This window comes from Ceratotherium simum, chromosome 26, assembly GCF_057802395.1.
Source record: "Ceratotherium simum simum isolate JZ-2026a chromosome 26, ASM5780239v1, whole genome shotgun sequence".
Classification (NCBI taxonomy): domain Eukaryota; kingdom Metazoa; phylum Chordata; class Mammalia; order Perissodactyla; family Rhinocerotidae; genus Ceratotherium; species Ceratotherium simum.
This window is the reverse complement of record NC_141925.1, coordinates 21252753-21392863: the sequence shown is the minus strand read 5'-3', so window position 1 is coordinate 21392863 and position 140111 is coordinate 21252753. Positions and strand designations below refer to the sequence as shown.

Sequence of the window (140111 nt, the reverse complement as noted above, 5' to 3'; positions counted from 1 at the left end):
ATACCTGCTTTACAGATGAGGAAAGTGAGGCAAAGAGAGGTTAAGCAACCAGTCAGGATCACACAGCTAGAAAGCCCTTGAGACATAATCCCAGGCAATCTCACTCTGGAGACTGCACTATGCACACCACCTCCACCAGGTTGAGGTTCCCAGAGTTGGAATAAAACTTTCAAATGAGGTGGATTGATTTTTTTACACTGTATTTTGGCACAGTGAGAAAGAGATCAAACCCCAAACCTGTCCCTAGTCTTCCTCATCTCAATAAGTGAGATGTTGCTCTCAACCAACAATGCGCTAGGATAATCCTCAAGTCCCTTCTTTCTTTTTACCACCATGTAAGTAACTCCACCAATCCATGTGACTCCACCCACTTCCCTCCATTGACCACCCAATTCCCTCCACATGACTCCACCCACTTCCCTCCATCTCCACTGACAATCACCCACTATTTCTCAACTGCAGAAGTCTCCTAATTGGTCATTCGGCTGTCACTCTTTACCTCTCCACCCTCCAAAATCCATATTGAGATGATCTTTTAAAAAGCCGTGGTCATGAGGGCTTACAACACTCTAATGGCATCTTTATTGCTTTTAGAATAAAATCCAATCTGTTTACCATGCCTTCAAGGCCCAGAAAATTCTGGCCCTGCAGATCTCTTCCTCTTTCCTCTCCCTCACATTTTCTAGGCTCCAGCCACACTTCTTATCTATTCTCTGAACAATTCACTCCCTTTTTCTCTCTCTCTCTTTCTCTCTCTTTCTGTCATTGTGGCTGTTCCTCCTCCCTAAATGTACACAGAACACACTTTCCCAGATCTTCACACAGCTGTGTCCTTTTCATCCTTCACATCTCAGCTCAAATGTCACCACCTAAAAAGGCCTTCCTAGATACCAAATCTGAAAGCATCTTATGATGTTGCTGTGCACTTGTTTACTACCTGCTTCTGCCGTTGGGGTGTAAGCCCCAGGAGAGCAGACATGTCTATTCTCTTCCCCACCGTATTCCCAATGCCTAGAACTCTGCTTTGACACAATAGATGCTCAGTAAATAAGTATCCATGGATCAAATGAAATTCCATATCAGGCAGCATCCCATCTCTGAGATACAGGATTTCATAGTCATCCCAAAAGGGAGAGATGCTGACAGTGTTACCCCAAGACCCAAGTTAGATTCTGTAATAGTTTCCTATTATTGCTCTGACAATTACCACAAATTTAGTGGCTCAAAATAACACAAATTTACACTCTTACAGCTCTGGAGGCCAGAAATAAGAAATCAGTTTTACTTGGCTAAAGTCAAGGTGTCATTAGGGTTGGTCCCCTCTGGAAGAATCCCTTGACTTGCTTTTTCTAGCTTCTTGAGGCCACCTGCATTCCTCGGTTCTTGGTTCCTTCCTTGAATCACTCTGACCTCTTGTTTCCATCCTCACATCTCTTACTTCCTCTGACTCTAATTTCTCCTGCACCTGTCTTACAAGCCTCATTGTGATTGCATCAGGCATGTCTGGAAAATTTCCCCATCTCAAGATCCTGGCCTTAATCATAATCACAAAGTCCCTCTTGCCATGTAAGGTAATGTTCACAGGTTCTGGGGATTAGGATATGGACATATTGGGGGTCATTATTCAGTTGAAAACAGACTCACACTGCTGATGTGTGACATTCATTTCAGCCAGGTGATAATAGACCTTCTCTTGGGAAAAGGAGGCAGGTATTATGTTAGGGACCAAGGTCTCCACAAACCATCCGGGCCTCTCCGCTTTCTAGCTGTCATGTAAAGTGAAGACTGTGCTTTTTCAGGCCTCCTGAGCCCATTCCCACAGCTCCCCCTACCCCAAACCTGCCCACATCCAGATGAAGCAGGGAACAGCCTGGGGCCCTGGAACTCACTGGAACCAGATGCCCCAACAGGAGCAGGTGTTAGTATTCAGGACACGGTGCGAGGCTCACCTGCCTCAGGCTTAAGGCCACGTGGCTGCTGGTCAGAGGACAGGTCCACGGGGGCTGCTAGGACTAAATCACATGGCACAGAACCCTGACTGGCCACGAGCCAGAGAATGGGCGCACTACCTGCAGGCCCCCCCGGGTGCAATCTGGGGGCTCAGATTGGGGTAAGCAGTATAGATGTGCTAGGCAAGTGATGTCCCTCTGTTGGGAGGGTCTTCTCCCTTGGCTCATTTTCTGCCCCCTCCCAACACACACCACTCTCATTCTAATCCTGTGAGTTCCGTTTGATCAATTTTTCAATACTTTCCACATGTTACCTTCACTCTCTCAAAAAAGACCTAAAACCACTTACCCCTTTAAGGCTCTTCCATGGCCGAGCATGAAATGTTCTTTACTCGAATGAGTGCAATACATCATAGGGGTAAATTTGAGTGAGATTGGGGCTTTAGTATGGACTTGGCACTGGCTAGCTGTGTATTCTTGGGGACTTGACTCAATCTCTTCTTCTGTGCAACACGGGTTGCTGTGTTTCATTGCATGAGACAATGGATGTAAAAGCACTTGGCAGTATCTGACCCAGGAGACACTCAGTAAGCGACAGCTGCCACGAGTTTTAAGATCAAGTCTCCTACCCATGTCTAAAAGTTAAGCAAGAACAGTGTTCCAAGAAGGAGGGAATGGCTGAGAGGTTGAGTAAGGTTCATACAAAAACAAATCTTTTTTGAGCCCTTCTCTGGAAGTAAGATAAAGAGAAAAACAGTGACTGAATTCGGCAACATGTATGTCTTTGGTGATGATGAGCCACGTTAATGGAACTGGGAGTTCAGAAAGAGTGAGGTGCAGAGAGTGCAGATCAATCTTTTGAGAAATTTGACTATGAAATGATGGAAAATAGGATGGCAGCTGGAGGAGTCGTGGGGTCAAAGGAATGTTTCTGTAGAAGGGACTCGTAGATGAGAATACTCCAATGGATAAGAGAAAAGTGAAGATACAGCAGGAAGGGGTAAGTGAAGGTGGGAAGGAAAGGTTATCAGAGCACAAGAAAAAGAACGCTGTCTCCATCCTGACAGGAGAGGAGATGTGGAAGATGAGTCTGCAGGCAAGTAGACCAAGAACATGAGGGAGGCATTGCTTAGTCATTAATGACATCATTAAGTTTGCAGGGCTGAGGAGAGGGTAGGAGATTTGAAGAAAGAGTGGAGAAACGGCCAACTAGAGAAATAGCACAGGATAATCCAGCTGTGTTGAGTGAGGGTGATGCTTATTGTTTTAAAGTGTAGCTTTTATATTATTCAGGTATGGCAAGGCCAGCATATCAGGAGATGACTGGCATTGACAAAATGGTTTATTATAATCACGGATTCCAAGAGATGGGGGCACTCCATGACCTGGGGGACCACACAAGGAAGCAGCAGGGTTGGTCAGGAGGCAGAGGGAGGGGGCAAACATGGGCAAGAGCCTTTACTGTGGTTTCTAAGGGAAGGAACGAGAGAGGGAGGGTAAGCAGGCTTTGGATTGGCTAGTTTGAATAGTTTCAGCAGGCTCTGGGACCTGGGAATTGTCCCTAGTTGTTTGGTATCCGTCCCTGCGGTGATTAGGGCAGGGGAAGAGTGGTCCTGAGTACGAAAGCCCCATAATGAAGGGTTGAGGGATGGCTAGTTTGCATATGAAAGGCATGCTCTCAATCCAGTTGTTTGCTATCTCTAGAAATTAGTTAGCCCTGGGAGGGGCAGTCCCTCCAGGAACAGCAAAGTCCCAAGATGTAAAGCATCAAATACAGAAGCTAGAATGATATGGTTATGAGACTTATGAATAATCTCCAGCCCAAACTCCCCATTTTCCTTCCCAGGGCCTTTGCCCAGACAGCTCTGGAGAAGAGATGTGGAAGATGAGACCACCTGGAGCCTCCATCTTTAATCCTTTAAAGACACCCAGACCCGGGTTTAGACAAGGCCTCCTGTTCACCAACCAGAAATGATATTCACCATCCAGGATGGAGAAAAAGAATATTAAGAACTCTTATTTTCCTCTTAAGTAATAGGAAAAAAATAAAAGGACACATTCCTACAGGGAAAAAAAGGGTAAAGGACAAAAACAGCCAGTTCAGAAAAGAAGAATAAATGATAAACAAATGAAGAGATGATAACATCCCTTTTCATGGAAGAATTGCAAAAGTAAGCAACAATGAGATGTTTCTCACTTATCTTTTCGACAAAGAAGAAAGAAAGTGAACAATGCTTAAGGTTGGTGAGTACTGTGGTAGGATGGTAAACTAATTTTTAAAAATCTCTCTGGGGTGCTGTTTGGGACGAGGTATCAAAATTCTTAAGACCGTGCCACCTCTTTGACCCAGCAATTTCAGTCCTACAGAATCATCCTGAGGAGATGACAGCACGAGCGCTGATGGTTGCCCCCACTGAATGAGACAGCTTGAGATGGGCCTGAGGAAGACAATGCAGAGGGTCCTTGTTATATTTCCTGCTCAGCCCAAGTTCATATACATTTGATTTTTCTCAACGTGGGATTGCCATCTACATGGGACTGGGTCAGGAGACATGGGGTTGAACCCAGGCTGTGTCGTTTTCTACCCCTGTCTCTGTGCATCGGCAAAGCAGTATTGGCAGTGACTTCCACAGACAGAATCTTGACTGCATGTCTTTACTTGCATAGTCTCCTTTAACCACCATAACAAAGCTTGGAGATGGGTATCTTCATTTCATAGATGAGGAAAATGACCTCAGGAAGGTTAAGAGCTGAGCCTACTGGCATGCAATAAATGGTTGATCAGGATTCAGATAGGCTAACTCCAGAGTCAGTCTGTTCGATCATGAAGTTATCCACCTTCCAAGGGACCATCCCTCATGAGAACTCAGATTTCTTGTTTCATAGAGTGGGTCTGGTCCAATGATGTCTGAATTATCTTCTGGCTCTGACCTTCAACATTCTCAACGTCTCTCCTGCTCATGTCTGGACATTAGGAGAGCTGACTGAACCTGTCCTTCAGAAGAGTGGCCTCTCCAGGACAGGGAACCTTATGGCCACAGGTACATGCCCCCGTGGGGGCCATGAACATCCCTTTTGTCCTAGACCAGCCTGGCTTCAGATACTGGCCTGTGCCTGGCACTTTAGGTCCACACCGTCCTTGCCAACAACCAAGAAAAAGCCCAGTACCTTGGCACTGCTTTCCCAGTTAATTTCTAACTAAGGAATCTCCTCATGCCAAGAGGTACAAAACAGAGGCGTTGTATGTGTCGGCACAAGTGTGACCCCCAATGTCAATCATTTGGGGTCTCTACCTATTAGGAAAAAGAAAAACAAGAATTCACAGCCTAGAACATTGTGCCAAGAGGGGAAAATATTCCACCCCCCATGGAAAAAATCTCAAGAAACAGAACCACAGAACAATTGCAGGAGAGATTGCAGCCAGGGGCAGACGTATATATAGGAGCCCACACTTGTAAGCACATTAATTCCACCTTTCTGGCTTCAGGTAAGGATATCTTCTGCTCTCTCTTCTCCTTGCCACTTCTCCCCCACCTGGTCTTCTGCTGATTCCCATTCTGTTTGAGGGCAAGGGGAGAGGAAATTAAGAGATTGGACACTATTGTCAGACCTAGACTGAGTCATTACTCTGCTGACTGTTGGCTTCATGATCTTTGGTAAGTCAACCTCCCTCTCTGCCGGCCTGCACTTTCCTAATAACAATGACTACTACTTTTTCACTCATTCAACAAATATTAGTTACTATGTACCAGGCACTGGGGATACGGCAGTGAACAAGAGCATTCACTATGTGCTGGGCCCTGCTTTGCATATACCATCTTAGTTAATCCCCATGACAACAATGAGCAGTTAGTTATCACCCACTGTAGTGTTCTTCAAGCTGTAGGTCACAACCCGTTAGTGGATCATGAAATCATTTGTGGATTATATCTAGAATTTTCTTTTAATTAAATACAATAAAATACGTCAGCAAGCAATGCAGACAATAATGATAAGAATTGTTTATAAAATTTTTATTTCGTGTGTGTATGTGTGTATGTGTGCAAATGCCCACACATGCACAACCAACTGTCCTGAGTCATGGTGTAAAATGTTTTTTTATAGCAGATCTTAGCCACGAAGGCTTGGAAAACACTGCTCTAGAATACAGGTTCTTGGATCACAGGGAATTCAGACTGAGCCGGCACACTGTAGGCACTCAATTTGTGGAAGCAAGGATCCCTATTTCATAGATGAGGAACTGACTCTTAGCGAATTGAAATACCTTGTCCAGTGTCACACTGTTAGTGTGAATTGGCCTTTGCATCCTGGTTGCCGGCTCCAGATCCCACACACTCAACCACCATGCTGCCCTATTTTGCTGCTGTAAAAATTGGGGTAGTATTCAACAACTGAGTGAAATAGTAAGTGACAACTCTGGAAACATTAAAATGCATTGTAAAGGTTAATCGACTCTTGAGTTACCTCAAAGCCACTTCTTTACAATATGTGAGTTGCATGAACTCAGGGACCTTGTCTGTCCTGTTCATTGTTTTCCTTGGTGTGTAGCTCCCTGTTTGGCATATGGTAGCTACTCAATAAATGCTTGTTGAATGAATAAATGGATCTGGGCAAGCTGAAGTTTTCCCAGCAGGACATCAGGAGCTGGCTGTTAAAACCCAAAGCTGTCTCCAATAAGTGAGTGAGTCCAGAACACTACCCTATCTTCTTGCTTCCTGCTCCAAATGAGAGACTCACGTCTTCCAAATGCAAGGAGACTTGGGGAGCCGAGGCTGGGATGTGGGTGGGAATAAGGGTGGGGCCACAGAGGGGAAAACTCCACCAAAGCAGGGGCCACAGCACTGCACACTTTTTGTAGTTCACATAAATGGCTTCTCCTGGTGTTGTGCAGTGCACATCCAAGGCTCTCCTCCCAACCATGGGGTAGAGAGTCAGATCATGCATTTCTCCCATCCATCTCTGTTTGCAGGACTTCAGGGACAAGGAGGAAACTCCAAGGGGCCAACCTGTCCTTGTCTTTCGGGAAGTCTTCCCTGGACCAGAAGTAGCTGTGAAGAGCAGAAAAGATGGGGTGGCTTTGCTCTCTGACCTTGATGCGGATGGTCATGGTGGTGGTGACCGCCTGGGTCATTATAGCTGCAAAAACTGACATCTCGGAAGCAAGTAAGTAGTGTGTGTGTGTGTGTGTGTGTGTGTGTGCACGCGTGTGCGTGTAGCAATGCAGCCCTTAACAGAGGAGCTCTGGTCCCTCTCCTATTATGCTTTGGATTTGCATAGTCTTTATTCTAAATCCATTTCTTATACTTTAATGTACAGAGGACTCACCTGAGAATCTTGCTAAAACAAAGATTCTCATTCAATAAGTCTGGGGTGTGGCCTGAGACTCTGCATTCCTAACAAGCTCCCAGATGATGCTGATGCTCTGGTCCTTGGACCACACGTTGAGAGCCAAGAGTCTAGAACATCACGAAAGCTCCCTGGCACTCTACTGGAAAGTCAGGAACACCCTGAACCACACAGGAGATTTGAACACACCCAGGTGGCTCCCAAATACTTCCCCTTTCACACTTAAGAGGTCATTCCAACAGTTGCACATTGCCCTCATTCTGCTTTCAGCTTCTCCCTGGAGAAGGGAGCTGAGCGCCTTCCCTGTGCTGGAGTACTTTGGCACACAATAAATACCATTGTGTTGTCACAGTTAAGTGTGCACATTCTGTGGTCCTGCCACCTGGGTTTGTGTCCTAGCTCTGCTGTTTACCAATGGAGCAAGTGACTTAAATATCCTGAACATCAGTTTCCTCATCTTTAAAGTAAGGGTAAATACAAAAGTGATCCCACAGGGCCATTGGGGAGGATTCAACGAGATAATGAATCAAAAGTGTGTATCCCAGTGTCTGGCATACAGTAAGTTCTTATTAAATGACAGCTCATTATCTTTATTGTTACTGTCACCGAGGAGCACACATGTGGCTGCCACTGCTAGGTTGAGCTGGGGAAGTCTTCAGAGGGGAGGCAGGGAAGGAGATCTGGGCAAAAGGCATAAAATGTGCAAAGACGGGGAAGTGGCAACAGGTTCACCTGAATCCTACCCAAAGTGTCAAGAACTCTGCATTATTCCTCTGGTTGTGGGAATGTGGATATTTTAAAAGAAGGAACAGCTTGAAGGCAATGCTTAACACACAAGAACAAATGGTGGAAGTTTAGGCATCATCAGGGGAGTTTTGTTTATTTGTTTTGGAGGGGATCTGCTAGGGACTAAGTCTTAAAGAACAAGGGTACCCTAAGAGACATGGAAGAAGTCTTGGCGTGATCATTGGCCCAGCTGCCCCCGCTCTGAGACTGGGCTCTTCTGTCCGCAGGAAGCTGCTCTGAGTGTCACAGCAACGCCACCTGCCTGGTGGACGGAGCGGCCACAACGTGCTCCTGCCAGGAGGGTTTCACTGGCGACGGCTTAGTGTGCGCGGACCTGGATGAATGCGCCACTCCTGCGACCCACAACTGCTCGGCCAACAGCAGCTGCGTGAACACGCTGGGCTCCTACACGTGCGTCTGCCTCGACGGCTTCCGCCTGACGCCCGGCCTCGGCTGCATCGACGTGGACGAGTGCGCGGAGCCGGGGCTCAGCGGCTGCCACGCCCTGGCCGCCTGCGTCAACAGCAAAGGCAACTACTCGTGCGCGTGCCCCGCGGGCTACTTGGGGGACGGGCGGCACTGTGAGTGCTTGCCGGGCTCCTGCGAGCCAGGGCTGGACTGCGTGCGCAAGGGCAATGCGCTCGTGTGCGTCGATCCGTGCCAGGAACACAGCATCCTGGACGAGTACTGGCGCAGCACCGAGTACGGGACGGGCTACACCTGCGACTCCCACCTGAGCGGCTGGTACCGCTTCTTGGGGCAGGGCGGCGCGCGCATGCCCGAGACCTGCGTGCCCACCCTGCGCTGCAACACGGCCGCGCCCATGTGGCTCAACGGCACGCACCCGTCCAGCGACGATGGCATCGTGAGCCGCTCGGCTTGCGCACACTGGAGCGGCCACTGCTGCCTGTGGGACGCGCCCGTCCAGGTGAAGGCCTGTCCCGGCGGCTACTACGTCTACAACCTGACGGCGCCCCCCGAGTGCCATCTGGCGTACTGCACAGGTGAGCGGGCATGTCCCCCCAACCCCACTCCAGGCCTGGAAGGGCACGGAGGGGGACTGGGGTACATCCTTAATGACTCTCTGTGTCTGTGACCCTGCAGATCCCAGGTCGGTGGAGGGGACGTGTGATGAGTGCAGTGTAGATGAAGACTGCAAATCAGCTAATGGCAGATGGCACTGCCAGTGCAAACAGGACTTCAACATCACTGGTGAGGCCAGGGGGCAGGAGGCCAGGTGCTGAGAAATGTCAGCCACTGAGGGAGGAACACATTCTTGTGTGTGAATTGGGGGCATGTGGGGATGGCCCAGGAGATGCCTATCATCCAATCTGAGTGAAAAGGTGGTCCAGTAATACCCATTAAAGCCAGCAAGAAGCTGTCTGGGCTCCCAGAGTCTCTCCTTAGTTGACCTCAAAGCTCCCAGAGCTTGGGGGACCTCCTCACACATAGCCTTCTTTCTGAGGCCCCCACACCACAGTGGATACACAGGTGGCTGCCACCTGTATGCCAAAGGCTACCAGAGCCATATTCCTGCAGCACAAGAACAGGACTGGCCAGCAGTCGTGGTTTCTCGGGCTGGGCCCCCTACTGACCAGCTGAGGACCCTGAGCAGGGCCCTGGCCATCTCTAAGCCTCAGTTTCCCCATATGTACAATGATTGATGCAGACTAGTCTTTCCCAAACTTCAGTCATGATTTTGGTCACATCCAAGTACCAATTTTACAATTTTGCTTTATGTAAGTTCTACCCATACTGCAATTTTTATTAACTTGTTTTTCTTCAAATTCGTGGAATCCTTCTTCTTTTAAGTAAACTTGGGACATTGATGGTGACCACTGCGTCTATCTGTGGCAAGTAACACTTACTTTAGATAGAAGCTAACAGTAAACCTGAATACAGTGAAAGAAAGTTATTAGATTCCAGCAGCTGTGTAATACTTTAGTAAAAAAGTTAAAGAAACATCCAGCTAGATGCTGTTGCGTGCCCCCAAACACTTAGCCTGAAGTCCGCACTCTGCTCTTTTAAAAGGGAAGTTAGCAATATATGGCGTTAAAAACATGAGCAGCTAGTGAGGACTGTCTCCTTGTTGAAGAAAAGATGGAAAGAAATTGCAGTTAACTTATTTTTTGTTTGTTTGTTGTTTTGTTTTGTTTTACTAGGATTCAATGTTATTTAATACTGGGGCAGTGAACCACCCAAAAATAATACTGTTTTTCACATACAGCCCACACTTAGAGTAAGATGGGGCTGATGGTTTGTCACTTGGATCCATCCAGTGATGCTTGGAATCCAATTTTGTGTTTCTGTCACTCTGAGAGGAGAGACCATAGCGAGATCAGACCGAGTACCCCTAACTGGTGGCAAGCCCGACCAGCTGGGCCTGGGCCCTGGGGATATGGTGGAACCCCAAATTGTGGTCACAGGCCTCCAATCCTGCCTTCCCTGCCCATTTCAGATCTCTCCCTCCTGGACCGCAGGCTGGAGTGTGGGCCCAATGACATCAAATTGTCCCTGAGCAAGTGCCAGCTGAAGAGCCTGGGCTTTGAGAAGATCTACATGTACCTGCGTGACAGCCAGTGCTCGGGCTTCGCTGAGAGGGGCGACAGGGACTGGATGTCTGTGGTGACCCCGACCAGGGAAGGCCCCTGTGGGACACTGATGACGGTACATCCTGGACAGTGTGGGACAGGGTCAGAGCACTGCCTGGTTCAAGCCCCAGCTCCACCATTTACTAGTTGTTTGAGTTTGGGTGAGTCATTTAGCCTGGCTGTGCCTCAGTTTCTTCCACTGTAAAATGGTATAATAATAGTAGCCTCTTTGTTGGGTTGTTAAGAGTGTTAAATGAGTTAATGTGTGTGAAGTGGTTGGGACAGTGACTGGCACATAAGAAGTGTTCAATAGACATTAGCTTCAAGTAAAGAGGACCATCCATGATGATAGTTCCCCATTTTACAGATGGGAACAGTTGGGCTAGACAGAGCAGTGAGGGTTCTAAGCCAGTAGGTATCAACACTGGGTTCAGAAGCAGGTCTGCTTGTCTCTGGTGGTCCTGGGAGGCAGGGTCAGCATCACTGGTATTTGGAGAATCAGAATCTTGCCTACAGAAGTCTCCTCGAAAGGCACTGGGAGTCAGTATTTGTATGAGTGATGCACTGCTTCCTTCCACCTCCCTCATCCCCCAAAAGAAAAGGAAAGAAGACAAAAGAAAGGAAGAAAGAAATTAATTGTCATTTGTTCAGCACAGCGTTTGAAATTCCACCATTAATGATGAGTCTGCATGTGGTTTTTAGACTTTTTAGTGTTGGAGAGAGGAAGCATGGGGTAATGCGAAGAACTCAGGCTTATTAGATCCCGCGTGCTGTGGGCGAGTCATTCAGAGTTACTCAGTTTCTCTGAATCTCCGTCTCCTCATCACCAGGCAGGGAGGTGGTAGCCCTGCCTCTTAGGGTCATTGAAGAGACTAATGCAACGATGCAGGAGGAACGTTTAGCTCAGAGCCCAGCACATGACAGGTGCTCATAAATGGCCACTGTTGTAACTTTTGATTGTGGAAGCTGGGAGGCCAGCTCCCAGGTGGCTGGAGAAAACTCCTTTGGTTTTGAGTCCTGCTCAGATTCTCATGCCCCTTTCTCCCATCCCCCCAACACAGAGGAATGAAACCCATGCCAAGTACAGCAACACCCTCTACCTGGCAGATGAGATCATCATCCGTGACGTCAACATCAAAATCAACTTTGCGTGCTCCTACCCCCTGGACATGAAAGTCAGCCTGCAGACCTCCCTGCATCCAATGGTCAGGTGCGGCCAGAGAGGGTCCCCAGCACCACTGGCCGGCTCCACCCCACAACCCCTTAACCACCAGGCCCTCAGATTCCCTGTCGACTGCCACCCATAAGGAGCTGGGTGGGGGGGCTGGCAAGCAGTGTTGGCCAACGAAGGAGCCCAGCTAGAAAGTCTGGAGCCTGGATTCAAATCCAGGCTCTGTCACATACTACCCAGATGGCTTTGGGAAGTTGATAGCCCCACTCTGGGTATCAGTCTTCTCATCTGTGAAATGGCTTTAGCAATACTTGTACTGCCTTTCTTAGAAGCACAACAGTGCTCTGCAGATGTGAATCAAATATTAGGGTTTCTGGCTTATTGGAGGGGCAGGGTGGTTGGACCAGAGGGAAGGTCGGAGGGCTCTCAGCCCAGACCTACTGTGGGATTTGGAGCAAATCATATGCCATATTTGGATCTCAGTTTCCTTCCCTGTCTGTAAATAGAAGGAGTTTGATTAAAGAGGGCTTTACAAATTATGCTTCTTGGAGTTTGAGGGTCTTTAAGGGGTGCCTTGGGGATGCCTGAGGAGTGAACCAGAGAAGTTCCATCCATATTGGGTGCCACGTGAGGTTTTATTATTTAAAAAAATAAAAGGATCCTTGCTAAATAGAAGTGAAAATCTCTGAATAGGATGAGTCACCAATGATGCTGATGTTGGAAAAAATTATAATTGTAATTATAACAAGCGTTTATCAGGAGTTGACTATACGTCAGACATTGTGCTAAGTGTTCTACATGGAACATCTCATTGAAATCGTAGAGTGCCCTAGGAAGGGTAGGTATTATTATTATTATTATTCCCGTTATACAGATGAGGAAATTGAGTCTCAGAGAAGGTTGAATAACTTTGCCGAAAGTTGCAGAGTCTACTAAGTGGCAGAACTGGGATTCAAACCCAAGCCGTCAGGCGGAGAGCTGCCACTCGACCACGACCTTCACCTTGAAGCTTTCCCGTGGTTACATGTTCTCTGGGCCAACCAGACTCGGGGAAAGGCCCTAGGCACTGATGAGGGTGCATGGCTGACTTTGGGAAGGAAGGCTGCTCATTGTCTACCTTTGGCTGGAGCATCTTCTGGCCAGGCAGTGCCCTGGAGCAATGTGGCCATGTCCCAGGCCTGGTAGACTCCAGGGAGCAACACATTTGTTTGCAAATCTCTCTCTGGTTTGAGCTGGAAATCTTGCCCCAGTTCAATTCTGAGTCCAAACAATAACCTAGTTCTGTAAAGTGGACTTCCGTGTTACTGAATATTTCTCATGCACCTTATTTCCTGGGGCATCAGTCTTAACAATGTCCTTTATTGAATCATCCCGTGAAGTCTACACCAGTGTGGCTGTTTTCAATGTAGTTAAAAATAACCCATTTAAAAAACTCTAATCTTCTCCTGTAAGTGGGGCCAGACTCTGACTTAGGCCGGTGGAACTCATAGCCCATCCCTTTTAACTGGTCCGGGTTGAGACCAAAGAAGGAATCTAGGTGAGTGCCTTGGGAACTTGTTTGCTGCACTTCTTGAAGGCAAGGGCCACCAAGTGAGGGGGTGGAGATGTTATAAAAAATGTGGTCTGCGTATCAGCAGCAGCAGCATCACCTGGGAACTTGTTGGAAATACAGAACCTTGAGCCCCACCCCAAACCTACTGAACCAGAACCCGCATTCCAACAAGATCTCGAGGGGACCCGTGTGTGCTCATTGCAGTGTGTAAAGCAATAGTTGGTGGGTTCCAGTCCTCCTGCTGGATAAAAAATGCAAATACCTGCCAGGGACTGCCCAGGAATGCAGACCAGAAAGAGGGGGCCATCTGTTGCTGTTCTCAGCTCTGGTTCTCTCACCAGTCCCTCTCCTCCCACAGCTCCCTAAACATCAGCGTGGGCGGGACAGGCGTGTTCACTGTGCGGATGGCGCTCTTCCGGAACCCTGCCTTCACGCAGCCTTACGAAGGCTCCTCAGTGACCCTGTCCACCGACGCCTTTCTCTACGTGGGCATCATCCTGGACGGGGGCGACGTGTCCCGATTCGCACTGCTGATGACCAACTGCTACGCCACGCCCAGCAGCAATGCCACAGACCCCTTGAAATACTTCATCATCCAGGACAAGTAAGGCCCATGGGTGGAATTCGGGGAGTCTTTGGACTTGGGCGGAGGACAAGTACATCTTGATATTCATTAACCTCTAGCTACAGTTCAGCACTGCCGTCCACTATGAATACAGGCACCAAACCACAGAAGTAATAGCGGGACACGTGAAAACATTTACACTCATCAATACTTTTTAGTTACTATAGTATTGGAATTTCTACTAGATCTTATATTATTTAACACATTATCAAATATATATACTTGTAAATACATATATTTATATATAATAGGTATGAAATATATAATGCATACATCAAATGTTTTAATATTTTGAGAACCATGCTTCAATTTCATTGGTTTCCTTTCTAATCTTACATATTTTATGCATTAAATTTTTAATATAATTGACATATGTTAGTTTCAGGTGTACAACATAATATTTGATATTTGTATATATTGTGAAATGATCACCACAATAAGCCTAGTTAACATCTGTTACAATTTTTTTTTAAATCTTATGCCTTTAAAACATTATTTTTGAAGTGGAATGCATGGGCTTTACCAGATAACCAAGGGGGTCTAGGACTCAGAAAAGGGTAATAAATCTGATGGAAAGGCATGCGCAGGGCAGGAGGAAGGCTGGCAGCTGGCTGAGAGGAGTGATCTGGAGGCACAATCAGCCAAGGGCCAGGTGAAACAGGGAGGGCACAGGTGTGCTGCTTTTCACTCCAGGCATTCGAGACCTGTGAGCCACATCATGAGAAAGGAGTTCACGTTTTCATTCATCAATTGAACAGATGTTTTTGGAAGCTTACTGTGTGCCAGGCTTGTGAAAAACACAGTGAACAGAAGGGATGAAAATCTGTGCCTTCGTACAGCTGACATTCTAGGGGAGGAGACGGACAGTTAAAAGTGAAATCTATAGCGTGTTAGTGGTAAAGAGGCTGTAGGAAAACCTGGAAGCCAGGAAAGGAGAGCGGCGTTTGCAATTTTGTAGCGCAGTCAGAGAAAGCTCCCCGAGAGAGACGGAGGCCACTCCTGTTTCAGTTGTCTTAGAACCTGCCTGGTTCCATCAAGGGGAAAGTCTCAGCTGGCTGCTCATCTGACCTTCACACCTCTCCATTATTTGCTAACCTCCCCTTGCAACACAAAGAAAGCCAAAGTCTGTTTTAGGGCCTCTAACTAAAATTTAATAGCACTGTTTTACTTGGTGTTTATTTGTCTGGTCATGTTTTATTTATGGCAAGTGGTACTGGTTTGCTATTTGTGGTCATGATCTGAAGATAATTCTCAAAATAGATTTAGTTCAGTAAAAATGTAAGTAGATTTGAAGAAAAATAGTAAGTAAATAACCATAATACAGATGTTGGGAAACACAGGAAAACATTCAGGAGGATGGTTTCTAGGTAACGAAAAAAAGAACTGGAAAATTTGGAAAACGGCGTGACCTTGATTGGGGCATCATGGAAATTTGGGTTCAAATCTTGACTTGGCTTGTTTTTGGTTCTGAGACACGTCAGCTCATCTCTCTGGATATTTCATGTTCTCATATGTGAAATAGGCGTAAATAATACCTACTGTGCAGGGATTTTTAAGCTTTTTTTCTTTTCTGAGTATAAAAGTATAGCATGTACGTAGTGGAAAGCTTGGAATGTTTTAAAAAAGGAGCAGGAAGAAATGGTGGGTGTGCCTGTGTTTTTCTGTCTGGGCGTGTGTGGGAGCTAGGTTGAGGACCACCAGTCTAGGAAGGTGCCAGAATATCACAGGACGTGAAAGGAGGGGACAAGCTGGCAAGACCCTGGGAGTGGCTGGAGGGGACACGGATGCCCTGCTCGAGTTGAGTGCATGGGGCTGCCAACGACCATGCCAGAAGCCACTCTCTCTGCCTTTCACAAGGTGGGGCCACTTAACCTCACAGGTTTTATTTTGCCAAGTGGAGTTTGCACTTTTGGAGTCAGATCTGAATTGTGGGAGACACAGAGCAGAGCGTGACCACCACCCCCAGAAGTTCCCTTCTCAGTTCTTCTATGCATCAGCATTCAGCCCCTTCTCGAAATCAATTCTGAGCGGATAGTGTGAAACAGCAGAGAGGGCACCCAATTTGCCTGTCCAGAGTGCCTGTGTGTCCTGATCCAGCCCAGCACACACGTGAGTCTCTGCGTTTGCAATTTTGAGTTTCTTTTCGTGTTTTTCGGTACAATTCTGTATGCATGTGGATGGACACACATGCTCCAATTGGTCAGTGGCCCTCAGCACTTAGAAGTTTCCATTGTTGATATTAGTACCAGGCAATAGTACTGGAGTGGAGTGCCAATAAATGGTAGCTAATGCTTCCTGAATGCCATTTCCTGGGAAATCAGCAAGTGCTAACTTGAGGATAATTTCAACTCTGTGCTGATGGCATTTTTACTTTAGCATCACATATATGTAGCACCTGCTGTGTGCCATATACTGTAATAAGCACTCTGAAAACTTAACTCATTTAATTATCACAAGTATCTTGTGATGTGGCTTACAATTATTATTCCTTGTATACAGATAGGGAAACTGAGGCACAGAGAGATTAAGTAAGTTGCCTAGGGTCACACAGCTAATAGGTAGTGGAGTGAGATTTGAAACCAGGAAGTCTGGCTCCAGGCGGTTTCCCTAACCAACCGCCTTATGTGACATAACCCTTGCAGGTGTCCGCGCACCGAGGACTCGACCATCCGAGTGTTGGAGAACGGGGAGTCCCCTCAGGCCCGGTTTTCAGTCCAGATGTTCCGTTTTGCTGGCAACTACGACCTGGTCTACCTGCACTGTGAAATATATCTCTGCGACACCGTGAATGAAAAGTGCAAACCAGTAAGTCGGCTCCCCTCCCTCAGCCTGCTGGCCACACCTCCCCCCCATAACCAAAGACATTTGGCCACAAGGTGTAAAAGAAAAAACCCAAGTATTTCTGCTGTGTATCTCCTTTGGTACAGGGATAGAATGAGGCGTAAGATGAGGTGGGCGTGGCCAGGCAGGAGCCCTAAGCTGCTGGGAAACCAGGTGGGATCAGGGCAGGGCAGCAGGCTGGTAAATGCTCTAGCTTATCTGCAAGCTTGTGTTATGATAATAGAAGCCATATTTTTAAGCACTCTGTGCAACTTATGTGTGTTAACGTTTTAATACTTCACAGCAGCTCTGTAAGGGAGCTTTTTCACTAGCCTCTTTTTCTCTATGGGGAGAGAGGCTCAGAGAACTTCCATGACTCTCCTAAGATCGTACATCTGACCAATGGTGAGCTGGGACGTGAACCCAGGTATCTAGACCTCATAACAACTGCTGCCTCTATCATCCTCAGGCCCCAGCTGGAGGCAGGAGGATGCTCCCATGAGGGGTGTGGCCCACTCCCCATGGCAGGACCACATTCAGCCTCCCTCACAGAAGGGTTTGTTTGTCGCCCTCTCCCTGCAGCCCTGCTCCGGGACCAGAGTCCGCAGTGGGGGCAGCATAGACCAAACCCGTGTCCTAAACTTGGGTCCCATCTCACGGAAAGGTAAGAGGAGAACACTCCTTCCCCACGTTCCTGCGAGGAATGTTCTCTGGGGATGGGGAGGGATGACAGAACCTGGCACTTGAGATCTTATTGGGATCTGAAGAACTGGAGCAAGTGAATTCTGTGGGGTCAAGGTAGACTCTAAGCTGCCTTCCTTTTACCAGTTCTCATTATGTTCTTGTGCCTACTGTGTGCCAGGCCCTGTGCCGGTGGTTGGGGATCTAATGATGAGCAAAAACTGATACAGGCCCTGGTCACATGGAGCTTATGGACCAGTGGAGGAGACATCATTCAAATAATTACATACAATCATGCTTTACTTAACGACGGGGATACGTTCTGAGAAATGTGTCATCAGGAGATTTTGGCATTATGCGAACATCATAGAGTGTACTTACACAAACCTAGATGGCACAGCCTACTACACACCTAGGCTAGATGGTACTAATCTTCCAGGACCACTGTCATATGTGAGGTCCGTTGTTGACCGAAACGTCATTATGCAGCCGTGACTGTATATGTGTATGTATACATATATACACGCATATATATATTAGGCACTCTGAGCTCTTACAACAGAGGGACCAGAGGAGGATTGGGGAAGAATGGAGCTGAGATTTGGAAATTGAGGAGGGATTAACTAAGAGGGGTCAGGGAGAGGGGGGAGGGAATCCTAGGCAGAAGGTATAGCATGGGCAAAGGGCCTGTGGTTGGGGGGAGCCCAGCCTGTTAGAGGAGCTGAGAGAAGGCCAGGCAGGCTGGAAGGAGGAGGAGGTCAGTGTGGGGTGAGCTGATGCAGGCGGGCCAGACTATGTGAGGCCCTGTAGCTCTTTTTGTTTTTAATTGGGATGTAATTAACATGTAGTTCTTGCTAAGGTTTTGGGCCTTGCTCCTGACAGCAGTTGGGAGACCCTTGAAGGGTCCGAAGCAGGGGAATGACATGATCGGATTGGGGTTTCAAAAAGACCACTCTGGCTGCAGAAAGAAGGAGCTTCTCCCAGGCTCCTTGCCAGCAGCATGTCTTTTCCTTGGACTGATCTTTCTCTTTCCCTCTGCAGCTGTCCAGGCCACAGTCTCGAAGGCTGCTTCCAGCAGCTTGGGTAAGTTCAAGTTGTCTTTGGGAGGGACCTGCACCAGAACCTTCCTCTGGGGCTTTTATCCATGGGCCCAGAATATGCTGGAGTGCCTGCCCTGCTGGGCCTGAGCCCAGCATCTATGGAAACACCCAGACCTGGGGCTGTACATGTGCACGTATACCCATGCTGTCCCACCATAGTGCACGCGTGCACACAGACACAGGCACACAACAGGCACGCAAGAACGTACATCATCCAGACTTGTTTGCACACACACGCCAGGTCACATGCATGCATTCATATCTGCACACACAGATGCACAGACAGCTGGAGTTGCACGTATGTACAGACATATACGCACTTGTTACAAACCTGTACACACTCTAGATCTGCACCTTGGGCACCTCCTGAAGCTTCATGGCTCATCTCTAATACCTTTTTCAGGATTCATTCAACAGGTGGCAAGTATATGTTGAGTGCTACTGTGTGCACCATGCTTAGTGCCAGCATAAACACAGACAAGCATGAAACCCTGTTTCTCTGCTACTCTGCTTCTCTGACCGTAAAGGCTGCGAACTAGGAGCCTTTTAATGGCCCTTGACTTGCATGGCCTCTGAATTGCCTGAAAATTTGGATGAAAAGTGAATCCATGTAACTGTTGTCCTTCTTGGCTCCTGGCACCTAGATCCGAGGGGATTTTTACATCAACCTCGTGTTTGACCTGAGCTAGTTCAACCTGAGCTTGGAGCCAGAGAGTCAAGGTGTTCATAAGAGGCTTACCCTCTGTGAATATCCCCCAAGATCACCAAGGATGGTTGAGTAGGTTTGGCACTGCACAAGAGTGCCCTTTTGAGGGGATACCAAGCCTAGTGCTTGAGGAAAGCCTGCCTTTTTCAAATTGGTCCACCTGGCAGTGCAACTTTTTCTATTTTTCCACCCAAGGTGGGCATCTTTTTCTAATTGGTTTTCAGGGCAGATAAAGAGAAAGCTTCCTTTTTCTAACCAATCAACCCAGAAAGGGTATCCTTTCCTAATAGGTCAGTCTAGAGGAGGCATCTTCTGATAGTTTTGCACAAAGGCACATCAGTGCCAGCAGCAGCCCTGCGATTGCTTTTTTTCAGGGCTCCTGAAGGTCTGGCTGCCTTTGCTTCTGTCGGCCATCTTGACCCTGATGTCTCAGTGAGTGTCGGCGGGAAACCCTGCCCTCTGTGGCTACCAACTCGCTTCCTGCTGGCTGCAGAGGTGATGCAAGCTGGTGCTCCAGCCTCAGAGAAGGAAGCACACACTTCAGTCAGCCTGCTCCTGTTCTCGCTCCTTTAATCTTCACGATCAAAAACCAGCGTGTGTCTCTAAATGCTGCCTGCTCTCAAAATGGGACTGGTGATGTGTCTGGACATGAGGCCCCTGTCTCCTTAAAGAGGGTGGCAAAATAATAATAATCTTAAAAGCTCTGTCTTTGAAGTCATTCATTCATTTGACAAGTATTTATTGAGCACCTACTATGTGTAGGTACTGTGCGTGGTGCTGAGGATTCCGGAGTAAGAACAACTAGACTCCATCCGTGTCCTCATGGAGTTCACAGGTCTGGTCAGAGAGACTGAATTCAACTCTAGTTCTGCTGTGTGACCATAGATAAAATACATGATGTCTCTGAGCTTTATCCATCCATCCAACCATTCATTCATTTATTCAAGAAATATTTTCTGAGCCAGCCCTGATGGCCTAGCAGTTAAAGTTCAGTGTGCTCTGCTTTGGCGGCCCAGAACCACACCACTCATCTGTCAGTAGCCATGCTGTGGCGGTGGCTCACATAGAAGAATTAGAAGAATTTACAACTATGTACTGGGACTTTGGGTGGGGGGAGGAAGAAAAAGGAGGAAGACTGGCAACAGATGTTAGCTTATGGCAACTCTTTCCCTGCAAAAAAAAAAATGTTTTCTGAGCCCCTACTATGTGCCTGGCACTGTGCTAGCTGCTGGGGATACAGCTGTGAACAAGTCAGACACAATCCCTGCCCTCCTGGAGCTTAAGGTCTGGTGGGGGAGGGAGAAGTTGAACACCTGATTACAAGGGGGTCAGGCATTGCAGAAATGGAGGGTATAATGGGGCAGCTGCTTCTGTACAATCGGGATAATAAGGATGCCCTCAGAGGGTTCATTCAGTTTTCCAGAAACATCTATTTGAGCACCCAGTATGCGCCAGGCACGGTACTAGGTGCTGGGGAAACACTAGTGAATCAGCAGATACAGTCCCTGCCTTCAGGAGTCTCATGATCCATAGACGTGATGTACCCGACACAACCTAGGGACCCCCTGCCTCCATTGCACTTCTCCCTCCCAGTGCAGAAGATGCATTCCTGTTTACAGAGCCACAGCAGCAGCGGGGCTGGAGGGGATGCTTTGCAAGGGGGCTGGCCCTCCAGGAGGCTCCTTGGAGGCACAACCAGAAACCAAGAGGCAGCTGGGTCCAGGAGACCCAGATACTCAAGAGTCTCTGGACTTCTTTCCAAGTGGGCCAGAGGAAGCCGATGCCAAGGGAAAAGTGTGCCCCGACACCAGCTGCTTCCCTGGACTCCAGCTGTGGTTTTCCAGAAAGACCAAGGCCCTGTCATGTGATTAGAGCCTTGTGACCCCAGGGAAAGCCACATGTGTGTATCAGCAAACGGGCTGTGGGGACAGCGTATCTTGAGTCTAGGGACGTCTTATCACACGCAGACACATGCCAAATCCCCATGCCCGCTGCCTTTATGTAAGAGCTTTACGTAGGAGGACCGCGGTGCTGAGCCCGGCCTGTCCATGGTCAGGTGAGCCCTGGACCGTGTGCAGATTCATCTATACTTTGATTCAATTACAACAGAACATAAAGAAAAAGAAAAACAAAAGCCATGGAAAAGAAAGCACATAAGAATTAACCCTTTTGTCCCTCTGTTCCTTTGGTTTTTCTTTTCCTTTCTTGTTTTCTATCGGTTAGTTTTTCAGCTCAATATTCAACAGATATTTTGAGCACAAATTCAATGCCAGGCACTTTTACGGGCACTGAAGAAACAGCAAGTGATCAAAACAGAGCTCATGCTGGTAAGGAGCTTATGTTTAAAAGGGGGATACATTTAAACAATAACTATGTGATATGTCAGGTAGTGGTCAGCACTTTGGGGGAAAAAAACAAAGAAGACTAGAGCAATGGGGGTGTTCTTTTATATAGGATGGTCAGGGAAGGTCTCTCTGATGAGCAGAGACTGAGAGAAGTAAGAGAATGAACCATGAACCGGGGGCGTTATCTGAGGAAGAATATTACAGGCAGTGGGAACAGCAAGTGCAAAGGCCCTGAGGCAGGATCTTGGGTCTTTCCACCAAGGTTTAACTAAGTCTTGGACAGCCATACATTTAAGGCATTACTCACAGGAGAGGGTCTGAAGCATGCATATTGTGATTTGTTCCATTTGTTTACTCAACAAGTACTTACTAAGTGCTAATTAGAACTGCAAAGACAGGATCCCTGTCCACAAAGATCTTACAGCCTTCAGAGGGAGACAGATAAGTTGGCGGGCAGTTGAGTGTGATTGGAATCAGCCCAGAGAGGCAGAGGAGCAGAGAAGAGAAGCACCAGCCAGCTGGTGTTTAGGCAAGCCTTCCTGGAAGAGGTGAACCTAAATGATAAGTAGTAAGAGGCTGGGCAATCCAGGCAAAGGGAATAGGATACGCAAAGGTTTGGAGGTGAGAAGAGTTCAGGGAACCACAGATTGGGTGGAGCATATGATGTGTGAGAGACAAGCTGTAGAAGGAGGTAGGAGCTGTGGACAGGGTCAGATCCCGGGAAGCATAGAGTGCCAGGAGTGGGGGATAATGCTGAGAGATGATACTGTGGCATCTGGCTGCAGGGGAGATAGCAGAATCAAAGGGGACAAGAATGAAAGCAGGGAGACCCATTAGGAAGCTGTTGACACCACCCTCGTAAGAGATGATGATGCCTTGAATTAGGGGTGGTGGAGTGGGGATGAAGAAAGAAGGATAGATTCAAGAAATATTTGAAAGGTTGAGTGGCAAGATTTGGTGATTATTGGAAATGCGAGGCTGAAGGGGAAAGGAAGGAACCAGGTTTCCAGCTTGGGGGCCGTTAATTAAGATAGATGATGCAGTGAGGAGGGAGAGATGTAGAGGGATTGGTGAGTTCAGACTTGGACCTGCTGAGTTCAAGGTGCCTCGAGCATCTCAGCCCAAGCAGAGCGGTCCAGCAGGCAACTGGGTAAATGGACCTGCAGTTCAAGGGAGTAGTCAGGGATGGAGATACAGATTTGAAACTTACCAGCCTGGGGATGGTACTCAAAACCGTAAACTTGACACCTCCCAGGGAGAGTATATGGAGTGACAAGTACAATGGGACCTATCAGCATTCTCAGGGACAGCGGGAGGAAGAGAAGCATGATGATGATAGCGATAGATCATGAGTACCCAAGAGAATCAAGACAATAGTGTACAGGCGAGTCGAGGAAATGCAGTGTGCCTGCAGCAAGCAGCAAAAAAAATGCATTGACAAGATGCCCGAAAAACTGCCCAGTGGACTTGCCCATGAGATGACCTTAGCAGGGGAGTTTTAGTGACGTGGTTCAGACTGGAATGGGGAAGTCAGAAGAGGGATGGAGGAACTTACTTTGCAAAGGAGGAAGATCACCTTATCAGAAGTTAGGGGAGGAAGTGGAGGATGGAGGTGGATGTTTATATGTCTATAAGGGAAGGAGACACAAAGGTTAGTGAGGTTAGGCGTGGTGGTCTAAATTTTCTTAAAGTAGGATGCAAGGCACCTGCTGAGAATGGGAGAAAGGCGGGAGAGTAAGTGGGTAGTGATGGCTGCAGAGACTGTTTAAAAGGACAGAAAAGGTTGAGAGTGGCCATTGGGTAGACTAGGGTGAGTACCCAGCCAAAATTAATGGATCAGTGGGCTATTTTGTGGGCCCAGATGAATTTCGAAATCCTGCATTTGTAATCGTTATAAGTTCCACATTTAGGAGATTTTTCTCCAAATGCACTAAGAATAGAGAGAGTCGCTTGTAGCACCTTTTCTTTGTCCAGGTTGAGGTTCTGCTGGAAGGTGTTACCATTGCCAGAACCCCCATGCTTCCCACCCCCAGGAACCTTGGCTCCTTAAAGAGTCCCGAGTAACACAGAAGAATCAATGGCCACTTGTTCTGCAAAAGCTTTGACTCTTTTATCAACTCCATGATGTCTACCATGCCATGAAAGCCAGGTCTAAGCCTGGCGTTTAAAAGTCGAAGAGGTACGACCTCTGTTCCATACGTTCCAATCTCTAGGGTAGCCCACATATCAGAATTCTGATGTTTATTTTGTCCAAGGGTCTTGTCTCTCTTTTGCTATTCCATGATTCACCATCACCCAATTGGCCCTTCCAGACTCCTCAACATTGAGTATCTGAAGTTGGGTAGATGCTATGGGCCAAAAATGGGAAGTACTCATCCCCTCTTGCTTATTTATGCCTTATAACTGGCTCCAAGCTGAGTGGCGTCCAGACAGAAGCAGAAGTGTTCTAAGGTGATTATCTAGGAACACAAGGTACGATTGGAAATCCATTTTGCAAACAAATGCATGTTTGTTTTCTCTCCACTCCCCTTTGGGTGCTAAGCTTCCTTTTGATTAATGTTTGCTTCCTAGTAATAAATATGGCACCAGCTTCATTGATTTATTGTAAGGATTCCACGTGAGAAGGAATGGGTGCATGGCACTCAGCAGCGCCCAGGGTGTTCGGCATTCAGTACACACTGCTATTGTTTATAGAGAAGTATTTGTATGAAGGGGAGACTGCTGGAAGGGTTTACATTGGGGAGAGGAGGTGACAAAGGCCCTTTCTTTCACCATCCTTTGCAGTTAATCGTTTATCTTATCTACATCCCACAAGCCTAGCATGTGCCTGGGAGATTAACTCCAGGCATACTTCAGCACCAATCACAGAGGGCCACCTGGGTGAGAAATTGCAATAAAAGGACGGTCCACAGCAGGCTTGCATTCCCACGGCTGGTCAGAGGAGGAGGAACGCTCTGTGTTCTCACCCAAGGTAAGTCCTGCTTCAAGCCAGGCAAGCTCTCTCCTGAGCTGGGTGTGGTCCCGCCAACCTTGACACACTGGACTTGCTAGGGTTGTTTGTTTCTGGAAACTTTTAGAACCCTACAAGGAGTTTAGACCCTGGCCCCTGTCAAGTGCCCCAGATATTACTCTATGTCCAGCTCAATCTGATTGCAGCCAACTGCCCCCCTCACCCTTGCCCTGGACACCCTACCAGGAAGACAGGCCTCTACTTGGGATCCCATTTCTAAGAATTACCGGTCCTGGGTTCTCTCTCATAACATATTCATGATATCCCTTCCGGAAACAGATCTCTGTCTTCAACTGAAGTCTTCCGGGGGCAGTAAGAAGCCATCCAGAGACTTGCCCATTCAAGGGAAGAGTTTCCCAGAAGAGGAAATATTATTTATTTGCGTGTCGGTAGGCTCTTCACAGCTCTTTATTTCTACCCACCCCCCCAAATTTCTTTATTCATTCATCCCTCAAACCTTGACTGCACACCCTTTGTATGTCAGACACTGCTAGGAGCAAGCATAGGGGCTCAGTCTAACTTGAAATCTACCTGCCTAGAGGACACTTTGGGGGGTCTCTCAGCACAGTGCCTGATGTACAGAACCAAGAAAGGGCAGCCATGACTTTTGTCAGTAGATTCACAGTAACCCTCCCCTCTAATCGCCAGGAGCCTCTACCTCAACCTGAGTAGGAACCCACCTGAGACCTTCTAGAATATTCTGCAGTGCTGGCCAGCTCTAAGCTTGCTTCTGGTTTCCCTGCTGTCAACCTGTAGTGTAAACTCTAACAGTTGGGTTTATTTCTTTCTTTTTATAATACAAGTGCCTGAATTAAGCTTTGATTGCAGAGGCATCCACTTCATAGATGGCTATCTGCGATAAACACATTGCCAGCCACCTCCCCCGCACTGAGGCGCCTTTGTTTTAGAGAACTTGGTTGATTTCAATAACTGACCATTTTGGCTACCTGTTTTTCCTCTTCCCTATGCTTTAAATTCCCACTCATGTTTTAAATTCACTAATAAAGAGTAAGCCTGCAAAACCCTAGGCAACCCCCCAACCCCAATTAAAGCAGAACCCCAGGCCCATAGCGTGCTCTCTCTCCCCCCACGACCTCACTGCATGGCCCCAGGTGTGCCAAGTAATTTCCAGGTCCTGTAATTAATAAGCCTTTTTTTGTTCCAGTTTCCTGATGTTTATTGCCAAAGGGCTTCTTATAATCACAGTGAGAACCACAAGGCTGGTCTAGCCACAACATTGGTTATTGATAGGCTGAGACTGGCACACAGCACCATCCTGTCCCCTTGGGAAGTCTCCTACTCCTGTTACCCAGCTCCTTCCTGCAAGTCATGCCTGCTTTAAACAATACAGCCCTTCATGAAGGAAGTCGTTAGCAGTTTCTGAGAACATGGGCCTGGGGCCTTCAGCAAGCTATTTAACTTCCAGCACCGTGTTTGCACATAAGAGGGGCTCAGTAAATATTCCTGGGGTTAATGTCCTCTGAATCTCAGCTTCTTCATCTATAAAATTGGGGCAAAATAATAGTACCTTCCATGGAGGGTGGTTTAGAGCCTTACATGGGCTAAGGAATGCATAGGGCTTAGTCCAAATCATGCTGCTGAACTGATGTGAGTGTCTTCTTACCCTTGTACCCATGGGAACGACCTCTGTCGCCCTGATAGAATCTGAGTCTTTCCCTTTCCCCAGCTGCATAGAGAGCCTGCACGCTGCAGAGTGACCTGCATATCTCAGCTTATGGAAAGGATGACGGCTCTTATGTCCTGTGGCTGGCCTTGGCCTCCTGCATTCTGACCCTGGCATCTACAGAGCAGCAAGGTGAGTGCTCTGCTCACCTGGCACCTCAGACGCCCCGCACTACCTGGACAGTGAGCAGGGAAGTGTAGAGAAGGCAGTTCAGAATCCGTGTTTAAAGCAAAGACCCAGAAACTAGAAGTCAAAGGGAACAAAATGAGAGAAACCGAAATCAAGTCCTAATCTCTCAAAGAGCCAGATCAGAAATTCCCCCTGAAAGGACCAACGGGGGCCAGTTCACATAACTTCCCAGGCCCAGATATGGGGGAGATCAGAGAGCCGGGTTCATGAGGACGTGGGACACCTGGTCACTCTCTGCCCTCATTTTCGCAAGCGCCTCCTCCTTCCTCTATATCAGTTTGCTCATCTGTAAAAGGAAAGGACTGGATTTAGTGATCTCTCTGTGTTCTTCCAAAGATCTATGGATTGGGCATCTTAGATGCTTGTAGGAAGGGTTCTCAGGCTCAACATGTAGGTGAGAATTTCTGTCTGTGTCACCTGTGGAGTGGACTGGGGTCGGGGTGGAGGGGGACTCAGCTCATGGCCTCCCTTGGGAAAATACAGCGTGTGCAGGAAATAATCCAAGAATAGCAAGTGCATACATAAGCAAGGCTTGAAAATCTCTTTTTCTAAGAAGTCCCTCTAGTGTGTGTTATAGGAATGTGATTCCACGTGCGTACGTAGTTCATCAAGCAGGCGCTCACGCTATTCAACAAGTCAGAACTGGGGAAGAGAACCAGCTTGAATTCCATGGACTCCAGTGCTGTGCTTGGCATTTTACACCTATTATCTCCTTTAATCCTCTAGCGATCCTTGAGGGCTTTATTTCCCCAAATTGGGTATGCATATCCCAAGATGACTGTGGGGGTGCATGGCAAGCTCTCATAGAATTTTTTGTTGGCTCTATTTTTTCTTTCATGTGTATGAAAAAAATATAACCAGTACATCATACCTATGGTATCACAGATATTATTCCTTAGGATGAAACGAATTTATAAAGAGAATCATTGAAAGAAACATATTAAGTACATAATAGGACAGCCAGACACAGTTGCAACAAACATCATGACCCGAGGCGTGGGAATGGATGGAGTCTGGGACTCACTAGCTCACAGGTGTTGTTTTGCAGATGAGTCTCAGGCGAGTTGAAGCACCTGCCAAAGTCATCCAGCCAGCAGGTGTGGAGCTGGATTTAGGCCAGGCTGACCAGCCCGTGGCCCCACTGCCTTCACTTCTCTGCCTCTTCACACATCACGGTCCCTGAATCTGTTCAAAACCATGAGACAAGCACTCAGAAATGGTCCTGTTAGACCAGTGGGTCTCAACTGGGGGTGATTTTGCTCTCCAGGGGACATTTGGCAACGTCCGGAGACAACTTCGAGGAGGAGGGTGCTACTAGCACCCAGCGAGATGAGGCCAGGGATGCTGCTAAACATCCTATAGTGCACAGGACAGCCCCACAACAGAGAATGGTCCAGCCCCAAAACGCCAATAGTGCTAAGCTTGAGAAATCTTGTGTTAGATCTGATCTACTGATGATGGAAAAATATCTATGATGTATTAAGTAAAAAATGCAAGTGGAAGAAGGGCCGGCCCGGTGGCGCAAGCGGTTAAGTGCGCGCGCTCCGCTGCGGCGGCCCGGGGTTCGCTGGTTCGGATCCCGGGCGCGCACCGACGCACTGCTTGGCAAGCCATGCTGTGGCGGCGTCCCATATAAAGTGGAGGAAGATGGGCACAGATGTTAGCCCAGGGCCGTCTTCTTCCTCAGCAAAAAAAGAGGAGGATTGGCAGATGTTAGCACAGGGCTGACCTCCTCACAAAAAAAAAAAAAAAAAAATGCAAGTGGAAGAAAAAGCTGTACAGCATTAAGCCCATTTTTATTCTTGAAAAAGCCTGTATTTTAAATACATGCATAGAAAGGGTCTGAAGACCGTACAACAAATTTGTGGTTACTTCTGGGGATGGGATGGGCTTATGACAACTTTCACTTCTACTTGATTTTAATGATGTTTGAGGTTTTTCCAGTGAGCCCATATTAGATTTATAACGAGAAAAACAAATATTGGTCAGACAGGACCACCGTGTATGGTTGCACAGTGGAGCACTGCACAACTCCAGGGGAGGGGGCCACCAAGCTCAATGTGAACGATGTGCAGGGGGGAGACCCTGGTGTTCTTAATGCCTATAAAATACCGCACACAGGCCTCTTTATTATTCTGACCCCAAGGTGATGAAGGCTGATATTTAATTAAGAGATTGTGTGCCTCTTGTCCTCATTAGGGTCCTTAGCACATCCAAAACAAAGTGTGGAGGAGGATAAAAGTCCTGTAGGCTTGCGGCTTGCACAGTAAACCCAAGCACACTGTTGCTTTCCAGGTTACAGGAACTCCACCAACGCCAGTTCCTATGGACTGGACTTGGAGTGCAGAGCCTCCGGCACAACAGAGGACCAACTCTGTTTTGACCCCTGCCAGAATTACACCCTCCTGGAGGAACCGTCCCGAAGCACAGAGAACACAGAAGAAGGGCAGATGTGTGATGGGGACATGAGCGGCTGGTACCGCTTTGTGGGAGAAGGAGGAACGAGGATCCCAGAGACCTGTGTCCCGGTGTACCGATGCCAGACGGCCGCTCCCATGTGGCTGAACGGGACCCACCCTGCCCTCGGGGAGGGCATCGTCAACTACACAGCTTGCGCCCACTGGAGTGACAACTGCTGCCTTTGGAATACTGAGGTGGGGGTAAAGGCCTGCCCGGACAGGTACTACGTGTACCGGTTGGAGGGCACCCCCCACTGTGACGTGAGATATTGCACAGGTGAGCAGCAGAGACCCTGGAGGCAGCCGTGGGTGGGGCCACCTGGTAACATGCCGGGGGTGAGTAGGTCAGGAGGAGACTAAGCAGAACAGCCTCCACCCAGCTCCTGGCAGTGACTGCCCAGTGGGAATACCGCCCAGGGTTACCAGGTCTTCCAACACTTCAAGTAAAGCCCGAGATTCGGGTTCAAGGGTGAAATCTGATATGTCCATATGTGTAGCAGAATGCTAAGAACTCAGGCTCATTCAGATTTAGGCTCCATTTGGGCAGTTTAATTTATTTCTCTGAGCTTCAGTTTTCTGATCTGAAAAAATGGATAATGGCAAAAATGACCGCTACTGCATAATGCTTACAATGTCCCTGCTCCTATCCTAAGCACTTTAGACTGTTAACTCATTTAATCCTCTCACCAGCTTCATGAGATAGATACTATCTAATTACTCCAGACGAGGGGTGGGGGCGCAGAGAGGTTAACAGCTCTCCCAAAGTCACAAAGCTGGGAAGTGGTGGAGCCAGGATTTGAACCCAGACACTCTAGTTCCATGATCCATATGCTTAACCACTATGCAACCCTGTCTCATACGGTGACCATGAGCATTGAATGAACTGATGCGTGGGAAGTACTCAGAACAGTGCCTGCCATGTAGTAAGCATCAACATGGCAGCTTCTGGGTTCTCACTTCACTGGCCTGGCAATCAGGAAATCCGAGTTGGGAGCTTGACCCTTCCACTAAGTATCGCACAACCTCGGGCAGGACTACTGTGCCCTGGTAGAATGACAGGTCAGCCTTGGTGGCCTTGGGTCCTCCCTGCTGTGCAGCCTCATCCTCCGCCCCCGTGCCTCACCCTCTAGACCCCTCCACTGCGGAGGACAAGTGTGAGACGACCTGTCGTGCAGAGGAGGAATGCAGCTCTGTCGACGGCGTCTGGGAGTGTGTCTGCAGACAGGACCTCAACAACTCTGGTGAGCGGCTTGGCAGGGCCACGTAGTGGGCGCAGTGATGGTGGAGGCTGGCCTGAGTGGGCAGGGCAGCAGAGAGGGAGCTTCAGAGGGTCAGGACAGGGTGTGGACCAGAATCAGTGGAGATGGAACTGAGGTCAGGGAATGTGGGTTCTCAAAGCCAGTGGATTTGCAAGAATGGGAAGGCAGGGATGGAACAAATTTCCAGGTCAGCCACTGGACCTTGGCCTCAGGAAACAGCTCTGGCATGGGTGGGCTTGACCCACGAGGGACCAAGGAACTGAGGAACTGAGAACTCTGCAAGTATAGAAGCTACATTCAAACATCTGCAGAGTCTACATATGAGGGACGTGGGCAGACTCCTATGCTAGTCCTGGATTTGCCACGTAGTAGCTCTGGGGCCTGGGACAAGTCACCTACCCTTGCTGAGCCTTAATGTCCTCATCTATAAAATGGGCATGAGATAATGATGAAAATACCCACCATACAGGGCTTTTATGAGAATTAAATCAGAGCAGTCCAAATGGGCAGGCTCTGGAGGTGATGAGCTTCTCATCTCGGGGGACAAGGATGCAGAGGCAGAGACCCATGGGTAGGGATGCCATAGATGAGTTCTAAGTCCTGGATGGGGGTTGGATGAGCTTCCTATTGAGATTATTTCCTTCCCTCCTAGGACTCTGACCTTGCCCTTGGCACAAGCGTGCCTTCCTCTGAGCGCACTCCCAGACGAGAGTGGAGTGGAAGAGAGAGTGTTCTAGGCAGAGGGACAAGAAAGAGTATATGTTTGGAAAACTGGGCAGGAGTGTGGATGAGGTGGTGCTTGTGTGTGCCTGGCAGGAGCCATGTGGGGATGACGGGTGGGAACAGGAGGGGAACAACTCTGCTCTCCTTGGAGGCTCTCTCTGCTCACTGGGGGCTCACTGGGTTGGGGCTGCGTCCTGGGATTTGGGCTGTCACAGAATCAGACATTGGGCTTTGAGGACACCCTGCTTGTACCTGGATAGGCTCCAAGGGCATCCTTGTGAGGCAGTGAGTGAGCAGGTGGCTTGCCTCATGTCTCCATCGGTGGCTATTCAGCAGGTCTCCATTGCTTCTGACAGTCCCATCATGATCTGGCTTCTGCTTGTTGCTCCATCTCCCACAGCTCCACCCCTCCCACTCTAAGTTCCTGTACCTCTGAACTCTGCACTCCTGTAAACACACCATCCTCTCTCTTGTCGCCACACTTTTGCCTCTGCTGTGCCCTTAGCCTAGGATGCCCTCACTTGCTTATTCACCTGTAAAACTCCTATCTCCTCATGCAGTTTCAGCCCTCCATGAATCCTCCCCTGACTTAACCAACAGACTTAGATAGACCTTCTTGTGCTCTCCTTCTGCACCTAGAACATAGTTCCGTTAGTACTTTCATCGGATTGCATTATAATAAGCTGTTGACATGTTGGTTTTTACACAAGACCAAGGAACCCTCATGGGCCAAGTCTATGTTTTCTTTATTTCTGTGTTGAATGTGCCTAGCACATGGAGCAGGTGGTTAGTAAATGTATGTTGAATCAATGCATTCATGAATACAATAGAAATGGTATTTTTCTTAATTTCTTGTCTCCCCTATCAGAATGTTAGCTCTGTAAGGGCTGAAATTTTGTCAGTTTTGATAAACGTTGTATCCCTCATGCCCAGAACAGTGCCTGGCAGATAGTGGACACTTGAGAAGTATTTGTTGAATAAATGTTGGTTGAATGAATGAATGAATGAATGAATGAATGAATACAATGTCTCTGAACCTGGTCAGATGTGCTGGCTTCACAAAGCCAGAAGTGGGAGTAGTGTGTAGCTAGCTTTGATTCTAGTCTGGAATGCAGGGCAGTCCTGCTTCCCCAGAGACCCCAATCCCCAAGGGGAACTAGACACGAAAGCCCTCGCCAAACCTACACATAGGCTGCTTGGAAATCTTGGACTGGGGGCTTCTTTGCCAACCTCGCCTACCGCAAGCCCAGGCATGAATCCCACCTGGATCCCAGGCCCATTCTAGTCTACCCAACCTCCTGGTGGGCATGGTGGCTTTTCCAAAGGGTAGAGAGTGTGGACTCTGCCCACTGCCTCCAGACTCCTATCCACTGCACCTGCTTCCCTCTCCACTTTCCAGACGTCCACAGTTTGCAGCCGCAGCTGGACTGTGGGGCCAGGGAGATCAAGGTGTCACTGGACAAGTGTCTGCTGGAAGGCCTGGGTTTTGGGGACGAGGTCAGAGCCTACCTGCAGGACCGGAGCTGCAGCAGCATCGTGCCAGGAGAGGAGAGGAACTGGCTGTCCGTGACCAGCCCTACCGAGGCTGGTGCCTGTGGAAACATTCTGGAGGTGAGTGGGTTTTTATACCACTGCTGCCAGAGGGTGGGAGTTGGGCCGTTGGGGGCTGTCTCAGTAGCTGCAAGACTTTGGTCAAGTCATTTAGCCTCTCTGGGCCTCTGGGGGTATGCGAGATTACACATGTTGGTCCATGTAAAGAGCTTAGAACAGGTCTGATGCTTGAACTCAGCAAATGTAAGCTGTGATTATAAATTTTTAAAATAGGGATGATGTGGGAGGGGCTCACAGAGGAGCAAGTGTGGTGGCTCCTGACTCATCTCAAGGGTCAACAATTGATTGTTCTAGTTTTTGATGTGGGTTCCTCACTCCCTTCCCATAAAGTGCCGGTGCCACTGAGGGCAGAGGCCCATTTTGCCTTCTTGAGATCAGAAGGCAGGGTGACAGCATGGTTGAGAGCATCCACTGTGGAGTCACACAGACCTGAGTTCCAGATACACCTTCACCCCTGTCCACATAAACATATATGTGGTCTTGTTTTCATGCCAAAGAGAAATGAAACCCATGCCATCTACAAAAACACTCTCTCTGTGTTCAACGATTTCATCATCAGAGACACCATCCTCAACATCAGCTTCCAATGTGCCTACCCGCTGGACATGAAAGTCAGCCTCCAAACTGCCCTGCATCCCGTTGTAAGGTATGGCACTGACCCTTGCCCTTTGACCTATAACTCTGACTTCAAGCACAGCTTATGATGTCCACAGGATGCTAGCTCTATCCTTCAGGAGCTCCCATTCATTGTATTGTTCATTCCACAAATATTTGTTGATTGTATATTAATGTTCAGCATGAACAAGGCAGACATAGACTATTTTGTGGATATTAAAGATTATTATTATGAAGCAACACAGCAACATGAAACAGTGTTAACTAAATATGCTAAGGAACAAAAACACACGACAATTTCATTTATCTTGAGGAAGAAAGGCATTGAACAACTAATTATATCAAAAATTATTTACAAGTGATGAATGCAATGTAGGAGAAGCACACGGGATGCTGTGGGATCAGGGAGCAAGGGTCCCTGACCTAATCTTGGTTGGGGGGATGGTGGGAGCAGGAAGGCTTCCCTGCAGCTGTGGGATGTAAGCCGACATCAGCTTTGATTGGATAAACAGCACCCCAATCCACCCCCAATAGCAATTTGGATGGAATTCAAAAGCTTTAGCTGTATCCACTGTGCCTGGAATGGCGCCCTGTTGAATGAATTCCTCAGCATTCCTAGACTTGCCAGAGGACTTTCTAGGGTGTCAGAAATCCAGGGTGACCTTCCCATTCCCTCATTGCCTCCTGGGCCCCCAGAATCGCAGGATTAGAAGGATTAGAAATTTCCTAGTTCAATGTTTTTCAGACTGTATTGTGTTGGGGACCCAAGGTTCATAAAAAACAAAAATTAAAGCCATTTATCTTGTTAAAATTGGTGCTTCACTGAAGATTGTAGCGTGGATTTAGCAGCAGATTCTGCTGTTAAAAATTGTGAACCCACAGAACTGGTTCCAAGCCCATTCTACAGGTGAGAAGACAGAGGCGGGCACTTCCAGTTCTTCTACGGGTGAAAGAGATACCTGTGATCTGTGATGCAGGGAGGATTGGTGGAAATCCTGGAGACAGACTCATCAGAGTCTAGAAGATAGTAAATGCTCAATTTAAATGAGTGATTGAATACTTCATTTAGGGATCAAAGATGTGTCTTAGCCTTCATGACCTTACACAAGGGCCGGGCTCAATTTATTTTGTTCTCACTGGTCAAAACCTGATGGTTCCACTCTTGTGGTTTTCCTTTTCTCAGCTCCCTGAACATCAGTGTGGGTGGGGAGGGAGAGTTCATTGTCAGGATGGCCCTCTTCCAAGACCAGAACTACACGTTGCCTTACGAAGGGGATGTAGTTGTGCTGTCCGTTGATTCCATGCTCTATGTGGGTGCCATCTTGGAGAGAGGAGACACCTCCCGGTTTAACCTGCTGTTGAGGAACTGCTATGCCACACCCACCGAAGACAAGACTGACCCTGTGAAATATTTCATCATCAGAAACAGGTATCAGACAACTCTGGGGTTATCTTTTGGCCTGAATGAGGTTTAAGGGGAAACAGATCACCTCATCTCTGCCTAGCAGTTGTGTAAGTTGGCTTACCTCTTTTGGAAAATAATTTGGTATTACATATCATGACCATATCCCTTGACTCAGGAATATTATTCCTAAAATTTTACCCTAAAGCATTAATACAAAGAAGGTGGGCAGGATAAAGAAATGCCAATTATTTTTCGTTTCAGTATTCTTTATAACTTTGACAATAGCTTCATAGTTAAAAAAAGAGGGGGTCTATTAGATAATGAAGGACTGTTATACAGATGTTAACACTGATCAACATGAAAGTGGCATGACAACCGTTACAGGACAAAATGTTATTGAATATCATTAACTGGCAAAAACAAAGGGAAAATGCATATCTATAGATCATGACTCAAACCATAGTACTAACACCAGCTAGTATTGATCATTGAGTTTAGCTGGATAATGGATAATACATGCTCTCCTCAACCCTAGGAAGTGCATTTTCCTGTCTCCACTCTACAGATAAGGACAGTGAGGCTCAGTAAGGTTAAGTAATCTGTTTGTGGTCACTTAGCTAGAAAGTAGGTCAGCTGGAATTTGAAACCAGTCTGTCTGACTCTATAGGCTGGACCCCCAAAAAACTTAAACCACGTGGGCTTATCTTGGATAAGATCTTGGAGGAAACCTCCAAGGTTTATTCCAACCTAAAGGAATAGAAAGTCCATGTTGTCAGGATGGAGGGAACGTGGGGGGATCTCTAATTCTTTCCGATGCTGTTTTTATACTGGACACAGATTAAAGATGCAGCCAAGGGCCTCAGGCCCCTTGAGCTGTTCTAGAGTCAGACCCTTGCCCCTGTCACCCTCCCAGCTGCCCAAATCAACAAGATTCCACTATCTACGTGGAGGAGAATGGGGTATCCTCGGAAAGCCGGTTCTCCGTTCAGATGTTCATGTTTGCTGGAAATTATGACCTAGTTTACCTGCATTGTGAGGTTCATCTCTGTGATTCCCTTAATGAACAGTGCATACCGGTGAGTATCGCTTTGGACTGGACTATTCAGAGCCTGGTGGCTTGGTACCTGATAGGTTCTCCATATATATTTATTGGAATTATGGAAGGATGGAAAGAAGAAGGAAGGGAGGGAAGGAGGGAGGGGAGGGAGTAGGGAGAAGGGAGGAAGGAAGGTATGGAAAGAAGAATGGATGGGAGGAAGGAAGGGAGAAAGGGAGGAAGAGAGGGAAGGAAGAAGGATGAATGGATGGACTTTAAGCCTCCTAAAAGCCTAAGTGTAAGCAATTATTGTGTCCCTAGGAGGCAGATCAGTTGAAGGAGCCTGTCTACTAGGTTTCCTTGGCACAAGACATATTTTAAGTGATTATAATAATAGTTGACTTGTTTAGCGCTTACTCTGGGTCAAGAACTGTACTAAAACTTTCATGTGCCTTATCTAATTTAATTCTCACAACAACACTTTAAGTAGATTCTTTCATCCGCCCAGCTGTATAGATGAGGAAACTGAGGCTCAGAGAGGTCGTTTGCCCAAGGACCACACAGCTAGAAAGTATCAGCTGCCATGTGACTCCATGTCCATGCTCTTAGCCCCTACTTGTCACTGCCTGCTAATAACTGGCACTCACTAAGTGCTTACTATGTGTCTGTGTGTTGCATTTAACCATCACAACTAGAAAGGCTATTTAATAATAGTAGAGAGGTGAAGTCATTTGTCCCAAATTAAACAGCTAAAAGAGAGTGGAGATGAGATTCAAACCCAGGTTTGACATGACAGTGAGAATTCTCTAGACTGAGAAAACCACAGCATCAATTAGGGCCATACGGGGTGCAGCCCCATTCTTGGGCCAGAGCTGCCCGTTGTAGGAACAGTCTGGATAGAACTGTGCCTTTAAATTTTGATATAATGAGAATTCCCCCTCCCCACAGTCTTGCTCAGGAAATCGACTCCGCAGTGAAGTAGTTATCAACCCAGCCCGGGTTCTAGATTTGGGACCCATCACTCGGAAAGGTAAGTGGCCAAGTCCTGGTGACAAGGTCAGCGGCCGAGTACCACTGACCCCAGTCAGTGGCCTGGGGTCGCCAACCTAACAACCTACAGCCTCTTCTGCCTCCTCAGTGTAGCCTCCACCAGTGAATCTATCTTTCCATGAGGTGCTTTGGGTAATAATAATAGTATTTTTATGCCATATGAGAAAGACCGGGCTAAGCTCTCAGTATCCATCAACTCACTTAATCCTCCTGACTTCATCCATTTGACAGGTGGGAGCTGAAGCCCAGAGAGATTAAGTGACTCACGCAAGGTCACCTGGCTCTTGAGCAGCTAGAGTCAGACTTGAACCCAGCTCGATCTGATTCAATAGCATGTGTCTTTTCCTTATTCCTCCTGGCAGGTCCTCATAACTCAGTCCCTTTTGAGTGATGTCTGAGTCCTAGCCCAACATTGTTCTGGTGATTGACCGTGTTTTTCAAAATCCAGTTACAGTATTCTGGAGCATGATAGAGGGGAAGCTTTCCAACTGCTCCTCAAATTGTCATCCATCCTACCCATGGGTTAGCAGTACTGTCATGGCTTTTATCCCACCAGGATGGAGGAGCCAAGAAACTCAAAAGAATAAAAGCATTTTTTCTGTCTTAGAGCAAATAGAATGCAGTAATGTTAATAATAGTAGTAGTCATAATAATAATAATAATAATACTTTGTTCCTGGTGCTGTGCCAAACACATTTATATGCATTGTCACATGGAATGCTCACACCAGCCTAAGGAGGTAAGCACAATTATCACTTCCATTCTCCAGATGAGTAAACTGAGGCTGTCTTGTAAAGAAAACTCTGCCCTGAGTTGTCCTGTCTCTTTACTGAGCCTTCAACTTGAAGCCTCATGTGTTGTCACAGAGTAGCTGGGGGGTTAGGAACTTCCACTCTGGAATCAGATAGACTGGGATTCTAATCCCCACTCTGCTACTTGCTAGCAAGGTCAACTTGGCAAGTCCCTTCACATGGCTGAGCCTCAGTCTTCTCATCTGTCAAATGGGGATGAGAATGCTTTCTTCACAAATCTGTTAAGAGTATTAAGTTTCAAATGCATGAAATGTGTTTAGAGAGGTACCTGCCAAACAATAGATGCCTCCACACTGTGGGTTGTCAATGGCTGTGATGATGAGGTCCAGGAGAACTTGGAGGGGCTGCGACCACAGTGCCACAGTCACGGGAGAATGACTGAGGAAACTCTCACCTTCTGCTCTTGTGTCCAGGTGCCTCGTCTCTGGGTGTCATGAACGGAGCCCCCAGCACTGCAGGTGGGTCATTTTCTCCTGCCTTTCCCACAGCCCTCTCTCCCAACTCTCTCCTTCCTCTTTTCAAGTCGGTGCACATTCATTCAGCCCCTTCTATGTGCCCGGGGCTGGGAACTGTGGACACTGAAATGAATCAGACCCAAGACGGGCTCTTGAGATGCTCTCAATCCAGCAAGGGAGCCAGCCATTTAACAACAAATATTTATTGAGCGCCTGCTGTGTGCCAGGCATTGTTCTAGGCACTGAAGCTATAATGGTGAATAAGACGGGCCAGGTGCCTGCCCTCATGGAGCTTATGTTCCAGTTGGGAAATAGACAATAAATAGTTAACAAGGTAATTTAGAAAGAAGAGAGAATGATATGATAGAAAGTTACTGGCATGGGTAATAATGCCTTGAAAAGATAGAAGTTTATTTCTCTCATACATAAATGAAGTCCGGAGGCAAGAATCCAGGGCTAGTAGGGCGGCACCATGAAGTCATCAAGAATCCAGGCTCTCTTCGTGCTTGGGGGAAGCTAGCCCCTAATAAAGAGAGGTAAGCTATGAAGGCATGGGTTCAGGGCTATCTGAAGAATCACAATCCTTAGGAGCATCTACTCAGATGTCCCCATCCCATGTTTCACAGTCCCCAGGTTTTTCCAACCACGGTTCTGACATTGTAGCAGACTTGCCTTGACAGAGCATTCAACCGTCTTTTAAACTTGGCAATTTTATCAGATCCTGAATTTGTTCCTCGGCTGTATCCACTCTCCTATTGCAGAAGATAAGGGCTTCTTACAACCTAGCTACCAAGGAGACCCTGTGGCTCTCTCACTTGGCCCTAACAATTAAAACTCAGTTTCTCATCCTTCTGCAGTAGGGCATCACTACAGTGTAGTAATAATTAACCAATTCCATTTCCACTGGACTTAAAGGCCTGAATCATTGCACTGGCCAGAGAATTCTCCCTCATCAAAAACATTCTCTCAAGTCACTATTTGTGAAATTTTTAGCAATTAGATTGCCACCTTGTAACTGGAATTTCTCATGCTACACATATCAGTTGAGATTGGGTTCTCGAAAAAAAAAAGAACCCAGGCTCCTTCCAGCTCACCCCTCCCCCATCTTTAGGGTGTGGCCATCATCTTCATGATCCAAGATGGCAGCTGGAGCCCCAATCTTCATATATAGGCAGCAGGATGGAGGAAACGTGGAAGAAGTTACTGAGTGTTAAGGAACATTCCTGGAAGCTGACACCTTATACTTCCGCTTACACCTCATTGGCCAGTGTTTAGTCACATGGCCACACCTGGCTGCAAAGAAAGCTGGGAAATGTAGTCTTTATTCTGGGAGGCCATGTACCCAACCAAGGTTTGATGGTTCTATTAACAAGAGAGGAAGGAAGAATAAATATCGGAATGGATAAGTGGTCAGAAAAATTTTTAGAGGATGTGATATTTAAACCAAATCAGAAAAGGAGCTGGGTGTGCAAATATTAGGGAAAATCCCTACAAACAGATGGAACAACAATTGTAAAAACGAGACAGGCACATAAGCAAATAAATGACAAGCAAGTAGATAGTGCAGAAGGAGCACATAGAAGAGCAATTAACTGCACTGGATAAGTTCAGGAAAGAATTTCAGCAGGTGATAATATCTGAATGGGGTTTTGTTGCATGAATTGGAGTTCAACAAGCAGACAAATCCAAGAAATGTATTTTGGCCCAAAGGGAAAGCAATGCTGTTAAGATTTTACTACCCCTAAAATGATCTATATTGGTGAACTTAAACATGAAAATGTTCTTTCCATCCTCAAATCCCCAACTAGATAACAGTCTAAAAGTTTCCAAATAAGTTTAAGACAGCCTCTCCGTGCTCAGTGCTAATAATCAGACAATGCCCAGGAAGGTAGTGCTCATCAGAGAGGGTGGTTAGAACTCAGACTAAAAGCACCTTGAGAGCAGAGACCTCAAGTCTCATTTATTTATTCCAGTACTTCAGGTTAGCACAGTGCCTGGAATAGCCTGGCTTCCCAGTAGAGTTTGCCAAATTGACTAACTTCTAGGATGGGCGGTGGATTCTGGAGCCTTCTGGAAGAGGAGGAAATCACTCTGATGTGGTAGCAGACCCCCACAAGAGGGGACTTATGATTTTCATGTTGGACGTTTTAGAATTAATTGAACATCAACCTATGTTGTATAATTATAAATTGGTTGTCATACACTAATATGTTGCTGAAAATTATGATATTCTTCTCTCTCCCCCTTCTAGGACATTAGCAAGTTACTTTGAAACTTGGGGGATGAGGAGATGTTATAATCTGGTAGTACGGTGGGAGGGGGTGCACATACCTCTCCCAGGCCCCCCAATACAAGGTAACTATGATCCAGGACCCGTGTCCTCAACTAACACTGAGTACAGAGTAATGTGCAGAAGAGATAGGATCCCAACCCTCCCAGATCTTAGAGTCTAATTTTCAAAACCAACACTTATATGGTGTTTACCATGGGCCAGGCACTGTTCTAAATGCTTGATATGAATTTACTCACTTAAGCCTTATAAAAATCCCGTGAGGTAATAGCTGCTAGTAATATTTCTATTTTGCATACAGGGAAACTCAGGCACAGAGAGGTTCAGTAACTTGCATAGGCCTGCACAGCTAGTTGGAGAACTGGGATTCTGAGCTAAGTAGTCAGGCCTCACAGGCAGTGTTTTTTAACCTCTGTGTCTTTCTGGCTCTTCTGTATTAGTCAAAGAAAGTAATGCTAGCTGCTGTGACAAACAGTCCCCAACTTTCTGTGCCTTTACACAATCCTTTCTTTCGCACTAAATCACTGGAGGATACAGTTCTGTGCCTTGCAGTCATTAGGAACTCAGGCTCTGACCTTCTGGTAACTTCTAGCACCTCCACTATCCCCTGCAAGTCTTCTCCTGGATCCTCTGCATCTGGTCCCTAGATGGTGGATGCGAGAGCGTGGAGAATCATGTAGGGGGTTTTAAGGCCCAGGCCTAGAAATGGCATATATGACGTCTATCCAATTCCACTGGCTAGATTCAGCCACATGTCCCACCTACCTGCAAAGAAGGCTGGGGAAAAGTACCCCCAGTGTGCCCAGAAGAACATGGAAAAGAGTTTCATGATTAGACAGCACTGCCTCTACCACACTACCCCTTTGCTGCCTCCCAGGGGCTATCACCCAACCAGATATTAAGGATACTCTGCCTTTGTAAGGCAGAAGATGGGGAGGCCAGCTCGCTTTGGCTGCTAAGTTCCAAAGCCCAACACTCGACAGTCATCTCTTGCATTTCAGGGTTCCTGGCGGCCTGGCCCGTGGTTCTCCTGCCTGTGCTCCTGGCTGGGCTGTTCTGAGAGAGCAGCCAGGCCTCTGGCCTTGAAGCTCGTGTTCTTCCCTCTGGCGATGGTTCCCAGCCACACTTCGGCTCTGCTGGTTCTCTCTCCAAATCGCATAGACAGTCTTGGTGCTAACAGAGGCCAGGAGAGGTCTAGGGAAAGGGAAGAGGTTTCCCTTGTCTAACACTTTCAGCGCCTTTGTGTTTCTCTGTTTCTCATGGTGGGGGCCCTGTCAGCCTGGCCCAGCCCACTTCCTCATTCATTAGCAGGATCTTGAAGGCAAATTTGCTAGGTGGCTCCATGGCTCCAGCCTTTACCAGAAGTGTAGCGTGTGTTTGTAACTCGAGAGAAGAGGGGCCATGTCACTGGGGGTAAGGGGAGGGGGATGAGCTCCTAAAAGAGGCTCCTCCCATGGCTCCTTCCCAAGCACCCTGTGTTCTGACTGCTGATTAATTGAACAGACTGACTCTTGCTTTCACCTGGCTTCCTCTGATGCCTCTCCATCATGGTCTCAACAATCGCCATGGGAAGGTGTGTTAAAGGGGCCACTTTCAGAGACCCTGCTCCAGGGAAGAGTGGTCTCCATTGCTCCCCTGTTCCCCATGACACCGCAGACAAACCCCTACCCCGGGACCTGGATGCTGGAGGAAGTGCTTGATTTGGGTGCAGAGACGCTGTCACCCCAGAGCACACCTCCAGCTGTAAATCGCGGTGTGTTTGCTCTGAAGGGTAAGGCAGGGAGTCCCAGAAGAAAATGATGCATCAATCCTGCCATGGAGAGGTACCAGCATAGCCTGGGAGATGGGTGAATTCCCTTGCTGGAACCCTTTAATGGACCCTCACAAAGCACTCCACAAAGATGCCACAAATAGAGAATGCTTCCCCTTCCCACAGCTGTACATGAGGCCCCTCCAAAGTGGCCTCAGGGAAAATGACAGGATCAGGGCCAGGCCATGGGGGTGGAGCCTGTTTATCCACCAGAAGTAGAATTTCCAATGTGCTGCCTTATTTAGAGATGGTGTTGTTGCAAGAAACAGAAACCCTCTCCGATTAACTCAGGCAAAAGGGGAATTAGTTATAAGAATGTAGGAGCACAAAGTCCAAGAACAGAAGATACAACCTGGCTACAGGAGAAAAACCACCAGAAACCAAGGTTTGTCTGTCTTTCCGTCTGTCACTTGTCCTGAAACCACACAGCCTTTACATCTGCTCATCTTTGTGTCTCTCCTTCATTTTCCCCCTCTCTTTGAAACTAGCTTCTTTTCCTGTTCAGTCATCATCCCTTGATTAAATATGGGACCTTGAGGGTATTATGCTAAGTGGAATAAGTCAGAGGGAGAAAGTCAAATACTGTATGATCTCACTCATAAGTGACATAAGACCTTCATAATCTGATGGCATTTTCCCTTCTCAGTCTCACTATCTCCTGCTTCCTCCCATTCACGCTATATGCCATTGTCCTTTACACAGTTATGTCTTGCTGTTCATTTTGACTGCTTTGAGGCAAACCCAGATGTCAAATATATTCATTAAAAACAAAAGCATTAAAGTACTATTTACCAAACACCTTCTGTGTGCAAGTGTTGGAGATATAAACTGAATAAGATATAATCTCCACATTAAAGGTGCTTACAGCCTAGTAGGGGAAATACACACAAATGGATAATTATAAAACAACATGCTAAACAAAATATGCAGAAGGTATTATGGGAGGACCATGAATGGGCACCAGAGGAGTAGAGAGGTAGTCAGGTAAGGCTTTCTGGAGGAGATGGTGGCCCAACCATGAAGGAGGGAAATGAGGGGCAGCTGATGGGCATATTCCAGGCAAGGGTGCCGGGCCTTCATTTCTAAAACCTAATGCCTTAGCCTTCCTATTCCAACCTTGAACAAAAGTGCCAAAGACCGGGCTCTGAGGATGTCTAGACTGTGCACGTGGGAAGAGGAGTCATCATGGAAATGATGGAAGATAGGTGACCACAAGAGGACATATAATATGGAGAAAATCATAGCAGTCTAGAAGGCTCTAGAAACACAGGAGGAGCCTCCTAAAGGCCCCACAAGAGACTCCCATGCACATGAAGAGGGAAGATTGGAGGGAAGAGAGATGGAGCGGGTGGGCTTCTCAGCCCAAGCCATTGATGTGGCAGAGGTCATGTTGTGGGTAATATTGGATCTGGAATGACTTCTTTTTGTGAAGTTGGCATACATTTTATAAATTATGACTTTAGAGCCTTTTATATGAATCCCTGGTGATTAAAAAGCTGTTCATGCCTAGGAAGCATTCAGCCCTCTCCGTGGAGGAGTTTGATGTTGGTAGACAGCATATTCAGTAATGAGCTCACACATTAAATGAGCGGACTGTCCTTAGGGACATACATCAGGAAATAGGATTGTCGTGGCTTTGGGGTCAGGGCATGGAGGCCACAGGCTATTTACAGCTGGGAGCTTGAGTGACACTTGTCAAAATAGACTCCTCTCTTTATGATTTTTTCCCATAGACCCACAGATCTCCAGGGCTGCACAAAATGTATATCACCTGATTATTGCATTTATTCTAGATTTAAATTTCCTTAGAAAGGCAGCATAACCAAAATGTGTGAATTCTCCTCTATTATGATCAAAGCCTATTTTCTCGGATCTTCCTAGACTAGAATGTGGAAGGGGGAATATCTCCTGTGGGGCAAGTGAGGCCTCTTATTTATTTATTTGATAATAACTTGGAAGGGCAGAGAGATGGGTAAATATATTTGTTATTTATTTTTAACTTTTCAGTGTACTGTTTTGAATAGGCTATACATTTCCATGGTCAAAATCCAGAATATACAAAGAACCTAAAGTGAGGTCTCTCCCAGCCCTGTTCCCCGGGCTCCCTGTTCCCCTCTCCAGGACCACCAGTATTAGCAGTTCCTTGATAGCTCTCCAGAGATAGTCTATACAATACAAGCAAAAACACATGTTAGTGCATCAGATGGAGCCCTTTGGAGGCAGGAGAGGCAGGTGACATGCCCGAGGTCAAGGCACAACAAGGCCGCAGCAAGAGGGACCCTGTGTCTGTGACATGAGTGCCCTTTCTACTGGGAAGACAAAATTACTTGGGGTGTGCAGCATTGAAAGTGTTGTTTGTTAGCAGGTGGTGGTAACAAGCCCACTTGTTGCTTTCCAGGCCTCTTCTACCCAGGTTCTGAGATAAGCCACAAGCCAGTGGTGAAAAGACACTGACCTGGGGCTCGGGCCACCGGGCCTGAGTCTGGCTCTGTTGCCCCTCAGGGGGTCTCTGGCCAGGCTTCAGGTTCTTTGACTGCACAATCAGAATGTTACTCAGATGTTCTTTATGGTCACTTCCAGCTGAAAAACAAATTTCTGATAGGAAAATGAGTGGCTTGCGCTTAAAAACCTTTAAAACACTCTTTTGAATATTTACCTAGATATTTTTAGATATTTAACTAAAGCAAAATCTTATTGATATAGCCAAATTAAGAGCCAGCTGAAGAATTAGTATTCCAGTAACAGTTTTTGAAATTGAGCATCTTAGTGCATTTATTTGGTGATAAGCAGAGAGCAAGGTCTGCGTCTTTATGTCCCCAATGCCTGGGACATAGTATCCACTTGATTAATTAAAAATAATAGTCATAGCTACAACAACAATAACAATAGCAGCTAACATTTACTGAGTACTTACCACTTGCTTGGTACTTGACATTATCTCCATTGGGCCACGGAAAGCCCTAGGAGACATGCACTGTTATCCTCCCTGTATTCCAGGCCTGAGGAAACTAAAACAGAGATGAAGTCCCACAACTCATACCTTTGAGACCAGCACCTGACCCCAGACAGGCTTTCTCTTACCTGTGCAGTTTGCCTGGAGGAGAAATCAATGAATGATGATCTGAAGCAGGTATTTGAGAATAGGTGTCAATAATCGTAAAATACCACACTGTCTTCTGATTTCCAGAAAAAACTCCCTCTGACAGCTCTCGCTGAGAACATGCAAGAAGCATCGACTCAGCCAGAAGACTCTCTCCTGGGGTAAGAGTTGGCTGCTTTCTCAAAGAGAAGCAGGCGCCCTGTGGGTTGGTGGAAGTGGATGGCTGGGTGGTGTCCATGGCCCGTGTGTGACCAGAGGACCATGAGCATGACGGCACTGGCTCATCTGCCAGCAGAACGGCTCAGGCTCCGTGGAAGAAGTGGGGTCTAGGCCACTGGGATGCTGGAGAATCTTCGTTTTAGGAGGAGCCAGGATGGCTGACAGAAAGGGCTGCTAATGAAAACAGTTGATAGAGTCAATATTTATCCCCTCAGCTTGGCTGTAAAGAACTCCGTTCCTGCCCTGTTCCAGGTGTTGACTCAGATTTATAAACTCTAAGTCCCTTCGTGTCATTAAGAGTCCCATCCTTGCAGGCTGGTCACCATAATATCAATGGTATTTTCTCAAAATAGTGTATTTTCTGAATTATTTGGCTTTTTTTTTACAATGGAATATGATATATAAATAATTAAAAATCTAATAATAAAGCTGTTTTCACTATAAGAGGGAAGGTTTACCCTTCCTTCTACCTGCTTCTCCAGGAGGCCAGTGTCCTTTAATCCTGTCTGCTCTCCCCTGTGGTAACGTGGGCCCTGCTATCCAGCGGGGCATGGTCTTTGGACATTTTAGGCCATTTCCTGGCGTCTGCCATGCTGTATGTCCTAGGGTTCTCCCTTCGTTCTTTGAAGGATAATGGTTTCCTCCCACTCTTCCCCCTTCCTCTGTCCTGTCTGTGCTCCCGGACTTGGAGGCACTGGTCCTGAGAGGAGGGTGGCACGTGCCCGCATGCTGGCATCCCTGTTCCTGCAACCTGGATGTGTTTCCGTGTCTATACTTCCTCACACCATTGCTGTCATCGTCAACACCCTTGTTGGAGAGTGCTGCTTTGTGTTCACACCGTTCTAGGTGCTTTGCATGTACTTACTCATTCATCCTCAGAACAAGCTGGAAGGTAGTGATACTGACACCCCATTTACAGATGAGAGCGTTGACAATCACAGAGGATAGTAAATGGCCCAAGACCACACAGCTGTAAATAGCAAAGCCTGTGTTCACACTCAGGCAGCTGGGCACCAGAGATCACGTCTTAACTACAGTTCCACGGCCACCTCCTGCCAGCACCACACACGTTTCTAATTTCAAAAGAATCCCGTACAGAGAGTGGGAGGGGCGAGAAGGAAAGGAGGGAGTGAAGGACACAGACAGAACTCATCCTTTGCAGGTGTGCTCTGTGTGACATTAACTCTGTGCTCACAGAAAATCAAATGGAAACACGAGTTCCATGTAACACGGCCCGTAAATGTTAGCCTGCCATCTCCTCTGCCCAGCAGGAAAGCAGCATTTACATTAACTCAGGAGGAAACACTGCCTGGCTGGACCTGCTAGCAGACATGAAACAATACATAAGGGACTTTACATGTGATTGTAAGGATTCTCAGGGTGCTTTTGCATACACTTGGTTTTCACCTGACGAGAACCTAATCCTTGAAGGAGTCGCGCCCTCACTGTTTACACACGTAACACACACACACACACACACACACACACACACGAGGTATACCTGAGACCATTGTTTTCATTTTAAAGCTCAAATCTGTGGACTCGGGTTTCAGGTGACGCCCTAAACTCATGACATTTTTAAGGCTCTGTTGTGTAGCACCCTGATGTGTTCCCATCGTAGAGAGAGCAGAAGGGGGGCAACATGGTAATCAGGAGCCTGACTTAATGAACACATGCTTGTTGTTGGGGCTTCTTGTGTTTAAAGGAAGATGCTGGAGATGTGTGGAGATGCTGAGAATCAGCTGGCTCTAGAACTCTCTCAGCATGAAGTCTTCATTGAGAAAGAGCTTGTGGACCCTCCGTATGGCATAGCAGGTGGGTGCTTTCACTGTGCGGTGTAGAAAAGCCGAGACTGATGTGGGCTGGGTGGTTCACTTGTGTCTAAAATTTTAACAGTAATCAGTGGCTGTGACATACGCTTCATTTTGGAAATAAGGAGCATAAGTAGGAGGTACAAAATCCTTTTCCTAAGAGAAAATAAATTGTAAATAAGTATTGCACTTTTAAATGTTAAGCTAAAAACCCCAAAGCTCGTCCCATTTGGCGTGTGTACGTTCTTTCTAGGTGGAGATTCCCAACATCAAAAACGTAGGAAACAGCTCGCTAAATTGGTGTTAGACTGGGATTTGGTCAGAGCCAGGTAAGGTAAAGCTGCAAGAATAACCAGTAATACAGTGTTATGTCACATCCCTAGCAACCATCCCCATCCCCAGCGTGGATGAGAGAAAGACCACTGAGTGGACTAATGGAAGTCATCACAGATTCACACACTTGACCCACAGACCGAGTCACAGCCTGCCACACCTGCTCTTAGGCCTCCTTCTCCCAGACGAGGCGGGGGGATGAGCTTAGAACATCCTGTTCTTAGTGCGCCAACAGTGAAAGGAGTTAGAAAAAAAGAAACCTAAGTAAGTGTTTTAAGGGGAGAGAGGATGGTGGGAGACAGTTCTGAGTGTTGTTGTTGGCATAGGGGAGCAGCTCCTGAGGGTCCCACCGTGTCGAAACCCCGTGACTTTATGATTACCCTTCACAATCAACAAATGCTGTGCTCCGAAGGGAGGAACTAAGTAAAACCAAGTAACTATCCCAGAGGGCTGCTGCCTAGCGGGTTGATGTGAGATGACCAGACCACAGTGGCTCGTGGCCAGGCCCCAACCTCAGCTGTCCTTGAGGGTGTTTGTATCTGTGACTTGTGTGGGTTTCTCCTCAGGCCGATGAGAGTTGGTGATGGGGAGGCAGCCACCATTGGCCTATTCCTTTCTCATACTTTGTCACGGGTTGACAAACTTTTCCTGTAAAGGGCTAGGGAGTAAATATTTTCAGCTTTGCAACCTACATTGTCCCTGTTGCAATGAATTAGCTCTGCTGTTGTAGCATAAAAATAGCCCTGGATCAAACATAAATGAATGAGCATGGCTGTGTTCCAATAAAACTTTATTCACAAAAACATGTGGCTTTGCTGCAGTCTTTTGAAGTAGATAGGATTATGTCTCGTTGGCAAATATATGGAGAGACAGCTATCATTTTCTGAGTTTCTACGTGTCAGATGCTTTTATCGCAGATTTAGAAAATCTGTAACAATACTGCCTTTCCTGTTTCTAAGATGCAGTTGAGTATCAGATGCACCTCTGATTTAATAACTGCTTTTTGGAGGGAAAAAAATAAACACCACTCTATTAAATGTATAAACCAATTGTTAAGACATGTCCTGATTTAAGAAATGTTGAGGTGATAAATGGTACATCCGGGAATTAACGTGTGAAAAATGATAATTGCCACCACTTACTGGACACTTGCCACATGCCAGGTATCGAGCTACGTACATGAGATGTCAGCTCATTTGATTCTCCCACCAATCCTTATTCTTTTGCTCATTCGTGTTTGCAACAGGTGTGGATTGGGTGCTTCCTGGTGCATTAGACTCTGTGCTGGATGCTAAATGCAGAGGCCCCTCAATGAGAGCTGGAGAGGGGACAGGTTAGCAGGTTATGTAATGTCCCTACTTTTGAGAGGAGGCTTGATTTACAGATAAGGGAGGAACCTGCACATAGTGTCTCTATGACTTGCTTCGTGCCTTAGAGATAATAAATGGCAGAGCTGGGATGCTGACTGCAAAGTCCACCGTCTCCTTGTCATGTGTACACGTGAGATTAGAATGCTGTGGGCCAGGACCAAGGAGTGGAGGCCACCCTGAGGTCGAGTTTTACCGAAGATCAGGAGGAATGTTCTAATGGTTAATTAAAGACCGCCGTGAATGCTCCCTCACTGCACTTGGTTGAGCAGTGTTATAGATGCTTATCTGCCAGGAATTTTATCTGCAATACACGTATCCCATAGGAGATTTCAACACTGATTTTTGATCCTGCACTCATGGTCTTGTTCACTTGACTAATCAAAGTAGGTATTGGAGAATCTGAAACAGTTGAATATTTCTTTTTTACTTTTAGTTATTCCTGTTGTTTTTCCCTGGAGGAAAATAATCACTAACATTAAGTGAGAATCCATTATACATCACACTTTATATGCAAACACACATGCATACATATATATTTTTCTCTCCTTGGCTCATTATGACAGTTCTACAAGGCAGATCATGTTTGTTATCTTACTTTTACAGATGAGGCATCTGAGGCGCAGAGGTTAAGTCATGGCCCAAGGTGACACAGCTAGTGAAGGTAGAACAGAGCTTCAAACTTGAGCATGTCAGACTCCGAAGTCCAGGCTCTGTCCACTGCATAGCATTGCCAGTTTTGCTTCGGCTGATTGCCGACCTTGCTGTGGAGGAGTGCGTCACATCAGGAATGTGAGAGAGGCAGAGCATAGCGTTTGGGGGCAGTGCAGCACCTGGGAAGCTGGATAAGTTGCTAATGTGGGTTTTCATTCTGCATCTATATAATATCCATATTTCAAGTTTTAGAAGTTTCCGCAATAGCAGGCATATCCATATTCAAAGAGAAGGTCAAAACACACTTGAAAACCAAATAGAAATTGTTTTAGGTTATTACCCCCCTTACATCCCCCTACTATTGATATAAAATAATTATTTTCTTTTTTGGGAGGGTGTCCTTTTGACTTACTATAAAGGGAATGTAAATATTCCATATTATGTTTCACATTTGCTATAGATATTGTCTTTAGAATATTCTTACTAGTGTTATTAATTCTTACAGTGCACTTAAAAGCTATCTGCTGCTAGCTACAAGATTGAAGTTCTGGCTTTTACCTGCTGAAAGTAATCACAGGTCAGGATGGTTGCAGGAAGAGTCATAAGGGATCCTCAAGAGCAGGAACTGACTCCCAGTGGCTCAGGGAACATTCCAGATCGAAGCAAGAGAGCAAAGGGGTTTTCATGGCAAGGATTCCATGGTTGGACACCACAGGAGAGGGGTTTTTGGGATTGGTTTCCAGCAGTGGGGCCTGTGTGAGACAAGATGTGGGTGATTCTGCTCGGAGCAGACAGCTACTCCCAGCACTATGAGAGTCCTGTCATGTGGGAAGCCAGTGTCCCTTTTTGCCTGTTTCCATTCTTAGAGGATAAACTCCAGAGAAGCTGGCATCCTAGGGACTAATACTCATCCCAGGTAGACTCAGTTTTGGGGAGAGTCTGTCTCCATTAGGTCCTTGACTCCACAAGGTTGAGTCTGTGCAGCTAGTTCTCAGATACTGGCTACCCCTGTGTTTTGCAGGTGGAACCAGGCTCACAAATCTTCAGGAACCAACTCTCAGGGGCTTCCGTCAAAAAGAGATACCCTAAAGGAAGAGACAGGTGAAGCTGGGAATAAAATAGAACACTGCAAGGTAGGAGAATTTCCTAATAAATAATGCACTTACATCAATCTTTTGGTTTTTACAAATGATGGCTGAAAGGTCAAATGTTGCAAATTATTTAATGTTTCACATAATTTCTATCAGAATACTCTGAATGATATTAAAGGTGGTTTTTATTTTCTTATTCCTGCTTTATTTTCCAAGATGCTACAGTACTTCATAATCAGAATAAGACATTATTTTCAAAATACAAATAGGGTAATTCTTGAAACTTAACAAAAATGTCTAAGCTTATTTGAAGTAAATAGGTGAAAAAAAGGACAGAAAACAACAGCAAAACATATAAATTTACAGCAATTAAAACAATGCACAGTAGACACAAAAAAAGATCTGATTTTCTAGAACGAATGCTATTATGTTTCAAGATTGAATATATAGTAAAGGAGTCAACCATATTTTAATAGGGAAGGGAAGGATTATTTTGTAAGTGTTGCTAGGACAATTGGTTTGTAATTTGGAAGAAATACAACTTTTTATCTCATAAATTAAATTCCAGAATAGATGGTTAAGCGATCTCCTTCTCTGTGCATCTCCCTATGAAGATAAATGTTTATTCCAAATGTTATTTGAGGTAGAAAAGAAACAGGTCTCTGATGAGTCTTAGGATCATCGACTGAGATTTCTCCTCCTGTTATTATTCATCATTTTAAAGAAAGTGAAATCTGCTTGAGACTGTTGTCCTTCTCACCTGGATGAGTTCTCTTCAGACCCCCATGCTGGAGCAGGTGAGCTCTGAGGGCTTGTCTTCAGGTGGTGGGCAAGTCCTAGCTCAGACAGATCATCAGTTCAAAATCCAATTTTAATTTTAACTGAAACGGTCTCCTTATAGTTTAAGTGACAAAAAAAATGAAAATATTTTCTATATGTATATAGACACACACCCACATACACATGCACCTGTATCATTTCTATTCCTGTTTTTTTGTTTCCTGATGATTAAGTAAAAGTAAAGGTAGCATATAAACCAAATGTCTGGAGACATGCTGGTATTTCTTCCCTTCTTTCACTCCCAAACTCTAGATCTGCCTGGAGAAATGATGTCCATTAAGCAGATGACTTTGAAGCTCATTTTATTTTCTGTTGATCTCTCAATATGTTATGCAAGGGATGGAAATTGTTTTATGAGCATTTCATTCTCTAACCTCTCCCGCCAAGTCATGATTTGTTCTGTGTATCTTGGAAGATTGTAATTGAGGTCTGTTTCCTTTGTAAAATAATATGTCCTGAGATTCCCAGCCTCTTCCCTATTCAGCTGCAAAGAGAGTGTTAATAATTTCAGGTGCTTTAAAGTCCTATTTACGGGAACGGCTGGAACCTTTGATAATTTTTCATCTGTATGAAGAATGGACAGAGGAGAAGTCAAGATGGCAGCGTAAGCAGGCTCTGAACTCACCTCCTCCCGCAGACACAGCCAATTTACAACTACTCGTGGAAAAATTACCCCTGAGACAGAACTGAAAACTGGATAAGAGGAACTCCTGCAACAAACGACAATCCTAATCGAGGTGGAAGAGACATAAACTCCCTTCTGGAGAGAAAAAATGCCGCCTTCACAAGCCGCAGCGCCTCACGGCCACCCGGGAGCAGCCCACCGGTATGCAGCCCTCCCTGGAGGAGCGGGGCCTGAGCCGGGGAGCGCCCCCGCTGTGGGCATTTTGTGGACCCAGCACAATCGAGATGAGTGGCATAATATCTGACTTTGCCTGCTACTAAAACATTGGGGAGTACCCCCAGAAAAGCTGGTTCACAAAGAAATTAAAACCGGCTCTTAAAGGGCCCGCGGGCAAACTCACCCATTTCAGAAAGCATCCTAAAGTCACCAGAAAGAAAGGTGCATAGTGCTTCGGTGAAAAGAGACTCACCTAATAGGCCCTGAGTGCATCTCCGTGAGGGGTGAGACCTCTCCAGGGACTGGGACATTGGCGGTGGCAATTGTTGTGGCCTGGTGTGGGCCTGCTGACACAGACGCCATTGGAGTTCTCCCTGAGGCCTGCTAGCCCAGGTCTGCCCCAGCCACTAGAGCACCGATTTAATCCAGCTCAGCCAGGGTGGCCAGCCCACCCTAGAGACTGGCCCCACCCAACAACAAGCCCTCAGGCAACTTGTGGGCTTGCATAGATTGGTGACTGGATTCTCTGCAGCCTGGCAACTGAGCCGACTTCAGCGGGGCAGGGCGTGCACAAGGAGCGGGTGGAGAGTGTGGGGCGGTGGTGGAGTGTGTGGGGCTCCCGCCGGGGAGAGACTGTGTCCGCTTCGGGAGGTCGGGGCGCGCACATGGGGCAGGACTATGTTGACTGTGTGTGTAGACCTGTGAGCGGCAGGGCTTGTCAGCTGCAGAAGACTTGTGCTTCTCAAAGACCCACATAGGGGGTTTGCCTCACCTTCCAAAGTCTGAAACAATTGGGTGCTCCTGTGCCTGAGGCCAGCCCCACCCAGCTGCAATCCTCAGAGAGCTGACAAGAGACCTAAAGGCTAGAGGCTTATAGCAATTGGAAGCCCCTGAGCCTAACAACCTGCCATGCTGGGGGCCTATTCACTTAAAAGAAATACTGCAACACAAATGTGGTATTAGAACTTGCAGCCAACTGTGCTGGGGCTCCCCACACCTGATAAAGAGACTGAAGGGCCCACAACAACTACAAGCAGCTGAGCATTACAACAGTTGACCAGGAGCATAACTCAGCCTCCCTAGGCGCCTACAGGGAGAGCAAACAGGCCACAACAGAAGGGTACATGTAGCCCACATAGGGGTCCCCCCTGGAACATTGAGAACTGAGGGAAGCACACTGCAGGACTCCTAAGGCATCACTTGTATAAGGTCACCTATCCAAGAACAGGAGACGTAGCTGACCTACCTAATATATAGACACAAGCACAGGGAAAGAGGTAAAATGAGGAGGCAAAGGAATACATTCCGAGTAAGGGAACAGGACAAACCCCAGAAAAGGAACTAAGTGAAACAGAAATGAGCAACTTACCTGACAGAGAGTTCAAACTAAGAGTGTTAAGGATGCTCACTGATGTGGGGAGAAGAATAGATGAACTCAGTGAGAATGTCAACAAAGAAATGGAAGATATAAAAAAGAACCAATCAGAAATGAAGAATACGATACTGGAAATGAAAAATTCGCTATAGGGACTCAAAAGCAGAATAGAGGATACAGAAGAACGGATCTGCAAGCTGGACGAAAGACAAGAAGAAATTACCCAAGCTGAACAGGGAAAAGAGAAAAGAATTAAAAAGAGTGAGGACAGTCTAAGGGACCTCTGGGACAACATCAAGCACACTAACATCCGTGTTATAGGTGTCCCGGAAGGAGAAGAGTGAGACAAAGGCGCAGAGAATCTATTTCAAGAAATAATAGATGAAAACTTCCCTAACCTAAGGAAGGAAGCAGACATCAAGGTACAGGAAGCACAGAGAGCCGGAAACAAGATAAATCCAAAGAGACCCACACCAAGACACATCATAATCAAAATGTCTAGAATTAAAGATAAAGAGAGAATCCTAAAAGCTGCCAGAGAAAGACTAGTTACATACAAAGGAAACCCCATAAGGCTATCAGCTGACTTCTTAGCAGAAACCTTACAGGCTAGAAGAGAGTGGCATGATATATTTAAAGTGCTAAAAGGAAAAAACTTACAGCCAAGAATACCCTACCCAGCAAGGTTATCATTCAAAATGGAAGGAGAGATCAAAAATTTCCCAGACAAGCAAAAATTAAAGGAATTTGTCACCAAGAAACCAGTGCTACAAGAAATGTTAAAGGGACTGATTTAAGGGGAAAGAGAAGACCACAAATAGGAAAAATTATCTATTTCCATGATAAGAGGGCAATGGATACAAATGCACAAAAAAGAGGTTAGATATGATATCAAAAACATAAAAGGAGGGAGGAGGGGAGTTAAAGAGTAGAGCTTTCAGACAGAGGTCAAACTAAAGAGACCATCAATTCTGTATAGGAGAAAGGAACAGAGAAGGACTACTAAAACACTGAGAAAAAAAGTTAAAAAATGGCAGTAAGTACATACTTATCAATAGCTACTTTAAACGTCAATGGACTAAATGCCCCAATTAAAAGGCATAGGGTGGCTGATTGCATAGAACACCAAGACCCATATATATGCTGCATACAAGAGACACACTTCAGACCTAAAGACACTCACAAACTGAAAGTGAAGGGACGGAAAAAGATACTCCATGCAAATGGCAATGAAAAGAAAGCTGGGGTAGCAGTACCCATATCAGACAAAATAGACTTTAAAACAAAAACTGTAAAAAGAGACAAAGAAGGGCATTACATAATGATCAAGGGAACAATCCAACAAGAGGATATAACACTTGTAAATATCTATGCACCCAATGTAGGTGCACCTAAATATATAAAGCAATTATTAACAGACATAAAAACAGAAATAGACAGTAACACAATAATAGTAGGGGACTTTAACACCCCACTTACACCAATGGATAGATCATCCAAACAGAAGATCAATCAGGAAAGATTGGCCTTAAATGACACACTAGAACAGATGGACCTAGTAGATATATACAGAGCATTCCATCCAAAAACCGAAGAATACACGTTCTTTTCAAATGCACGTGGAACATTCCCCAGGATTGATCACATATTAGGCCACAAAACGAGTCTCCATAAATTTAAGAAGATTGAAATAATACCAAGCATCTTTTCTGACCACAACAGTATGAAACTGGAAATCAACTATAGGAAGAAAATCAGAAAAGCCACAAATACGTGGAGATTAAACAAAATGCTACTGAACAACGAATGGGTCAACGAAGAAATCAAAAAATACCTGGAGACAAATGAAAATTAAAATACAACATGCCAGAATTTATGGGATACAGCAAAAGCGGTGCTAAGAGGGAAGTTTATAGCAATACAGGCCTATCTCCACAAAGAGGAAAAATCTCAAATAAACAATCTAACAATGCACCGAAAGGAACTGGAAAAAGAAGAACAAACAAAGCCCAAAATCAGTAGAAGAAGGGAAATAATGAAGAATGGACACAAGTTGCAAGATAAGTTTAAAGAACATGGAGTTTTAAAAGTTAAAGGAAATGATGTAACATGGTGCCTCATTTGTAAATCATTTTACTCTCGGGGAGCATAAAGTAACATTAAAATAGCATATTTTAAAAATAATATATGCCCGAGTTCTTAAGTTTAGGGTGAAAATATTGAGTATTATCATTATTAGTGTAGCAAGGTCACCACTTATGCATTGGCTTAACTTTGTGTGATTTATGCAGATGAAGACAAATAGTGGTACATTGTGTGTCTTTATATATATATATATTTATGGATTTTCATGGTACATTATGGACTTCAGTGGATTGGGTGTCACAAACCCCTTTTCTATTAAGGAAAGCCCTTTTGCTGAAGACAAGTGTCATACTGGCCAGTGGCAGTGTACCTGTTGAGCTGTATGGAAACTCAGCTGTGCTATAATATAATGTCAGTATTAATAATAATAGCTAACGCTTACTGAGAATTTACTGTGCACTAGGTCTTGTACTAATCCTTAGACCCATCACCTCCTGTAACCCATAGTTAATGACATAAAAGGTACCTGTGGTGGTCATCCTCATTTTACAGATGAGGAGACTGAGGCTTGGGAAGGACCAGGGCCAAGGCAGGAGCAAGTGACTGGGAGGGCTGGAATGCAGACCCAGACCTGTCTGCCCACAGCCTGTGTCCCTGTTCTTCGTGCCTTCCCCTCCATCCCCAGCTGCAGTCTGTCTAGGTAAGAGTTGGTTTTCAGCAGGGCAGCCTTGTTTAAAAAGTCCTAGAGGCTTTGCTCTGACCAGCCACCCTTCCTCCTTGTTAACTCGTCCCTCAGTTTCTGACTGGCTTCCTCTCAGAGGTGCCCAATTCCTCACCCTGAAGGGAAGAGGAACAAATCTCCCCTCCCCTCCTATCACCTTCCTCCCATTTCAGGCACTGTCACCCATTCCCATCAAACAGGCCGTGATTAGAAATAAACTGTTTGCTCTGATCAGAGAGAAGCCAAATACCTTGCAGTCATCATTTATTCCTCAGTCTCCCCCCAAACCCAGTCTGTCAGCACATTCCATCAGCTCATTCTGTCTTCACAATGGACCCGGAATCTGATGGGCTTTCAGCACTAGACCGCCACCATCCTGATCCCAGGTATGGGCATCTCTGACTTGACATCTGGTAAATCAAGGGGACCTCAAGTGGCCTAACTGCAATTCTCCACTCCTCTTCTCCCTCTTATCCCACAGATAATATACCCTGGCCAAACAACCCTTCTCATCACAAGGCCCAGACACAGTGCCCACTTATTCCCAAGCTCAGGCTTCAGTTCCCAATCACGGAAATATTCAAATAAGCCATCACACCCTCTTGCAGGAACCAGGGCTCACCTCACCCTCTTGTTACTGCAAAGTCGGCCTCCAAAGTCCCTGCGTGTTAGCTCTGTTCCCATGTGCAATCCCGTGTGTCCCTGCATGGTCTGAGGTCCTCCTCCCCTGGACTGTGAGTACATGTGATATACTACTAAACTGCTGTCCATCCCAACTGTCCGCTGTCGAGTGTCCCGTGTTCAGCTGTCCCCATGAGCCTAGGATGGGACTCACACTCTCATCAATGGAGTAAAGAGCAGGGGACTAAAACAGTTGGCGTCACAAACAGGATGGCCCAACCTCACCTGAGGACACCTGACCAGCTTTCACTGACTACTGCTTTGCTACCTAACTGGGTCATAGGCAGCAGTTCCTATCTGGGGTGTGAGGGCCAGTTGCCGGCGAGCCTGGGCTTTAGCTCATGTTCTGTTCTCTCAAGTGGGTGCTGCCAACTCTTCCCACGTTAATGTCTCATTCTTGCCCACAAGGCGAGAATTATTCTTAATTGACTGTATACCAGAGTGAGGTGCCATCAGGTGTGGCCTGTGTCTGGCAGGTGGTCTCCAAGGCTCCCACCTGAGGGCAGTGACAACACATGGTCCTAACTGGTGGGTGCTTGAGTTCCACTTACTGAATGCTGGGCTCGTGCTCCTTGGTCACTGTGTCTAACCTGATGACCATCAGTGGCTGCTAGGGGCAGTCACAGAGACACTGTTTGGGAAAGTGTAACCCCAGCACAGTCCTGGGGATGACTCCCTCTTTAGCTTGAGTGAAGAAAGGAGGCGACGACCCCAGGAAGATTATGGAATGACTCCCTGGTTCCCTCCTGAGTCATTGTTGTTCAGGCAAAGGCAGTGACCTCACCCATCTCCTGTGCTGCTGCTCATCTTGCTGCTGTCACGTGCTCTCCTGACCCCTAAGGGTTTCGAGGTGCACATGCACGGCAGCCCATGGCCCAGGCACTGATGACAAAAACCAAAGTGTGTGGGGGGAGCATTTGGTATTCAACCTTTCTCCCAATGCCAAACCCCCAATCAGCACACTTGGGCTTTGCTTAGTGTTCTTCCTTACCAGCACACCAAAGGACTAACCTAGTCATAAAGGGGCTTGAGGCCCCTCCTTGGCCATAGACAAAATGACCTACTGGATGTGGACTTCAACACTGGGGAGATTGAGTGGCATTCCCTGGAGGAAGAGGATACAGGCCCAACACCTGCTTCCCTTTCCCCATAACCATCCAGAAGGTCTGCATCACATGTGCTTGGATGGAGAAACACAAAAGCTGTGACTCCACAGGCAAAAATATCCTGAGGGAATATGTACAGAGAGAAGGTGGGAGAAAGAAAGAAGCCCAGACAGGGGAAAGGTAGGGCTGCAGCAGAGGATGGCTTCCATCCCTCAGCTTCTGGAAGGTAGGCAGGCCCTGTGCTCCTCCACTGCACCCTGCTGCCCATACCTGTCTGGCACAAACTCCTGATCCTCAGGGTTACGGGGAAAAGGATCTACAGCAACCCTGTAGCACAGTGAAGGTGTCAGTTCAAACCTGACTTCAGCCCAGGGCCCTCAACCCATACAACCATTGCCATGAGAGAGGTCCTAACCCTGATGATACTGGCCTGAGTCTCTGGGAGAAAAAACTGATAAATAGGAGCAGGGTAGAAAGACATTCCCCCACCCCCAAGTATATCCAGTAACCAGCAAACCAATAAAAAGTTAAATGAGAGAAAGAGACCTGGATACATGGGGAGGGAACAATCAAGCAAAATAATTAATTCAAGAAAAGTTCACAATTTGGTCCAACTGGAAATCCAAAATTTACTAAAATGATTTATATGGCAAAAAGATAAAGGGAGCTGACTGGCCTTTGTGCCTCCACCACAGAGGTTCTGAACTAACTTTAACATCTGCTGAAATGCACCAGTTGGCAAACTTTCACAGACTTCATACCAGGGCTCGAATTATGGTTATACCTAATGTAATAATCATTTTCTAGTTTTTGTATTAAATGCTTTGATATCTGATGCCTTGTTGACCTTGGAGGGAAGGTCCCTGCCACAGTTTGCTAATTCCTAGAGATAGTAAATGACTCCTTTGTGCACACCTTTCATCTTTAAACCATCCAATCCAGAGCCCACACCCCAACCCCCTCCTCTATCAGGCTCTTCCATTCTGGGCCACTCTTCCCTTGCCCTCATCACCCCAGGGACATGGACCAGACAACCAGGGACACCATTGTGTCCTGAGCCCAGTGAAATGATTCAAACTAGCCAATCCTACACCTGACCCCTTGGATTTCCTTCCCATGGAATCCACACGAAAGTTTCTTGCTCACGAAAGTTTTCCCCTCACTCCATCTGCCTCCTGACCGACCCTGGTGCTGCCCTGTGTGGCCCTCCACGGTGTGCCCTGCCTCCTGCTGCTCGGGATCTGTGAGGATAGAAAACTTCTCCTTCATGACAGTTATTTCTATATCTTTGTGTCTGGTTGTACCTGATGAAAACAAATCCGGGTACCCTTAAAACTCCTGGGATCCCACTACATTTACACATGGCTGAATGTGTTGCTATTAGAGATTAGGCTAATATGTTCTGTTCAGAGCCTGTTTAAACATCCTCTCAGCCACAGTTTACTGTCACCTCTGAGGGACATATTTTTACCTTGTTACCCACAGGTACCTAGGCCGTTCTGCTCTCACACACAGTCTTTGCAGACAGGACCTTCACTGCATCCACCTTTCCCCAGGAGTACAGGCATGACATGACTTTTATGACATCTTCCTTTGAAGACATTTGTTTGACACACTCATTAAGGACATACAAGTCCAATGTCTTTTAGTCCTTTTTTGATGCTGGAGGCAACATAATTCTTGTTTACAAACGTTACTTAAGCCCATTTATGCTGTTACTTATAAATTAGCCCACCTTCAGTTGGGGCTCCCTCCAACAGATGGCCCTAGAATCTGTCCAAATGAAAATCAGTGGGCACTCCTCTTAGATCCCTCAGAGACTCCTTCAGTGAAGAGGCTTCAGCAACCTCCTCATGCTTCCTGGAGTCTCTGGACCATACGTGATGGGCCTAAGTTGTCTCTTGGTTTCTGTTTTGTTTTGTTTTGTTTTTTCTTTTCTTTTATTTTTGTTATTGTGGTAACATTGGTTTATAACATTGTATAAATATGTCTCATGGTTTCTGATGCAAGAAACCACCTTCCTTGGCTCTGCTTTATACAGTGTTAGAGCAGCAATTACTGGCCATGCCCTGGGCTCTTCTGGAAATAGAGTCTCTCCTAGACGCTGAGCCTCCATAGCCAGCTGCCCATTATTCCTTGGGTCATGGAAGCAGCACCCAACAAGTTCAGGAAGGTTACCAAGGCCTCCTTGCTACAGGAGAGAGCAAAACCCAGGCCCTGTGGCATGTCCTATCTGCTGGTGGAAGTGGTCTCCCTTGTCATCACTCCATTGCCAGATGCCATGGTGCTAGAGGATGTCACTCCTCCCCTAGTCCCCTTGGCTACCTGGGGATTACCTTGGGATCAACTGAGTGAACTCAGTGAGAGTTCATACACTTGAGGTTGTCAATGACCACCTCTCCCTCCTGGTCAAGTACCAACTTCACTTCCTGGGAAGCATATATCCTCTTCCCTAAAAGTCTAAGGCATCACCAAGGTGTAAACTGATGTCAAGGCATTGAAGAGTCAATTACTATAAGGTCTGAAATGAAGATTCAATATGAAGTTTTACCTTGACATCTGGTCAAATCAGAGGGCCTCCAATGGTCTAACTGCAAGTTCCCCCTCTCTCTCTGCTCCCATACTTAAGGTCTCTTCACCAAACAACTCCCTTTATCACAGGGACTAGACACACAGTTGCTCCCCGATTAGAGGGCTCCTGTTCCCTGCCAGACTGTCAAATTATTCAAACAAGATAATCACACCCTCCTGCAGGAACCAAGGGTCCCCTTCACCCTCTTGTTACTACAAAGTCTGCCCCCTACAGCCCTGCATCTTTACTCTCTTCCCAAGAGCACCCCCATGTGGCTCCACATGGTGTGTGGTGTCCTCCACTGGGCTCTCTGCTTACCTGACTAATAAATTGCTGTCGAGCTCATCTGTTCAGCTTTCAGCCATTCCCATCACCTTAGGGTGGGTGAGAATCTCTCCCTCACCTTCCTGGTCAAGAGAAGGCAAATGAAAGACTTCTGGTGTGCACTTTCTTGAAGCAATTACCCTGCTATGATTAGGCTCATGGGCTTGAAGTTATTTGAGTAAGAATCTGTCGGGGTTTGCAGAGTTACATGTGGCCGGAGGGCGGCTTATGTGTGGGTGACGGGCAGGAAGTAAGGCTGCAGAGGCAAGGCCTTGGCTATTCTGCTAAAGTTTAGACTCCAGGCAATAGGGAACCCTGAAATAATTTAAAAAACAGAAGTAATGAAACGGAGCACAAACTCAGGTTCCTTTACCAGATACGCAGCAAAGCCAATCACAGTAACATCAGGATTGTAGCAAAGAAAGGGGTTTATTATCAAAAGGCAGCCAGACAAGGAGGTGGGAAGAAGAGTCAAATCCACCTCCTCAAAGAAAAATGGTGGGGTTTTTATCTAGAGTTTTGGGAAGAGGAGGGAGTAGGAGGACTTTGGGGGCTGAAGTTTGAAGAGTCCTCTGCTCAGGCGCCACTGCCCTTCATATTTGTTCCTGGGTCACGTGTGCAAATCCGCTGAGATTCTGTGTGTTGGCTGAAGTGGATCTTTGTGACGTCTAAATTTCACGATCAGTCACTTGAGCTTCTCGATGCATCCACATGATGTGTAGTCAGGCGAGGGTCAGGGGGCTGTCAGCAAGCTGCTCTCTTATCAGCGGTCTTCCTGTTGTTCTGCAAAACAAGCTCAGAAACTTTGGTTACTTTGCTTCCTGGGTCAACCTTGTGGGTACCAGGCACCGTTTCAGTAACAGCAGATTTTCTTCTTAGTTCCCCCTCCCAGAAGTGTGGAGGATGGATTCAAGGGAGGCCAAGAGTGCAACCAGCAAGATCAGTAAGGAGTCTACTGTGCTACTCCAAGCAGGAGACAGAGAGGGATGGACCATAGCAGTGGGAACAGAAAAGAAGAGAAGGAATTAAGCTCTGTTTGGTAGTTGATAGGATAGGGAGTGGGCGAGGCTCAGAGATCAACCATGGTTTTGAGGCCTCTTGCTTGGGTGATAAGATGGAGAGAGTTTTATGAGGTGATAATGGGAACAAAGGAGGAGGAGGAGGATGGTATGGAAAGATACTGGGTTCCCTTTCGGATATGTTGATTTTGAGAAGCCTATGGACATCCTGATGGAGGTGTCCAGCAGACAGTGAGATAAACCAGTGTGGAGTCAGGAGAAGGGTGAGGTTAGACATAGGCATTCAGAAGTCACTGGCATCCAGGTGAGAGTCGAATCATAGGAGTGGATGAGCTTCCCTGAGACCACAGGGAGAGTAAGAAGATCCTGTTCCCTGAAGACAATGTCTTAGAGAACATAACCCTTTAAGAAGGGTCAGAAGAAGAAGCCACAAACGAGACTGAGAAAGAAGGGTCTGAGGTTAGGAAGGACACCTGGGGAGAGTGGCATCCCAACAAGAAAGAGGGCAGAGAGAATGTTTAAAAACTCAACATGTGAGCAGAATTCATCAGACACCACAGAGAGTTTAGGTAAATAAAGGGCTAAAGAGTGCATTTGAAAATTCTTATGACATTACAGACACAAGATTTTGTGAATCTTCCAAGAAGTCAGTGTGAGATGAGATGATGACAAAGAGTAGAGAATTTTTGCAGAAGCTTAGCCGTGAAACGTAGAGAGATGAGGTCGTTGTTGGAGGAGCAAAAAGAAGAGGAGTAGAGGCTGGAAGACACATGGGCAAGCTCCTCTGCTTAGGGAAAGAGACAGGCTGAAGAGAAAGCAGATGGAAAATTAATGGACTGAGGTCTTTGAAAAAGTCTGAATGGATAATTTTCCAGGGTACAATGGAGCAATTCCCATGGAAATGCAAAGCTGGATCCCTTTTCCTGTTAAACAAAAGGGAAAGACTAGAGACGGATGGAGAGAAATAGAGGGATGGTGGAATCTAGGAAGGGGGTGCGGGAAATGGAGAGTTCTTGACTAGCTGGCCTCTGATCTCTTCAAGAGGATATAAGGATGATCAAGCTTGTGGAAAGGGACGAAGACTTGGAGTGGCTCTTAAGGAAATGGGCAAGGGAGTGGACCACGGACCTTTGATAGGATTTGGGGTAGAAATTACTTCAGTGCCAATGACTAGACTATAGTTAAATCAATTAGGGTACATCCATACGACAAACTGCTGCTTTTAAAAAGAATAAGATGGAATTCATACACATTTGGAAAGATCTGTAAGGTGTAGTGACCTTTTTAAAAAAGTAAGTCAGGGAGTAATATCCTCCCATATATACAAATATACATATATGTCTAAAAGGCCTCAGAGAATCCAGGTTCCCAATAGAGTGGTTTCCTAGGCAACAAAAGAGGAGTAGGACTAAGCCAGGAAAACTGAACTTTCCTTTTTAAATTTTTATGCATCTTGCCCTTTTGCGCTGTTCACCTTTCTTCTAATACAAGGAGCGTGTGCTCATGTATTTTATAATTTTTGAGCATTAACACAAGTTACTGTTCTAATTACCCAACGTTTACCGAAAAAACACCCGATCCTTGTAAAAAGTGAAGATGCTACAAACTCAATTGGAAGTGTCCTTTGACCACAGCCTCCAGTCCCTCCAAGGCCCACTCTCCCAAGAGGTAACCTCTGGTTTAAGTGGGGTGAAGACCTTAAAGAATACTTTTTTAAAGTATGAACAATATTTATATTAAACTTAAAGTAAAATTGGAAACAAATCTACTACTTTTTCCAAAGGCCACTTTGTGATAAGACACACACACAAAGTGACCTGGTTTCTCTAAAGAGGTGCCTCGTCTCTGGCTTGGGAATCCTCTACCACTTTGAAAGGTCTTTCAGAGCAACTGCCGCACTCTTGGCAGGCGACAGGAGCAAAGGTGTACATGTGGGCACAACATCAGTAACGGCGTTTAAAAGAAGATGCCCAGACCCCCCAGTCCCAGGGCCGGGTGGGTCAATAAGAGACACAGCTGTGGAGCAGGCATTCACATCTGATTTTCTGGGTGTGGATCCAAGGGTGGTTTTAAGACGTGCTGGTACATTTTTTGCCAGTTTCTTCCTTCTGGGTGCATCTAGAGGCTTCCTATCCTGAGCAGAGAGCTTTTGTGGTGGAAAAGCTACATGAGACTCAGTTTCTAGAAATTTAACAAAAAGTTCTGAAAAAGAACCATTGAGCTCAGATTGCTGATTTGGTGTCAGAGGTGTGCTGCGGACACTTCTTGATCCAAGCCACCCAGTCATCCATCTGGTAAGGCCGCTTTGCTCTTCCTGGATGAGCTGCTCCATTTCTTCCCTTTTCATTCCCAGAGTGCTTCCCATTAATCGTAACACTTCCTGACGTTCACGTTTGGGTGTTTGAAAATAGTCCAGGAAGAGTTTTCTCACTAGGACTTTGTCTACTTTTCCTTCCATGCTACTTACTAAGTTCATCCATTTCTTTTGCACCTCATCCAGCATTTCCTGTTGGACCTCATTTTGCTTTTTAAATTCCCCGATTTGTTCCTCCTTCAGATCCAAGACGGCATTTGCTTTCTCCAGTCGTCCCTGCAATGACATCAGTTTTCCTTCTAGATCGTCTGCCTTTTCCATCCATTCAGCTAGTGCCATCTTCAGGTTGGCTAGTGCTCGAGCATACTGCTTTTCTTGTTCCTGAGAGACAGAAAGCTGTAATGCGGTTTCATCTTTCTGCCCCCTGACTATATTCAGTTGTTCCTGCAATGACTCCACCTGTACCCTGGCTTGATGGCTTGCCTTTTGCGTTGCCTGGGAAGATAAAAGTAGCTTTTCCTCTAGTCTTGTGACTCTCTTTCTTAGTTGAGCCGCTCTGTCTTCTGCAACCAGCACTTCACGGAGATGAGCATCTTCTGACTCTAAAGCCTGGTTATGAGATCTCTCTAGCTCCTGCTGTAAGTGTAATTCATTGTCACGTAAATGGTGAACCTCATTCTGTAGGGCACAGTTTTCCATTTGTTGCTGTTTCAGTGCCAACACGACTTCATCTCTCTCCTGCTGAAACAGAACTGTCTTTTCCTGCATGGACGTAACTGCGTGTAAAAGCTGGTTTAACTCCCCAGCCTGGCCCTGCTCTTTTTCTTTCAGGAGTTGCTCCAAAGCAAGAGCCGTCTTCCTCACTGCAACAGATTCGAATTCTTTCTCTCTCAGCATCATAGAAAGCCGCATATTTGTCTCTTGTAATGCCTGGTTTTCTGCTTCCTTTTCCCTAGACCTTTCTAGTATTTTTTCATTTTCTTGTTTTACTTTATACAAATCCACTTCAAAATGTAATAGTCTCTCCTTCAGGTTTGTTACTGCCTGCCTCAAAAGTTCATTTTCATTCACTTCAGTTGTGTAGTTTTCACTCAAAGAAAGTAATTCCTCACTTTTTGCGTTGACTAAGAGCTCTTTTTCCTGAAGTAAGTTTTCTAATACATCCTGTTTCTCCCTGAGCTGCTGGATTTCAGAATCTCTTTCTTTGCATTGTTTTCTGTCTCGTTCGGAGGTGGCAGCAATTGCAGCAGACAGTCTCTGATTCTCCTCCTGGAGGCTTCTAATGGTTGCCTCTTTTTCCTCCATGGATTTCCTTAACTCTTCTATCTCTTCTGGGAGCGCTTTAGAAGACTCACTCACTGCACCAGATCTAGTTGCCTTCAGAGAGTTGGCTGACTCTGAAGTAAGCGATGATGCGGTGGGAGGCTGTGGTGAAATAAGGTCAAGTGGACCTAAAAGAATGTCCTTGGCATTGCACAGCTGCTCTAGGCTGAGCTGCATTCGTGCTAAATTCTTTGCCAAATGTGTGACTTGGATTTCATTGTCTTCATAATTTTGGATCAGGTCAGTAGAGGTCATCCGTATTTGAGACTTATTATCACTGTCCATCAAGACCCGAGCCTGAAGCTGTGGAAGTTCTTTCTGGCGCTGGGCTGACTCTCGCTGCATGTTGCGCACCGCAGTCATCACCTGCTGTGTCCAGTCCTCCATTAGGGAGACCTGCTGCTGTAACGTGTCACGTTCCTGCAGAAGCTCCTCCAGCTGATTCACAGTAACCCCTCCAACCTCACTGCCAGTGCTGGATGTCTGCAAAATTCTCCATAAAGTCTGACATTTCTGAGTCAAGGCAGCGATTTCCACGTCTTTTGCTCGAATGATGTATGATAAGTTCTGAATCGTCTCTCTAACCATATCCTGACTACTACCTTCAAATCTCGTGGACCGTTTTGTATTTTCATCTTGCAGTTTCACGAGGTCTGCTTCTTTGGCAACCAGTATGTCCATCATTTTGTGATACTCTCTCTTTAGGTTGCTGTTTTCCCTCACCTTCTCATTGAAAACAGCTAACATTTGTTCCCTTTCCAAAGCATAGGTTTGCAATTGCTGCTGAAGGTCCCCAACAGCCTGGATGTAGGGAGCTGAAGCTATTCTAGCGTCAAGACCCTGTATCTCCAACTCTTTTTGCTGGATAATCCGAGTTAGTTGACCAATCTCATCTTTGTATGGCTGATCAATCTGCTCCTTCAAAGGGACAGTCTTTTCAGTTCGAAGTTTGATCATCTCCCATTCCTGTTCTTTTCTTCCTTTTCCTAATCTTTCAGTTTCAGCTTTAGATAAATCATGCTTTTCACTTTCATTTTCCATACTAAGACTCTGCACTTTTGCTACTTGACAAATCTCCAAATGTTTGGTCTGCATGTGCTGGGTTTTTTCAGGTAACTGGGTTTTGATTTGTTTTATCGTGTTTTGCAAATTCTTAATTTCCTCATCTTTGGCTGAAAAGAGCTGAGTGTGCTTCATATGCATTTGCTCACGCTGGTATTTAAGTTCATCCATTTCCCCTTTCTGCTCTTGTAAAGTTCGAAGGAGCTGTGTCTTCTTCCTCTGGTTTTGCTCTTCACCTATCTTTTGATGTTTTACTTCCTCCTCCAGATGACCTTTTATCACCATCAGTTGAGAGACCTCAGGTTCTAGTCGTGTCACCCTGTCCAGGGTTTTAGGGTCAACCACAGGTGCAGTTCCAGTCTGTTCTCTCAGTTGTTCCAGGGCTCCTTTCAGATGACTGTTTTCTTCTCTCTTGGAGGCAAGCCTTGTGTCTTTCTCCTCCACGGTCTGCTGTAAACTTTCAGCTTTTCTCAAAGCTTGGGTTCTCAGTCTCTCCTCTGATGCTACAATTGCCTGAACGTCCTCCATCTCCGTCCTCCCAGAGTCCGGTGACTCTTCCGCCTTCTCCCTTCCCTTCCTCAGCACATCTTTGGTGAAGTTAGAGATGTGTCCAGTGAGGGAAGCCACACTGCCGCCCACTTGCACCAGGGAATGACCTAGGCCAGAGCCAAGGCCACCAAACCAGGAGGCCATCGCCGCGGGTCGCAGAGCTGACCTGGTCCGCTCGGCGCAAAGCGTCCAGCCCAGTCGGCCAGTCCCGCCAAGTGTCGGGCACCGGCGCCTGCGCGAGGCGAAGAGTCCAAACACGCCGAGGGTTCCTAGGCAACGGGGCTCCGGGGTGGGGGTGGGGTGGGGGCGCCAACCGCCGGGGTGGGGGAGGGGCTGCCTGGAGCCCGGGGCCTGGCCCGGGACCTCACCAATGGGTCTCCAGTCACCCTCCCCACCCACCCTGTCACCCGGGGCCTCCGCTCACCCCGATGACTTCCCACCGCGGGGTCGGGCCCCTTCTCCCTCTGCCCCAGTGACGTCCCCAGTGCCAGCGCCCCTCCTGCCACCTCGCGCCGGCCGCCATGACAGCCGCTCTGGAGGCGGCCGTCCCCACACGGCCTCCCCCGTGCGCGTGTCCGCGCTGTGAAGAGAGGACCCATTGCTCTGATGTCACCAAGTGGAGCACACGGTGCGTATCGTCCTGCAGCTGCTGGTTTTCACTTAAAAATAATCTGAGGTAAAATTTACACGGTGACCCGCACCCATCTGAGGAGTTCTGTGTTTGGACAAATGTCTACACCCGCGCATAAGCGCGACCGTGATGAAGACACTGACCATTTCCATCATCCAGGCGGTTCCCGGGTCCTCTCCCCACAGCCTCGCCTCCTCCCCGAGCAGCCCTGCAGGGAGAGGGGTCCCCTGGATGAGTTTGGGGGCTCTTGTGATACGGGGTGTCACACCGTGGACACGCTGTGTGTCTGCTTCCGTCAACACGTGTTTGAATCTAGTCAGGGAAGTGAGTTTCACATCCGTGGAGGAAGCATTGATGAGGAAAGGACACCGGGGTCCTAGTGGCCCGCGAGGCCCGAGCCTGCTCAGCCCGGGGGGTCGTCCTCCTCGGGGACCGACGCGGGGCCGCGCCCTGGGCCTGCCCTGCGCTCCCGCCCCGGCGGCCCGGCGGGCGGCGCTGGAGGGCACGCGGGAGGGCGGGGCCGCCGGCCTGGGGAGCCGCCGCCTGGGCCGGGAGGCGGTGGAGGAGCCGCCGGGCCGTCCCGTCCGCCGCCGGGAAGCAGCGGTTCAGCCTCAGGAAGCCGCGGGCCCAGCAGACCGTGGGCAGGCGAGTGCCGGGGCCGGGCGCCGCGGGCGGGGGTCGGGGGTCGGACCGGCTCCTCCGCACCCCCCTCGGGTTCCCCACTGCCCGTGTCCCCGCCCCGGAGAGCAGGGACCTGCCCCTTCCCCTGTCCTCCCCGAGACCTGCTGCCCCGGCTCGCTGCCTGGGCCACCGCTCCCATCACTGGGCGCCTGAGGCTTGGCCGGCCCGGGCTCTGGGGGGCGATTCTCAGCCTCTCCAGGGCCCGCCCCCGCTTAGTAACTGCAGCTTTGATACAGGTTTCAGAAGATAAAGGAAATCATGTTGCAAGTCTCCATCTGTGATTTATATAAGAAATTGCTTTTGAGTGGGTAGAGCCTATTTGTAGCCAATGATATGAGAACAATATTCAGTTCATCTCAGCCCTCCGGGTTGTCAGACTTGTTTCCATGCCTTGATATTTCACGTTAGTTACAGCTTATTGATTATGTGCATAGGCTGCTTCCTTTTGATTAGTCCTAAGATGTTTCTCCCTTCCTCTCCTTTCCCATGGTTCTTCTTTCTAGGCGTCTTTCTTCTCAGACAGACTTTTGGTCTAGTAGTCAACTTGATCCCTCCTTTAATGTTTCATTAGCATTTCTTCTATAGTTTCTCAGCGTTCTTCCACATGGCTTACTTATGTGGATTTATGCCAATTTATGCCTCCTAAAGAGTTTAAATTATAAATCATAGACTAGTAAACAGGCGCTCAAATGAATACAAATATTTACATAAATAACTGCTCAGCAAGGCACAGAAATTCTTCTAAGCACCTACCAGCTACCTGTCGCCTGTCAGTGTGCACACTTATAAATCAGCCAGCTTGGATTTCAGGTGGTCATTGGATACTTGCAGATGTGTGGGCTGGAGTGGCCACTTGAACCCATGCCCAGCTGTACCTTGGGGAAATTCACCAAAGTATTTCTACTTTGCTAGATCTGACGAGTTTTAGGATAGAGGGAGCTTGGGCACAGACACAAGGTCTCTGAGATGTGCTTGGGGTTCAAGGAAGGCTTCTCTGACATATGACACTTGAGCAATCTTGATAACGGGCAGGTAGAGATGCTGGGTGATAGAGAATTCCAAGAGGGAAGAAAAATTCCTAGGGGAGACCTGACACACTGAAAGTTTTACCTTTAAGCTAATATTTTTTGTCTACGAATTGCAAAATGACAACAATATCTGATTCTTAGCAGCAGAAAAACTCTCTCCAGCTCTTATTTTCAAACTAGTTAGGTGGTGAATGGCTGTGTGTGGATCCGCATGTTCTCAAGTCCAGAGTGACTGTGGTATTTAAATTCACAAGCCCTGGATGCATTTCCAGCCAAGAGAAGGAGTCAGTTGGTTCTTCAAAGCTTTAAAAAGCTTTAAAAGCAGCACACTCTGCTTCCTTTGCCTACCATATACTGATGAGCTTTCCTCAACAGAGAAAATTTTGTTGTAGTACATTGAAAATCTATTGAGATATCATTTCTCATAGTGTAACATTACATTTCTTTAATTTTCATTATAAAATTATACGGCCCCAGAGAGCGGAGACGGGAGGGCCGGCCCTACCCAGAGTGCAGGCCCCGAGACTCTGGAGGAGACCACCCCAGCCGGGAGCTGGTCCTGCCCCGCCCTGAGGGATGCCCGAGCCCTTCCTTGTGGTTCACCCACTTCCCTTGCGAGGACGTGTTCTCCTATGCCATCTCCACGATTGATCTCTAGCTCCAGAGCTCGCCTTCTGGCCGATTTTCTAGGTTTGTTTGTGGAGATAACTTGTTTTGCTTCACGCCACATCCCCTTTCCTTGACCCCTCCAATTGGACGTTCTAGGTGACTGCATGGAGTCTGGAGTTGGACTTTTGTGCCCCTTACAGAGTCCGGCCTGATCCAGAGCACTGGGGGTGGGGTGGGGGTGTTTCTGTACAATGCAAGTTGGATAAAAGGAGGACCTGTCGTCCAGGGCCCCAGTGAGTGGCACGTGGTCCACTGTCCCCCACGGGTTGGTATGGAGCTCCCCCTGCGCTCAGCCTCCCTGGAGTCGCGAGCTAGCAGGAGAGGCAGTGACTGCCCATTGCCTTTGACCAGGGGCGTTGGCAGCACAGGAGAGAGGGCTGTTCTGGCTGATTGAATTTGCAAACGTAGTTTTTTCTGGAGAGAAATTTCCCCCAGGTTCTCAGAGATGGGGTGGCTAAGAGCAGGATTGTGGTTTTCTGTCTGTGGTGTGCGTTAGGATTCTGTCCTTATCTTGGAACCAGAGGAAGGGCATGTTGGGTGAAGGGCAGAGCCCCAAGTCAGCTGGGGTGTTGGTGCATCCTCAGCTTTGCTCCTGTGCTGTCGTTCCCTAGACACTGTTCCTTTTTAGGAATTTCACTCTGAGACTGCTGCATGATGACTGAGGAACTTGATCTCTTTTAAGTATTGACCTGCACAGTGTTTATCATCTAATCATTTTCCAGAATGTTGAAATCACCAAGAAATCACAGGCTCTCACTGGGGGCAATATCAAGGAGCTAAAAAAAGGCAAGGGAAAATCATAGGGCTTAATTTTAATTGTTGCGTTTTTAGTATTTTTGTCTTCCAGAGACGTTTGCATTTGAGGGGTACAAACCCTAAGCGAATTATGTAGTACCTGTGTGGCGGATGGATTTGTTGAGTCCTGTGAGTCTTTATAGTAGCCCTTATCTATGTTGCCTGGTGGTGTTTGGTGAATTGAGCTAGACCGTTTGTGATTTAAGTGGAGCTCCCTTACACTTAAGAGTTATTCTTTGGAATATTAGGTTAAGCAATAAAAGCATATTAATTCCTTTACAACATTTTATTTCTCAATTTAATTATGACATTTTATCTTGGTCCCAAATTTCAGTCAGATTTTTTTTTAACTCATCCTCAGACTATTACATCATTAAAAAAAAAAAAGATCAAATAACTGAACTAGGGGGCAAAGAAGGCAGTTTGATGAAAAGGCAATAGTGCTCCTGCAGAAAGTAGTTGAATTTCATAATAAGAGTTTCACCCAACTGTAAGACTCTTTTCTTGATTTTAAAAGGGCCAGATTCCAGTCTCATACTATAACGGAGATTCCAGAAACAGAACCTTCTCTTCCTGTTGATGCTTTCCAGTGTCACATGAATGTTCACCTAAAAGATTCTGTTAGATATTTAAACTATTTATTAAAAAAAAAAATTGTAATCTGACCACTGAGACTCCAGCAGCTCCGAATGCTCCTCAGCTGATTGCTGGCCGCCATGTCAGTTTTCCGGAAAGGTCAACAGTAGTTCTAAAGCATAGACAAAGGAAAGTTGTGAAAATACTTTGTTTCTTTATAAATTCAGGATGAGCTGTCTGAAGAAGGGAACACTCAGTTGTTATTATTATGTGTAAATCATTGAATAATGTTTCTGGATTTCTGACAGATTTGTTTCAATAAGGTGATGAAACTCAGAAATGATAACTTTAAGACCTGAAGTTTAATTTTCTCTAGAGCAGACTTTTCTCCAAGTGTGGTCTATAGGCCTCCTGCTGTGGAATTCTGGGCAGGGAGGAGCTTGTTAAAAATGCAGGATCTGGGCCGGCCCCCTGGCTTAGCGGTTAAGTGCTCGCGCTCCGCTGCTGGCGGCCCTGGGTTCAGATCCCTGGCGCGCACCAACGCACCGCTTCTCCGGCCATGCTGAGGCCGCGTCCCACATACAGCAACTAGAAGGATGTGCAACTATGACATACAACTATCTACTGGGGCTTTGGGGGGAAAAAAAAAGGAGGACTGGCAATAGATGTTAGCTCAAGGCCGGTCTTCCTCAGCAAAAAGAGGAAGATTAGCATGGATGTTAGCTCAGGGCTGATCTTCCTCACACACACACACAAAAAAAGCAGGATCTCAGTCTAGACCTACTGAATTACAGACTCTTGAGGTGAGACCCAGAAAATGGCATTTAAATCAGTGCATCCCCTCCCGCCGTGGGTGCTTCCGTGAGTGCCCCAGTGTGACAGCACTGGTCAAGATCGTGTGTTCTGGTGTTCAGTTCCTGTTCTCTGCGAACTTTTGTTTGTTTGTCTTTGGTTTTGCCTAAGTTGGCCTTATGTAATTGTTTTAAGTCATCCTCAAACTATTACATCATTTAAAAAAAAAGATCAAATAACTGAATTAGGGGGCAAAGAAGGCAGTTTGATGAAAAGTGCAATAGTGCTCCTGCAGAAAGTAGTTCAATTTCTGATGTAAAAATTGGTGAATTTTCTCCCCTTGTTATCATTCACGTCTGCCTGTTTTGTTTTAAACTCCAAGATCATAGTTATTAAATTTCATGAGCGGCTTTTCATTCTGGATTTCTAACTCTGAACTTTTAATTTTTCTCACAGGGCCAAGAAAACAGAAGTGCTCAGTGAAGATCTCTTACAGGTAACAAAATAAAATCTTTTTCAACTGTTCTGTTTAAAGAAAAAAGAAAAACCCCTAGGTGAGAAAAATGCTAAAGCTTATGTTTTTTTGTTTGTTTTACCTGAAATGGAATAAAATTGGTTAGAAAAGAGTAGGCAAGAAAAGTAGTTGAGTTGTACGGTGATAGAAAGGGGATCTGAAATTTGGTGTCATGTTATGAAACTCAGATGGAGTGGTCCTGCTTTCAAGTGCCAGGGGTCTGGGTGAGGGTGGGGGAGGGGCCTGGCCAGTCCACTGGCAGTGTGACCTGGTCGCAGGTCCAGGGCAGGCTGGGAGACTCTAGTTCGCTGCTGTGGTGGTGCCCTTGATGGCACAGGCCATGCCAGCCTCAGCAGAGGGCCCCACTGGCTCCAACCTAGAGTTTGACTTCTCACTCCCCCTCTCGCGGTTGTTCCCCAACACTGGCCTGAGTTGTGTCCTGAGGGACTCAGAGTCTCAGTGACAATGGCCACATCTCTCAGAACCACCCTGAGGCCCTAGGGTGGCCTCACATCATCAGCCCGCCTTTCTTTCCTCTCTGTAGGGAGGGGCGTTTCCCTGGGTAGGCACCTTACCCAGGGCCTCTCCACTCCATCTCTCAACAGGTTTCCCTAACTTTGGGGCTGGGAGTTTCTTCCAGGAGGCACTGGACCCTTATACACATCACTTCACCCGACCCCACTCCATCCCCACCCGCACCAGAATGGTTAGGGAGGGACAGAACCCCTTCTGCACGGAGGTTTCTATTCAGCCTCCTTCCTGTCTTCTTGCCTCTCATTTCCTTAACCTACAGCACGTGTACTCCAGTGAGTCCCCGAAGACCAAGGATATGCTCCCGAGGGACTTTCTGTCTCTTGTTATGGAGAGAAGGCGTTGGCACAATTGAGATAAATGCTGCTTCCACCACACCATGCCAGAACATCCTTCTCAATTATGACAGCCTTCTGCAGGTGGAATATTTTAAGAGCACTTTTTTCCCTTTCATTTTTTTGTGGGCTAGAAGATTTTATTAAGGATTAGAAGTTTTTTTAAAGATTTATTAAGGAATCATCTTCTTAACAGTATTTCCTCATTGGTTTTTATCATATATTTCACATTCATTTTCAGACTCTCAGAAATATTGTTTGGTTCAGTTAAGCTTGAACTAAACTAGGTTTTCCTGTCAGTGTCTCCCTCCCACATCCCACATCAGTATTGGACGTTATCTCATTTAATCCTTGATGCACCAAGATGAGGCCAGGGGACCTCACAGGCCATTGGAGGAGGGCAGAGTTCACATGGAACTCAGGTGGCAACTGTCTGTTCTTGTCCCTTTGCCCAAACGTCCAGTGGGGCCTGAGGAGTTTGTCAGTTGCTAGGAACTCCTGTTTTCTCACAGATGCTTACTCCATGTGTGCCATCACTGGGACTGATGATTTCCCCCCCTGATTTTGTTGTTTTAACTATGAAGAAGGAGAGTCGTGGTTAAAAGTGTGGAGTCAGGTGCCCAGCTACGTGGACTGGAATCCCAGGTCTGCCCCTGACGGGCTGTGTGGCCTCAGGGACTTACTTTACCTCCCTGTGCCTCAGTTTCCACTTCTCTAAAATGAGGGTAGTAGCAGTATCTACCCCATAAAGTTGTTAGGAGGGTTGAAGGAGTTCAACATGGAAGCGCTGGGAACAGATTACAAGGCACAGAGATGATTTTGGTTCTGGTGTGTTCTCGTGTGAACTTCCCTTAACTTTCGCTGTGTCCTCCCACCTGTTTTCTCAGATCTCTGAGAGCAGTTCAGGAGGCTGCCTGTTGATTTTGCTCATATGCACTTTCCCTGGGAGGCCGTGAATCCCTGGAGGGGGAACCACAATTTATTTACTGTTGTTTGCCTAATGCCTGCATAGGGACTTATACATACTTGTTCTTTCAACAAATATTAAGTGAACATCTTCCACTCATGTGCCAGACAGTGTTCCAGGCACTTGGGATAAATCAGTGGACAGAACAGACCAAGGCCCCTGTTCCTGCGACGTTACCTTCTAGTGGAAATTGGAATCAGAATGAAATGGAGTTTGGGTTTGTTTTTTTCCCTGATTTTATGGCAAAGGAAGAGTCTGTATCAGTTTTTCAGTGTTTTTGAATGTGGTCATTATAAGATTTGGGGAAGGCGATGTGGCATCTGGTCCTAAATGTAAACATGCTGCCAGATCAGGGTCCTGGTGGTTGGGGCTTGGATCTGAAGAAAAGCTGCTGGTGCAGTGAGGACCTTTGAGAAAGAGGCACAAAACCATTTTATTGGGTAAAATGTTTTGGGGTAAAAATGTATTCTGCTTTGAATCTGTTGATTTTTCTTTAGAATAGAAAGCTTCCCTAAGGCACTGCTCTCATTCTTAATGAGTCATCAGAGTACACATTTTTGGCATTCCTTCCTGTTAAAAGCAGCTCTCTTGGCCATAAACAGCCATATCCCAGCAATAATATTTTGAAAGTTAATCATGATGCATGGTTCCCTAAGTCAGTGTTTCTTACTTCTGGCTGTCCATTCTGCCTTAGAGGTTTATTTAAAATAAAAGTAAAAACAGAAAACCACTTCAAGCCTTGTAAGGAATAATTTTAAAGGCACTGATCTTGCGTGTAAATTGTGGAACATTTATCCTGACTCTCTGTCTGATGTACTTTGCGTGGAAGACTTCATCGCCACGTGCAGGAGAGAGCTTCTGAATGTCCCCTGGGTTTTCCCACTTGGCAGTGGCTCTGGGTCTGGGCCGAGGATGTTCACTGGCAGTTCTGCAGGTTGGACCTGGGCCTTTGCTGGTGGTGGAATGTGTCACTCAACAGCCACCACTCTTTCTGATTCCAATTCTTAGTCAGGACTGTCCCCTCCCCCTGCTCATAGAGTCAGCCTTTAAGGGATCTAAAAGCCTCCATGTAAGGGAGGTCAATGGTTTTCAACCAGGGGCGCTTTTGCCCTCTGGAGGCATATTTGACAATGTCTGGAGACATTTCTGTTAGTCACAGTGCGGGGAGTGGGGTGCTACTGGCATCTAGTGGCTAAAGGCCAGAGATGATGCTAAACATACCATAATGCACAGGACAGCTCCCCACAACCCAGAGTTATTCAGGTGAATGGGGACCATTTCCGTTTACACCTTAGAGCTAAAAAATTAGACTAGAGGATGCTTTTCCTGCCTACAAGCAAACACCACATCAGGAAGAGGCTGAGTTTGTTCTTAAGCCGTGCAAATGACTCGCTTGTCTCTGTTTTGTCAGATAGAGCAGTGCCTGGACACGGTGCGGTCAGTGTGCCACCATTCCCACAAGTGCCTGATGGCATGCTTCCAGGGCCAGCACAGCACCGAGGCCGAGAGGAGACATGTGAGTATCCAGTGCAACTCAGAGCCATAGTTCTTCTGTCTCTGGGTGGCTCTTTACCCTTTGATCAGTTGCTTTCTCCCAGGCAGCATCAGCAGATTTGCCTGCAGATTGGTACCTTATATCACCGTTCACGCTCAGGACACCTGCCTGACCAGAACATTCTTTTGTGCTCAAGATGTTGCTGAGCTGAAAGCCCTGCTCACCCTGAATTTTCTCCAGGTGCTTTTAAAGACTCGATGATCCATTTGTCGTTGAGAAGAGAATGAACATGTCGTTTAGGAGTCGTTTGATAGCAAAAAGCTTTAAGTTGACTTAGAAAGTAGAATTTATAGGCGTACTAACTGAAAAGTCCAGAAGTTGGGATGGACTTGAGGTAAGGCTTGGTCTAGCATTTCAATGATAAACCAAAAACCCAGTTTTCTTCCTTTTCTCCCCTCTGTCTTCATCTCGAAATGGCCACCTCATGGTTGCAAGTTGGCTACCAATACCTTCCATGGGCTACTTGCTTCCTTGTGCATGTCCAGCAGGAGTAGAGTGTCTCTTCCAGTAGTTTTCTTTTTCTTTTCATTGAAGTATAGTTGGCATACCACATTGCATTAGTTTCGTGTGTAGAGCATAGTGATTCGACATTTATTTATGTTACAAAGCAATCACCCTAAGACTAGTGACCATCTGTCATCACACAAAGTTATTACCATATTGTTGACTATGTTCCCTATGCTGTACATTACATCCCCGTGACTTATTTGTTATATGACTGGAAGTTTGTACCTCTTAATCCCCTCCACCTATTTTGCCCAAACCCCCATCCCTTTTGCTCTGGCAACCACCAATTTGCTCTCTGTGTCTATGAGTCTGTTTCTGTTTTGTTTTGTTATTTTAGAGTCTACGTGAAGTAAGTGAAATTGTACAGTATTCTTTCTCTGTCTGGCTCATTTCACTTACCCTAATACCTTCTAGATCCATCCATGTTATCAAAAATGGCAGGATTTCCTTCTTTTTTATGGTTGAGTAATATTCCATTTTAAATATATATCACAATGTTATAAGCCAATGTTACCAGAATTAAAAAAATTGAATTTAATTAAAAAAAATAAATATATATATATCATATCTTTATCCATTCATCTACTGAAGGACAACTAGGTTGCTTCCATATCTTGGCTATTGTAAATAGTGCTGCAAAGAACACAGGGCTGCATATATCTTTTCAAATTAGTGTTTTCATTTTCTTTGGATTAATACCCGGAAGTGGTATTGCGGATCATATTGTAGTTCTATTTTTAATTTTTTGAGAAACCTCCATACTATTTTCCATATAAGTTGCAGCAATTTACATTCCCACCAATGGTATACAAGCGTTCCCTTTTCTCCATATCCTCACAAACACTTGCTATGTCTTGTCTTTTTGAAAATAGTTATTCTGACAGATGTAAGGTGATATCTCATTGTGGTTTTGATTTGCATTTCCCTAATGATTAGTGATTTTGAGCATCTTTTCATGTACCTGTTGGCCATCTGTATATCTTCTTTGGAAAAAATGTCATTCAGGTCCTCTGTCCATGTTTTAATCGGATTGTTGTTTTTGATATTAAGTTCTGTGAGTTCTTTATATATTTTAGATATTAACCCCCTTATCAGATATATCATTTGCAAATATATTCTTCAATTCTGCAGGTTCCCTTTTCATTTTCCTGATGGTTTCCTTCACTGTGCAAAAGCTAATTTTTAGTTTGATAGTCTCATTTGTTACCCTTGCCTGAGGAGACATATCCAAAAAATATTGCTAAGACTGATGTCAAAAGAGTTTACTCTATATGTTTTCTTCTAGGAGTTTCATGGTTTCAGGTCTTACATTTAAATCTTCAATCCATTTTGAGTTTATTTTGGTATATAGTATAAGAAAGTGGTCCAGTTTTCCCAACACTGTTCATTGAAGAGACTGTCTTTTCCCCACTGTATATTCTTGCCTCCTTTGTCATATGTTAACTGACGATACAGGCATGGGTTTATTTCTAGGTTCTCTATTCTGTTCAGTTGATGTATGTATCTTTTTTTGTGTGCCAGTACCATACTGTTTTGGTTACAATGGCTTTGTAGTATAGTTTTAAATCAGGGAATGTGATACCTCCAGCTTTGTTCTTTCTCCAGATTGCTTCATCTCCTCGTGGTCTTTTGTGGTTCCGTACAAATTTTAGTATTATTTCTCCTAGTTCTGTGAAGAATGCCATTGGTATTTTAATAGGGATTACATTGACTCTTTAGATTGCTTTGGGTAGTATGGACATTTTAACAATATTAGTTCTTCCAATCGATGGCACAGTATCTTTCCATTTATTTGTATTATTTTCAATTTCTTTCATCAATGTCTTATACTTTTCAGTGTACAGGTCTTTCACCTTCTTGGTTAAATTTATTCCTAGGTATTTTATTTTTTAAATATAATTGTAAATTGGATTATTTCTTAATTTCTCTTTCTCATAGTTCATTGTTAGTGTATAGAAATACAGCTGATATCTGTATATTTAATTTGTATCCTGCAACTTTACTGAATTCATTTATTAGTTGTAATAGTGTTTTGGTGGAGTCTTTAGAGTTTTCTATGTACGATATTACATCATGTGCAAATAGTGGCAGTTTTATTACTTCCTTTCCAATTTGGATGCCTTTTATTTCTTTTTCTTGTCTGATATCTGTAGCTAGGACTTCCAACCCTGTGTTGAATAAGAGTGGCCAGAGTGGGCATTCTTGTCTTGTTCATGATCTTAGAGGAAAAGCTTTCAGCTTTTGACCGTTGAGTATGATGTTACCTGTGGGTTTATCATATATGGCCTTTATATGTTGTGGTATGTTCCCTCTATACCCACTTTGTTGAGGATTTTTATCATAAATAGATGTTGAATTTGGTCAGATACTTTTTCTACGTCTGTTCATATGATCATGATTTTTATCTTTTGTTTTGTTAATGTGGCATATCACATTGATTAATTTGTGGATATTGAGCCATCCTTGCATCCCTGGAATTAATCCCACTTGAGCACGATGTATGATCCTTTTGAAGTATGATTGAATTTGGTTTGCTAATATTTTGTTGAGGATTTTTGCATCTATGTTCATCACGGATATTGGCCTATAATTTTCTTTTTTGTGATATCTTAGTCTGGTTTTGGTATCAGGGTAATGCTGGCCTTGTAGAATGAGTTTGGGAGCAATCCTTCCTCTTCAATTTTTTGGAATAGTTTGAGAAGGATAGGTCTTTTTTCTTTTTATTGAAGTAATATTAGTTTGTAACATTATATATATTTCAGGTGTACATCATTATATTTCGATTTTTGTGTAGATTACATCATGTTCACCACCCAAAGACTAACTACCATCCAACCCCCTTTACATGTGCCAAATCACCCCTTTCGCCCTCCTCCCTCCCCCCTTCTCCTTTGGTAACCACCAATCTCTGTCTTTATGTGTTTGTTGTTTTTATCTTCTATATGTGATTGAGATTGTACGGCACTCTGCCTTATTTCACTTAGCATAATACCCTCAAGGTCCATCCGTGTTGTCGGAAATGGCAAGATTTCATCTTGTTTTATGGCTGAATAGTATTCCATTGTGTATATACACCACATCTTCTTTATCCATTCATCCCTTGATTGGCACTTAGGTTGCTTCCAAGACTTGGCTATTGTAAGTAATGCTGCAATGCTGCAAAGGGGTGTGTGTATCTTTACCCATTCATATTTTCGTGTTCTTTGGATAAATACCCAGGAGTGGAATAGCTGGATCGTATGCTAGTTCTATTCGTAATTTTTTGAGGAATCTCCATACTATTTTCCATACTGGCTGCACCAGTTTGCACTCCCACGAGCACTGTATGAGAGTTCCCTTCTCTCCACATCCTCTCCAACACATGTTGTTTCCTGTCTTGTTAATTATAGCCAGCCTGATGGGCGTGAGGTGATATCTCATTGTAGTTTTGATTTGCATTTCCCTGATAGTTGATGTTGAATATCTTTTCATGTGCCTGTTGGCCATCTGTATATCTTCTTTGGAGAAATGTCTGTTCAGGTCTTTTGTCCATTTTTTAATTGGGTTGTTAGTTTTTTTGTTGTTGAGATGCATGAGTTCTTTATATATTTTGGAGATTAACCCCTCATCAGATGTATGGTTTGCAAATATCTTCTCCCAATTGTTAGGTTGTCTTTTTGTTTTGTTGATGGTTTCCTTTGCTGTGCAGAAGCTTTTTAGTTTGATGTAGTCCTATTTGTTTATTTTCTTTATTGTTTCCCTTGTCTTGTCAAACATGGTACTTGAAAACATACTGCTTAAGACTGATGTTGAAGAGCATTCTGCCTATGTTTTCTTCTAGAAGTTTTACGGTTTCAGGTCTTACATTCAAGTCTTTAATCCATTTTGAGTTAATTTTTGTGTATGCTGAAAGATAATGGTCTGCTTTCATTCTTTTGCATGTAGCTGTCCAGTTTCCCCAACACCATTTATTGAAGAGACTTTCCTTTCTCCATTATATGTTCTTGGCTCCCTTTGTTGAAAATTAGCTGTTCGTAGATGTGTGGGTTTATTTCTTGGATCTCAATTCTGTTCCATTGATCTGTGTGTCTGTTTTTGTACCAGTATCATGCTGTTTTGATTACTATAGCTTTGTAGTATATTTTGAAGTCAGGGATTGTGATGCCTCCAGCTTTGTTCTTTTTTCTCAGGATTCCTTTGGCTATTTGGGGTGTTTTGTTGCTCTGTATAAATTTTCAGATTCTTTAGTCTATTTCTGTGAAAAATGTTGTTGGAACTTTGATAGGGATTGCATTGAATCTGCAGATTGCTTTAGGAAGTATAGACATTTTAACTATGTTAATTCTTCCAATCCAAGAGCATGGACTATCTTTTCATTTCTTTGTGTCTTCTTCAGTTTCTTTCAACAATGTTTTATAGTTTTCAGTGTACAGGTCTTTCACCTCTTTGGATATTTATTCCTAGGTATTTTGTTCTTTTTGTTGCAATTGAAAATGGGATTGTATTCTTTTTTTTTTTTTTTTTTGGAGAAAGATTGGCCCTTAGGTAACATCTGTTGTCAACCTTCTACCTTTTCTCCTTTTTTCTCCCCAAAGCCCCAGTGGATAGTTGTATGTCATAGTTGTACATCCTTCTAGTTGCTCTACGTGGGATGCCGCCTCAGCATGGCTTGATGAGTGGTGCGTAGGTCTGCACCCAGGATCCGAACCAGCAAACCCTGGGCCACTGAAGTGGAGTGCACGAACTTAACCACTACACCACCGGGCCGGACTCTAGGATTGTATTCTTAATTTCTCTTTCTACTACTTCGTTGTTAGTGTATAGAAATGCAACTGACTTTTGTATGTTGATTTTGTATCCTGCAACTTTACTGTATTCATTTATTATTTCTAAGAGTTTTTTGGTGGATTCTTTGGGGTTTTCTATATATACAATCATGTCATCTGCAAATTCTGACAGTTTCACTTCTTTCTTTCCAATTTGTATCCCTTTTATTTCTTTTTCTTTTCTGATTGCTCTGGCTAGGACTTCCAATACTATGTTAAATAAGAGTGATGCAAGTGGGCATCCTTGTCTGGTTCCTGTTCTTAGGGGGATAGCTTTCAGGTTTTCTCCATTGAGGATGATATTAGCTGTGAGTTTGTCATATATAGCCTTTAGTATGCTGAGGTACTTTCCTTCTATATCCATTCTACTCAGAGTTTTTATCATAAACAGATGTCTGTATCTTGTCAAATGCTTTCTCTGCATCTATTGAGATGATCACGTGATTTTTATTCTTCATTTTGTTAATGTGGTGTATCATGTTGATTGATTTGCAGATGTTGAACCATCCCAGGATCCCTGGAATAAATCCCACTTGATCGTGGTGTATGATCTTTTTAAGGTATTGTTGTATTCGATTTGCTAGTATTTTGTTGAGGATTTTTGCATCAATGTTCATCAGTGATATTGGCCTGTAATTTTCTTTTTTTGTGTTGTCCTTGTCTGGTTTTGGTATCAGGGTAATGTTGGCTTTGTAGAATGAGTTAGGAAGCTTCCCCTTCTCTTCAATTTTTGGAAGAGTTTGAGAAAGATAGATATTAAGTCTCCTTTGAATGTTTGGTAGAATTCCCCAGGGAAGCTGTCTGGTCCTGGATTTTTATTTTTTGGGAGGTTTTTGATTACTGTTTTGATCCCCCTACTGGTGATTGGTCTATTCCAATTCTCTATTTCTTCTTGATTCAATTTTGGAAGGTTGTATGATTCTAAGAATTTATCCCTTTCTTCTAGATTATGCAATTTGTTGGCATATATCTTTTTGTAGTATTCTCTTATAGTCTTTTGTATTTCTGAGGTGTCCATTATAATTTCTCCTATTTCATTTCTGATTTTATTTGAACCTTCTCTCTTTTTTTCTTGGTAAGTCTAGCTAAAGGTTTGTCAATTTTGTTTATCTTTTCAAAGAACCAGCTCTTTGTTTCATTGATTTTTCTCTATTTTTTGGGTTTTTTTAGTCTCTATTTCATTTATCTCTGCTCTGATTTTTATTATTTTCTTGCTTCTACTGATGTTGGGCTTTGTTTGTTCTTCTTTTTCCAGTTCCTGTAGATTCACTTTTATATTGTTTGAGAGTTTTCTTATTTGTTGAGATAGGCCTGTATTGCTATTAACTTTCCTCTTAGAACCACTTTTGCTGTATCCCATTAATTTTGGCATGTCATATTTTCATTTTCTTTTGTCTCCAGATATTTTTTGATTTCTCCTTTGATTTCTTCATTGACCCAATAGTTGTTCAGTAGCATTTTGTTTAATCTCCACATATTTGTGGGTTTTTTGATTTTCTTCCTTAGTTGATTTCTAGTTTCATACTATTGTGGTCAGAAAAGATGCTTGGTATGATTTCAGTCTTCTTAAATTTATTGAGACTTGTTTTATGGCCTAATATGTGATCTACCGTGGAGAATGTTCCGTGAGCATTAGAAAAGAATGTGTATTCTGCAGTTTTTGGATGGAATGCTCTGTATATACCTAATAAGTCCATCTGGTCTAATGTGTCATTTAAGGCCAATATTTGCTGATTGATCTTCTGTTTGGATGATCTATCCATTGGTGTAAGTGGAGTGTTAAAGTCCCCTCCTATTATTGTGTTACTATTTTTCCTTTTATGTCTGTTAATAATTGCTTTATATATTTAGGTGCTCCTATGTTGGGTGCATAGATATTTACACATGTTATATCCTATTATTGGATTGTTCCCTTTATCATTATGTAGTGCCGAGAAGGATAGGTTTTAACTCTTCTTTAAATGTTCCGTAGAATTCACCTGTGAAGCCATCTGGTCCCGGACTTTTTTTTGTTGGGTGTTTTTTGATTACTGATTCAATTTTGTTGCCAGTAATCAGTCTGGTCAGATTTTCTTTTTCTCTCTGAGTCAGTCTTAGAGGATTGTATGTTCCTAGGAATTTATCCATTTCTTCTAGTTGTCCAATAAGTTGTTGTATAATTGTAATAATCTCTTCTGATCCTTTCTATTTCTGTGGTGTCTGTTGTAACTTCTCCTCTTTCATTTCTGATTTTATTTATTTGAGGCTTCCCTCTTTTTTTTTTTTTTTTTTTGAGTGTCTGGCTAATGGTTTATCAATTTAGTTTATCTTCTCAAAGAACCATATCTTAGTTTCATTAATCTTTTCTATTATTTTTTAGCCTCTATTTCATTAATTTCTGCTCTGATCTGTATTATTTCCTTTCTTCTATTAAGTTTGGGTTGTGTTCATTCTTCTTTTTCTAGTTCCTTTAGTTGTAAATTAGATTGTTTATTTGAGATTTTTCTTTTTTCTTGAGATAGGCCTGTATCACTATAAACTTCCCTTGTAGAACTGCTTTTGCTACGTCTCATACATTTGGGGCTGTTGTGTTTCCATTTTCATTTGTCTCAAGGTATTTTTTGACTTCCTCTTTGATTTCTTTGTTGACCCAATGGTTGTTTAGTCTTCCAGTACTTTTCTTAATGGAGTGAGAAAACTTTGTTTTGCAAGCCCTTGGCAGGTAGAAATCTCTTTCTATTGCATTGATCTGTATTGAGTCACATTCCCCATTCCAGAACATTCCCATTCCACCCTAGTTACCATGTTCAATGTTGGGTGAGAAGATAGGATGTGGTGGTTGGTTTAAGCTAATCATGGCTCACCTCTAAAGCGTGGGCTGTGGACCTACCTTCACCTCACAGGCTTCATCAAGAACAGGGTAGATTCCTAAGAGAAATCAGGACACTGTTACAGAGAGGAAGAAGAATGGACTCCAGGAGAACAATCAAATGTCTACTCCAGGATACATTTTTGCTGAGCATCCAGGTTCCCATGTACCACCAATAAAGTACAGAGCTTTCATTCATTAGGCAGTTTTGTCCTTGGTTTTGCAAGTCTCTTGCTTATGAGCATATGCTCATATGCTTTAGAAGCCCTATAGAATTAAGCCGGTAGTTTCAGTGGCAAACAGACAAGTTACAATTTGCTATATTGTTTTTTTTTTTTTTTTTTTTTTGGTCACCAGATGTTTCAAAACTAAGAACTGGTATGCAGATGATGTCTGTCACCTTTCTTTTATATTTCCTACAGACAATTAGGGATATTGTGTCAAAAGGGTTATTCCTCTCTTGCACAATACTTAGTTTTCTGCAGTAGCGTATATAAAAGGAGTGGAAGTTTGCATACAGCAACAATTCCAGGAATGCTTGCTGTAGGTCCTGTCCATCAGAACTGACACAAGCCACTGGTTCTGCCCCTGCTGCTCTTTCTCATTCTCTTGCCATGGCTTCTGCTCTGCCTACTCTTTTCATGTTGTTTCCTGAGGTTCTGTCCTCCTCCTCCTTATTCTCACAGTCACATTCCTTGGGCCTCCTTCTCTATTTTCATGCCTTCTGACTGATGTGTTTATGCCAGAGACTTCTAAGTCATTTTAAACCAAGCAAAGAACTTCCTCCCTTAGATGTCTATTTTACAATGCGCAACCATTCTTCCTTCTGTGTTGACTTTTGAATTCCACCCTCCCTATTGTGTAAGCTAGAGTGGGGGCTTGTCTTATATTTCCTTTTATTTTATCCTTATCCTCCTATAGCTGCTTGATTAGCAAGTCCTGTGGTTCTCTCTGTGAATGTTTTTTGAATTCCTCACCTCCTTCCATCTCTACCACCTTTGTCTTAATACAAGACCTAATTACTTCTCACCTGAACTGTTGCAGTCACCTCCTGAGCTATATTTCCTGCCTCTAATTTCATTCTTTCCCAGCCTGTCTCCAGCCTGATCACCAGAGTTGGCTTCCTGAAATATTGATCCTGTTATTCTCCTGCCTAAAATACATCTTAGCTTAGTGGTTCTCCACAGGGACAAGAATGACACACCTGGGGATATTTGGAAATGTTTAGAGACATTTTTGGTTGCTATAGGGACTGGGGGACACTACTGGCATTTGGAGGGTGAGGACCAAGATGCTATCAATTTCTGCAGTGCCAGGATGAATAGTTCCACACAAGGAAGTGTCCCATAATACCAGTGGTGCTTCTATGGAGGGACACTGACTGGTTCCCATTGCCTGGGTTAAAGTCCAAGTTCTGTAGCATAATTTAAGCCCTTCATAATCTGACGGCATTTTCTCTTATCAGTCTCACTGTCTCCTGCTTCTTCCCATTCATGCTATATGCCATTGTCCTTCACACAGTTATGTCTTGCTGTTCCTTTCGATTGCTTTGAGCCAAGCCCAGATGTCACATATATTGATTACAAACACATTAAACTAATTTTTATCAACCACCTACTGTGTGCAAGTGTCGGAGATATAAACTGAATATGATGTAATTTCCACGTTAAAGGTGCTCACAGCCTGGTGGGGGAGATACACACAAATGGATAATTATAAAACAACATGCTAAACAAAATATGCAGAAGGTATTATGGGAGGACCAAATGGGCACCAAAGGAGGAGAGAGGTAGTCAGATAAGGCTTCCTGGAGGAGATGGTGGCCCAGCCATGAAGGACGGAAATGAGTGGCAGGTGATGGGCATATTCCAGGCAAGGGTGCCTGGCTCTCATTTCTAAAACCTAATGCCTTAGCCTTCCTATTCCAACCTTGAAAAAAAGTGCCAAAATTGGGGTTCTGAGGATGTCTACACTCTGCACTTGGGAAGAGGAGTTACCATGGAAATTATAAAAGATAGCTGACCATAAGAGGTCATATAATATGGAGAAAATCATAGTAGTCTAGAGGGCTCCAGAAACACAGGCGGAGCCTCCCAAAGGCCCCATGAGAGGCTCCCATGCATGTGAAGAGGGAAGAATTAGAGGGAAGAGAGACAGAAGGGATGGTCTTCTCAGCCCAAGCCATTGACAGGACAGAGCTCATGTTGTGGGTCATATTAGATCTGGAATGACTTCTTTTTGTGCAGTTGCCATACATTTTATAAATAATGACTTTAGAGCTTTTTAAATGAATCCCAGGTGATTAAAAAGCTGTTCATGCCTAGGAAGCACTCAGCCCTCCCCATGGCGGAGTTTGATGTTGGTAGACAGCATCTTCAGTAATGAGCTCACGTGTTAAATAAGTGGAATGTCCTTAGTACGTACATCAGAAAACAGGATTGTTGTGGCTTCGAGGTCAGGGCATGGAGGCCACAGGCTATTTACAGCTGGGAGCTTGAGTGACACTTGTCAAAATAGACTTCTCTCTTGATGATTTTTTTCCCATAGACTTACAGAGCTCCAGGGTTGCATAAAGTGTATTTCTCTTGATTATTGCATTTATCCTAGATGTAAATTCCCTGAGAAAGGCAGCATAACTAAAATGTGTGAATTCTCCTCTATAATGGTCAAAGCGCATTTTTTCAGATCTTCCTAGTCTAGAATAACTTGGGGGGAGAAGAGATGGATAAGTATATTTGTTGTTATTTATTTTTAAATTTCAATGTACTATTTTGAATAGGCTACACATTTCCATGGTCAAAATCCAGAATATACCAAGAACATAAAGTGAGGTCTCTCCCAGCCCTGTCCCCGGGCTCCCCGTTCCCCTCTCCAGAACCACCAGTGTTAGCAGTTCCATGATAGCCTTCCAGAGATATTCTATACAATACAAGCAAACACGTGTGTAAGTGCATCAGATGGAGCCCTTTGGAGGCAGGAAAGGCAGGTGACATGTCCAAGGTCAAGGCACAACAAGGCTGCAGCAAGAGGCACCCTATAGATGTCTGTGACATGAGTGCCCTTTCTCCTGGGAAGACAAAATTACCTGGGTAATTTCAATGCTGCAGCTTTGAAAGCGTTGTTTGTTAGCAGATGATGGGATTGTAACCAGCACTTGTTACTTTCCAGGCTTCTTCTACCCAGATTTGGAGATAAGCCACCAGCCAGTGGTGAAAAGACACCGACCTGGGGCTCGGACTGCTAGCATTGAGTCTGGCTCTGTTGCCCCTCAGGGGGTCCCTGGCCAGGCTTCAGGTTCCTTGACTGCACAATCAGAATGTTACTCATATGTTGTTTATGGTCATTTTCAGCTGAAAAACAAATCAGAATGGGAAAATAGTGGTTTTGTGCTTAAAAACCATAAAAACACTGTTTTTGCTATTGAGCTACATATTTTCATATATTTAACTACAGATAAATCTATATAATTATAGCCAAATTAAGAACCAGTTTAAGAATGAGTAGTCTAGCAAAAGTTTTTGAAATTGAGCACCTTAGTGCATTTTATTTGTCATGATAATCATAGAGCAGTGTCTGTGTCTTATGTCCCCAGTGCCTGGCACAGAGTATGCACTTCATTAATTAATAATAAGAGTTACAGCAACAACAACAACAATAATAGCAGCTAACATTTACTGAGTACTTACCACATGCTTGGTACTTGACTTTGAGTATCTCCATTAGGCAACAGACAACCCTAGGAGACATGCACCGTTATTGTCCCTGTATTCCAGGCCTGAGGAAACTGACGCAGAAGTGAAGTCCCACAACTCATACCTTTGAGACCAGCACCTGACCCCAGACAGGCTTTCTCTTACCTGTGCAGTTTGCCTGGAGGAGAAATCAATGAATGATGATCTGAAGCAGGTAATTGAGAATGGGTGTCCATAATCATAAAAAAAAAAAAACATTGTTTTCCGTCGTCCAGAAAAAACTCCCTCTGACAGCTTTCGCTGAGAACATGCAAGAAGCATCGACTCAGCCAGAAGACTCTCTCTTGGGGTAAGAGTTGGCTGCTTTCACAAAGAGAGGCAGGCACCCTGTGGGTCAGTGGAAGTGGATGGCTGGGTGGTGTCCATGGCCCATGTGTGACCAGAGGACCATGAGCATGATGGCACTGGCTCATCTGCCAGGAGAACGGCTCAGGCTCCGTGGAGGAAGTGGGATCTAGGCCACTGGGATGCTGGAGAATCTTCCTTTTAGGAGGTGCAAGGATGGATGATACAAGCGGCTGCTAACAAAAGCAATTGATAGAGGGAGGCCAGTGTCCTTTAATCCTGTCTGCTCTCCCCTGTGGTAACGTGGGCCCTGCTTCCCAGCGGGGCATGGTCTTTGGACATTTTAGGCCATTTCCTGGCATCTGCCATGCTGTCCTACGGTTCTCCCTTCGTTCTTTGAAGGATAATGCTTTCCTCCCACTCTTCCCCCTTCCTCTGTCCTGTCTGTGCTCCTGGACTTGGGGGCACTGGCCCTGAGAGGAGGGTGGCACGTGCCTGCATGCTGGCATCCCTGTTCCTGCAATCTGGATGTGTTTCCGTCTCTATACTTCCTCACACCATTGCCGTCATCATCAACACACTTGCTGGAGAGTGCTCCTTTGTGCCTGCACTGTTCTACGTGCTTTCCACGTACTTACTCATTCATCCTCAGAACAACCTGGGAGGTGTGATACTAACACCCCATTTACAGATGAGGACGTTGACAATCACAGAGGGTAGTAAATGGCCGAAGACCACACAGCTGTAAATAGCAAAGCCTGTGTTCACACTCAGGCAGCTGGGCACCAGAGATCACGTCTTAACTACAGCTCCACTGCCACCTCCTGCCAGCGCCACACACATTTCTGACTTCTGAAGAATCCCATAGAGAGCTAGAGGGGGAGGGGCAAGAAGGAAAGGACAGAGGGAGGGACAAAGACAGAACAACTGCATCCTTTGCAGGTGTCCTTTGTGTGAAATCAACTCCATGCTCACAGAAAATCAAATGGAAACACGAGTTCCATGTAACACGGCCCGTAAATGTTAGCCCACTGTCTCCTCTGCCCAGCAGGAAAGCAGCATTTGCGTTAACTCGGGAGGAAACACTGCCTGGCTGGACCCACTAGCAGACATGAAACAATACGTGATGGACTTTACATATGATTGTAAAGATTCTCAGGGTGCTTTTGAGAACACTTGGGTTTCACCTGTGTGAGAGCCTAATCCTTGAGGGCTACACGCCCGCGCGCGCGCGCGCACACACACACACACACACACACACACACACAGAGGTATACCTGAGACCATTGTTTTCATTTTATTGCTCGAATCTGTGGACTCAGGTTTCAGGTGACGCCCTAAACTCATGACATTTTTAAGGCTCTGTTGTGTAGCGCCCTGATGTGTTCCCATCGTAGAGAGAGCAGAAGGGGGGCAACATGGTAATCAGGAGCCTGACTTAATGAACACATGCTTGTTGTTGGGGCTTCTTGTGTTTAAAGGAAGATGCTGGAGATGTGTGGAGATGCTGAGAATCAGCTGGCTCTAGAACTCTCTCAGCATGAAGTCTTCATTGAGAAAGAGTTTGTGGACCCTCCGTATGGCATAGCAGGTGGGTGCTTTCACTGTGCGGTGTAGAAAAGCCGAGACTGATGTGGGCTGGGTGGTTCACTTGTGTCTAAAATTTTAACAGTAATCAGTGGCTGTGACATACGCTTCATTTTGGAAATAAGGAGCATAAGTAGGAGGTACAAAATCCTTTTCCTAAGAGAAAATAAATTGTAAATAAGTATTGCACTTTTAAATGTTAAGCTAAAAACCCCAAAGCTCGTCCCATTCGGTATGTGATATGTTCTTTCTAGGTGGAGATTCCCAACATCCAAAAACAGAGGAGACAGCTCGCTAAATAGGTGTTAGACTGGGATTCGGTCAGAGCTAGGTAAGGTAAAGCTGTAAAAATGACCAGTAATGCACTATAATGTCACATCCCTAGCAACCATCCCCATCCCCAGCGTGGATGAGAGAAAGACCACTGAGTGGACTAATGGAAGTCATCACAGATTCACACACTTGACCCACAGACCTAGTCACAGCCTGCCACACCTGCTTTTAGGCCTCATTCTCCCAAGTGTGGCGGGGGTATGACCTTAGAACATCCTGTTTTTAGTGCACCAACAGTGAAAAGATATATACACACACACACACACAAATGAAAAGAAAACCTAAGTATGTGTCTTAACGGGAGAGAAGATGGTGGCAGACAGTTCTGAGTGTGTTGTTGTTGGCATAGTGGAGTGCAGGAGTAAATAGATCTGTGATCTCTGCAGCTCCTGAGGGTCCCACCGTGTCAAAACCCCATGAGGTTATGATCACCTTTCACAATCAAAAAATGCTGTGCTCCGAAGGGAGGAACTAAGTAAAACCAAGTCACCATCCCAGAGGGCGGCTGCCTTGTGGGTTGATGTGAGATGACCAGTCTGTAGTGCCTCGTGGCCCGGCCCCAGCCTCAGCTCTGTCCTTGAGGGCGTTTGTATCTGTGACTTGTGTGGCTTTCTCCTTGGGCCTATGCGAGTTGGGAACAGGGAGGCAGCCACCATTGGCCTGGTCCTTTCTCACACTTTATTCCAGAGGTTGACAAACTTTTTCTGTAAAGGGCAAAAGAGTATATATTTTCAGCTTTGCAACCCAGATGGTCCCTGTTGCATTTACTCAATTCTGCTGTTGTAGCATAAAAAGAGCCCTGGACCAAACGTAAATGAATGAGCATGGCTGTGTTCCAATAAAACTAACTTACAAAAACAGGTGGCTTTGCTGCAGTCCTGTGAAGTAGATAGGATTATATCTCTTTGGCAAATATATGGAGAGACAGCTATCATTTTCTGAGTTTCTGTGTATCAGATGCTTTTATTGCAGATTTAGAAAATCTGTAACAATATTCCATTTCCTTGTTTCTAAGATGCGGTTGAGTATCAGATGCACCTCTCATTTAATATCTGCTTTCTTCGGGAAAAAATAAACACTACTCTATTAAATGTATAGATCAATTATGAAGACATGTCCTGATTTAAGAAATATTGAGGTGATAAAAGGAACATCCAGGAATTAACGTGTGGAAAATGATAATTGCCACTACCTACTGGACAGTTGCCACATGCCAGGTACAGAGCTGCGTACATGAGATGTCAGCTCATTTGATTCTCCCACCAATCCTTATAAATGTGCTCATTCATGCAAATGGGCATTGGGTGCTTCCTGTGCGTCAGACTCTATGCTGGATGCTAAACGCAGAGGCCCCTCAATGAGAGCTGGAGAGGGGACAGGTTAGCAGGTTATGTAACATCCCTACTTTTGAGAGGAGGCTTGATTTACAGATAAGGGAGGAACCTGCACATAGTGTCTCTATGACTTGCTTCGTGCCTTAGAGATAATAAATGGCAGAGCTGGGATGCTGACTGCAAAGTCCACCATCTCCTTGTCTTATGTACACGTGAGATTAGAATCCTGTGGGCCAAGACCAGGGAGTGGAGGCCACCTTGAGTAGAGTTTTGCTGAAGCTCAGGAAGAAGGTTCTAATGGTTAATTAAAGACCGCCACGAATGCTCCCTCACTGCAGTTGGTTGAGCAGTATTACAGATGCTTATCTGCCAGGAATTTTACATCTGTAATACACGTATCCCATAGGAGATTTCAACACTGATTCTTGATCCTGCACTCATGGTCTTGATCACTTAACTAATCAAAGTTAAGTATTGGAAAAACTGAAACAGTTGAATATTTCTTCTTTACTTTTTTTTTTAGTTTCTTTTTTTGATGAGGAAGATTCACCCTGAGCTAACATCTGTGCCGGTCTTCCTCTATTTTGTATGTGGGTCGCCACCACAGCAGGGCCACCGATGAGTGGTGTCAGTCAGCGTCTGGGAACTGAACCCAGGCCACTGAAGCTGAGTGTGCCAAACTTAACCACCAGGCCACAGGGCGGGCCCCTATTTCTTCTTTACTTTTGCTTATTCCTATGGCTTTTACCCAGAGGAAAATGATGAAAGCTAAAATTAAGTGCCAGTTATTATATGCACACACATGCATACATAAATATTTTTCTCTCCTTGGCTCATTATGACGGTTCTACAAGGCAAATGGTGTTTCTTAGTTTTACAGATGAGGCATCTGAGGCGCAGAGGTTAAGTCACTGCCCAAGGTCACACAGCTAGTGAAGGTAGCACTGAGCTTCAAACGTGAGCATGTCAGACTCTGAAGTCCATGCTTTCTTTGTTCACTGCATAGCATCGCCAGTGTTGCTTCGGCAGATTGCTGACCTTGCTGTGGAGGAGTGCGTCACATCAGGAATGTGAGAGAGACACAGCATAGGGTTCTGGGGGCAGTGCAGCACCTGGGAAGCTAGATAAGTTGCTAATGTGGGTTTTCATGCAGTGTTTATATAATATCCATACTTCAAGTGTTAGAACTTTCCACAATAGCAGGCATATCTGTATTCAAACGAAGGTCAAAATACACTTGAAAACCAAGTAGAAATTGTTTTAGATTGTTACCTCCCCCACATCCCCCTATCATTGATATAGTATAATTCTTTTCTTTTTTGGGAATGGGTCCTTCTGACTTACTATAAAGGGAATGTAAATATTTCAAGTTATGTTTCAAATTTGCTATGATTCAGATATTGTCTTTAGAATATTCTTACAACTGTTTTGAATTCTTACAGTGCTTTCAAAAGCTATTGATTGCTAGCTACAAGACTGAACTTCTGGCTTTTACCTGCTGAAAGTAATCACAGGTCAGGATGGTAGCAGGAAGAGTCATAAGGGATCCTCAAGAGCAGGAACTGACTCCCAGTGGCTCAGGGAACGTTCCAGATCAAAGCAGGACAGCAAGGGGGTTTTCATGGCAAGGATTCCATGATTGGACACCACAGGAGAGCGGTTTCACAGATTGGTTTCCAGCAGTGGGGCTTGTGTGAGACAAGATGTAGGAGATTCTGCTCGGAGCAGACAGCTACTCCCAGCACTACGAGAGTCCTGTCATGTGGGAAGCTAGTGTCTCTTTTTGCCTGTTTCCATTCTTAGAGGATAAACTCCAGAGAAGCTGGCATACTAGGGACTGATACCTATCCCAGGTAGACTCAGTTTTGGGGAGAGTCTGTCTCCATTAGGTCCTTGACTCCACAAGGTTGAGTCTGTGCAGCTAGTTCTCAGATACTGGCTACCCCCCTGTTTTGCACATGGAACCAGGCTCACAAATCTTTAGGAACCAACTCTCAGGGGGTCCATCAAAAATAGATACCCTAAAGGAAGAGATGGATGAAGCTGGGAATAAAGTAGAACAGTGCAAGGTATGAGGATTTCCTAATAAGTATGCACTTAAATCAATCTTTTGGTTTTTGCAAATGATGGCTGAAAGGTCAAATGTTGCAAATTATTTAATGTTTCACATAATTTCTATCAGAATACTCTGAATGATATTAAAGGTGGTTTTTATTTTCTTCTTCCTTATTTTCCAAAACTCTACATTACTTGATAATCAGAATAAAACATTATTTTAAAAATTCAAGGAGGATATTTGTTGAAACTTAACAAAAATGTCAAAGCTTATTTAAAATAAACAATAGGTGAAAAAAGGACAGAAAACAATAGCAAAACATATCATAAATTTACAGCAATTAAAATAATGCACAGTAGGCACAAAAACAGATCAGATTTTCTAGAACAAATGCTATTATATTTCAAGATTGAATATATAGTAAAGGAGTCACCGTATTTTAATAGGGAAGGGAAGAATTATTTTGTAAATGTTGCTAGGACAATTGGTTTGTAATTTGAAAGAAATACAACTTTTTATCTCATAAATTAAATTCCAGAATAGATGGTTAAGTGATCTCATTCTCTGTGCATGTACCTATGAAGATAGATGTTTATTCCAAATGTTATTTGAGGTGGAAAAGAAACAGATCTTTGATGAGTCTTAGGATCATCGACTGAGATTTCTCCTTATATTATTATTCTGCATTTTAAAGAAACTGAAAGCTGCTTGAGACTGTTGTACTTCTCACCCTGATGAGTTCTCTTCAGACCCCCATGCTGGAGCAGGTGAGCTCCAAGGCGTCGTCCTCAGGTGGTGGGCAAGTCCTAGCTGAGACAGATCATCAGTTCAAAATCCAATTTTAGTTTTTGGTTTAATGGAAATAGTCTTTTTATAGGTTTATGTGATAAATAAAAATGAGAAAGTTTGTGTGTGTGTGTGTCTATACATAGATGTGTGTATATATATACACATAGACACTCACATATCTTTTCTATTCCGGTTTGTTTGTTTTCCTGATGATTAAGTAAAGGTGAAGGTAGCATATAATCCAAATATCTGGAGACATGCTTGTATTTTCTTGCCTTCTTTCACCCCCAAAATCTATTTTTGCCAGAGAAATTATGTCTATGAAGAAGATGGCTTTAAAGCTCATTTTATTTTCTATTGATCTCTCAATATGTTATGCAAGGGATGGAAATTGTTTTATGAGCGTTTCATTCTCTAACCTCTCCCACCAAGTCATGATTTGTTCTGTGTATCTTGGAAGACTGTAATTGAGATCATTTCCCTTTGCAAAATAATATGTCCTGAGATTCCCAGCCTCACCCCTTTTCAGACTCAAAGAGAGTGTTAATAATTTCAGGTGCTTTAAAGTCCTACTTACGGGAACTGCCTGAACCTTTGATGACTCTTCTTCTGTAACAAGAATGGACACAAGTTGCAAGGTAAGTTTAAAGAACACAGTTTTAAAAGTTAAAGTGGGGGCTGGCCTGGTGGCATAGTGGTTAAGTTCCTATGCTCCGCTTTGGGACCCGGGGCTCACAGGCTCAGATCCTGGGTGTGGACCTACACACCGCTTGGCAAGCCATGCTGTGGCGGTATCCCACATACAAAAAATAGAGGAAGATTGGCACAGATCTTAGCTCAGGGCCAATCTTCCTCACCAAAAAAAAAAAAAAAAGTTAAAGGAAATGATGTAATACTGTGTCCCATTTGGAAACCATTTAACTCTCAGGGATGATAAAATAACATTAAAATAGCATATTTGTTAAATAATATGTGCCCCAGTTCTTAAGTTTAGGATAAAAACATTGAGTATTATAATTATTAGTGTAGGAAGGTCACCACTTATGCATTGGCTTAAATTTGTATGATTTATATAGATGAAGAGAAATAGTGGTACATTGTATGTCTTCATATATATACACATTATTATGGATTTTTATGGTACATTACTGACTTTAATGGATCGGCTGATCACAAACCTGTTTTCTATTAAAGAAAGCCCTGTAACTGGGGACAAGTGTCATACTGGCCAGTGGCTATGTGCCTGTTAAGCTGCATGGAAACTCAGCTGTGCAATAATATAACATTGACATTTTTCATCATAATAGTTAACATTTTCTGAGCATTTACTGTGTGCTAAGTCCTGTACTAATCCTTAGACCCATCACGTCCTGTAACCCATAGTTAATGACATAAAAGGCACGTATGGTGGTCATCCTCATTTTACAGATGAGGAGACTGAGGCTTGAGAAGGACCAGGGCCAACACAGTAGCAAGTGACTGGGAGAGCTGGAATGCAGACCCAGACCTGTCTGACCCACAGCCTGTGTCCCTGTTCTTCGTGCCTTCCCCTCCATCCCCAGCTGCAGTCTGTCTAGGAAGAGTTGGTTTTAAGTGGGGCAGCCTTGTTTAAAACGTCCTAGAGGCTTCGCTCTGATTGGCCACCCTGCCTCCTTGTTAACTCGTCCCTCAGGTTCTGACTCGCTTCCTCTCAGAGGTGTCCAGTTCCTCAACTCAAAGGGAGAGGAACAAATCTCCCCTCCCCTCCTATCCCCTTCCTCCATATTCAGACACTGTCACCCATTCCCGTCAAATGGGCTGAGATCAGAAATAAGCCATCTGCTCTGATCAGAGAGAAGCCAAAAATCTTGCAGTCATCATTTATTCCTCAGTCTCCCCCACATCCAGTCTGTCGGCACATTCCATCAGCTCATTCTGTCTTCACAATGGACCCAGAATCTGATGGACTCTCAGCTTGCACCGCTGCCATCATGATCTCAGGCATGAGCATCTCTGACTTTGGATATTCCAGTACCCCTACCTGATCTCCCTCTTCCATCCTTGCCCCCTACACTCTGTTCCCCACAGAGAAGCTGAAGTGATCCTGTGAAAACCCCCGTCACGTCACCTCATTCCTCAGTTCAGAATCCTCCAATGGCTCCCATCTCAGAGAAGTTAGGGCCTTACAAGAGCCTGCAGCGTCTGTCCCCACGGCCTCCCAGATTCCATCTGCTACTCTTCTGCCTCACTCACTCTGGCCTTGTGGCTCCTGTAACAGGGGAGGCCAGCTCCTGCCTCAGGGCCTTTCTGCTCTCTGTTCTCTCTGCCCAGACACTGTTTCCCCAGATATCCACAGGGCTCACTCCCCCGCCCCTCACAAGTCTTTCCCCAGCATTGACTTTCTCAGTGGGCCCTTCCCTGGCCATCCCATCTCCAATGACAACTCCTTCCAACACTCCTCCTGCATCTGCCTCCACCTGACATGCCAGATATTTGGCTGATTGGCTGCCTGGCTGTCTCCCTCCTGGAACAAATGCCCCATAAGAGCTCCAGTTTTGTCTGTTTTGTTCAATTTTGTCTCCACACTAGAACAGTGTGTCCAGAAACTGAATAGAGCAGAGGGAACAGCAGGCTGAAAGGCCCCAAGGAAGTCAAGCACAGGGCACATTTGAAGAACAGAAGGGATCCTGTAGGTAAGGGAGGAGTGGTGTGAAGTGAGGCTGGAGAAATAGGACACAGCACGCAGGTCTGTGGTGACTTCGTAAGGAACTTTGGTCTTTTTCCAACAGCCACAAGAAGCCATTAAATGAGAGAGTGACAGAATCAAATCTGCCTCTGGCTTCAGTGTGAGATATGGATTTGGGGGAGGGAAGGGTGAGTAGGTGTGCTCAGTTAGCAGACCAGTGCCATAGCTCAGACCACACATGACCTTAGCTTGGACTGAGATGGCAGAAGCAGAGGTGGAGAAAAGGAGGCAGATTCCAGAAATACTGAGCAGATAACATCAGCAGGTCTGGGTGGGTGATTGCATCAGGGGGCAAGTGAAAGGGCAGTTCCAAGCTGACTCCCTTTTGTACTTGGGATCTGAATGAAAAATGGCACCATTAGTGGGTTGGGGGGTAGGATGGCAAGGAGGAGAAAACGTGAAGATGATCTGGAGCACAGTTTTGGAAATAATACATTTGAGATCATTCTGAGACATCCAAATGGAGCTTTCCAGTTGGCAGTAGGCTATCCAGGTGGCATGATCAGATCATGAAAGTTGCGATGTGTCATCCAGCATTGTGAAGGTTTTTACCTTGTGGCTGATGGGGCATCAAAAGGTTTTAAGTGACAAAGTGATAAGATGAGATTTGTGATTCCCCAGGATCACCCTGGCCACAGCATAAACATTGGGAAGGGGGAGGGAGCTAGACTAGAAGCAGGTACAACAAGAACGTGGTGCAACAGACCAGGTGAGCGAGGAGACCTGAGCAAGGGCTGTGGCACAGTGGGGAAGGAAAAGAGCACAGACCTTCCCTTTGTCACTACTCCATCTCTCACACGGCTGCTGGGGATTTTTCTACAACCAGATCATGTCAGTTCCCTCACTTAAAACCCCTCAGGACCTTCCACTCACCTCAGACCTTCTACATTTCATTCTCTGACAGTCTCTCCAGAATTCTCTTCAACTAAGAAGCCCCTGGGGTCCTTAAGCCATACAACCATTGCCATGAGAGAGGCCCTAACTCGGATGATACTGACCTGAGACTCTCTGGAGAAAAAAGCTCATAAGTATGAGCAGGATAGAAAGACACTCCCAGACTCCAAAGTATATCCAGTGACAAACAAAAAAAGAGATGAATGAAAGAAAGAAACCTGAATACATGGAGAGGAAACAATCAAACAAAATAATTAATTGAAAAAAAGTTCACAATTTGACCCAACTGGAAATCTAAAATTTACTAAAAAAATTTATATGGCAAAAGATAAAGGGAGCTGACTGGCCTTTGTGCCTCCACAACATAGATTCTGAGCTAACTTTAACATCTGCTAAAATGCACCAGTTGGCAAACCTTCATGGACTTCATACCAGGGCTCAAATTACGGTTATACCTATCGTAATAACCACGTTTTCTAATTTCTGCATTTAATGCTTTGACATCTGACGCCTTGCTGACCTTGAAGGGACTGCCACTAGAGACACTAAACGATTCCTCTGTGAGCACCTTTCATGCATAAACCAACCAATCCAGAGGCCACACCCCAAACCTCTCCTCTATCAGGCTCTCCCACTCTGGGCCACTCTTCCCCTGCCCTCATCACTCCAGGGACAGGGATCAGACAACCAGGGACACCACTGTGCCCCGAGCCCACTGAAATGATTCAAACCAGCCAATCCTACACCTGCTCACCTGCCTCACTCCTTCCTTCCCATGGAATACACAAGAAAGGTTCTTGCCCATATTTTCCCCTCGTTCCTTCTGCCTCCTGACCAACCCTGGTGCTGCCCTGTGTGGCCCTCCACGGTGTGCCCTGCCTCCTGCTGCTTGGGATCTGTGAGGATAGAAAACTTCTCCTTCATGACAGTTATTTCTGGATCTTCTTGTCTGACTGTACCTGATGGAAACAAATCCCGGGTACCTTTAAAACGCCCGAGATCTCACTACATTTAAACATGGCTGAATATTTTGCTGTTATAGATTTGGCTAATATGTTCTGTTCAGAGCCTGTTTCAACATCCTCTCAGCCACAGTTTGCCTTCACCTGTGAGGGGACACATTTTTACCTTGTTACCCTCAGGTACTTAAGCCGTTCTGCTCTCACACATAATCTTTGCAGACAGGAACTTCACTGCATCCACCTTTCCCCAGGAGTAGAGGTATGACATGACTTTTATGACATCCTCCTTTGAGGACATTTGTTTGACACACTTGTTAAGGACATACAACTCAACATCCTTTAGTCCTTTTTTGGTTCTGATGGCAACATAGTCCTTGTCTACAAATTTTACCTAAGCCCATTTATGCTGTTACTTATAAATTAGCCCACCTTCAGTGGGGGCCTCCTCCAACAAACGGCTCTAGAATCCGTCCACAGTAAAATCAACAGACACTCCCGTTAGAGCACTCAGAGACTCCTTCAGTGAAGAGGCTTTAGCAACCTCCTCTCATGCTTCCTGGAGTCTCTGGACCACACATGATGTGCATACGTTGTCCATGGGCTTTTGATGCAAGTAACTGCCCTCCTTGGCCCTGTATTATACACCATTAGAGCAGCAGTTGCTGGTGATACACTGGGCTCTTCTGGAAAAAGAGTCTCTTCCAGACCCTGAGCCTCCATACCCAACTGCCCACTATTCCTTGGGTCATGGAAGCAGCACCCCACAAGTTCAAGAAGGTTACCAGGGCCTCCTTGCTACAGGATAGAGCCAAACCTGGGCCCTGTAGCACATCCCACCAACAGGTGGGGTGGCCTCCCCTGTCATCAGTCCATTGTCAGATGCCATGGTGCTAGAGGATGCCACCCCTTCCCCAGATCATTTGGCTACCTGGAGATTCCCTTGAGATCAACTGAGTGAACCTCAATGAGAGTTCATATAGGTGAGGTTGTCGATGACCACCTCTCCCTCCTGGTCAAGTGCCAACTTTGCTTCCTAGGGAAGCACTTCTCATCCTCCCTAAGTCTCAGACATCACCAAGGTGTAAATTGGTGTCAGGGCATCAAAGAGCCAATTGTGGTATTAGACCTGAAATGAAGATTCAGTATTAAGTGTGGCCTTGACTTCTGGTAAAATAGGAGGGCCTCCAATGGCCTAACTGCAAGTTTCCCTCCCTCTCTGCTCCCACAGTTAAGGTCCCCTCACCAAAGAACCCCGTTTATCACAGGGACCAGGCACAGTTGCTCCCCAGTAGCGAGCTCTACTTTCTCACCCACCTGTGAAATTATTAAAACAATTCAATCATACCCTCCTGTGGGAACCAGGGGTCCTGTCCACCTTCTTGTTACTACAAAGTCTGCCCCCTACAGCCCTGCATCTTTACTCTCTTCCTAAGAGCACCTCCATGTGGCTCCACATGGTGTGTGGTGTCCTCTCCTGGGCTGGGAGTTTATCTGATGAATAAATTGCTGTTGAGCTCATCTATTTAGTCTTCAGCCATTCCCATCACCTTAGGGTGGGTGGAAATCCCTCCCTCACCTTCTGGGTCAAGAGGAGGCAAATTAAACACTTCTGGTGTGCACTTTCTTGAAGGAATTACCCTGCTATGATTAGGCTCGTGGGCTTGAATCATCTGTTTTGATTTCTAAAAAAGTCACATGTGGCTGGAGGGTGGCCTTTATGTGGATGACGAGCAGGAAGTAAGGCTGCAGAGGCAAGGCCTTGGCTATTCTGCTAAAGTTTGGACTCCAGGCAACGGGGAACCCTGAAATAATTTAAAACAGAGAAGTAACATCAGATTTTCATCTTAGTTCCCCCTCCCAGCAGTGTGGAGGACGGATTCAAGGGAGGACACAAGAGGAACCAGAAAGATCAGTAAGGAGTCTACTGTGCTAGTCCATGCAGAAGACAGGAAGGGATGGGCCAGAGAAGTGGGAACAGAAAAGAAGTGAAGGAATTAAGCTCTATTTGGTAGTTGATTGGATATGAAGTGGGTGAGACAGAGAGATCAGCCATGGCTCTGAGGCCTCTTTCTTGGGTGATATGATGGACAGAGGTTTTATGAGGTGATAAAAGGAACATAGGAGGAGGAGGAAAGTTGTATTGGAAGATACCGGGTTCCCTTTTGGACGTGTTGATTTTGAGAAGCCTATGGACATCCTGATGGAGGTGTCCACCAGACAGTGAGATAAACCAGTGTGGAGTCAGGAGAAGGGTGAGGTTAGACACAGGCATTCAGAAGTCATTGGTGTCCAGGTGAGAGCCCAATCATGGGAGTGAATGAGCTTCCCTGAGACCACAGGGAGAGTGAGAAGATCCTGTTCCCTGAAGACAATGCCTTAGAGAACATAACCCTTTAAGAAGGGTCAGAAGAAGCAGCCACAGAGGAAACTGAGAAAGAAGTGTCTGCTGTTAGGAAGGGGAGAGTGACAACCCAACAAGAAAGAGGACAGAGAGCATGTTTAAAGACTGAAGATGTGGGTAGTGTTCATCAGACACCACAGAGAGTTTAGGTAAATAAAGGAATAAAAAGCGTGCATCCAAAAATTCCTGGGACATTACTGAGACAAGAATTTGTAGAGCTTTCATGAAGAAGTCTGTGAGATGAGATGGTGACAAGGAGTGAAAGATTCTTGCAGAAGCTTAGCCATGAAAGGTAGAGAGATAAGGTGGTAGTTTGAAGAGCAGAAAGGAGAGGGTTAGATGCGGGGAGAGACTTGAGCAAGCTCCTCTGCTTAGGGAAAGAGACAGGCTGAAGGTAAAGCAGATGGAAATTTAATGGAATGAGGTCTTTGAAGAAGTCTGAATAGTTTCCAGGGTACAATGGAGCAATTAGCCATATATACAAATATATATATATATATATATATTACTTTTCATTTATTGTTTTTATTGAGATAACATTGGTTTGTATCATTCTATAGGTTTCAAGTGTACAACATTATAATTCGACATCTGTATGTACTACCTACAACCTATCAAATGGGAGAAGATATTTGCAAATCATATATCTGATAAAGGGTTAGTATCCAAAATATATGAAGAACTCTTACAACTCAGCAGCAAAAAAACACAAAACTTGATTAAAAAATGGGCAGACCATCTGAATAGAAAGTTTTCCAGGGAAGACATACAGATGACCAACAGGCACATGAAAAGATGTTCAACATTGCTAGTCATCAGGGAAATGCAAATCAAAAGCACAAGATATCACCTCATGCCCATTAGAATGGCTATTTTCAAAAAGACAAGAAATAATAAGTGTTGGAGAGGATGTGGAGAAAAGGGAACCCTCATACAGTGTTTGTGCTAATTAAACTGGTGCACCTATTACAGAAAACAGTACAGAGATTCCTCAAAAAATTAAGACTAGAACTACCATATGATGCAGCTATTCCACTTCTGGGTATTATTTGAAGAATATGAGAACACTAACTTGAAAAGATATATGCACTCCCATGTTCACTGCAGCATTATTTACAATATGCAAGATATGGAAAACAACCTACATGCCGTTCAACGGATGAATGGATAAAGTAGATGTGATATATATACAACGGAATACTACTCAGCCATAAAAAAGATAAAATCTTGCCCTTTGTGACAACATGGATGGACTTTGAGTGTATTTTTCTAAGTGAATTAAGTCAGATGGAGAAAGACAAATACTGTACAATTTCACTCATATGTGAAATATAAAAAACAAAACAAATGAGCAAAGAACACAAAACAAAAACAGACTTGTAGAAGCAGACAAAAGATTGGTGGTTCCCAGAGGATAAGGGGGTCGGAGGGAGGGTGAAAAGGATAAAGGGGGTCAATTATATGGTGATGGATGAAAAGTCCACTATACATATATTACTAAAAGACCTGAGAGAATTCAGCTTCCTAATAGAGTGGTTTCCCAGGCAATGAAAAGAGGAGTGGGAGTGAGCCCAGAAAGGTAAACTTGAATTTTCAAAATTTTATGCATCTTGTACTTTTGTGCTGTTCACTGTTTTTCTTATACAAGGAGTGTGCACTCGTGTATTTTATAATTTTTGAGCATTAACAGAAGTTAATTTTCTAATTACCCAAGGTATACTTAAATAAATCCCTGCTCCTTGTAAAAAGTGAGTGTTACAAAAATATTGGAAGTGTCCTTTCACCACAGCCTCCAGTCCCACCAAGGCCAACTCTCCCAAGAAGTAACCTCTGGTTTAAATTTGGTGAATACTGCAGTCCTTAAGAGACACTTTATTTTAAGGTATGAAGAACATTTTTATTAAACTTAAAACTGTAAACAAATCTTTGACTTTTCCCAGAAGGCCACTTTGTGATAAGGTCACACACAAAGTGACCTGGTCTCTCTAAAGCGCTGTCTCATCTCCAGCTAGGGGACCCTCTATCACTTTGAAAGGTCTTTCAGGGCACCTTCAGCACTCTTGGCAGGTGACAGGAGCAAAGGTGTACATGTGGGCACAACATCAGTAACAGCGTTTAAAAGAAGATGCCCAGACCCCCCAGTCCCAGGGCCGGGTGGGTCAATAAGACACACCGCTGTGGAGCAGGCATTCACATCTGATTTTCTGGGTGTGGATGAGACTTGGTGGTACATTTTGAGCTAGGTTTTTCCTTCTTGGTGTATCTAGAGGCTTCATACCATGAACAGAGAGCTTTTGTGTGCAGAAGCTAAATGAGACTGTTTCTAGAAATTGCACAAAAGGTTCTGAAAAGAACTATTAAGCATAGATTGCTGATTTGGTCTCAGATGTGTGCTGGGGACACTTCTTGATCCAAGCCACCCAGTCATCCATCTGGTAATGCCGCCTTGCTCTTCATAGAACAACTGCTCCATTTCTTCCCTTTCCATACCCAGAGTGCTTCCCATTAATCGTAACACTTCCTGACGTTCACGTTTTGGTGTTTGAAAATAGTCTAGGAAGAGCTTTCTCACTAGGACTTTGTCTACTTTTCCTTCCATGTTACTTACTAAATTCATCCATTTCTTTTGTACATCATCCAGCATTTCCTGTTGGACCTCATTTTGTTTTTTAAATTCTCCAATTTGTTCCTCCTTCAGATCCAAAACGGCATTTGTTTTCTCCAGTCGTCCCTGCAATGACATCAGTTTTCCTTCTAGATCGTCTGCCTTTTCCATCCATTCAGCTAGTGCCATCTTCAGGTTGGCTAGTGCTCGAGCATACTGCTTTTCTTGTTCCTGAGAGACAGAAAGCTGTAATGCAGTTTCATCTTTCTGCTTGGTGACAAAGTTCAGTTATTCCTGCAATGACTCCACCTGTACCCTGGCTTGATGGCTTGCCTTTTGCATTGCCTGGGAAGATAAAAGTAGCTTTTCCTCTAGTGTTGTGACTTTCAGTTTCCTAGTTGGACTCTCCATCTTCTGTAGCCAAAGCTTCGAGGATATGAGAATCATCTGATTCTAAACTGTGGTTACTCAATCTTTCCAGCTCCTGGTTTAAGCGTAATTTTTTATTACATAAATGGTGAATGTCATTTTATAGGGCATGGTTTTTCATTTGTTTCTGTTTCAGTGCCAACATGACTTCATCTCTTCTACTGTTGAAACAGAACTGTCTTTTCCTGCATTGATATTTATTGTTAGTGCTGTTGAGTGCATTCCGACTCCTAGTGTCTCTGTGTAACATAACAGAGGCAGAGTGGAACCTGTTTGGTTTTTTTTTTTTTTTTTGCACCATCCTCTCATTTTCCAGCATTATATCAGACAATGCTTTGCTGCTATTCATAGGGTTTTCATGGCCAATTTCAGAAGTGGGTGGCCAGGTTCTTCTTCCTAGTCTGTCTTAGTCTGGGGCTCCTCTGAAATCTCTCCACCATGGGTGCCCTGGCTGGTATTTGAAATATCAGTGGCATAGCTTTCAGCATCACAACAACATGCAGCACCCACAGAATGACAACCAACAGATGAGTGGTGTGGTTCTCTGACTGGGAAATGAATCTGGGCTAAGGCAGTGAGAGCTCCAAACCTGAACCACTAGACCACCAGGACATTGATGTTACTGCATTTAAAAGCTGATTTAATTTCCCCATCTGGCCATGTTTTTTGTCTTTCCGTAGTTGTCAAAAACAAGAGCCTTCTTCATTGTAATGGATTCAAATTCTTTCTCTCTCAGCGTCATAGAAAGCCGCATATTTGTCTCTTGTAATGCTTGATTTTCTGTTTCCTTTTCCTGGGACAATTCTAGTATTATTTCATTTTCCTGTTTTACTTTATACGTATCCACTTCAAAATATAATATTCTCTCCTTCAGGTTTCTTACTGCCTGCCTCAAAAGTTCATTTTCATTCACTTCAGTAGTGAAATTTTTACTTAAAGAAATTAATTCATCACTTGTCGTGTCAATTAAGAGCTCTTTTTCCTGAAGTAAGCTTCGTAAAATATCTTGTTTCTCCTTTAGCTGCTGAATTTGGGAATCTGTTTGTTCATATTGTTTTCTTTCTAGTTCAGAGGTGGCAACAATCACATCACAGTCTCTGATTCTCGTCCTGGAGGCTTCAATGGTTGCCTCTTTTTCCTCCGTGGATTTCCTTAACTCTTCTATCTCTTCTGGGAGTGCTTTAGAAGACTCACTCAGTGCATCAGATCTAGTTGCCTTCAGAGAGTTGGCTGACTCTGAAGTAAGCGATGATGTGGTGGGAGGCTGTGGTGAAATAATGTCAAGCTGACCCAAAAGAATGTCCTTGGCATTGCACAGCTGCTCTAGGCTGAGCTGCATTCGTGCTAATTTCTTCTCCAAATGTGTGACTTGGATTTCATTCCCTATATAATTTTGGATCAGATCAATAGAGGTCATCTGTGGTTTAGACTTACTATCACCGTCCATCAAGACCCGAGCCTGAAGCTGTGGAAGTTCTTTCTGGCGCTGGGCTGACTCTCGCTGCATGTTGCGCACCGCAGTCATCACCTGCTGTGTCCAGCCCTTCATTAGGGAGACCTGCTGCCGTAATGTGTCACGTTCCTGCAGAAGCTCCTCCAACTGATTCACAGTAACACCTCCAACCTCACCGCCAGTGCCAGATGTCTGCAAGATTGTCCATAAAGTCTGACGTTTCTGACGTACTGCCTCGATTTCAATGTCTTTTGCTCGAATGATGTATGATAAGTTCTGAATCGTTTCTCTCAACATATCCTAACCACTACTTTCAAAGTTCATGGACGGTTTTTTTATTTTCATCTTGCAGCTTCACGAGGTCTGCTGCTTTGGCAACCAGTATGTCCATCATTTTGTGATACTCTCTTTATAGGTTGCTGTTTTCCCTCACCTTCTCACTGAAAATACTTGTTCCCTTTCCAAAGCATAGGCTCGCAATTGTGGCTGAAGGTTGCCAACATCCTGGATATAGGGGGCTGAAGCTATTCTGTATCTCCAAATCTTTTTGCTGGATATTCCGAGTTAGTTCACCAATCTCATCTTTGTAGGGCTGGTCAATCTCCTCCGTCAAAGGGACAGTCTTTTCAGGTAGAAGTTTCACCTCCCATTCCTGTTCTTTTCTTCCTTTTCCTAATCTTTCAGTTTCAGCTTTAGGTCAATCATTCCTTTCACTTCCATTTTCTATATAAGACCCTGAATTTTTGTTACTTAAAAAATCTCAGAATGTTCTGTTTGAATGTTCTGGTTTATTTCAGGCAACTGGGTTTTGATTTGTTCTATTATGTTTTGCAAATTCTTAATTTCCTCATCTTTGGCTGAAAAGAGCTGAGTGTGTTTCATATGCATTTGCTCACGCTGGTATCTAAGTTCATCCATTTCCCCTTTCTGCTCTTGTAAAGTTCGAAGGAGCTGTGTCTTCCTCTGGTTTTGCTCTTCACTTATCTTCTGATGAAGTTTTACTTCCTCCTCCAGCTGACCTTTTATCACCATCAGTTGAGAGACCTCAGGTTCTAGTCGTGTCACCCTGTCCAGGGTTTTAGGGTCAACCACAGGTGCAGTTCCAGTCTGTTCTCTCAGTTGTTCCAGGGCTTCTATCAGATGACTGTTTTCTTCTCTCACGGGGGCAAGCCTTGTGTCTTTTTCCTCCACGGTCTGCTGTAAAATTTCAGCTTTTCTCAAAGCTTGGGTTCTCAGTCTCTCTTTTGATGGTACAATTGCCTGAATGTCCTCCATCTCCATCCTCCCAGAGTCCGGTGACTCTTCCGCCTTCTCCCTTCCCTTCCTCAGCACATCTTTGGTGAAGTTAGAGATGTGTCCAGTGAGGGAAGCCACACTGCCGCCCACTTGCCCCAGGGAATGGCCTAAGCCAGAGCCTAGGCCACCAAACCGGGAGAACATTGCTGCGGATCATGGAACTAACCATGTCTGGGTCCGCTCCATGAAAAGAGCAGTCAGACAGTCCCACCAAGTGTCACCGTGCTGGTGCCTGCATGAGGCTAAGACTCAAAAGAACAATGAGGTGTTCCCAGGCAATCCCAGCTTGGAGCAGGACCCTCCAACAGCCATGGGCTGCCTAGCCTGAGGCTGTCTCAGGCCTAGCCTGAGACCTTACTAACAGCCCGTCTCCAGTGACCCATCCCCGAAAAGGCCTCTGCTCATCCTGACTACTTCCCACCATGGGGATTCGGTCCCTAGTCCTTCTGCTTCAGTGACTTCCCCAGTGCCAGGTGCCACTCCTCCCACTTCATTGTTGGCTGCCATGACAGCCAACTTGAAGGTGGCTATCTCCAAAATACTTCTATTTGTGTGCATGTGAGTGCCGGTATTAACAGAAAATACACATTGCCTTTTACTTAGTGGTATCACACAGTCCATATTATCCTATAGCTTGTAATTTTCATGCTGCAATTTTTTTTTTAAAGTTGAGGTAGGGGGCCAGCCCCATGGCCTAGTGGTTAAGTTCAGCGCACTCTGCTTCAGAGGCCTGGGTTCGGTTCCCAGGCGTGCACCTACACCACTGCTCAGCAGCCACGCTGTGGCAGCAACCCACATACAAAATAGAGGAGGATTAGCACAGATGTTAGCTCAGGGTGAATCTTCCTCAGGAAAAAAAAGAAAAGTTGAGGTAAAACGTATAGTGACGCACATCCATTAAAAGTACAGATCGGGGTGTTTTGACAAATATTTATACCTGTGGGTAGCCATGACCCTAGTGAAGACATTGAACATTGCCATTGTGAAATGTGAAACAAAACAGGTCACTTATGTCTAAGGGCTTTAAAATGGAACCGAAAGCCATTAAGGAAATGGGTCTTATGCACATCTTCATTAGGCAGAATATGAACTTTTGAACTGAGTCAAGACAGAATATTCTGAGAATCCTGCAAGAAACCTGCAACTTGTCACAGTGATGGACTTTTTGCCTCTGTAGCTAGCCTTAGCAATCAATTATGTTCAGCCAAGTGTAGCTGTCATCATCTCCAATTAACATTCTTTGTAATGCAAACTTCCCTCTTTTGCCTTTAAAAGCCCTGGTTTCTTACTCCCTAGTGGGACACTATTGGGTTGCTACCCGAATCTGTGTACCCCCAAACTGTAATTCTTTAATCCCAAAATAAATGCCTCTCTGCCTCTAATTTTGGCTCTTTATTTTTAGGTTAACATACATGTGTGAGACGCAAGACCTGAAGCGATCTCACCTTCATGGACCGGCAACCTCTGGAACTGGGTAGGGTCCCTACATGAGCCCCTTGTGCTCACTGTTTCCAGGGATCGCTGACTCCTCTGACTGTGAGTCCTCTCAGGTTCTGACCTCTATCCATTTGGTCGAGTAGAACGTCCTTTTTGGAGGATTGGGGTGAATGCCCGTGAGACGACTGTCTCAGTGTTGGGGTGGCTTTTTCGGCTCACGGTCATTGCCACAGGAGGGACTTCCCTTGGCGGGCTTCTTTTTCCCTGATTGGTGAGAACTCTGATATAATTGATGGGTTTCCCTATTGTCACTGTTTTGTCTGTGCCCTTTTCTTTAACATGGGACTTTTATTCTCTAAAGTTTCCTGAGAAGTTCCTCCCTCAGGATCTCCAGCTGGTTTTCTGTTCAAGACCTATGGTCCCGTCTCTTGTTAATTTTCATCTCAGTGGACCAAATTACTAAGGATGATTTAAAATTACAGTTGGCAGTAGAAGGAACATTATAATTAGATAAGATCATTTAAAAGGTGCACGCAGTTAAGAGCAAAGGCTTCGAAAATTCTACAATAGCTTCATTGAAAGTTTCCTTGCAAAAAACTACTGAAACATTAAAGATATGAGAGGTACCTAAAAGAGAAGACTACACAACTGTAAACAAAAGTCTGCCCAGTTAGTGGCCTTACAGACACTCTCATATCTACTCTCGAAGGAGGCCCCCTGACAGGCTTCTCCCAGAATGATGTGACTCAGAGTTTTTTGAAAAACTGCTATGTTATTCCCTTAAACAGCATAGGGGAAAGAAATTAAAATTAGAATTAATTGGGTTGTTTAATACTGCCAGAAATATTTACTGTTTGTCCTGAATGAAACCTGATATTTGAAAGGATTTGATAACTTTATAATCAGAAATTTGGCCAAATTGGAAGTCTATATTCAGAGACTGATAGGAATTTTTTTAGGCTTTCTCCCCTAAGCTAAAAGAAAACTATCTACCCAGAGGGAAAGAATGAAATTGAGGATAATGTAATTGGATGGGTAGATCAATCTATGATGTCATTTAAGTTACAATCCAATTTCTGAGGAATGGAGAGCAACTGTCCTTATCTGACAAATCTTTTCAAAACTGGAAATGCAGTTCAGATTCCACTCACTCCCTTTCACCAATCCCCAAACCTCCCCTATTTATCTCAAAAGGCTTGTAACCTCTCCAGGAACTCTTTTAGACCATCTCCAATTCCGAAGACTGAAGGAAAATTTAAATAGCAATTACCCTGAAACTCCTAGGAAAAAACTTGCATTCTTTTCTCTGTCCTTTGAAGTTGTAAATTCTACCATGTCCTTGGAATGTGAACACCCTAGGAGATAGCCTCCCATTGCCTAAAACTAAGCCCAGCTAGCTCAATGGGTAAATCCTGAGGTTAAAGAAAAAAAATAGGAAGAAATGTTCCATTTTAAATTAGAAGTTGCTAGAGAGGCTCTCTTGCCCAAGATCTAATTCCTTAGCATTGCTTGTCTAGGGTAAATATAAATCTTAAAAGTCTTCTCTACAAATATTACAAAAAAAAAGCTTTTAAGCAGGTAACCTTAACTTGTTCCATTTGCTAGAGACACAATTATTTATAAACTAGTCAGTTTTACGTTGTACATGATTCATGGCTGAAATTTTAAAATAAAAGCTATAAGATCTGTGTTTGTGTCTGTCTCTATATATCTATGTATGTATGTTTTTACATATGGTATTTCTTAAATGGTATTTTCAAAATTAATTTCTTAAGAGATTTAATTAACTTAAGCACTTATATAAGTTATTTCTAAATATAATAGAAACTAGCCCAAATGTTTGTCAACTTACCATGATATAAGATAATCTTTGGTAGATAGCTTGTTTAAGTTTGTTGGGTTAATTAAAATAGACACGTCCTTAGAGTTAGCAGCATTAAATATAAAACTTTTGTTCTACCTAGGTTTATTAAAAGTCAAACAAATTCATATTATCTGTTAGAAAATCTGTCAGCAAAAAAATTGATGGCTGACTTTGTCTAATGTCTCATGAAGTTTTTGTAGGTAATGTAAACATAATTATTGGGAACAAGTAAATGAAATAGCTGTAAGTAAGATAAAGGTTTGTAGGTGGACTTTTTAATAACAATTATGTGTTATGGTATATGTTAAAAATACCTTCAAAGCAGATTCTCCAGTCCCCATCAAGGCTTCAGAGACCTTAGCTGATGTCTTGACTGTGTCCTTGTGAGAGACCCTGAATCAGAACTTCTCAACTAAGCTGCTCTGAACTCCTGACCCACAGACACTGTGAGAAAATCAATACGCATTGTGTAAGCCACCGAGTATTGGGATAATTTGTTATACAGCCACAGATAACTGATACTGGCATGAAAATGTTTAGTGTCTTCAGTGTCCCTAGGCTGTCAATATTTTGGGGCTGAAGCTCAGAATTTATAGAGAACTAGCAAGGAGTGAGGCTTTTAGGATAAATTGTAAAGCTCTACAGCCATTCTGCAAGCTCAAGCTCACAGGGCCTTCTTACCAAAAGCAACGCTCTGCCTCTCCAATCCCGACCCTCCCACACCACCCGGAAAATGCTTCCGATTCTATAACTCCCCGTCCATGCCAGTACACGGCTTTTATTACATGAGTCCTTGTTGGGCAGCCATTTGTGGACGAGCCTTTCTTCCTGACTAGATGGCAGGCTCCTGGAAGGCTGGGCTCACATTCTGTCTATGTTTCTCCTTGCATACAATCCTTTGGTCACTACGGGAGCCTTGTAAACGTCTAGAGGAGGAAGGCCGCCCACTCTGAAACCACAGGGCTGATGGACTGACTTTTATTCAATTTCAGCCAACATGCTATTTTCTTGTCTTTGGTTTGGAGTATAATGTCTGTGAGAAGGAGAGATTGAGACCCAAGAGGGAAATTAGTTTACGGTACCAGTAGGTGTGCCAGACACTTTCACCAGTGGTGTGAGATGATTCACACCCATGTGGACTCAGGAATGACGATCCTAGAACTTTTATGGTGGGCCAATGGAGACAGGGCAATAAGCCAGGAATAGGGATATTCTTGGGGGTCAGTAAGGCTGCCACCAAGGGTGATGCACATCAATACAAACCATAGTTTCTAAGTAACATTTGAATTAATTCCTCTTTTCTGCCTTGTTCTCCACTATCTGCTCAGTTCCTGCACATAGAATATGCTGGATACGTATTTCCTCAAAGAAAGAACGCTGATGTAGAGAATAATTAATATTCATGACACCTAAGTTCTCTAGGCTATTCCTACAGATATGGAGTTGGGTCTCATTTAAGAGGATGTTTATGGATAAAGAAGCATTCCATCCGGTCAGAGGAGGCCAAGGCCAGGCACATCCTAGGTACGTCCTGGCATAAGCAGGCAGGCCAGAGTTATCAGAGCCCCAGGACACTGGGGAGGGGTTCAGGGATATACAGTAGTCCCCTCTTATCCACCAGGGATGTGTTCCAAGACCCCCAGTGGATGCCTGAAACCGTGGATAGTACCAAAACTTATTTTTACTATGTTTTTTCTGTACATACATACTTCTTGCTGAGGTGCAACAGCAAAACTAGCACAAATTTCTTTTTCCTTCTTCATAATTTCAAGGATAGAAGATTCGTTCTTACTGTAGATCTTAGCAACCTCAGCACATGATTTTTTCTTATTAAGTCGAGAACTTTCACCTTTTCACTTAAAGGAAGCACTTTACGGCTTCTCTTTGGCATATCCGAATTGCCAGCATCACTACTCTTGCACTTTGGGGCCATTATTAAGTAAAATAAGGGTTACTTGAACACAAGCACTGTGATATCACCCAGTGGATCTGATAACCAGGATGGCTACTAAGTGACTAACAGGCAGGTAGCATATACAGCATGGATCCACTGGACAAAGGGATGATTTACGTCCTGGGCAGGATAGAGTGGGATGGTGTGAGAATTCATCACACTACTCAGAATGGTGCACGATTTAAAACTTAGGAATTGTTTATTTCTGCAATTTTCCATTTAATATTTTCAGACCACAGTTGACTGCAGGTAACTGAAATCATGGAAAGTGAAATCGCAGATAAAGGTGGACTACTGTAAAATAGAAATAAGAGAACCCCAACCATGTCACAGTTTATATAGGAGACATCTGCTGTTATTATTATTTTTAGGCTATTTACTAATTTCTCCTTCTTTTAGTAATAGTTTCCTGAGTTCCAGTGCAGAACTACCCTTTTGCTGATTCTTGGTCTCTATGATTTGAATGGAGTTAACTCTCTACCCTTGGATTCTGGGAAAGTCACGTGGCCTGGCCTGGCCAATGGGAACTCTGTATTCTCCTGGTGACAGTGGTTCAGGAACGGGCATGTGACCCATTCAGAGCCCATGTGAGTCAGCAGGACTTTTGCTGCTGCTGCTGGAAGAGAACTTGCCCTCCTTTCTGCTGCACTTGAGCCTAAGAGGAGCTGGCTTCAGAAATGCTGGCCTCCACCACGCCACCAGGTGGTAGAACTTGAAATGAAGCCAACAGAGTGCAAGCCAGCAATTGGAAAGAATATGAAATCGAGTTCTAATGACACAATTTTAGACTCTTGATGAGGCCATATCGCAGTATATCTTTGGGCTTTTAAGTGGCATATGTCAAACTCTCTTTTTATCTTAAGCCAGTTTGTATTTAGTTTTCTGTCACTTGCAACCTTTTTTTTTTTGTGAGGAGATCAGCCCTGTGCTAACATCTGCCAATCCTCTTTTTTTTTTGCTGAGGAAGACTGGCCCTGGGCTAACATCCATGCCCATCTTCCTCCACTTATATGGAACGCTGCCACAGCATGGCTTGCCAAGCAGCGCGTCGGTGCGTGCCCAGGATCCAAACTGGCGAACCCCGGGCCGCTGCAGCGGAGTGCGCACGCTTAACTGCTGGCACCACCGGGCCAGCCCCCTGTCACTTGCAACTTTAAGAGTCCTGACATAAAGGACTGCCTTTAGACGCTATACCAGTAGCCAAGGGCCCACTTGGGGTAAACAAAATATCAGGCTCAAGGCAGCAAGACTGAGTCAGTTTCCACTGATTATTAACCTTACTTTTGTAACTTAATAAGAACGTTTGCTTTCTTTATGTATTCAACTATGTAAGTTCAATATTTTTTTCTTCATAGTGCTGATATAAGGATTAAATGAGAGTACATATAAATTGCCTGGCACAAGTATTATTGCAAAAAGCTATTATCATATCATTATTATTAATTCTTTAAGAAATATAGGTTATTGTTTTTAAGCATCTGGCATATAATAGGTTTCAAATATTTTGCTGCCTTGAATAAATTATATTTCAACTTGTTGGTAATATTATTTAACAACTTGTTCCTAGAGTAGCTACAAAAATCAAGTTGTGTTTAATCTTTTGTTTATATTAAGCACTAATTTACCTCTCAGTTCCTGAAATCACTGTTTGATCTTTTATTTTTGTGTGCTAGTACATAAAAAACTACAACAAAAATGTACAGCAGAATAAAAAAGAAAAAACATTTTAAAATCTGCTTTAAATCTCCTATATTTAACAGCATTGACACACTTCCTTAAGTATATGGATCTGAGTAAAAGTTGTAAGCCATAAGAAATAGTGGTAAATCATCCACTTCCTTAACTTTGGCCATTTTTTCATTAATTTATTCAACAAATATATGAGTACCTACTAGGTGCAGGTCCTGTGCCAGATGCTTGTTATAAAAAAGTAAACAGGAGAGACATCCATCACACTTGTCCTTATGGGTGGCCTGGCAAGGAGGCAAATAAAACAGTTAAACCTAAAAATAAATATATAATTAAACTTTGGTGAGCATTTTAAAGAAAAGAACAGAGTGCTGAGAGAGAGACTAAAAGAGGAACTAATCTTGAATGAATTATCTATATGGTAGCATAGAATATGACCTGTAATAGTTTAAAAATGAACTGTCTTTCATCCAAAGGTCATCTGGAAGAGTTTATTCAGAGGCAGAATAGTGAGGTGACTGAGAGGATCAATTCTGGAGCCAGACTGCCTGGGTTTTAAACCAGCCTCTACTCATTAGCTTTGTGACATGAACAAGCTACTTAAATTCTCTGTGCCTCAATTTCCTCATCTGTCACTAGGGAAAATATTAATAACCTCCTCGTAGGATTATTATAAGAATTGAGTTAAATTTGTTTTATTTTGAAAATTGTCAAATCCACAGAAAAGTTAAAAGAACTTGCAATAAACATTAACTCCCATGAACCTGTATTTACCAGGTGAATTAATATTTCTGGAGTGCTTAGAACAGTTTCTGGCACATAGTAAGCATCATACTACTATATAAGCAACTACGTAAAATAAAAGTAAATTAAAACTATGAGAAAATGACTTATAAAATACTTTTCAGAGAAAACTGGTCATTTTCTCCTGAGATCCTAGAGAATATTTAAATATCGAAGAGAGGAAAAGAAGGAGGGGGAGAGAGGGAGAGAGAAAAAGAGATAGAGACAGAGACAGAAAAGAAATGGCAAGGGTGTAAGAAAAAGGAGAAAAACAGCCCAAGGTTTTGCCCAACATCAACACTTTATCTGAAGGTCAACAGCGCACTCTGCTGGACCCGCATCTCTTCTACACACTAGGCAAATGTAATGAATTAAAATAATAAATGCTACTACTACACTAAATCAAAGAATACAATTACTTTTATAAAGTATATAGACAATGTTAGCATTTATTTTGAACAAGTAAAAAGCAAGTATAAGCATAAGAATGTATCTGTGAGAATACCTCACCCATTGTGAGGATTTACAAGAATGAAGAGAATATAAATAAATTTTAAAGAAAATGATTATGAATAGAGGAACGAAGTAATATCAGGATGGTAACATTCTATTCTAAAAAACAATGTTTTTCTTTTTTTGATGAAGATTGGCCCTGAGCTAACATCTGTTGCCAATCTTCCTCTTTTTTTCTTTTTTTCTCCCTAAAGCCCCAGCACATAGCTGTATATCCTAGATGTATGTCCTTCTTGTTCTTCTACGTGGGATGCCAGCTCAGCATGGCTTGATGAGCGGTGTGTAGGTCTGCGCCCAGGATCCGAACCGGCGAACCCCGGGCCACCGAAGTGGAGCATGCGAACTTAACCACTATGCCACCAGGCTGGCCCCAACAATGTTTTTATTAACTATATTTTGACCACATGGAGAATGATGCCTCACTAGATCTTTGACATATGAATTATTAGTATAAAAAGATGAATCTAAAATGTAAGGAAAGGGAACAGGCAGTGGACGCTGAAAGGTAATTCATATAAGAGAGGAGGTATTGATACCATTTTCTGACTTTAAGAGACAGTGAGGAGACTGGAGACGATAGGAAAGTAAAAAGACAATTATCCAATCCACAGGTTGGAAACGAAATTATTTTAATAAAAACTAAGAAAATTTTAAAGAAAAACCTAAAAAGTTTAATGTCAAATTTAGAGGAAAACAGAAATCATTAAACTAATTTATCATTTAACTTATGGAGGAAAGTTTTTCAAAAAATAATACAATTGCGTTTTTAAATGTATGAAGACTAACATTTATATCTTTGTAGGGATAAGAAAACTAAACTGTTAATTTATGAATCAAAATAACTGTCCTTCTAGGAAACAACATGTGTTGGAGAGGATGTGGAGAGAAGGGAACTCTCATACACTGCTGGTGGGAGTGCAAACTGGTGCAGCCACTATGGAAAACAGTATGGAGATTCCTCAAAAAATTAAGGATAGAACTACCATATGATCCAGTTATTCCACTGCTGGGTATTTATCCAAAGAACTTGAAAACACCAATGCGTAAAGACACATGCACCCCTGTGTTCATTGCAGCGTTATTCACAATAGCCAAGACTTAGAAGCAACCTAAGTGCCCATCAAGGGACGAATGGATAAAGAAGATATGGTATATATACACAATGGAATACTACTCATCCATAAGAAACGATGAAATCCAGCCATTTGTGACAACATGGATGGACACTGAGGGTATTATGCAAAGTGAAATAAGTCAGAGGGAGAAGGTCAAATACCGTATGATTTCCCTCATTTAGTAGTAGATAATAACAACAACAAACAAACACATAGAGACAGAGATTGGATTGGTGGTTACCAGAGGGGAAGGGGGGAGGGAGGAGGGCGAAAGGGATAATTCGGCACAAGTGTGTGGTGATGGGTTGTAATTAGTATTTGGGTGGTGAACATGATGTAATCTATGCAGAAATAGAAGTATAATGATGTACACCTGAAATTTATACAATGTTATAAACCAATGTTACTGCAATAAACAAAAAATTTAAAAAAAAATGGTAAGACCATCCTAATGCATTTTTTTTTATTTTTGTAATAAATTGTTCTTTGTGGAAAAAAAAAAAAACACAAAATAACTGTCCTTCTAGAAAGTAAATACTGTCTTCCCTAATATCTTCTTATAAATTCTTATAAAAACCAAAATAGGAGACACATCCTTAGAATTTAGAGGTGTTAGAGCTAAATGTATATTAAATCTAGTCCCACCCTCTTTTTCCTCCCATTTAAAGGAACAGGTCCTAAAAAGAAGTGTTATTTTCCCCAAGTCTCTCAATTTACCTTATTCAAGATCTTTAGATTATCTAGATTAAAATATGATCTGTCAACATATGAAAAGTTTTAAAATATGGACTGCATTTTTAAAATTACTTTATCTAAAAGTTTTGGTGATAAACTAATTTCAGAAGCTGCTATACAATAAATATTAAATCTTATGAAACTATATATTTTTCTTCTACTTCTTTATGAAATCACCTATACCAGAATATACAGAAAATATTTTTGTGATTTATAATAAGCCACTCTGCAAAGATTAAGAAATGTTATACAATGGGGAAAGGACAGTCTCTTCAGTAAATGGTGGGAAAAGTGGACAGTCACATGCAAAAGAATGAAACTCAACCACTGTCTTACACCACACACACAAACTAACTCAAAATGGATTAACACTTGAATGTAAGACCTGAAATCATAAAACTCCTAAAAGAAAACATAGGTGGTAGTCTCCTTAACATAGGCCTTGGGAATGATTTTTTGAATCTGACACCAAAAGCAAAAGCAACAAAACCAAAAATAAACAAGTGAGACTACATCAAACTAAAAAGCTTCTGCAAAGCAAAGGAAACCATTAACAAAATGAAAAGGCATCCTATTGAATAAGACAAAATATGTGCAAATCATATATCTGATAAAAGGCTAATATCCAAAATATATAAAGAACTCATACAACTCAATAGCAAAAAACCAATCTAATTAAAAAATGGGCTGAAGAGCTGAATAAACATTTTTCCAAAGAAGATATACAGATGGCCAACAGGTACATGAAAAGATGCTCAATGTCACTAATTATCAGGGAAATGCAAATCAAAACCAGAATGAGATATCACCTTACACCTGTTAGAAGGGCTATTATCAAAAAGATAAGAAATAACAAGTGTTGGCGAGGATGTGGAGAAAAGGGAACCCTTGTGCACTGTTGGTGGAAATGTAAATTGGTACTGCCAATATGGAAAACAGTATGGAGGTTCCTCAAAAAATTAAAAATAGAACTACCATATGATCCAGCAATTCTACTTCTGGGTATTTATCCAAAGAAAATGAAAACACTAACTCGAAAAGGTATATGCACCCCCATGTTCATTGCATTATTACAGTGCAGTTATTTACAACAGCCAAGATATGGAAACAACTTAAATGTCCATCGATGGATGAATGGATAAAGAAAATGTGGTGTATATATACGTATATGATGGAATATTGTGCAGCCATAACAAAAGAACGAAATCTTGCCATTTATGACAACATGGATAGACCTCGAGGGCATTCTGCTAAGTGAAATAAGTTAGACAGAGAAAGACAAATGCCATATGATCTCACTTATATGTGAAATGTAAAAGAAAAAACAAGCTCATATATATAGAGAACAGATTGGTGGTTGCCAGAGGCAGGGGGTGGGGGATAGCAGAAATGAGTGAAGGGGATCAAAAGGTACAAACTTCCAGTTATAAAATAAGTAATGGGGATGTAATATACAGCATGGTGATTATAGTTAATAATACTGTGTTGCATATTTGAAAGTTGCTAAGAGAGTAAATCTTAAAAGTTCTCATAACAAGGAAAAAAATTTTTTTGTAACTTTGTATGGTGACAGATGTTAACTAGGCTTACTGTAGTAATCATTTCGTAATGTATACAAATATACAAATATCGAATCATTATGTTGTACACATGAAACTAATATAAGGTTATATGTCAGTCACACTTCAATTTAAAAAAAAAGAGAAAGAAAAAGAAGAAAGAGAGAAAAAAAGAGAAATACCAGAAACCAAAGTAAGTTTCTAGTAGGAAAAATATACAACTATAATCAAAGACTCCTTTCTTTAAATAAATTATCTATGAAATTACTCTTTCTTACATTATATCCATGGAAATGATTAGTCCTGGCTTTCTGAAAAACTGGATCTATTATTTAGTGTTAAATATCTATGAGATTTGCTAAAAATGCTACCATAGGCTTTTAAAATTAAGATGACAGCCAAAATACACAAAACAACTTACTAAAATTTACTGACAATTTACTAAAATACAAAAGGGAAAAATATTCACATTAATTAAAAACTTTACATTTTGTACTGACTATGTTTCTATTGTAACTGCTTATTCTGTTTTTGTTAGAAAGAAAAAAACAACACTAAAAACATAGATAATTTTACTTAAGTATTTGTAGGTTTTTTCCTAACCATTCAGAAAGTACTTAAAATCACTTTATATATTCATGCTTTTCACTACAGACTACCAAAAAAAGAACAAATATTAGAGCTCAACCATATGGTCTTTCTGTCACTACTCTGGTGTCTGATAAGTTTATGCATGTTTAATTAGTATGGCATATATCACTTATGTCTTCTTATAAACAACAGTTCTGTGTCACACTAGTGAAATGTTATCATCTGAGTTACTAGATTTAACTAAGAGATTTAGCTTGTTCAATAAATCTTCAAACTTATGAGAAATTGTCAGAAACTCATACCTTTAACATTATGAGTAATAAATCACCCATCTATGAAAAATTATTCCATTTCTAAAGCAATGTAGAGTTATACCACCTAAAGCCAAGGAAGAAAACTTGTAATTTCCAGTTTAAAAATAAAACTGATATAAAGATATGGATATACAGGTAGAGACACAATTATATTTTACCAATGAGAAGACCATAATAAATGATCAACATAGTACATAACCAAAAAAAGAAATCAACCAAAATACTTAGCCTAAAATTAAGGTACTCAGACAGGAGCATGGAAGTTCTACTTATGGTCAAGTGGTCTAGACTCTAAACAGGTTCAGCCATAAACATCCTTAACTGGTATTAAAAGAATTTGTTACTTAATTAAAAACCTAACCCCTCAAAATTAATAATATTAATCAAAATTATACAATACCTTTAAGCAATATTTAAAGATAACTACATACGTAATATTATTAATCAATGTTATATATCTTTTATCAGCAGCATACAGATATGTAACTATTTGCTGCTGCTACTTCTACGACCACTTACCACTTACTAAGCTCTAAGATATGCTAGGTGCACTCTAAGCACTTTATAAGCGTTGGCTTGTTTAACCCTCACAGCCCTGTGAGACAGGTACTGTTAGTATCCCCATTTAACAAATGGGGACACTGAATAGCAATAGTTTAAAAACTTAATCAAGGTTACACAAGTAGTAAAGAGCAGAGCTGTGACTGAACCCAGGCAGGGTGATTTGAGTTCACTCTCTTAACCAATAAAAACAAAACAAAACAAAAACCCATAAAAGAAATCTACTTCTCTATCTTATTTTTTTTTTTTTTTTTTTGGTGAAGACTAGCCCTGAGCTAACATCTGTTGCCAATCCTCCTCCTTTTGCTAAGGAAGACTGGCCCTGGACTAACATCCATGCCCATCTTCCTCTACTTTATATGTGGGCTGCCTGCCACAGCATGGCTTAATAGTGGTGTGTAGGTCCGAGCCCAGGATCCAAACCCGTGAACCCCGGGCTGCCGAAGTGGAGTGTGTGAACTCAACCACTACGCCACCAGGCTGGGCCCTCTATCTTATTTTAACTATTATCAGTCACAGCTTATTCTATACTTGATTTCTTTATCCTTGAGGCTTCTACATATTTCTTTCCTTATATTGGTGTTAGAATCCTGCTTAGATAGCTTCAGGACTTCTGGGAGGCTTTTTAAAGAGAATGTATAATCAAGTGATTACAGCATTTGCCAGAGCATCAGACTCCTTAGGGAGGATTTAGCTCCACTATTTGCCAGCTTTGTGACCTTAGGCAAATTACTCACTTCTCAGGGTTTCCTTACCTGTAAAATGGGAATAAGAATAGCACCTGACTCACAGTCATTGTAAGAATTCAGTAAGATTCTACCAACAAATATTTATTGGGCAAATATATGTCATATGCTATTCTAGCTACCAGAGATACACATGAAAAAGATTGACATTACATTCTAACATGGCAGATAGATAATAAACAAGTAGACAAATAAACTGAAATAGTAAGGGCTATGAAGAAAATAAGGTACTGTGAAAGAAAATGAGTGAGAAAACATTGGCAGAGGCAAACATATAGCATATGTTATTATTGACAATTTAAAAGTTCTTGAGATGACTTCTTCAACTATAAGGCTTCTGTGAAAATAACGAACAATTTTTTCCCCCACTTGTATTTTCAAGAATTTAAAGGAATGCTCTTTGAGGGCAGGGATTACGGCATTCATTCACTCAGTCTACAACTAAGTTTCTAGCACTAGATTAGGTGCTTGGAACATGAAGATGAATAAAACAGTCACAGCCTTTACAGAGGTGTCAGTCTACTAGAGAACCTAGTGTTGTCTTAATTAAACTTAGAGCCTTGTAGAGAAGATAATAAGAGTAAGATAAGTGTTAAAAACTGGGAAGTACAAGGGAAATACCAGATGGGAATCTAACTCAAAATTGGGGATGTCAAGGAAGGCTTCTTGAAGGATTAGCAGAAGTTGGTCAAAAAAAGAGTGGGGAGGAAGAGAAAGGGCAAAAAGAATACAAAAAGTTTATAAAGGTCTAAAGACTGTACAAGTAAACAGGAGCTTTATAAGCCTTCTAAAGACTTTTGGAATTTGTCCCCAGAGTCAATAAGTTTTTTCACCTTCTACCTGAAAAACTAAAAACACAGACAGTATATATGAAACAATAGTTTTTAAGATACAGGACATCAGGGAAGGAAGAGTGATCCCTGAGAGATAAGAAACAAATGAGATAGGCCCTGATCGCCTCGCTTATCGTCTTGAGTTTCCAGGCTGGGGCATGAGGAGGGGAGACCCATATAGCCAAGCAAACCTGAGTTGAAGAGACACTGCTGAGAGTCCAGGGAGACCAAAAAGACTAAAGCTCACAGGGAAGAAGACTGGAGTGGAGAGAGCTGCACAAAGAATGAACTCCAGAGATCTGCAAAGGGACCTCTCAAGTATCTAGTAGAGTACTGATCAGCACACAGCAGTGAGGAAACAATCCAAGATAGTAGAAAGAACCACCTGAAATGATGAGGCACTCACACAGGGCATGGAATAGAGCCTGTTCCCACCAGCCAGGATGGAAAACCTCACAACTAATGGAGCATTAGATAGAGGACTCAGAAGGAGCTAGCTTCTGTTGAGGTAGCCAAAAACTACATTCTGCTCAGGTCCCCCCTAACAAATCCTGAAAGCAACACCCAAAAGGATCAAGCTGATTCCAAGTAACTTAACTGCATCCCAGAACAAAACTTGAGTATTTATAGAAATATAATATCCAGCACCCGACAACGTACAATTCACAATATCTGGAATTCAATAAAAAATTACCAGGCATGATTCCTTTTACATAAAACCATACATTAAATGAAAACTAATCTATAGTTACTGAAAAAAAAATCTGTGGTTGCCTGGGGATAGGAGGATGAGGCAGAAAACGGTCCATTGGTCTATCTTTCACTTAAGATGGATCTTTTCTCCAGGCATCATTTTGTAATATTATGTACAGGTCATTTAGGAAATGTTTCGTTCACTGATTTTACAGATCTTACAAATATTAACACATTTCATTATACAATATCAAAAAGTCACATTCTATAGTATCACCTCCAATATCATCAGAAAAGTCTTTAAGTATCAGAAAACCGCCAAGCTCACAATGGTATATACAGTTTTTCAAAATTCTGATTTTCACTTGAAACCTCAAATTTTATCAAGCTCAGTTTATTTTCAAGAATTACTCTAATTAGTCTATCAGTCATTCTTTCAAGTAAAAATGATGTTCCATGAAAAAAAGTGGCTAGTTCAGCTCACAATCCAAACTATCCTAGAAGTGCTTTTCTTCAAGACAGCCATCCTACTCCTGTATGCAAAAGTGTTTTATGAGTACTACTCATTTCTCCACACAGGTTAAAAATTGCAATGGCTGAGATTTAATAAAATTAGTAATTTTTACTGCTTCATCAAGGACATTCTTAAGTGAAACTGGCTTTTTTAAACTGTGTATTAATGATGGTGAAGAAAATTACTATTAATACAGGCTGGTGCCACTATCTCGATTGTGCTAAACCACAAACAGTTTTACCCATCATTGCTTTTGCACCATCAGTGCAAATGTCTAGACAGTAAAAAACGGCAAATAACATCTCAGTATTACTATAAAAATACTTTTGACCTCACAGACCACCTGAAAAAACTCTCAGGAATCTCCAGAGCTCCCTGGACTACCCTTGAGAACAGCTGCCCTAAGGACACTGAAAGAACTTTAGGGAAGTAGAGTTCACAAACATTAGCATGTAGATGAGAAAAAAACCTTTCAGATCTCTTTCTAGTCCAATTCTCTCATTTTATAAATGAGGAAACTGGGGCACAATGAGGATAGGGTTTACTCTCTCACACATTAATATAGCACATAGGACTTCTGAGTTGTTTTCTACTATTCTTTACATTACACTCTTCTTTTTTCAAAAACAGATTTAGCAAATTCCACATTTTCCTTCTTTAAACTGAACAATGGCATAAATATATATACATTCTATGGAGAAAAGTTTATCTTTCCTAATGGAGAATTGAGTTTTGTGGTCTTTCCTACAGCAACTTTTGCATCCAAATGGTGTACCTCCTTTTCAAAAACAATGACATTTTCTAATCTGTAAACACAGAACCAAAATGGAGTTTAATGTAAACTAAAAGTTTAGCAGACAAGTTCTCACAGGTCAAAATAGGTCAAAAGATCAAAATAGCTATAATGTGTGTTTTCAGCATAAAAAAAAAGATGACTATTTCTAACTAGCAATAATCAAATAATTTTTTAAAACACAAATAGATACCTTATTACAAGACTTAAATAAAATAGAATACAGTAACACCTCTCGAATCCTAACCAAAATAGCTTTAGTGATACGTCAAAACTATTGTATTGTCAAATGATCTTCCCATAAAATAGTCCCACCATATGGATACCAAGTACAGTATTATAGCAAAATCCAATTACATATCTAATTGGAAAATTAAAGTAAATAAAACCTCATTCTAAATTGAAAAAAAACAGAAAATTTTAAATGTAAATATTCATAATTTCCTACATGACAGAATTACTTGATTACTATTATTACTATTACTTATTGATATTTGCTAATCCAAATTGTATTTGACTCAATTTCTTTTATAAATACCCACTAAGTTTTCTTTCCTAACTCTCTATGCTGTCTATGCTTTTTTCCCCTTGCCAAAAACCTATTTACTTAAGGGGGGGAGCATTTCTATTGATAATCCCATTCCTACCAAAAAAGAAATGAGAGCCAATGAAGTCAAGGAATAAATGTTATATGTTGAGCCCTACCTCACAACATCCAACTCTATGTTCACATTTTTTGGGGAAAAAAATCTCTATGGATTCATACTTCATTTGTACTTGGTGCTTTTCCAAAAATAAACTAGTTCATTCTATTTCTAAATGCAAGGTTTAATTTTGGAAGTTAATAAAGATTGTAAGTGGAATAGACAAACTACATAAGGATGTAAACACTTTTTGAGTATATTCAACTAAAAATATACAATCACCTACAAATGACATGCTAATTAATTAATAATTATCTTTTTTATTTGTAACTAAGTCTATTAAAGTCTCAGCCTCTCTACCTCACTGCCATGAACCCTATGATAAAACATTATATTCATCTATGAAAAGTACATTTCATTTGAAATATCTAGTAATTCAGGTCTTTCAATAATTTTTAGAAATAAACATATTTTATCAGGTATTAATATTAAAAACTCAATAAGTAAGAGTAAACCTTGTCATTATACTATACTATACAAAAATATCCATGACAAATATTCATATCAAAGGTATTTTTGCCAAAAGAAAATGCCATTATTAGATAAAAACAATAGAAGAGTTAAAAGTACAACATAGCTATATTATCAATATATTCCTTAAGTAAATATTTTACCATCAAATTCCTCTTATATAAGAGAGCACCATGTAGTTTCACTTTAATGATGTGTTATTGTGAATAATCTACTATAATAAACTCCTTTTTAACGAGTAACTATATAAAATGAAGTTACAATAATTTACCATTTAATTTATGTCCGTGACATGACCCAACTCATCTCTACAAGTCCCACTGAAAACTTGATTGATACTTGACTACCTTGTTCTGCTACAACTAACAGGATTATTTCACTGCCAATAAACCCTGTTTACCTGCTGTGTAGTTTCTAAGGGTCAAATTCTTTTCTTCTCTACTTGAAAATTACCATTTTCATCTCTGCATATGGATGCCTGTTTCTTGGCAGATAGCTTTGCAGCCAGCGTAGTTTTTTTCAGGAGAGTCTTATATAAGTCATAAAAAATAAGTATAAATAACTTACACTTAGGCAATTTTCCTTCTTTTTTTTCTGCTGGGAAAGAGTTGCCCTGAGCTAACATCTGTTGCCAATCTTCCTCTCTTTTTTTTCCCCTCCCCAAAGCCCCAGTACATAGTGGTATATTCTAGTTGTAAGTCCCTCTAGTTCTTCTGTAAGAGCTGCCGCCACAGCATGTCTACTGACAGAGGAGTGGTGTGGTTCTGCACCTGGGAACAAACCAGTGTCGCCGAAGCAGAGCGCACAGAACTTTAACTGCTAGGCCATCAGGGCTGGCTCCAGGCAATTTTTCTAGAAAAAAATTGGAATCAAGATATAAAACTTATTTCTAAAAATTTCATAACATACTTTAAAACATAAAATGCCAAACATGTTTAAAAGTACTTCTTTATCACTCAGTTTACTTTAACAAAGATATAGCAAACATTTTGAGAAATATGCTTACAACAGGAAAGTCTAATTTTAGGTTTATGCTTTTGTAGACCACTCCCAATAACAAGGTTGAAAAAATATAACTATCTCACTGTTTGCAGACGACATTATTTTATATATAGAAAACCCTAAAGAATCCATTGGAAAACTATTAGAAATAATCAACGATACAGCAAAGTTGCAGGGTACAAAATCAACTTACAAAAATCAGTTGCATTTCTGTACTCTAATAACTAACTAACAGAAAGAGAACTCAAGAATACAATCCCATTTACAATGGCAACAAAAAGAATAAAATATTTTGAATAAATTTAACCAAGGAGGTGAAAGACCTACACAATGAAAACTATAAGACATTACTGAAAGAAATCAATGCTGACATAAAGAAATGGAAAGATGTTCCATGCACATGGATTGGAAGAATAAACATAGTTAAAATGTCCATACTACCTAAAACAATCTACAGATTCAATGCAATCCCAATCAGAATCCCAATGACGTTCCTCACAGAAATAGAACAAAGAATCCTAAAATTCACATGGGGCAACAAAAGATCTTGCATAGCTAAAGGAATCCTGAGAAAAAAGAACAAAGCTGGAGGCATCACAATCCCTGACTTCAAAATATACTACAAAGCTATAGTCATCAAAACAGCATTGGGCCAGCCCCGTGGCTTAGCGGTTAAGTGCGCGTGCTCCGCTACTGGCGGCCCAGGTTCGGATCCCGGGCGCGCACCGACGCACCACTTCTCCGGCCATGCTGAGGCCGCGTCCCACATATAGCAACTAGAAAGACGTGCAACTATGACATACAACTATCTACTGGGGCTTTGGGGGAAAAAAAGGAGGAAGATTGGCAATAGATGTTAGCGCAGAGCAGGTCTTCCTCAGCAAAAACAGAGGAGGATTAGCATGGATGTTAGCTCAGGGCTGATCTTCCTCACAAAAAAAAAACAGCATGGTACTGGCACAAAAACAGACACACAGATCAATGGAACAGAATTGAGAGCCCAGAAATAAAACCACACATATACAGACAGCTAATCTTTAACAAAGGAGTCATGAACATACAATGGAGAAAGGAAATAAATGGTGTTGGGAAAACTGGACAGCCACATGCATAAGAATGAAAGTAGACCATTATCTTTCACCATACACAAAAATTAACTCAAAATGGATTCAAGACTTGAAGGTAAGAGGTGAAACCATAAAACTCCTAGAAGAGAATATAGGCAGTACACTCTTTGACACCAGTCTTACAAGGATCTTTTCAAATACCATATCTACTTGGGCAAGGGAAACAAAAGAAGAAACAAACAAATGAGACTTCATCAGACTAAAGAGCTTTTGCAAGGCAAAGGAAACCAGGAACAAAATGAAAAGACAACCCACCAAGTGGGAGAAAATATTTGCAAATCATATATCTGACAAGGGCTTAATCTCCAAAATATATAAAGAATTCACACAACTCAACAACAAAAAAACAAACAACCTGATCAAAAAATGGGCAGAGGATATGAACAGACATTTTTCCAAAGAAGATATACAGATGGCCAACAGGCACATGAAGAGATGTTCAACATCACTAATCATCAAGGAAATGCAAATCAAAACTACAATGAGATATCACCTTACACCTGTTAGAATGGCTATAATCACCAAGACAAAAAACAACAAATGTTGGAGACGATGTGGAGAAAAGGGAACCCTCATACACTGCTGGTGGGAACACAAACTGGTGCAGCCACTATGGAAAACAGTATGGAGATTTCTCAAAAAATTAAAAATAGAAATACCATATGACCCGGCTATCCCACTACTGGGTATTTATCCCAAGAACTTGAAATCAACAATTCAAAGAGACTTATGCACCCCTATGTTCATTGCAGCATTATTCACAATAGCCAAGACATGGAAGCAACCCAAGTGCCCATCGACTGATGAGTGGATAAAGATGTGGTGTATGTATGCATGTATGTGTACATATATATATACACACACACACACACACACACACACACACAATGGAATACTACTCAGCCATAACAAAAGACAAAATAGTCCCAATTGTAACAACATAGATGGACCTGGAGGGTATTACGTTAAGCGAAATAAGCCAGACAGAGAAAGACAAACACCACATGATTTCACTCATATTTGGAAGATAAACTAACACACGGACACAGAGAACAGTTTGGTAGTTACCAGGGGGAAGGAGATTGGGGGTGGGCACAAGGGGTGAAGGGACACATTTATATGGTGACTGACAAACAATAATGTACAACTAAAAGTTCACAATGTTATAAGCTATTATGACATCAATTAAAAAAACAGGGGCGGCCCGGTGGCGCAAGCGGTTTAGTGGGCGCACTCCGCTGTGGCGGCCAGTGATTCGCCTCGCATCCCGGGCGCGCACTGACACACCGCTTGGCAAGCCATGCTGTGGCGGCGTCCCATATAAAGTGGAGGAAGGTGGGCATGGATGTTAGCCCAGGGCCAGTCTTCCTCAGCAAAAAAAGGGGAGGATTGGCAGATGTTAGCACGGGGCTGATCTCCTCACAAAAAAAAAAAAAAGACAAAATTGTCCTATTTGCAACAACATGGATGGACCTTGAGGGTATTATGTCAAGCGAAATAAGCCAGACAGAGAAAGAGAAACACCGTATAATTTCACTCATATGCGGAAGATAAACAAATACACGGACAAAGAGAATAGATTAGTGGCTCCCAGAGGGGAATGGGGTTGGGGAGTGGGCATAAGGGGTAAAGGGGCACTTATATATGGTGACTGACAAATAATAATGTACAATTGGAATTCCACAATGTTATAAACTATTATGAACTCAATAAAATAAAAAACATATATATATAAGATTCTCTCAGAAAATGTATTTCATTTCTATAAAAATCTTTCTTTACAGTGTCTCAATGTTCATTTCCTACTAAACTTCTCAGTGTTCTTTAGACTTAAAAATATAGCAGAATCAAGCTCCTATAATCTGCCTTTTAATCCCACAATCCTGAAAGCTCAATCTCAAGGTCATCAATGACCTCTTAATCACCCAACAATATTACCCCCATTTTATAAATGTAAACACTAGGTTTTAAAGAAATCAAGATCATGCCCAATATCATTTAGCTAGTAAGAGGCAGAACCTGGATATGACTGACTCCTGCTGTCTGATTCTAAAATCCATAAGCATAATCTCTAGGCACACAGCCAAACATAACATTCTGTCTTCTTGGAACATAATAAATGCATTTGCTTTTTCCTTAATGTCTGTAACAGTGTTCTTAACTATTCCTATACATTGGTTTCTCCCTTTCTGTAAATGAGAGTGTTCCTAAAGGTACCTTCCTTCCTCTCTGCTCTTCTCTACACATTCCCTCCACTCTCAGGGCTTGAATTCATTTAACATGCATTTATTTTGTTGAGTCCATACAATTCCAGACAAGATGGAAAAACGATGGAAAAGAAACAGTCCCTAGCCTTAAAGGATTGACAGACTATTTGGGGAGAAAGACCTATAAGCAAGCCCAATACTATTTTCAAAAAAAACAAGTTTGAGTCTGCACAAACACAGAAGTGAATCTATGCCACACAGCACTGGTTTTCAAGCCTTTTCTGAGGAGGACTATATTTTTTAAAGAAATATTGTTTAAAATTTCCAAAATAGGATGAAAGACCTAGAACTTTCCTGAGCCACTGTACCCCTCCCACTACAAGCCATGTTTCTTTCTAAGACTCTTAAGAACATCGTTTGAAAACCACTATATTCTAAAATCTTAATAGTTTTGCCTTTCATATGTAGGTCTTTAATCTACCTGGAATAGATTTTTGTGTATGGAGTAAAGTAGGGCTCCAATTTGAATTTTTTCCATATGGATATCTAATAGTCCCAGCACCACCTATCAAAACGTCCCTCCTTTGCCCTCTGCTCTGTAGGAGCACCTCTAAAAAAAAAAATCAAGTTTCTGGATACAGGTGGAACTGAATTTGGGTTCTCTATTGTTTTTAATTGGTCTACCACTGTGCTAATACCAAACTGCTTTAATTACTATAGCTTTATATATAATAAATCAGGATATCTCATAGATCAAGTCTTCTCAGCTTGACCTGCTTCTTAAAAAGTATCTGGGCTATTCTTAGTCCTTTGCATCTCCATATGTATTTTAGAAAAGACATGTAATTTTGAGCTCTGTAATTTCCTGGCAAACTGGTAAAATAACCACAAAACAAATCTAGATCAGTGGTTCTCAACTGGGGCAATTTTAACGCCCCACCTCCCACCCCAGGGACATTGAGCAATGTCTGGAGACATTTTTGGTTGTTGCAAAGGGGGTACCACTGGCATTTAGTGGGTAGAGGCCTGAGAGATGCTGTTAACCATCCCAGAATGCACAGGACAACACCACAACAAAGAATTATTCCATTCAAAATGTTAATAGTGCCACTGTTGAGAAACCCTGCCCCACATAAATCAAGGGGCAAATTTGTATGGGTCCATTAACAGGTAGGGAACATCTACCAAAAATAATAATTTAGTTTTAGAAAAACTGAACTGCCATGTGCCAAATAAGATTTACCCCTATTCATTAAAAAAAAACATCGTATTATTTGCATATACAAAAAGGTTTATCTTCCTGTTCTTTATAGCAAGGGCATTTGCAGGAAGCTCATCGAAGGGGTTAAGTCTTTAAAGTACAAAGTTATAAAGTAACAAGATATATCCAGAATATATTTAAAAAAAAAAAAAAAAACCTCCTAGAAATCAGTAAGAAACAACCCAATAGAAAAATGGGCAAACCAACTTGAATAGGTAGGTCACTAAAGGGAATATTCAAATGACCAATAAACATATAAAAAGATGCTCAACCTCATTAGTCACCAGAGAAATACCAATTAAAACTCACGAGAACACCACACATGTACCAGAATGGCTAAAATTTTAAAAGACTGGAAATATCAAGTGCGAACAAGAATGCTGAACAATGTAACTTCCATATACTACTGGATGTAGGGCAGGGGGTTGCATAAACTGGTTCAACCACTTTGGAAAATGTTGGTAGTCTCTACTATAGCCGAACATATGCATACACTATGACCAGCAATTCCATTCCTAGGTATATATCTAATAGAAAATACCTATCTGCACCAGAATGAACAAGAATGTTCATAATAGCATTAAAAGCCTAAAGTAGAAGCCACCAAATGTCTAATAACTGTAGAATGGATTAATAAATTGTGATATATTCATAGAAGGAGATAACATACAGCAACAAGAACTACTACTATAGGCAACAACATGAATGAATCTCGGAAATACAATGTTAAGCAAAAGTACACAGACACAAGAGTACAGATATAATTCCATTTCTATAAAGATGAAAAACTCATCAATGGTGACAGGAGGGAGGATAGCAATTACCTGTGGAAAGAAAGGATAGTGACTAGAAAAGAGCAAGAGAAGGGCCTGTGGGGTGTTGGTAATGTCCTATTTTTTATCTAGGTGGTAGTTACACGAGTGTGTTTACTTTGTGAACATTCATCAAGCTATACACTTAAGATTTGTGCACTTTTCCGTATTTAGGTTATATCTTATTAAATAATTTACTTAAAAATATAAAGAATACAACCCTGATTTACCCTATCTGATCCTTCAAGAGAGTATTCTAAACAACCCTAACTCACAATAATGTTAAAATGCAAGTTGTGTATTTACTGACAACTGATTTTTTACAAAGGCACAAAGGCAATGCACTGGATAAAGGATAGCCTTTTCAATAAATGGTGCTGAACAATGAGATATCCATATGAAAAATAAATGAACTTGGATCCATACCTCACACCATATACCAAAAATAACTCAAAATGGCTCTTAGACCTAAAAGTAAAACCTAAAACTATATTTGATAGAAAAACACTTGTACTCAAAATATATAAAGAACTCTCAAAACTTAAAAATAAGAAAGAAAAACAAAAAACAGGCAAAAGATTTGAACAGACATTTCATACAGATGGCTAATAAGCACATGAAAAGATGCTCAACATCCTAAGTCATTAGGGAAATGCAAATTAAAACCACAAGGAGATACCACTATCCGCCTATTAGAATAGCCGAAAGGACTGTTGAGAAACAGTTTGGAAGTTTCTTTAAAAGTTTCTTAAAAAGTTAAACATAAGTGATCCAGACATTCCACTCTTAGGTATTTACCCAGAAAACTGAAAGCGTATGTCCACAACAAAGACTTACATACAAATGTTCACAGCAGCTTTATTTGTAATAATCTAAAACTAGAAACAACTCAAATATACATCAACAGGTGACTGGATTAACAATTTTTAGTATATCCATACAACAGAATATTACTCAGCAAATACAAAGGAACAAACTGTTGATACACGCAACAACATGGATGAATTTCAAAAGAATTATGTTAAGTGAAAGAAGCTAGACAAAATAAGCATAGAAACTATATGATTCCATTTATATAAACTCTAGAAAATGCAAACTAATCTATAGTGATAGAAAGCAAATCAGTGGTTGGTTGGGGAAGTAAGTCACAGAGAGGTGGGAAAGAGGGATAAGAAAGGGGCATGAGAAAACTTTTGAAGGTGATGGATATGTTCACTATCTTGATGCTGACTGAAAGTTTCATGGACGTACACCTATGTCAAAACTTATCATAGTGTACCATTTAAATAAATATAGTTACGTCAAGTATATTTCAATAAAGCTGTTTTTAAAAAAATACAGGTTGTATATAAATATTATAAACCAGAGTTCTTATAATTAGCTCAAAATCAATTCCATTCATTCATACAACAAATATATTTATCTAGCACCTACTGTATGCCAAGCACTCTGCTAGGTTCTAGGGATACAATGGTAAGCAAACTGACATGGTCCCTCTCATGGAGTATATAGTCTGCCAGGGGAAGCAGAGATTAATAAAAGATGCACAACAGACACGTGGATAATAAAAACTATGACAAGTGCTGTGAAGGAGAGATACACAGTGAGATGACAGAAAATAACAGGGAAACCAAATCTGATCTAACAGAAAGGTCAGTATGGCTCCCTCAAGGAAGTGACATTTAAGCTGACACCTAATAGAAGAGTAGGATAACAAGTTGAAGATGTAACTTTCCTCAGAAGAGACATTAACACAAGCAAAGGCTCTGAGGCAGAAGAAAGCATGACGACATGGATGGACCTTGAGGGTATTATGCCAAGTGAAATATGTCAGAGGGAGAAGGCCAAATACCGTATGATCTCACTCATAAGTAGAAGATAAAAACAACAACAAACAAACACATAGAAACAGAGATTGGATTGGTGGTTACCAGAAGGGATGGGGGAGGGAGGAGGGTGAAAGGGATGATTTGGCATATGTGTGTGGTGATGGACTGTAATTAGAATTTGGGCGGTGAACATGATGTAATCTATACAGAAATAGAAGTATAATGATGTACACCTGAAATTTACACAATGTTATAAACCAATGTTACCACAATAAAAAAATAAAATAAAATAAAAAGAAGAAAGCATGACCCTTTGAAGGAATGGAAAGAAAGTCAAAACGGCTAAGGGTCAAAACAGTGTAGACAACACTACTGGTCACCTCTCTAGTATCTATTCCATCTCCTCTTCCTCACTCCTAACAGAATCACACTTGGGTTCCAGCAGCCACCGTCCTCCACACATAGTCATGTGCTTTAGAGGAAGATAACTCCATTCGTGATTTTAGGAAGTGGATACTGTTTAGACTTAAGTCAATCATGGCAACCTCTTTTCTCCCTGCCAGTGATTAGTTAAGGAATGGCACGAGTGAAAGCAGGAAAAGAAGTTATTGCATGCTCTAAACAAGAGACAGTAGTTTGGATCGGGGAGTTATCAATGGAGATAGAGACTTGCACGGAGAAATAAGGTAGAGCAACGTGTACAGGATGTCTCCCAGGTTTCTGGATTAGGCAGATAACGATCAATCCCTTCCATATAGTCAAAGCCAAAGAAATGTTTTTTAAAAATTAATAATCTTATGTTATTCTTAATATATTTCTCTTAAATAAATCTAGTTAGAACTATTTAAGGATCATATTTAAAACATACCTTATCCTCAGGTAGGATACTGGATTCATAAGTTCATGGAAACTTATGAAGAATGAATGAGGCTAATTAGATTTTGTCTTACAATACAAATCAATATGTTTTATAAAATTCTAACATATAATTAACAATACTGCCTACAAGTAACATCAACTTCTGAATATCATTTATTTTGCCTTGCCTGCTTCAAAAAATGATTTAAGCTAGGAAAATGTCCAAATAAATTAAAAGTCAAGCCAAGAATAAAACAGTCCAAGGATTTCTGACCACTCTTGCATTATCTAAAAATAATTCCAGAGAAATTAGGTAGAGGTACATAATCAATTATGCTAATCAAATGTATCAAATTAGGTCTCATAACAACAGTAATGAAGGCTCCTATTACAGATACCAACAGACCCAGGCAAAAATATAAACTACCTTGACAAGTTGATGAAGTGCCATTTCAGAAGGTGGTGTACTTGGACTGCTGAAATAATGTGAAGTTCCTTGGCTCGTGTCATTGTTTGTAAAATTCTTTGAACGGCTGTACAACAACATAACAATGGTACTTCAGGTTTTTTACTGAAGCTTTCATCCACTGGCTTCCCTAAAAATGAAAGAACCTCTATTTATAATATTTCTAACTAAAAAGCCATTAATCTTCCTCTGCAGCTAGGGTGAACAACCACCTCAATTTGCCCAGGATTGGGAGGTTTCCCAAGATGTAAGATTCAGTGCTAAAACCAGGAAAGTATCTAGCAAATCTGGACAAGTTGGTCACCCTATCTGCAGCATCAAATTAAGACAGAAGAGAAACACTTATGTCAGAAACATTTATAGAGAAGTTATCGATTTACATAATTTACAAAAATGTAATAGTCAAAGATTAATAATGTAATAAAGGTACAACCACTCGGGTATTCATTTATATTGAGATTTATTAAAATATCAAGCAAGGAGGATTAAAACAAAGACCTAAATTATATTCTTTTTTTTGTTTTTTGCTGAGGAAGATTCGCTCTGAGCTAACATCTGTTGCCAATCTTCCTCTTTTTGCTTGAGGAAGATTTGCCCTGAGCTAACATCTGAGCCAATCTTCCTCTATTTTGTGTGTGGGCTGCCACCACAGCATGGCCACTGACAAGTGGCATAGGTCCGTGCCCAGGAACCAAACCTGGGCCGCTGAAGTGGAGTGTGCCGAACTTAACCACTAGGCCACGGGGCTGGCCACCCCTAAAGTATATTCTTAATTACTGCTATTTCTTTAAATGAATTATTCTGGATAAAAAGTACTTTATTATATTTTTTTCAGGTCTCAATAAGCAACCTGAATATATCAACCAACTACTTACCATGAAGAGATTGTTGCCACGCTAAAGCAGAACAAAGCAAGTCTAAGCTTTTCCCGCTTCCTGTAGGGCTCTCCAACAAACAATGCTGCTTACTATTTAATCCTCTGACAATCTACTGACACAAAAACAGTAAAAAAAAATCAATGAACAATTTACTTCATTAGGGTTTCTCTCCAACAGAGGTACAAATACAACAAGAAGTAAGGTTGTACTTCAGGGAACATAGCAACAGCAGAAGGCAGAACTAGTATTCACTTAAATCTAGACCTTATTCCTTTACACCTCTCCCTAAAATTATGTTGGACTTAAAAGTATATAAGCACAAAAGAAATGAAAAAAGCAATTTGTGCCTTAATGATGCAAGTACCATCATTTCTGTAAAACTAGAATACACTAATATCTTTGATGAAAACTTAATGGGGGGGGGGCAGCCCAGTGGCGCAAGCGGTTAAGTGCGGGTGCTCCGCTGCGGCCTGGGGTTCGCCGGTTCAGATGCCTGGGGTTCGCCGGTTCAGATCCCAGGCACGCACCGACACATCGCTTGTCAAGCCATGCTGTGGCGACGTCCCATATAAAGTGGAGGAAGATGGGCACAGATGTTAGCCCAGGGCCAGTCTTCCTCAGCAAAAAGAAGAGGACTGGCAGATGTTAGCTCAGGGCTGATCTTCCTCACAAAAACAAAACAAAACAAAACAAGGGGGGATACTGCTAGGGGAGTGTAAATTGCTACAACCACTTTGTACAGAAATTAACAATTTCTAGTAAAGTTGAAGATACCCAATACCAGCAAATCCAGTCCTATGTGCATATCCAAAACCTTTCCCACACGAACACAAGGAAACATGCATAAGAAAGCTCATAGCAGCATTGTTTATTGTTTATTGCAAAAGAATGTAAACAACCTAAATGTCTGTCAAAAGGAAAATAGATTAAAAAATTCTGGTATATTCATACAGTGGAATACTATACAGAAATTAAAATGGGTTAGCAATCAATAGGGCTACATCTTAAAAATAATAAGCAAAAAAAAATCAAGTGCTGAAGAAAAACAGGTATAGTATCGTATCATTGTGCAAAGTTTAAAAACATGTAAAGTAGTACTCTATATTGTTTATGGATATATACATATGCAGTCAAAGTATAAAAACATGGCTAGGAAAGAAAAAGAATAAATCCAGGATGCTAGTAATCTTGTTACTTGTAGACAAGGTATAAAGTAAATATGACAAAATATTAAGATTTAACAAAGCTGGAAAGTTGGTTTACTCGTTTGTATATTAATTTTCTATATGATTGAAATATAGCAAAAAAATATGGTGAGAAATATAGTACTCTGCGTAAAAGACAGTAAATACTTTGTAGAAAGCAGTAATTCCGTAAGTAAATAGAAGTCCCAAATGAGCTAAGAATACTTTTCAGAATAGTCTCCTTTGCCTCCTAATCATATACAGTTTAGTAGTGATTAGTATTATTTTTCCAATGGTTAGATGTTCTTCAATGAACCCAGCAAACATTATCAATCCATTTACTATCTGCGAAAATCAATGTAGTCACAGATTCAGTGTATGTTATGAATTATAAGCATCTGTATCTTCATAAAGACTTAACTGCTGAAAAATACTTACAGAATTCATCATAGCAAGCTGTGATGGATAAGCTTTACAAGGAAAGTTAATCTTCACCCCACCAATTGCATATTCAGACCACTGAAGACATCATGCTTTCTTGTTTACTTAGATTCCTAACTGCAGCAGAAATGAAAATCAATATTGAAACAACGCCATTCAAAGAAAACCAGATATCCAACACTAGGACAGAAGTCTAGAAATAAAAATTGGAATTAATAAATGTATAAACAAAACAAATGGAAAGAAAAGAATTTCCTAGTCTTAACCATCACAGTGGTTGAGAACATGTCACGGAATCTGACAATTCTGGATTTGTAGCCCTACTCTGCCAAAGCTGTGGATCAGGAGTTAGAAGTACAGGTGCTAGATCAGGTTCTGACAACAACTCAGATATGTTCCCTTGATCATGTCACTTCACTTCTCTAGACTAAGATCCTTATCTGTAATAATCCCTAATTGAAAAACTGTTGTAAGGGAGAAAATGCCTTGGCACACAGTAGGTGCTTGATAATTCTGATTTAAAGGTCAGAAGGGTATAATGAAAAGAAGATGGGCTTTGGAGCAAAGCAAGCCTAAGTGTGAGTCCCACTGTGTGAATCACTGAACCTCAGTCTGTTTCTTCATCTGTGCAATGGAGATAAGATTATCTACCTGACAGATTTTTGACCAAAATTAGCCAGGCATTGAGTTAAGAATTAAGTGAGGTAATGGATAGAACGTGCCTAAACTCCAGTATTTGACACAGAGGAGGTGATCTACTTTAATCCCCACCTCTTCTAAACCACCTATGCTTAATCTAGGATCCAGAGACGGAAGTCAGAGACTGGGATCTCTTGCTATTGCGTGCAGAAGTCTTGGTACATGACTGCGTTTCTCTGAAGAGAAAGTCCATGGATTTCTCATTCCCAGAACTATATCCTAATAAAATAACTGAACATAGAGGCGAGAATGATATACACTGTTACCAACTGAAGAATTACTTGCAATAGTGGAAAAAAAGGCAAATTCAACCTGGGGATGGAGGAACGGTTAAAATAGCAATTCAGTAGATTATGAAGCCAATTATACCCTTACCCCTAGCTTATGTGTTCCAAAAGAAGCTAAGAACCACTATTCTAAGGTATTTCCCAGTGCTAATATTCTGTGATTCTATCTGTGCAACTCTTGAGAAGAGATTTGGTGGACTCTAACCCCTTCATCCCAGCCAATAACGCAACGCCGGCTAGTTCCTCAGATACAGCCTAGAAATCCATCCCGCCCGCAGTCGCCGCAACCAGCGTCTCAGAATGAGGCGGCTTCTCCCCGCCACCGCCACCACCAGGGGATAAAGGACGAAACCCCGATCCGCCTCCCGCCGTCGCCCCCGCCGCCACGAGTCAGCGGGGGGCCGAGGGGGTCCGGGCCCTGCTCCCCGGGTGTCGGGACAGGCTCCCTCCGCCCTCCGCGTGTTCAGACCCCCGAGGCCCGGGGACGCGGTCACCCCGAGGGCCCGCACGGCGGCCGGGCGAGAGCAGAAGGCTCCCTTGGGGCAGGCTGCGCGCCTCCCCACGAGAGACAGGCAGGCCCGTTCTGAGGAAAACCCAGGCAGCGCTGCCTGGGCTCCGAGTCCCGGGAGAAAAGGAAACCGGTATCTGCGAGCACACACAGCGCAGCCTGTTAGAGAGGGGAGGCCCCAAACCTCTCTCCTCATCACCGCGCTGCCACTCCCGAGCCTGAGCGCCGACTCGGCCGCTCTCCCCGTTCTCTTCAGTTCCCTCAACAGCGCTCTCGCGCCCCAATTCTCGCCTCCCGCCCCTCCACTCCCAGCACCCAATCACCCGCCAGAGCAGAAACCAAGCAACCAATCCCGGCGCGAGGTCAGGCAGCGAGACGCGATGGAAGCCTCCACAACAAGAAGAGACCCGAGGTTCTTGGCGGCTCCGGAAGGCGAACGCCTGAGGAGTGAACGAGTCGAGTAAACCGCAGAATTTAAAGGAAAAGAGTCTTCTCCGTTTGACTTTTTGAAACCGGTGGTTTAACCCGTGCATCCGTTTCCTTGGATACTCGAAGTCTCATTCTTCAGGTTTGTAGACCAACGGAGAGGAAACACTTTTAAGGTTTGCCGGGTTCTTCTCTGAGCGTCCGTCAGTGCCGCTCAATTCAAATCTCCGAACTTTACAGCGGCCAGGGTGTCGCAAACACGGAGGCGGGAATTGCCAGACCACTGGGCCCAACTAGGCGAGAAGGCTGGTTGACGACTGGCCACAGCATTTCAGGATGTTCGAGGCTCCCCGGATACCGAGTTCCACCAGAGAAACGCTCTCGAGCGCTCCCGCCCCGGTCACTTCTACCTCCGTTAAGGCTCATCCGCCTTCTGTCCCTCCCAAAACCAGGATATTCTTCTTTGCCAAGAAGTACACTTCAGCTTCCTCAAAGGTAGGTAGTTGATCATGATCTCGCCAAATTGTGATTTTAAAAAAATTCTGAATAGCCTAAGCTTGGCTCATATACTAGTGTCTCAAAAAAGCAAAACCTGAGACAGTTTCTCAGGTTTGAGCAACCAGTTTGGGGAGAGGTTTGCTGCAGGGGGAGCAGC

General features: G+C 43.5%; 3 protein-coding genes, 1 long non-coding RNA gene and 3 pseudogenes across 13 annotated transcripts; 3 read left to right on the top strand and 4 right to left on the bottom strand.

Moving 5' to 3' along the window:
* Positions 1 to 7015: 7015 nt before the first annotated feature.
* On the top strand, positions 7016 to 19763 carry UMOD (uromodulin). Of its 2 annotated transcripts, none has more exons than XM_087417165.1 (10): positions 7016 to 7112; positions 8309 to 9085; positions 9186 to 9293; positions 10540 to 10748; positions 11734 to 11882; positions 13754 to 13999; positions 16663 to 16825; positions 17423 to 17504; positions 18563 to 18604; positions 19702 to 19763. In XM_087417165.1, exons 1-10 carry the CDS (start codon positions 7016 to 7018, stop codon positions 19761 to 19763), a joined length of 1935 nt encoding a protein of 644 aa, XP_087273291.1. The 2 variants fall into 2 exon arrangements, with proteins under 2 accessions (XP_087273291.1, XP_087273290.1); XM_087417164.1 differs by having other exon boundaries at positions 9186 to 9304; positions 10545 to 10748.
* A 6639-nt stretch (positions 19764 to 26402) lies between these two features.
* GP2 (glycoprotein 2) lies at positions 26403 to 41330 on the top strand. The gene is given in 11 exon segments (XM_087417167.1): positions 26403 to 26427; positions 26430 to 26498; positions 28851 to 29291; positions 30145 to 30255; positions 32396 to 32607; positions 33105 to 33253; positions 34406 to 34651; positions 35541 to 35703; positions 36612 to 36693; positions 37939 to 37983; positions 41272 to 41330. Coding segments are annotated over 11 exon segments (1587 nt in total). The 5' UTR covers positions 26403 to 26417.
* Positions 41331 to 61620: 20290 nt separating this feature from the next.
* Positions 61621 to 67662, bottom strand: LOC101391802 (thyroid receptor-interacting protein 11 pseudogene; annotated as a pseudogene).
* A 219-nt stretch (positions 67663 to 67881) lies between these two features.
* LOC147913606 (rho GTPase-activating protein 17-like) lies at positions 67882 to 109718 on the top strand. 5 transcript variants are annotated; one of them, XM_087417160.1, is made up of 10 exons: positions 67882 to 68095; positions 73096 to 73135; positions 73947 to 74103; positions 76398 to 76502; positions 82349 to 82413; positions 88475 to 88607; positions 90220 to 90329; positions 95394 to 95475; positions 102380 to 102476; positions 109005 to 109718. In XM_087417160.1, exons 1-5 carry the CDS (start codon positions 68074 to 68076, stop codon positions 82388 to 82390), a joined length of 366 nt encoding a protein of 121 aa, XP_087273286.1. In that variant the 5' UTR covers positions 67882 to 68073; the 3' UTR covers positions 82391 to 82413; positions 88475 to 88607; positions 90220 to 90329; positions 95394 to 95475; positions 102380 to 102476; positions 109005 to 109718. The 5 variants fall into 5 exon arrangements, with proteins under 5 accessions (XP_087273286.1, XP_087273285.1, XP_087273288.1 ...); XM_087417159.1 differs by lacking the exon at positions 109005 to 109718 and having other exon boundaries at positions 102380 to 103031; XM_087417162.1 differs by lacking the exons at positions 73947 to 74103; positions 109005 to 109718 and having other exon boundaries at positions 102380 to 103031.
* Positions 103843 to 105202, bottom strand: LOC147913608 (thyroid receptor-interacting protein 11 pseudogene; annotated as a pseudogene).
* Positions 105420 to 107746, bottom strand: LOC147913607 (thyroid receptor-interacting protein 11 pseudogene; annotated as a pseudogene).
* An 11808-nt stretch (positions 109719 to 121526) lies between the features above and the next one.
* Positions 121527 to 139765, bottom strand: LOC147913605 (uncharacterized). 5 transcript variants are annotated; one of them, XR_015548556.1, is made up of 5 exons: positions 139354 to 139765; positions 137534 to 137653; positions 135909 to 136020; positions 134995 to 135163; positions 121527 to 126323 (listed from the first exon to the last, which is right to left on the bottom strand). It is a non-coding gene; the product is annotated as an uncharacterized LOC147913605 (long non-coding RNA). The 5 variants fall into 5 exon arrangements; XR_015548557.1 differs by lacking the exon at positions 139354 to 139765 and adding an exon at positions 139182 to 139323; XR_015548558.1 differs by lacking the exon at positions 139354 to 139765 and adding an exon at positions 138308 to 139175.
* Between the last annotated feature and the right edge of the window lie 346 nt (positions 139766 to 140111).

What these genes read in the sequence shown, in the direction of transcription:
- UMOD (XM_087417164.1), top strand. Translation starts at nt 7,016, where the DNA reads ATGGGGTGGCTTTGCTCTCTGACCTTGATGCGGATGGTCATGGTGGTG. An exon ending in TCCCTGCATCCAATGGTCAG is followed by an intron (nt 11,883 to 13,753) that starts GTGCGGCCAGAG and finishes CTCCTCCCACAG; the next exon opens with CTCCCTAAACATCAGCGTGG. An exon ending in TACTTCATCATCCAGGACAA is followed by an intron (nt 14,000 to 16,662) that starts GTAAGGCCCATG and finishes TAACCCTTGCAG; the next exon opens with GTGTCCGCGCACCGAGGACT.
- LOC147913606 (XM_087417160.1), top strand. Translation starts at nt 68,074, where the DNA reads ATGTCACCAAGTGGAGCACACG. An exon ending in GTCACCAAGTGGAGCACACG is followed by an intron (nt 68,096 to 73,095) that starts GTGCGTATCGTC and finishes TTTTTCTCACAG; the next exon opens with GGCCAAGAAAACAGAAGTGC. An exon ending in ATTATGACAGCCTTCTGCAG is followed by an intron (nt 74,104 to 76,397) that starts GTGGAATATTTT and finishes CTGTTTTGTCAG; the next exon opens with ATAGAGCAGTGCCTGGACAC.